The sequence below is a fragment of the Canis lupus genome, unplaced genomic scaffold (genome assembly GCF_011100685.1).
Source record: "Canis lupus familiaris isolate Mischka breed German Shepherd unplaced genomic scaffold, alternate assembly UU_Cfam_GSD_1.0 chrUn_S1541H1729, whole genome shotgun sequence".
Lineage (NCBI taxonomy): Eukaryota > Metazoa > Chordata > Mammalia > Carnivora > Canidae > Canis > Canis lupus.
Genome location: NW_023330380.1, coordinates 21,529 through 155,061, shown reverse-complemented (window position 1 = coordinate 155,061; position 133,533 = coordinate 21,529). Strand labels below are relative to the sequence as shown.

General features: G+C 39.3%; 2 protein-coding genes and 1 long non-coding RNA gene across 3 annotated transcripts; all 3 read left to right on the top strand.

Annotated features, from left to right (window-relative positions):
* Positions 1-14,034: 14,034 nt before the first annotated feature.
* Positions 14,035-81,178, top strand: LOC119878358. The gene is made up of 3 exons (XR_005386806.1): positions 14,035-14,161; positions 24,950-25,015; positions 80,876-81,178. It is a non-coding gene; the product is annotated as an uncharacterized LOC119878358 (long non-coding RNA).
* A 24,216-nt stretch (positions 81,179-105,394) lies between these two features.
* On the top strand, positions 105,395-109,229 carry LOC119878357 (ubiquitin carboxyl-terminal hydrolase 17-like protein 6). The gene has a single exon (XM_038588972.1). It carries the CDS (start codon positions 105,835-105,837, stop codon positions 107,440-107,442), a length of 1,608 nt encoding a protein of 535 aa, XP_038444900.1. The 5' UTR covers positions 105,395-105,834; the 3' UTR covers positions 107,443-109,229.
* Positions 109,230-118,807: 9,578 nt separating this feature from the next.
* LOC119878356 (ubiquitin carboxyl-terminal hydrolase 17-like protein 6) lies at positions 118,808-120,415 on the top strand. The gene has a single exon (XM_038588971.1). It carries the CDS (start codon positions 118,808-118,810, stop codon positions 120,413-120,415), a length of 1,608 nt encoding a protein of 535 aa, XP_038444899.1.
* Positions 120,416-133,533: the final 13,118 nt, after the last annotated feature.

Below are 133,533 nucleotides of genomic sequence, written 5' to 3'. Positions count from 1 at the left end.
TTGTGAATATGACCAGAGCTGTCTCCATTAACAAGACCCCCATCCAAGGAAAAAGACTTTACCAGAGCATATTCAAGTGGGGTAAAGGTATCCCTCTAATTCCAGTTTCCTATAGTTTTCTTGTCTTACTAAAGGGAGAAGAGAGAATACTATATAAGAAGAAAACGTATGTGAAGTTCAGAAGGTAAGAAACAGGCCACAAAATGACTGAGATTTAGTCATAAGATTTTAGAGGGTTTCCCTTCCAAGACCCCAATACAATAATAGTGGATATAGGTGAAAGTTTGCAAGACATGAGACTGAAAAAAATACATGGGAAAGCCCAAAGTTTCTGGCATTTATAGCTACAGTAATCATCAAACAAAGCCAGACTCCTAATCATATACACAAAATCCTCACAGGAGAGGCCTGCTTATCTCACTACTATTACCCAAAACTACATGTTCAGCTTTCAACAAAAAAAAAATACAAAGAATACAAAAAAGACAAGAAAAAACACAGTGTGAAGATACAAAGCAAGTATTAGAATCAAACACCAATGTTGGAATTACATGGTAGAAAATTTAAAGTGACTAGGATTAATATGTTTAAATTCTTAGAATAGAAAATAATAGAAACAGGGATAAAAACCCTATGAAAAGAGTAAAAAATTCAGAAATTAAAAACACATAGACAAAAAGGAAAAATGACTTTCATGATTTTACAAGTAGATATGCACTGCTGAGTACAGAATTTCTGAGTTTGAGATAGGTAAAGAACATATCAAACTAAAGTGCAAAGAAAATATTAACTAAATAAAAAAGAAAACACACAACAAAAAACAGAAAAGATCATCTAAGAACTATAGGATGGTTTCAAAAGATGTAACATATGCTTAATTAAGAGACCAGAAGAATAAGAAAGAAAGAATGGAGAAGAAATATTTGAATGAGTAATGTCTGAGGATACTCTATACACACCAAATCACAAACACTAGAAGCTCAGAGAACATCAAGCAAGTTAAAAAACAAAAATACACTATACTGGGTATATATTATTCAAATTAAAAAAACTAAATGAAAGAGAAAATCTCAAAGCAAGATATAGAAGATAAATACCTCACCTACAGAGAAAAGGAGTAAGAATCACAATGGACTATTATCCAAAACTATATAAGCAATAAAAAGTGAAATATTTAAAGTGCTTTAAAAAAACTAGAATTCTATTTCCAGTGGAATTATCCTTCAAAGAGAAGAAGAAATATAAGGTATTTTAAGGCAAACAAAAACAGAGAACTCATCACTAGCTGATCTTTTATTTCTTTTTTAATTTTTAAATTTGATAGAAGGAAAATTATTTAGTTCAGTAGCCTGGATCTATATAATAAGAAAGAATGTCAAAGAAGAAATATTAAGGTAAAATAAAATTTGTTTATTTTTAATCAATCTAAAATATAACTGTTTAAAGTATTATTGGGTGATTATAGTATAGGGATAAGTGAAATGAATGACAGCGTATCTATAAAGGACAAAAGGGAAGAATTGGAAATGATCCAAACATAAGTTACCTGCACATGAAGTGGAGCAATATTATTAGTAGGTTAACACAGATTAGCTAAACTCTAGGGAACTATGCATAGTTTTAAAGGAAGTAAATCAAAATAATAACGAAGGACATAAATGGAATAATAAAATAACTAGAAGATAAGAAGGCAGTAAAAGAAGTGAAAAGAAGGAATAGAAAACAGATACAAATATGGTTGATACCAATCAAAATATGTTAATAATCAGTTTAAATGTGAAAGATCTAAATACAGTGGTTAAAGACAGAACTAGTCAAAATAATAAAAAAGACACAACTATATTACCTAGAAAACATCCTCTAAATATAAAGAAGTTGATAAGATGTAAAATGATGGATGAAGATATATTTATGGTAGAACTAATCAAAACAAAGTCAGACTAGTTATATGCATTTCAGACAAAAACAGACATCAGAACAAGGAAAATTATCAGTTATCAGTGATAAAGAGAAGTACTATGAAATAGTAAAGAAGTTTATTCTCCAAGAACTAACAATCCTAAATATATATGCATCTAAGGACAAAGCATCAAAATATCTGGGGCAAGCAGTGATAATATATTATAATTCATAAATCAATGATGCAGAAAATCAGAAGAGATATAATTGGCCTAAACAATATATCATCCACCTACCTAATTGAATATCCTAAAAATATTCCATCCACAAGGAGTAGAATATAAATTCTTCTCAAACTTACATGAAATATTCACTAAAATAGATTACATAGGGCCATAAACCACACCTTAGCACATCTTAAAATGTATAAATCAAACAATAAATATCTTAGATCACAATGAAGTCAAACTAGAAATTAGTAATAGAAGCCCACCTGGAAAATCCTCAAATATTTCTAAAACCACAATTCTTAACAGTACACAGGTCACAGAAATGTTAAAACATTTCAAAAAATTCTTAACTAAATGAAAATAGAACTCATTAAAAATGTGCCAAATGCAGGAAAAAAGTAGTGCTTAGAGAGAAATTTATAGCATAAAACACATATGTTAAGATACAGGAATAACTAAAACTGTCAGTTTGGGAAACCAGAGAAAGAAGACTAATGTAAGCAAGCAGAAGAAAAGAAACGATAATTTTGAAATGAACAGAAATAAAACTCAAATTAAGAAAAAAATAAGGAACAATCAACCAAAATAACACCTCCTTCTTTGAAAAGATCAATGAAATTGATAATCTTCTAGGTAGGCTAAAAAAGAAAAAAGAGACGAGAAGAGGAGAGGAGGAGAGGAGAGAGAAGAGAAGAGGAGAGGAGAGGAGATGAGAGGAGAGAGAGGAGAGGAGAGGAGAGGAGAGGAGAAGAGAAGAGAAGAGAAGAGAAGAGTTGAGAAGAGAGAAAGAAAAAGAAAGAGGAGGAGGAGGAGAAGGAGAAGAAGAAGGAGGAGGAAGAGGAGAGGGAGAGGGAGAAAAGATGAAGGAGGAAGGAGAGGAAGGAGGAAGGAAGGAAGGAAGGAAGGAAGGAAGGAAGATAGAAGCAAATTACAAATGTCATAAATAAAAGCCAATACTACATCTACCATGGGATTAAAAAAGATAACAAAGGGCGGCTCCTGGGTGACTTAGTCCCTTAAGCATCCAACTATTGATTTTGACGCAGGGTGGTGAGCCAACTCTGATTTTAGGATCTCAAGGTGGTGAGATCCAGCCTGAAGTCAGGCTCTATGCTGGACGTGGAGCCTGCTTAAGATTCTCTCTTTCCTTCTTTTCTGCCTCCCCCTTATGCTCATGTCTCTCACTCTGTCTCTCTCTCAAATAACTAAAATAAAAAAAATAAAAAAAATAAAATAAAAAAATAAAATAAAATAAAATAGATAACATAGGAATACATTAAATAATAATTTGTGCCCATAAGTCTGGTAATTCAGGTAAATGGAATACTTTGTGAAATATACAAACTACCACAAGTCTCAGAAAGACAGATAAACTTGAGAGTGTTTTATCTATTAAGAAAGGCAGTTCATGGGATCCCTGGGTGGCAGTGGTTTAGCGCCTGCCTTTGGCACAGGGCGCGATCCTGGAGACCCGGGATCGAATCCCACGTCTGGCTCTTGGTGCATAGAGCCTGCTTCTCCCTCTACCTATGTCTCTGCCTCTCTCTCTCTCTCTGTGATGACTATCATAAAAAATTTTAAAAAAATTAAAAAAAGAAAGTCAGTTCAACTCAACTAACCATTTAAGAAAAAAATGAAAGCAATTATCAACAATCACTTAAGTCAATAGGATTAGTAAAAGCACTTCCTAACTTATTCTACAAGGCCAGTGATATCCTAACAACAAAACAAGATAAATACCTATAAGGAATAAAAACTATAGATTAAGACCTTTTAGGAACATTAACATATCTCATGAACATAGAAGAAAAGTGAATTAATTCTTTCAATTAAATATTAACATATCAGATCTAATAATGTATAAAAAATTATACACCATGACCAAGGGAGATTTATTCCAGATACACAGAGCCAGTTCAAGATGTGAAAATCCATCAATGTACTACACTATTAATGTAATCTTTAAACCATCAAAGACTAAAGAAAAAAATAGTATGACCATAGCAATTCATGCAGGAAAAAAACATTTCACAAGGTGTAAAAATCTTAATTATGTAAACCTCTCAGCGAAGCAGGAATAAGGAGGATATCTCCAATTTATTTAAAAAAATCTACAGAAGCAAAACTGACTTCATGTTTAATGGTGAGAAACTGGACCCTTTCCAACTAAGACTGGGAACAAGGGAGGATGTTTCTCTATAGTCCCATTCAATGATATATAAAGAATCCTAGTTAGTGCAAGAAAATAAACAAACAAAGGAAATTGATTATTTGCAGATTGAGAAGGAAGATATAAACTATCTCTAGTCACAAATAATTTGATTGATTTTTTTTATTTTTTATTTTTTTATTTTTTTATTTACTTTTTTTTAATTTTTATTTATTTATGATACTCACAGAGAGAGAGAGAGAGAAGCAGAGACACAGGCAGAGGGAGAAGCAGGCTCCATGCACCGGGAGCCCGACGTGGGATTCGATCCCGGGTCTCCAGGATCGCGCCCTGGGCCAAAGGCAGGCGCCAAACCGCTGCGCCACCCAGGGATCCCTGATTGATTTTTTTTAAATCCCAAAGAATTAAGAACTCATAGAACTCATAAGTGAGTAGAGGAAGATGGGTAAAGGATAAATATACAAACAGTGATTCTATTTTCTTTCCAATAAAAGCAATTAGAATTTGATATTTAGGACATGAACTGACATTTTACCAAAGACATACAGACAGACAACAGACCCATGAAAAGATGCTGAATATCACTCATCATGGGGGAAATGCAAATCAGAATTACAGTGAGATATCACCTCATGCCTGTTAGAATGGTTAAAATCAATAACAAGTGTTGGTGAGGATGTGGAGAAACTGTAGATGAGAATGGAAACTAATACTTTCACTCTGGAAAACAGTATGGAGTTTCCTCAAAAAATTTAAAATAGAACTACCATACAGATCTAATAATGGCATCATTGAATATTACCTAAAAGGTACTAAGACACTAAATCAAAAATATATCTGCACCCTTATGTTCATTACAGCATTATCTACAATAGCCAAATTATGGAAGGGTCCATCAATAAATGAATGTGTAAAGAAAATGTGTTACACACACACACACACACACTCACAATGGAATAATATTCAGTCATAAAAAATGAAATCTTGCCATTTGTAACAACATGGACGGAGCTAGAGAATATAATGCTAAGTGAAATAAGTAGTCAGAGAAAGACAAATACATATGATTTTACTCATATATGAAATTTAAGAAACAAAACAGATGAATGAAGACCAGACAAAGGGATACAAACCAAAAAACAGATCATTGGCTATAGGGAATAAACTGATGGATACCAGAGGGGAGATAAGCAGAAGGATGGGTGAAATAGGTGAAAGGGATTAAAAGACACTTATCTTGATGAGCACTGAGTAATACATAAAAATTTTGAAGCACTATCTTGTACACCTGAAATTAATATTATAACACTATATATTAACTATACCTAAAATAAAATAAATAAAAATTCTAAAAATACCATTTACAACAGTATTCCAACACTGAAATCCTTAACAAGAATTAATTTAACAAAATGTACATAGGAATTGTATGTGGAAACTATAAATATTGATGAAAAAACTCAAAGAAGATTTAAATAAATGGAGATTTATTACATAGTTTTGTTTTGGAAGACTTGTTATTATTAAGGTGTCAATTCTCTTAACTTGGTCTTTAGATCCAACTCAATCTCAATGCAAACAGATCTAGTAGAGCCAACACAATACTGAACAAGGACAAAGTTGAAAGACTCATACAATATTTCAGAATTACTATAAGCTACAGCTATTAAGATAGTTTGACACTGGAAAAGAAAATAATAATTGAACAGATTAGAAAGCACCAAAATAAAGCATAAAATACAGTCAACTAAATAAATACCAACTAAAGTAGTAAGGGTAATTCAATGAAGCAATGATAGGCTTTTCATTAATGGCTGAAATACTTAGATGTCCATATGGAAAAGAATGCACACAGAAACTGAACTTACACAAAAACTAGTTCTGAATGCAGCAAAAACTACACAAGTATAAAATTTCCTGATGAAAATGTGAAACTTAATGAAGAAAGTCTTCATAACCTTGGCTTTGTGAGTTTTCTGATGCAATAGTAGCATAATTAATAAGCAAAAATTTTAAACACTGGATTAATAAAAAGCTGCAAATATGGATTTCAAATGATACTAGCAAAAGTATGAGATAGTAAGTCATAGGCTGGAAGAAAAGATTTGCAAAAGACACATCTAATAAAAAAATTTCTATCTAAAATTTATCGAGAACTCCTCAAACTCAGGAATAAGGAAATAAAGAGCCAAACTTTTTTTTTTAAAAAGTAAATGTTCTAAAATTATAATAAGGAAGATAATGAGTGAAAACAGTAATATGAAAAGATATTCAAAGTTTTTTCAATTAGGAAATTACAAATTAAAACCTCACTGATATGCTAAAACATTTGAATGGCTAAATTAGGAAAAAAAGACAATACCAAATGCTTATGAGGATGTGGAGCAACATAAACTCTCATTTCCTGCTGGTAGGAATGCAAAATGAAACAGCCACTTTGGAAGACAGTTTAGCAGCTTTACAAAGTTAAGTAAGCATAGCCTCACTATATATACAGCAATACTACTCTTAGGAAATTGGTTGAGTAATTTGAAATTGCTTGAGTAATTCTGCACATACATAAACCTGACTGCAAACATTTATGGAAGCTTTATTCATAATGGCCAAACACTAGAAGAAACTAAGATGTCCTTCAAAGGTGAATGGATGAATAAACAGAGGTATACCTATACAACAGACTATTACTTGATAAAAATTTTAAAAAGAACTTTAAGGTACAAAAACACATGGGTAAATTAAAAATGCTTACTGCTAAGTGAAAGGATCCTGCCTGAAAAAAAAAACTCTATAATTCCAATAATCTGACATTCTGCAAATGTTAATACTATAGTTATGGTAAATAAATCAGTGGTTCCCAGTTCAGGAAGATGGACAGATTGAATAAGCAAAGGATGGCATTTTTCTTGGGGCAGTGAAATTACTATCTATAACACTGGAGGGTGACTATAAGACATTAAACAATATTATTTATATTATTTATAAAAAGATCAAGTAATTCAATAAGATTTAATAGGATAGATATGTGTTTATTTTCCAACATTTAAAAATATTTAATGTATTTTTGCAATGCCAAGATTTCCATTAAGACAACTCATGAAAATGATCTGGGAACTGTCATTAGTTAATAAGTGTTTAAAAATGCAATATTCTATCAATTTATCAACTGCACATGTTTTTACATTTTTAAGCTCTGTGACATTAAGTTGAGTCTTACACTGGATGGCATGTCATACCCTAATTGGCAAGATTTTTCTTCTCAGTGGTATATGTAAAATGATACATATAAAAATTAAGGAAATGAAGCATTTTGCTATTAGACTTTGCTTTAATTTTTGTTTTCATTTTTCCAGAGTAAGGAAAAATATAAAAGCAAGTAAAAATTATAGTTAGCATAACTTGAGATGTTCTATTTTTATTATCTTTAAAAAGATTGTGCTCTTTTTTTTTTTTGAGAGAGAGAGAGAAAGAGAGGGAACATGTTAGCATCCGCATGCAAGGTGGTGGGGGCAGAGAGAGAATCTTATGCAGGCTCCAGGCCCAGAATTTATGGAGTTGATGCAGGGCTTGATCTCATGGCCCAAGATCATGACCTGAGCAGAAATCAAGAGTTGGATGATTAACCAACTGGGCCACCCAGACGCCATTAGAGATTGTATATTTTATTTAGGTCTTCCCTTAAAAATCAGTAATATTCTCAGGAAAGAAACTTTGAAATGATGCTTAGAATTAGATCAAAATACATATATTGGTAATCTGAAAAAATATTAAAATGTCATGGAAATATTTGCACATATCATGATATTGAAATGCCATTAACTGGAATGAGGAAACATAAGATACCATGATTGTCACTTCTACTCCTAAATGATCAAGCTCAGTTTAAGACCAAGTATTATTTCCCCCCTGAAAATGGATAAGAAAGGCTAGATCTTTGATCTCCATAGAGTAGCAATGGGTAAAGAGATGCTTTTGAAATTTATCATTTATAGACCCACCATAAGTCTACATAAGGAAAAGTTTTTATTCCAGTTATGTTTTGATTTTCCCTAAAAAAGAAGACCACATAAAATATAGGGAATTTAGGACACAGGTAAAAACAAAATATGATCATCCTTAAATTGATGAGAGAGAACAGTTCTATTAAGATTTTAAAGATAAGCTGTACAGATATTATAAGATATAACTTGGAAACCTTGACTGAGGCAGTAAGATATAATAGGTAAGACATTCTTATAGACCAAGATGCAAATTTTCAAACAACATTTCTGAAAATCAATTTCCTCACTCTTACAATCTTTCATTGCATGGAGAATAAGAAAATCACTTCTCATTGTATCTGCAATCAGATGTTCCCAGCCTAGAGAATACAAAGCTAATGTATTTCTTCTTCCATTTGACTTGCCTCTTGTCACTCTACTCAAGATTGAAGAGATTAGACACTGTGCTTACCAGAATGGAGAGGAGAGGAGGAAAAAATAACAAAGGAAAGAAAGAGAGAAAGAAAGAGAGAGAGAGGGGAGGTAGGGAGGGGAAGGGAGGGAGAAAGGAAGGAAGGAAGGAAGGAGGAAGGAAGGAAGGAAGGAAGGAAGAAGGAAGGGAAGAATGCAGTAGAAATGACTCATCTGCCTTCCATTACTCAAAGTTCTCACCTGCAGTAGACCCCATTAGGGGAAGAAAAGTCATTGTAATGTTTAAGGAAGTTGGATATTGGGAGTTTAATTATTAACTGGTAACTACCATTCAAATTATTAAATTAAGATTGTTTTGCAACTTATAGTGATATTAGAATCTTCCTACTTTCATCATATATTTTCCATAAATTTTAAAGTTAGCATCACTATTAGGGCTTTCCCTATTCTTGATTGTTTGAAATATCACTTATATACTTAGAAAACGAAATTGTAGTATACATATTTGAAATACATGTTAGGTTATTAAGTAAACCATTTTCATGATGTTTTTAACAAATGTGTACTTTGATTTATATATTCTGAGATACACGCAAGATAAAATTGGTGTCACTCTGCTTTCTCCCTAGGATTAAAAAGATTTTCCAATTCTAAATTCTCTTCAACTACCAGGACAGCCCTGTTTTTAAAATATAGTCCTGTATGTAGACCTGGATAAACACATGGGCATGTTTTCCTCAAATTATAAGTATAATTTTGTATTCCTCAATCTTTAGCATCCTACGTGTGTGGAGAGGACCATTTGCGGTTTCTTGTCCTGTATGGTCATTTATTTAAGGACTGCACATATTCTGTAAAGAAGCTACCATGATTCCATGCTTTCTAGGCACTAGAAACTATTTTAAGTACTTAAAAATATTACTTTATTTAATCCTCTCAACATCTGTAAGTGGAAAGTATTGTAATTATACCCATTTTAAAGCTGAGGAGACCAATGGCCAGAGAGTTAGGGAACTGTCCAAGGTCACACGGTTACAAAACAAGCAATCCTGGAATTTGGCCCCAGGCACTCTTGGCTGTGGTGGCCACCCACAGGGCCTTACTGTCCTGCACTGCCGGGGAGAACTTTCCAAAAACAAGCAGGGAGTGTGCTTTGATCATTTATAAAGCTCAGCAGCCAGAGTGGAACATGAGTGGGAGGGTTTGTTGCCAATAAAAAAGAGAGCTGATAGTGGGCAGGTCTCCAGACTGGACAAAATGAAGAGCTGAGCGAAGACAGGGGCCAATGCAATTGAGGACAGTGATGGAGATGGAAGAGAATGAACAACAGAATTTAGAGAGAGGTGAGGAGGAGGAATAGGTCTACCTGTGGTTTTCTGAACTTTGAAAAAACCAAATCCCTTTGTCTCCTGTTTACTTCAAATTGGTTCCTTCCACTCTGTGGAGAGAGTATTTTGGGAAATCTGTAATTTCCCTGATATATGTCGGTGTATCAGTTTGGAATGGTTGGTAAATATAGCCCCAAATCTGAAATTTAGAAAGGAAGAAATAAGACAGATTGTATGTGTTATAAGGCCGGTACCAAAACAGGTACTTTGCTCCCAAGGGCACACATTTCTAAGCTGAGGATCTATGAACTTGATCTCTGGATGGCTCTAAAGGGTCTGAGCCACTTAAAATTGCAGGCAAAATTGTGCGTACCTTTGCGTCTCCGCACTTCTCTGGGGAGGGTGTCCAAGCCTGTGTTAGAGTCTCAGGGGCTTTGTGACACAAAAAGCTCATAAACCACAGTCCGAGACCCTTAAGGTAAGTGCCATACTTTTTTTATAACATAGTGCGGTGCTCAGGATTAGTCTGCAGACAGACCATCTCAGTTTAAAACCTGCCTCTGCCACCTGCTTTTTTTATGACTGTGAGCAAGTTTTTTTTTTATTCTCTCCCTGCCTCAGTTTCTCATCTGAAAAACGAGGAGTCTTTTCTAGTAGTTTTGAGAGTTTAGTCAATACAGGTAACGTTAAAAGGGCAGTGCTGGCACCAAATAAACTCTGATATGCTCTAACTCTTCCTTTGACCAGCAACATTATTTTTCTTCACATAGAACTGATCTTGCAGTCATTCCTGCCACATGGAGAGATTACATTAATATTATATTATGTAAAATCATTCGCTCAGTAACTATTGTATGAAACTAAAATGCACCCCTCAGATAGGGAGGGGCAACACTCTTCATCAAGCCCTGTACACGGGTAAATACACAAGAATCATAAAGAATGAATATTTTATGGATTTCCTACCTAGAATATTCACATTCTATAGATCTGTGTTCAGGCCAAGATTCTGCATTTGTAATAAGGGGCCTCAGATATGAATGATTTAGGTAATGATTTAGGTAATGAAGAGCATTATTTGTACTTGTTCTACTTTCGTCCTTTTATACCTGCAGTCCTCCTAGTTATATTAGTCAGGAGTGATGGGATCTCTAAAATCTACAGATCATACATAAATTGCCCATAACAAACAGGGGTGGAATGGATAAACAAATGTCTTTTTGTTTCCCAGGAAAGCTGGTTACTTCGCCCCCTTAGAAAAAAAAATGCCTATCGCTTTTCTACTCCCAAACTAGCTCTTGTTATTTAAAATACATCTTATTAAAATTACTTCTGTTATAATTTGGAGATCCTTAAATTTCCATCTGGCTATAGCTTCATTCCCTGTCATAGCAGTGCCTTTGCCACAAGCGTCCAAGGCATGATTATGCCAATCAGTCATGTATTAGAACATTTTCTGTTTTCCCAAGAGCATGTCTAAGAAGCGAAAATTAAAAAAAAAAAAAAAAAACACTCACACACCCCTCACAGTTTATATCTGATTTTGCATGAGAAGTCTGCAAAACCAGAATGATACGAAATCTGTGAGCATCTTGCACCAAGACATTGATGGTATTCTGGTTTTTCGATATCATGTGGATTCTTTAAAAATTAATTTCTCATCTTCCGAGTAGCTAAATATTTTGAAACTATGTAATTTTTCCATCACAGAAAAAAGAATTTAGAAACATATTCTTGGCATATCATTCCAATGGGAATTTCATGCAAAAGTAATATTTTAACAGCAGGCTGGAAGGAAGACTCATTGCCTCTGTCAAGTGCCAGTTACAAAAATTAGACACAGCCTTAAAGGGAATAAATGGGGGATTAAAATGTTTTTGAAGCTGCTCATTTGTCTGAACTTTATTAAAATTTCCATGAAAGGGTAATGATATATGATCGACATATTGTCATATATACAGAACAAAAACAAAGTGAACGGAAGAATGATAAATTATTTCGCCTTAAAAATTCACGTTACTGATGGCCAGTGCTATCTGAACTGTATTTAGATGAATTAAGCAGATATGCTACCCTTCTATTTCTAACAAAAGGAATGAAATTCAAATCAAAACATAGGAAGGCAAATCTCAGAAAAGTATGTGAAGGTTAAAGTGGCCACAAGTCTACGAGTTGAGATGTCCTTAGCAAACAATTATTCCATCTAATACATCATTGATATCATTACCATATTTATCACCAGTATGCAATGTTTATAAATTGTGTTGACCTCGGTGACTAATTTAGGTTACAAATCATGAATCACTGTATCATTTTTCGCTTCCGTTTCTTTTAATGTCTGGGTCCTTTCTGGTTTCAGAGTGATACATTCTGGGTTCTGTAGTCCTTTGGGCTAATATCTTTTATACAGGGGGGGGGGCTGAGCCATCTATCCCTTTGATGGAATCTGCTTTGTAAATAGACTGATGTACACTTTTTGTACACAAATATGTTTGTATACAAATCATGTTTCCTACTTTGAATTTTTTTTTCCTGTGTGTGAATATATCATCATACTCCAGAGTAAACGACTGGATACACCAGGTCTACTGGAGTAGACCGTATCTGGGGATCTCACGGACAGAAGAGTGATGGGTGCCCAGGTGCCTGCTTCTTTCGGGACCCCCCAAAGAGTTGTCGTGGGGGTTTTAAGCCACACAGTGTTCTGTTTTGTTTCTTAAACTTAGAGGAAACTTTTTTTAAATGACAACCAAAAGGGGATCCCCGGGTGGCTCAGCGGTTTAGCACCTGCCTTCAGCCCTGGGCCTGACCCCAGAGACCTGGGATCGAGTCCACCACGTCGGGCTCCCTGCATGGAGCCTGCTTCTCCCTCTGCTGTGTCTCTGCCTCTCTTTCTCTCTCTCTGTGTCTCCCATGAATAAATGAAGAACATCTTTAAAAAATAATAAAAGGGAACAAAGAACATAAACCGTTGTGGCCGCGATAAAGGGACAGGCAGGGAGGACGGGGACGGCCAGGGACTTCCACGGCAGGTCTTCTACCTCCTGGAAACGAGCTCGTCCCAGACTCTGGTCACTTCGTGGTCTTCTTGGGTCCGCTCAGCGGTCTTCCGGGAGAGTGGGTGAGATCTGCTGCTTCCCCGCGCCCCGGGCCCCCCAGGACCTGAGGGCTTCCATCACCCCCTTCCGTCCCTCACAGGGCTTGAAGGGGTTGGAGAAAGATCTTTTCCCATGCTGTTTGTCTCATAAAGCCCTATTTTTTTCTCTTCCAGAACCTTCCAGAGTTCGGCTTTGGCGAGTCCCCCGACCCCGTGTCCGAGCACCTGCAGGGGAGGAGGGTGCACGGGGCGGGAGGGCTCTGGGGCTGCGGGCGGCGGGGCGGGCTCGGACACGGGGTGGGCTGGGGTGGGGTGTGGAACTCGCCAAAGCCGAACTGTGAAAGGTTCTGGAAGAAAAAAAAAAAAAAAGGGAAAAAGGACTTTATGCACACAAACAGCATGGGAAAAAAATCTTTCTCCAACCCCTTCAAGCCCTGCGAGGGACGGAAGGGGGTGATGGAAGCCGTTTGGTCCTGGGGGCCCCGGCGAGCCCGAGGAAGGCGCAGATGCTCCTGGAGCCCTCCGGCCACGTGCACCCTCGTCCCCGCAGGTGCTCCCCTGCAGCTCCTCACACCTGCCCTTCCGCAGTCACTGTCCCTGCGTGTGGCTGCGCGGGGCGCCCAGGTCCTCCGCACCGCTCCCCTCCCCCCCCGCAGCAGGTGCACCCGGGAGGGGGGCGCACGGGGGCCCGAGGGCAGCTGCCAACCAGGGTTCAGACGCGGAGGCGGCGCAGGTGCAGGTGCAGGGACCTCGGGGCTCGGCCGCTTCCTGTGGCCCCGCGCACCCCCCCCCCGCCGCAGTGCGCAGGTGCGAAGGTGCCCGCGGGGGTCCACGGGCTGGGGGGGGGGGGCTCCAGGCAGCGCCCTCGCCGCCGACCCGCAGGTGCCGGAGCGCAGCCGGGTCAGGCCCCAGGCGGGCCCTGCACCCCCCAGGAGGGCCCGGCTCAGCGGGCGGGGCTCCCCGAGAGGCCGCGGTTGCCTGCCGGGCTCCCGAGGGTCTTCCCCGCGGCGCATCCCCTCCCGCGGCAGGTAAGGCTCCGCGCCCCCCGCCCCCGTCTGCTCCAGGGGCCCCTCGCGCCCGCAGGACGCCGGCCGTTGGGTCGTTGGGCTGGTCCTGGGCGGGGCGGGGCGGGGCGGGCTGTCGGGCCCCCGGCGCCCCGGGCCGCCGCCTCGGTCTCCCCGCGCAGGGCGGCCCGCTGAGGGCTGCGTCCCCAGAGAAGCCACAGGCCAGCCCCGGGGCAGGCCCGAGAGCGCCGGCGGGTGCTCCCAGGAGGAGCCTGGCGGGGCCTGGCGGGCTGCGGGGGGGTCGGGGGGGCTTCTCCGCCTCCCCCGGGGCAGCACCAGGAAGCCGAGCAGGGACCCGGGGGAGCCTGGGCCGCTCTTCTGTCCTGGAGCCCGCAGCCCGGAGGCTCTGCTAGCCTCCCCCTGTTGGGGCCGGGGCACCCTGACACGCCCGGGGAGGCTGGGCCCTGCCAGCACCTGCCGAGGCGGGGCCCGGGGCTGCAGCAGGGCCACCCCCGCCTGACATGACCAGGCCTGGGGGGCGAGTCCAGCAGCTACATCCGTGCACATCCCTAGGAGGGGAGGGGACGGCCTCCCGCCTGACATGACCAATGCTTGGCCATTGTTATGAACCTTGGCCTTAGTCGTTTTTCAGGGCGCTTAGTGGAAGACTTTTCTTTTTTTATTTTGAGAGACCAACTTACAGCAGGAATCAGTCTTTGATTAATTTGTTCCTTTCTCTGTTTAAAAAAGTACTTTTTTTCCATTAATATGTGAGCAGTAGTTTTAGTATATTACACCTCTTAATTTGTAATGCCTTTAAAATTATGATTTGCCTATCATTTAACGTACATCATTATAAATTAGATCATAATTTAATCTATGTATTTTTCCTATATATGAAAGGTAGAACAGAAAGCTTAGGAGTTATTATGAATATGACTGACAATACGGTCTAATTATAAAAATTATGGTGTCAACAGACTTTTACAACTTTCATCATGGAAAAGTATTCACAGAGTTTCACCCTTGCTTTGTTTCAATAGAGATAATATATTTACACAGTAAAAGAGAAAAATTAAATTGTGCAAAAATAAAGTATATAGGCTCTAACAGGCTCCCTCCATAATCCCCAAATGATAGCCTGTTCTCTAGAAATCACCAGATATTTTAAGGTTTTAAAAGGTTTTTAAAGAAAGACCTTAAAATATCTGGTTTTGTTTGATTTGATTATTAGTACCATCGTTCTAAAGAATGCAATTAAAACATAATATACCAATTTGAGTTTACACATCCTGTTGTCCGTTCTTACAGGCAATAAACATGGGGGTCCAGCTTCTGGAGGCAGTTAGGTCTTGAAAAAAAATACCTGAACACTCTGTACCTACAGTCTCTAATTTTTAAGCAGAATAATATTAACTTATATCTTAAAAATCTGTTGTTAGGGTTCATTAAAATGCATTCAGCATTCAAACTGGAGAGATTTACAAGTCAGTATCATGGCTATGTACATATTATTAACGACATAATTAAGGTTAGCGATGGTCTCAAGTAAGAAAACATGTATCTTTTTCTTTAAACCACGTGAAGGAGCATGTTCAAGCTCTCAGGTTCAATTCATTCTCTTTCTTACACTTTATCAACTGCTTAAAACAATTATCATATGTTAGACTGCTTTGTAATCATACCATAACTACTGGTACAGTATTGTGATTTTCCTGGAGTTAATATCTTGTGGATATAGAAAAGTCATATGAAATATTGCAATTTCTATAACCTATTTTTTTGATTGGGAACTACATTATCTTGATCAAAGAGCCATCTTTATCTTCTTACTTCTCAAGTGTATACATGTAATTAGATTAATTGCCCTAAAAAGACAGTCTTCATGGGGCCTCCTTTGTCTTCCTTTCATTTGAATCTTGTTTTAATTTTCCTAGAATACTTTCTTAGGTTAGTTTGGATACTGGAGTTAGCTGAGTCAGAAATGACTCCAAATAATTGTTACTTTAAAAAAAAAGGTAGTTTGTTTCTCCAATAAATATAAGGTAAAGCAACTCCATAACTGTCAGTCTTCTGTTTCATTGCTCCATTATCTCAACACATGGCTTCATTCTCATAGTCCAATATGTCTACTCCAGTTTCCTCTATGATATTGTGATTTATGCATGAGGAGTGAAGCGATGAGGAAGGCTAGGATGTAGAGGGAGGATTTTTTTCTGTTAGGGAAAGAACCCTGACAACTCTTATGTTTATAGTGCAATGGTCTGAACTTAGGCATAGAGCCATACTTAGCCGCAAGAGAGATTGGAAAAGTTTGCTTTAGCTGGATGACCATTGCTCAACAAAATACTCTTACATTGCGAGAGGAGGTTATTAGAGGGCAGCTCGCTGTCTCTGCCACAGTTCTTGCTCTTGAAAAGATAAGAATACTTGCATATCTTTCTTTTCACACGCAAAATTCACAAAGTTCTTTCCATTATGTCACCCATCCCAGGATTTCTAGCTAATGTGTGGTCTTCTCTTTCAGGGTCAATTATAGTACCAAGTGGTCTGACCATACATAAACTGAACTTAAAAACAAACAAACAAACTAAAAAACAAAGGCAGCTTATCTGTACACACTCCCCTCCCCATGCCAAATATGCAGTGGTTTGGTTAACATAGGCAATCGCAATACAACATACAATTTGAAAAAGGGTAAACAGAAATAAAACACTGAACAACTGCTCAAGAGCTATTATCCTATTTCGCTTGGTCAGAATTATGAAGCCTTTAGGCAAAGGCAGAGAGGTAAATCCCCTGGTAAATCCATATATCAGCCCTGTACTGCTTTCTAGGACAAATCCCTATGTCCTTCACAGTTGAAATTTGTTGTGCTAAGTGGTCCTTCCTTTTCTGTTGTCTTCTGTACCCTTTATGAGATCTACAGAGCATTTGCAGCTAAAGTTTTCCTGATGCAGTTTTGGGATAGAACACTCACAGTCTTCTGCAGACATGTAGTCTCTGCAACAAAACATTTTTAGGAGCACCTGGGTGGCCCAGTTGTTTAAGCATCTGCCTTTGGCTGAGGTCATGATCTCCTGGTTCTGGGATGGAGCCCTGAGAGTCAGGCTCCCTGCCCGGTGGGGAGCCTGCTTCTCCCTCTCCCTCTGCTCCCTGGCTCTTGCTCTTTCTCTCTCTCAATCTCTATCTCAAATAAATAAAATCTTTTTACAACCTGACAATACATTTTTTAGCCAAAAAAAAAAAAAAAAGAAGAAAAAGGAGGTTTCTAGTGTTTTTACTTTTCATCAATTTCCTCTGCAAATGAACCCAGATGGAGAGCCTATCTGGACATAGAGATTAAACCTGAACACTCTCATCTGTGTATTGGTGTTTGTGGTTTGTCCTTCAGGATCTCTCAGATGATAGGAAACTGCAACCTGGCCAGTTGTTTAACATTTAACAGTTATCACTGAGTTCTTATTGTACCAAGTTGTATTGTCAGTACAAGTTTGATGGTTGTCCAATTTTTTTGTGTATTTTTCAAAACGTAGATCTTTTAGAATTATGCATTTTTCATCAGAACTTTGAAAACTCAAAAAAAAAAACTTTGAAAACTCATGTCTATGTGTTTATGTCTGGGAACTCAATGTGCCTTTCAATTAAAAGATTTATCAGACAGTTGTCTAATTAGTTCCCATAGATAATTGCATCAGTCTTCCTGGCCTTTGTCAATGTATCTATAATCCTATAACCAATGTTAGTAAAAATGTTACTTTTTTTTACATATTTTCTAACTTTGTTGGGATTTATAGTTTTGCTGTGATTTTAAGAGGAAAATTAAATTTAAAATGTGTTCCCAATCCACTTCCATTTAAAACAACAAAAAACATACAGAGATGTGAATAAAGACTAGAGCTTTACAAATGAGAATATTTACCAGGACTATTTCCAACTCCCAAACTATTTGGGAAGACAAAAGTATTTTAATAATACAGTTTTCTTTTTATCTATAATAAGTAAAAGTGTAAGTTATAAATTCATTTATTTTTACTTTTAATTTTTTGTTGTCATTGACATATTTAATATGATATTATTCACCATACTGCATATTACAAAGTTAGTGTTACATTCTGAGAATTTTGAACAATAGAACTAAGTTAAAACGATCGACTAAATAGATCACAATCTCTCCCATGACTGTGACAGCATGAAAAGCAAGATGTATTTTATATGTAAATAAATGTGGTTTGGAGCTACGTTTTTCATTCTCAAGTGATAGTAGAACTTTCTGATTGATGGCTTTATGTTAATAAATAGCTGGACTTTGGGAGACTGGGCTGTTGGAAAACACAAAGCAACTGAACAGTGGAGCAGTGGAGAGGAGCATTTGTGTGCATTGTGAATGAAGTTACATATTTATACTTAAAATGCTATTTGTCATACATTTTTAATCTTTTGACCTCATATGAAACTTTTTTGATCAATCTTTAGAACTATTTTTTTGTTTATCTCTGTATAAATTCACACATATTCATCAATCTGTCTACCTGGGCATGATTTAATTAAATGAGGATTTCACCTGACTTCTTAGCTGATTTTGATAATATACCCACATTTTTTTCTTCAAAGCCCCTAAAGAACAATGTACAATAAATAAATGTATAAAAAGTCAAATACTATTCTGTTTTTGTGATGTTTGACATAAGCCAAGTAATGTGCTTCACAATAGGCCTGGACAAGTATGATGAGAGAGGTAGATTATTCCAATGCTAAAACTTCTTCCTTGTCTCTATTACTCCTTTAAACTTTGAATCTACTTGTATCCTTTCCAGTTCATAAATTATTTTTTGAAGGATATGTTGTAAAAATATCCCTAATATTGGCTCCCCCTGCCCTTGAAACCATATTTTGGTGACTCGAAGAGCTAAATCTGAGTGAATTTAAGAGAAATAAGATATTTTGCGGGGAACTTGGGTGGCTCAATCAGTTAGGCATCCAACTCTTGATTTCAGCTCAGGTCTTGATCTCAGGGTTGTGAGTTCAAGCCCTATGTTTGACTCCCAGTGTGGAGCCTACTTAAAGATGATATTTTTAAAGGGGAGAAAATAACTTGTGTGGGACCTGAGAGAAATGGCATCAAGCTACTTTGTATTATCCATTTCATTTTGTTTTGTTTCTTAGTATGTAGAAAGGAACTGTGTGTGTGTGTGTTATATTCCTGAGAATAAAATTGCACAAAATATAGAGTAAGGAAGGAAGAATAAAAAATTGCTAGAGCATAAAACTTAAATGGACAGAGGAGATTCTATCTAGAAAATAAACAGATTCAGTTGGTATAGTACTTTGACAATTGATTCAAGTAACAGTTGGAAAGAGAGTACATAAGGTGCAGATCCTGAGAGTGGGTATTTGTGGTAGTGGGATTCTGTAGAACATTTTTTTAATGTTGAAATTAAACCAGCAAAGGGTAAATCAGGACATCTCCTGAAATTAGGGAAAAGGGAGGAAGGAGAGCTAGAATTTTTGAGGAGAGCAAAGACAGTAAAGGAGCCATCTAGGAGAGTGGGAGATGAAGGACCTGGAGTTGTGTGATTGTTGGACAGCCTAAAAGCTCCTAAGGTTTGTGCCATCACATAAGTAAAGTTGATTAGTTGCAAGAATGCAGAAATAAATGTAGACAATTGGGTTTAACTCAGAAGTGGTGCTTTTTCCAAGTGAGTTTAAATTAAAAAAAAAAAAAAGAGGGGAGAGACAAGGAATTGGTAAAAGAAACATTATATTGATTGACCATGGTATTTAAGATGGCTAAAGACAAGAGGACACCAAATAGGTAAGAGGCAGTGGAAATGCAGTAACATTTGTAGCCCCTATGGTGTAGAGAGATTCTTGGAGCCTAGATCCTTTTTTTTTTTTTAAGATTTTATTTATTTATTCGTGAGATACACACAGAGAAAGGCAGAGACATAGGCAGAGGAAGAAGCGGACTCCTTTCAGGCATCCGGATGTGGGATTTGATCCCGGACCCTGGGATCATGCCCTGAGCCAAAGGCAGATGCTCAACTGCTGAGCCACCCAGATGTCCCTGGAGCCTAGATCTTGAAAGAAGTGACCTCAAATGCTAGTTGGCAAGGATCAGAGAAGGAAATGCCTGAAATTGAGATGAAAGATATGCAGAAATCTGTAAGGACAAGATTGTGGTGAGTTGCTTTTGTAGGGTGAAGAATAGGAACATCAAGGGAGAGGACTCAAGGTGTCAGAAGTGAAGGTGTTGGAAGGATCATCTATACACATACTGAAATCCCAAAAAGACAGGTAACCAGTAAACAGGATGACAGTGAATTGGGAACTGAAGTCATCCAAAAATAAGGATTAATAATGTAGGTATTGGGAAACTGCAACAATAATTTTCATAATTGGAAATATAAAGTAATAACAAGAATTTTATTTTATTTTTTAAGATTTTTAAAATTTATTTATTCATGAGAGACACACACACACAGAGAGAGAGAGAGAGAGAGAGAGAGAGAGAGAGGCAGAGACACAGGCAGAAGGAGAAGCAGGCTTCATGCAGGGAGCCTGACGTGGGACTCAATCCTGGGTCTCTCGGATCATGCCCTGGGCTGAAGGCAGGCGCTGTACCGCTGGGCCACCTGGGCTGCCCTAACAAGAATTTTAAATGCAGATAGTTTTAGGGAAATGCAGAAGATAATAGTTTTAAGGATGGAATGAAGAACAGGAAACACACCTTTTTATATCCAGACCCAACGGTTCAACATCTTTTCAGTGGCATAGAGAACAGTTTCTATGTATAAAGACTATGTAAAAGCACTGACCTCTCAGGCAGAGTGCAGGTTTATTGGAACAAAAGGAGTAAGGGTGTTCAGAGAAAATATGAAGACAAAGTGGATTTTGCAGATGATTGGTCATTTCAAAAGGCATGATAGAAAGAGTTCAGGAATTGGGGAAGGCTTTAAAGTGATGAGAATAAGGAAGATTTAATCAATTTGTAGATTGGAATGCATAAGATGCCTAATAAAATGAAGGTTTAGGCTTCCTGTGATTACCTATTTGCACAGGATGAGAGGGCATAATGAAATCAATTCCATCATATTTGAGACAGATGACAGTGGCGAGGCTATGGATTTTAGAAGGGAAGGACATCCATTGATGTCTGGAACTTACTCATGATCCCTGTCAAGTGAAGCCAAGAGATGAGCAAAGTAAATTTGGGGCAGACCGAAAACCAAATTCAGAAGCCGTGAAAAAAGTAAATGGCACTTGGCATGGTCAAAAACCAACAAAAAGGCCAGGTAGGATGAAGATAATTGAGATGAGGTCAGAAATGTGGCTAAAGGCCAAACCATGTAGAAACCAGCAAGCTCTAAAAGACTTGAGTTTAATTTAGAGTGAAATGAAGAGTCTTTAGAAGGTTTTGGGCTGATTTAGATTTAGAATGGCTAATATGAGATTTGTGTAAAATAAATATCCAGGTAAGCAAAAATGGTAGCTTAGAAAAAAGGCACAAGTGATAGAGGTGTTGAGAATTGGTAGGATATTGCCTATATTTTGGAATGAGGTCCGAGTTAGATTTTTTGTTGGAATGGATATACACTTGAAGGACAGAGAAGAGTCAGAGATCATTTAAGATCCTTGTTCTAGCCGCCGACCATTGAGTTTCCATTTACTGAGATGTAGAGGGCTGATGGAGAGATTTTGTCTATATGGAGATAAAGTCAGGAGTTCTGTTTTCAACAAGCTGTATTTGAGATATCTATCAGACATGCAAATGGAGCTGTTAAATGAGAAGCTGGTTTTATGAGTCTCGAGTTCATGGATAGGGTTGAGGATTTAATTTACACTAATATTTTATGCTTTTATTTACATTTTTTCCTTAAAAATGTCATAGTTATACTATTGGTATTTTTTAGTCAGCATTTTAACTTTTCTCTGTATGTTTTTAAAAATGAGTGACACTTTCCTCTTTTCACCTTTCTTACCCTGCCTTCTGCTCATTCCTTCGAGAAGTTATAATTTGATTTCTATACTTATTAACTCTTCATTCATGATTTTATCTCCCTTTGCATTGCCCTTTCCCTGGGAACATGGTCCCATTTTATTTGCCTGCTCATTAAGTGTCTCTTTTCATTCTCATCTCATTCTCCTATTCAGTTCAATATTGAGCTTTTCTTTTTTCTTTTTCCTAAAATAAAATTTTTCATTTGAAAAATCTCTAGTATGTTACCTTATGGATGCAGGGCCTTCTCATATCAGTCTTGTTTTTTTATATATTTATTTTAATATTTTTATCTGCTGCTTTATACATTAACTTTCGTTATAGAAAAATTATTACCTGTTTATTGAATTTGATCTCTTAGGTTTACGAGATTATCTTTTCTGAACATTTTGCTGATTCTTGGTTTTATATTCCTGTTTTGAATCTGAGATTCCCATTAGGTTGTTTTAAGAGTACTACATATAGCTTACTATACCCTGCCTCCAGGTCTGGTGCTGCATGTGTGGTGATATACACTTCCAGATGGTATGCCTATCTATGACTGGACCTTTGAGCATGGAACCTTTTGATTAATCTGTGTCTCTTGCACAGGGTTCTTTTCTGCTTTCTGGCCAAAGGGTCCTCATTATTCCCTCCTTCCCTTAGGGTAGATGTTTCTGTTGCCTACTGTTTAGTATGATAAGTGAGGGATAAAAAATCTGATTAGCCTGGTTGTCCCTCCAAACATTCCAAACATTCTAAGGCTTTTCCCTATCTCCAAGATGTCCCACATTTGAGTTCAGAACAACTCGTATAACAAACAGAATTGGTATAGAAATGAAAGCACACTCTGAGTTTAGTCACAATCTTCCTACCAAATGTATGCCAGGAATTTAACTAAATACTTTGTATGGAATTAACCATCAGATGCACGAAATAAATCATATTAATATCCCCAGTTTGCAGAAGAGGGTTGTATCAGAGTCCAAATCATTTTACCAAGGTCAGTATAAAATAATCCATCCAATTTCCGTTTGGCAACATGGCCCATACCTAATCCACCATGATTTTCTAGCAGGTCTCAATGAGATGTGTGTGTGTATTTCCTTTTCTGTAATTTGGGTGTTAGTCCTTTGTCCACTCTGGATCTCCTATTTCAGGAATGACTCCTTTTAGCTCCACCTATCTTTTCTCAGTGATGTTCTCACATCGTTGCCCTTTCCTGGGGAATTTTCTTTTTTCTGAATTAATAGTGAAGGGATAATACAAATTACGGGCAAAGTATTTATAGCAATTATCTATATTCATCATTTTAAGTCTAGCTACAACTTTGAAGTATTTAAAGTTTCCAGCACTGCAATTATGGCTGTTTTCCATGTTTTAATTGTTACTCTTTGTGTATGAATGTGAAAAGAATTCGGGATAAATCTGAATTCTCTTAAATTATATATAGCATTGTGTTTATGTCTACATTCATATTTTCTTTTTTTTTCCTATGGAAAGGGTCCAAAGATTTCATTAGTCTTCAAATTGTAGTAAACCACAAAGACACACTATGTAGGAGAAACATGTCCCTACATACGCATATAATACTATGCTTCGTAATTACTTCGTATTACTCAGCTATTAGAAATGACAAATACCCACCATTTGCTTCAATGTGGATGGTACTGGAGGGTATTATGCTGAGTGAAGTAAGTCAGTCGGAGAAGGACAAACATTATATGTTCTCATTCATTTGGGGAATATAAATAATAGTGAATGGGTATATAAGGGAAGGGAAAAGAAATGTGTGGGAAATATCAGAAAGGGAGACAGAACGTAAAGACTGCTAACTCTGGGAAAGGAACTAGGGGTGGTAGACGGGGAGGAGGGCGGGGGGTGGGAGTGAATGGGTGACGGGCACTGGGTGTTATTCTGTATGTTAGTAAATTGAACACCAACAAAAAATAAAAAAAAATACTATGCTTCTATTTTCTAAATAAAATGGGAAACTAAAAAATGCATACAGACCTAGCTACATGAAAATAAATATTTTTCATTGGATTTACCATTGGAAATGAGGGTAAAAAGAGATCCGTGAAAGTACAAAAATGCTAAATCCTAAATCTTGCAAATATAGGAGAACAACAAATGAACATTTCTCATTTCCTCATAAAATGTAACATTATTTACAGACCACATAAAACACGCAAAATCGCTGTAATGGTAGTAAATATGTATTATCATTCTAAATCAAGCCATAACTAATGACACTCTGGGAAAGGTTTAGCTTATACTGAGGCTAGGTGTCTTGCAAATGAAAAGCTATTTAAGTGCTAAAATCAATTGACTATATAATACCATGTTTTCTGATGGGAATAGTGCACAAAAGATGCCTGGAAGTTGTTTGTTACAATGGCTAAATCAGATTCTACCTCTGGTTATTATCAACCCATACATTCGTCATTATAAACTGCTTCATATTTATTTTATTATATTGATTTACTTTAGCACCCAAGACAGTTTGTACTCCTACAAAATTCAGAAAACATTGATTTACTTAAATTATTCAATACTTTACTGTATGGCTATTATGTCATTTAACATTTTAGACAAATCAATACAACTTTTTTTAATTGCCTGTCACATACCTAAGGTATCGCAAATGTGTATCGCTGGAATCATTAATTTGCACTATGTTGATGACATTTTTATAAATCAACTAGCTTAAAACCATAAAGTGGCATATGTGGGGGGAAGTACTAGGATATGAAATGAATAATTTAAGCTAGTTGGAATATATAACTGCAGAATACTTTATTAAGTTTATAATAATTCTATTTCTCAAATAGCTGAAAGGTGGACTGCTGTCTTCTGAGGACATTGTGTATGATTTCTTTCCCCTCTTTTAAGTCTACGTAAGTATGACAGATGAGATGCTAAGTAACCTCAATGCAATGTTTTCTATTCTGAGAACTCTTCTATGGAGAATTTTGACTACAAGGTAGAGGAACCACACTGTATTTGTGCAGAAAAAAATATGCTTCAAGCATATTTTTGTATATCAAGTGATAGTGTGCTATCCTTGTGTTTTAGACGAGACCAAAATAATCAAAATGGTAAAAAGAACTCATCCAACAAAATGATCATCCAAAAGTGTTATAGGTCAACTTGCTGACACTATGTCCTTTTCGAACATTCTAGAAAAAGTTATTGTGCATGTCTCAGTTTTCAACCTAGGATATAAGGCCTGCATGGGCAAGAATTTACATCTGCTTTACTAATCATATATATATATATATATATATATATATATATATATACACACACACACACACTCATATGTATATATACACACATATATTACATATATTTTACATGTAATTACATTCCTAATAATAGGTAATCAGTAAATTCCTAATAATAGGTAATATAAAAGTAAATATTTCTTGATAAGCAATGGATCAGAAAGTATGATAATTGTTCTGTATTTTATTTAACTTGGGTACTAGCACATGATGCTTGAGGAAGCTACATTTGTATTTTCCTACTATATCTAATAATATTGTGTTACATAAAATATGTGCAACATAACAAAAGGTCATGTTTAAGTGGATATGGTGGTCATATTACATTGAAGCTGTATTTGAACCCAGTATCATTATTGCTAAGATATCAGCTATACATTATAGAATGATAAGAAATATAGCAGAGCTCGAAGAAGAAAATAATAGTCACCCAAAGTCACAGCAGCCAAAAGATAGCAAGATAAATACCATTTGTATTTTGGAGAATAATTTTGCACTTGCATATAAATTACTATATCCAAGACTGCCCTGACAATTCTGTTTAATACTGTCACATATCAAAATACATTTAGAATTACCTACTTTAAATTTAGCGATATTGTAGCCTTGAAGAGTGTATATTGTAGGAATGAGTGTGTTGTTACAGTTATACTTGTAATAATTATTTATGTAACTATTTAGTCATTGATTTTATACTGTGTTTGAGGCATCTATTATGATCCAGAAATAGCTGTAGATAATTTCTTGCAATTGAAGAACTTTAGGTCTGAGAAAGGAAAGTACAAATGAGAACCTTAAAAGTGTGCTCGAAGTGAGAGACTACAGGAAGAACACGGTGTAGGAATATAAACTATATCAGTGCTTCTAAAATCATGTCTAAAGCATCATTACCCTCTCATCTGTCATAAACTAATACTTCTGAAGAATCCAACAAGAAACTGAAATTCCGGAAAAATGAAAACAAAACATGGAACATATCAATTTTCATTATTAGGTTTGGTAAGGATAAAAGTATATCCAATAGATCAAAATAAACATAGCATTAAAAAAATAAAATATTCACAAAACATATACTTGTTGATCCTTAAAAATGAACAGACTGGAGATGAGCTAGAAGAATCAGTTTTGCTCTAATAACACTGTGTCCTTACACATCACACCTAGTCAGAAATTTATGAATGAAATAGCAGTTCCCTGTATAGAATATTTTTAGGTCCACTTTAAAGAGGTCTATCAATATTTACAGTTTTTATTGTGGTGAAAGTGCTTGTTATGTACTTACTACCAAATCTAGAGTGGATTATAACCTCACTACTTGCAGGAGGTAATACATATTTAACCTCTTATATAGTTTGAAAAATATATGTCAAAGAAGCGAGACAGAGGTGCATGTTGATAAAAGTAGGAGAGGAGATTATAAAGCAAGTTCAGCATACTAATTTATAATTTTTATCCAAATGTAGAGTTATACTTGGTTTTTGAAGTATACTCCCCTAAAAATTTATAGTATAAATCTTTTCAGTTTAAGCAAGTTTTTTGATGAAAAAATGTTTAAAAATAGATTCAAATCCGTGGATCTATCATTGATTGATCTAATTAATGAAAAATACACAGCAGGGATCCCTGGGTGGCGCAGCGGTTTGGCGCCTGCCTTTGGCCCAGGGCGCGATCCTGGAGATCCGGGATCGAATCCCACATCAGGCTCCCGGTACATGGAGCCTGCTTCTCCCTCTGCCTGTGTCTCTGCCTCTCTCTCTCTCTCTCTCTCTGTGTGTGACTATCATAAATAAATAAAAATGTAAAAAAAAATACAAAGCATTGTATTAAAATAATAAGGGATTGGTGATAACTTCCCTCTTTTATATTTTTATGAGTTCCTATTTAAAAAGTTTTTATTTTAATTCCTGTTAACATACGTAGTTAACATTAGTTTAAGGTATACATTACAGTGATTCAATACTTTCATTCATTACCCTGTGCTCACCATGACAAGTACACTCCTTAACCCCCATCACCTATTTAATCCATAGCATCCAGCCTCCTCCCCTCTGGTAACCACCAATTAATTTGTTTGATTAAGAGTCTGTTTCTTGATTTGTATCTCTCTCACTCTCTCTCTCTCTCTTTTCCCATCTGCTCATGTGTTTTGTTTCTTAAATTCCACATAATAGAGAAATCATATGGTAGTTGTCTTTTTGTAACTTATTTTGCTTAGTGTTATATTCTTTGGCTCCATACATATTGCTGCAAGTGGCAAGATTTCATTCTCTTATGACTGAATAATATTCCGTTGTGTATATACATATACACTACATCTTCTTTATCCATTCATCAATTGATAGACACCTTAGACTGCTTCTGTATCTTGGCTATTGTAAGTAATGCTGCTACTTAAATTCAAAATGTATGAAAGACCAAAATGTGAGACCTGAAAGTATACATATCCTAGAAAATAACCCAGGGGTAACTTATTTAACGTCGACTATAATAGCAACTTTTTTCTAGATATGTCTCCTGAGACAAGGCAAACAAACACAAAAACTATTGGGACTACATCAAAATAAAAAGCTTTTGAACAGTGATGGAAACAAGTAAAATTCAAAGGCAACCTACAAATGAGAAAAGATATTTGCAAATGACATATCAGATAAAGAGTTAGTATCCAAAATATGTAAAGAACTTCTAAAACTCAACATCTCGAAAGCAATCCATTTTAAAAAAAGGGCCGAAGACATTGACATATGAAAAGACATACCATCAGGAAAATACAAATCAAAACTACAATGAGATACCACCTCACAGCTCTCAGAAGGGCTGCAATCATCAACAGACATGGGGGACAATTGCTGATAACTTTCAACTAAGTACATATTAGCATCATGACCTGTTTTACTCATAATTGTTAAATTATGGAACATGTCATAACATTCCCTACAAATGTTTTTCTTCCAAACTTCCAACTTTATTTTGTGCCCTTGGATCTTATCTGCCATGTTGCATTCCTTCCTTGTGTGAAAGGATTAAAATCATTAAAAATACCAAAGAAAGATTGACTATCCAATTCTCATCATTGAAGAGTTGGAACCAAACTGGTTTCTTATCTGACAGGAACATTGAGAGTTGATTCTTCAGTTCCAAATTTGCAACTGTACTCTTGCCATTGAAAAACATTTTACTTCAGCATGAATTAACACTTGTTTACTGTCAGTTCTTATATTATTAATTGAGCAAATATTGATTTTAATACATCGATTTATATATTCACAATTTTAATACATGTGATCAAATATATTTAGTTTGTGCAACTTACTGATTTTTTTGGCCAAGTCAATCTTACTAAGGAAACTAGTATTTGATTTATATTTTGATGCACCAATATTAATTTAGTGCAAGCTTCTGCCTTTAAAACATATTTCTACTCAAAACCTGAAGTGTGAAGTCCATTTCACATCTCTTCGTTGATATAACACAAACACAGAGCTAGCTGTATTTGTTGGTAGTAGATCCTCCAACCCCCCCAAAAAAACAGAAAAAAAAAAAAACGACAACACAATTCTTGCTTCGTATCACCATTAAGATCATGGACACAAATGCCTGTATTGGAAGTATTCTGTATTAACAATTTCTGTGCATTTGTCAAGTACAATGAAAAAGGCTTTTCTGGATTTATTTGCTCAATAATTGGTCTTTTATATCTTTAGTCAGTTGCTGACCACTCCCAGGTATAGTGCCGTTGGAGAGTATCCCACGAGCTTCCTTCTTGCATCAGATTCACCTAACATTTCTAATCAGTATTGTCTTTCACACATGTCATGGCAAATGTACGTGTTAGATATTAGTTTGTTGGTCTTACAAAATCATAGTGCTACTTTATAAGAAAAACTGGAAAATAATAATGTTTATACGTAAAATACCTGCCTCTGTCAGCTTTTTTGTTCAGTAGTTTTTCAGGTAACTTGCTTTGAATTTATCCCTATTAATATTATGAATGTAAATGCTGATTAAATTTTGATGATTTCATGGCCAGTTAATCTCTGCAAATAACATAGTGAACTTCATGCTTCAACAATAGTTTGGGATACAAAAACTGAACTCAGTACTTAATGAAGCTGGAACAGATCATTTGGATCTATACATTTCAGAGTCCTTTCCAACATTATTATTTGGTTTAGTAATATTGCACATTCAGAAGTTATATGTTTTTTTTTTCAGGAAAAATTCAAATGAAGTTTGTTTTACCATCTTTGAATTGGAATTCAAATATACATTTCAGGGATCCCTGGGTGGTGCAGCGGTTTAGCGCCTACCTTTGGCCCAGCGTGCGATCCTGGAGACCCGGGATCAAATCCCACATCGGTGCATGGAGCCTGCTTCTCCCTCTGCCTGTGTCTCTGTCTCTGTCTCTCTCTCTCTCTCTGTGACTATCATAAATAAATAAATAAATAATTTAAAAAAAAAAAACCCAAAATATACATTTAATTTTCTAATTTGTCTAATACTTAATAATAAAATTTTTAAAATAGGCTTTGCTAATTTTTTAAAAGATTTTATTTACTTGAGAGACAGTATGAGTGAGAGAGAGAGAGAGAGGAGAGGAGAGGGAGCACAAGCAGTGGGGAGGGGTAGATGGAGAAGCAGACTCCGTGTTGATCAGGGAGCCTAATATGGGATTCCATCCCAGGACTCTGGGATAGTGGCCTAAGCGGAAGGCAGGCAGACACTTAACCCACACGGCCACCTAGGTGCCCCAGGTTTTGTTATGAATTTTAACCTGATAAAAATATTTTTTTCTTGAAAAACATAAGATGATTAGCAGGATAACATTAAACTTTTCCATGTAATTTAGAAATATATCAGAAAGTAGAGACTTTTCAGAGTAAATCTATTTATCATAATTGACTTGAGTTGTGCTCTAATTCTCCTTCTGTAAGGAAAAAGCAAAGATAAAGTTGCTACTATGATCCATTCAAAATGTTGTCTTCAAGATTTCTGAAGTGTCCTAGCCAGAAGCATATCCCATAAATGTATTCTGCAGGCAATCTTTAATGCAGTAATCTAAATTGTTCAGATATGGGATATACATTGCAAATATTATTGTCATTTTTTGTATTACTATGTCCTTACAGTTTATCCCTAGTAAAAACATGTTTTCCATTACATGTGATTGATTCTGTCAAATACAGCTTCACATCACACTCCTTGCTCATGCCTATACCTGAAATTCTCCACAGTCCCCCCACCCTGCTAGGTGGCATGCTAGGGTAATCAGCGCTTATATTTTACATGTTAGAGTAAATGTTACCTCGGAGAGGCATAATCAGAGTTAAGTGAATTCTATTCATTCTCTCAAAACATCCTATACTTGTAGAACCTAATCCAATTTCATATTATGTATCTGACATGGGTTACAGATTTTGATAAAGTTAAGGACCATGTCTCATTCCTCATTATGCATCCATTTTTTAACGTGCTGATGATACATAGGAGGTCTTTACTGATCACATGCTGAATGAATACTTGAATATGATTATTTGCAATGGCATAGGTTGAATATATATATAACTGAATGCTTTTTGGACTTGCCAATGATTTCCAACCTTGTCAGTCACTCAACTGGATGATTTAAGTTGCTTTATTACTGTGTTTCTGCTTGCATTTGACTCATTAGAATCAATTTAAGACAATCAAAGTTTTGTGTTTTTAAAAAGAAAGCCAAATTAACATGTAGAATCAGAAGCAATTAAATCTGTATTTTAAACATTTTCAGTATGTCCATATGAGACATAGTTAGTTTCATAAAGAACTATGATTCATAGCAATACATTCTCTTAGTGTTATATCTCAACTTACTTCTACACAGTGTAATTAATTACCTGAGGAGCTTCTACTTAAACATTTCTCCCAGTAGGTCACATGATTTCTGTGGGATATGCATTTTCATTACCAGTAGCAGAGCTAATGTGATAAATAAGTGGAATCACATCTTTGACTGTATCCTTTGCTGTGCAAAAGCTTCTTATCTTGATGAAGTCCCAATAGTTCATTTTTGCTTTTGTTTCTTTTGCCTTCGTGGATGTATCTTGCAAGAAGTTACTATGGCCGAGTTCAAAAAGGGTGTTGCCTGTGTTCTCCTCTAGGATTTTGATGGACTCTTGTCTCACATTTAGATCTTTCATCCATTTTGAGTTTATCTTTGTGTATGGTGAAAGAGAGTGGTCTAGTTTCATTCTTCTGCATGTGGATGTCCAATTTTCCCAGCACCATTTATTGAAGAGACTGTCTTTCTTCCAATGGATAGTCTTTCCTCCTTTATCGAATATTAGTTGCCCATAAAGTTCAGGGTCCACTTCTGGATTCTCTATTCTGTTCCACTGATCTATGTGTCTGTTTTTGTGCCAGGACCACACTGTCTTGATGACCACAGCTTTGTAGTACAACCTGAAATCTGGCATTGTGATGCCCCCAGATATGGTTTTCTTTTTTAAAATTCCCCTGGCTATTCGGGGTCTTTTCTGATTCCACACAAATCTTAAAATAATTTGTTCTAACTCTCTGAAGAAAGTCCATGGTATTTTGATAGGGATTGCATTAAACGTGTATATTGCCCTGGGTAACATTGACATTTTCACAATATTAATTCTGCCAATCCATGAGCATGGAATATTTTTCCATCTCTTTGTGTCTTCCTCAATTTCTTTCAGAAGTGTTCTATAGTTTTGAGGGTATAGATCCTTTACATCTTTGGTGAGGTTTATTCCTAGGTATCTTATGCTTTTGGGTGCAATTGTAAATGGGATTGACTCCTTAATTTCTCTTTCTTCAGTCTCATTGTTAGTGTATAGAAATGCCACTGACTTCTGGGCATTGATTTTGTATCCTGCCACGCTACCGAATTGCTGTATGAGTTCTAGCAATCTTGGGGTGGAGACTTTTGGGTTTTCTATGTAGAGTATCATGTCATCGGCGAAGAGGGAGAGTTTGACTTCTTCTTTGCCAATTTGAATGCCTTTAATGTCTTTTTGTTGTCTGATTGCTGAGGCTAGGACTTCCAGTACTATGTTGAATAGCAGTGGTGAGAGTGGACATCCCTGTCTTGTTCCTGATCTTAGGGGAAAGGCTCCCAGTGCTTCCCCATTGAGAATGATATTTGCTGTGGGCTTTTCATAGATGGCTTTTAAGATGTCGAGGAATGTTCCCTCTATCCCTACACTCTGAAGAGTTTTGATCAGGAATGGATGCTGTATTTTGTCAAATGCTTTCTCTGCATCCAATGAGAGGATCATATGGTTCTTGGTTTTTCTCTTGCTGATATGATGAATCACATTGATTGTTTTACGGGTGTTGAACCAGCCTTGTGTCCCAGGGATAAATCCTACTTGGTCATGGTGAATAATTTCTTAATGTACTGTTGGATCCTATTGGCCAGTATCTTGTTGAGAATTTTTGCATCCATGTTCATCAGGGATATTGGTCTGTAATTCTCCTTTTTGGCGGGAATCACATCTTTAAGAGTGCAATTATACAGAGGGATTGATGGCTTCTATAAAAGCATCTAAAACTTAGGCTAATAATGCTACATATTAGGTGTGACTTTTTAGTAGTTTTGAAGGAAAACCAAATTGTACATAGAATAACACTTTAGAAAATAGAATAACCATGTAATTTGCAGAAATAAGAATGACCTACCTACAAAGCTTTGGATGAGCAGGAGAATCAGTTGTTGATGGGCTTGAAAGCATTTGTCTTACATATGACTTTTTTAAATATACAACTACTTTTGTTCTATCAACTTCCTAATTTGCAAATTCTAGGCTTAGATCCTAAAGTATGTTATTTCATCACTAGTATCACTCTATATTACTAGTTAGCTGTTTTATTTTATTTTTTTGTTTGTGAAGGACAAATTGAACACTAATTAATTTAATTTGTGTTAACATTATCTCTAAATAATCTGATTTGGTATGATCGCATTACCAGATTCCCTTACATAAGAACAATCTCATTAACAAGGCCCTGAGATGTCACTTTAGATCCATTTGGTAACAGAGATACAGGCATAAACTCATTACATGATGCACTCCCCATTCTTAAATTGATGAGGTTTGCTCTAGCTATTGTTTGGGAGTAATATGCCTATAATCTAGTATTTCTGGAAGGAATAAAGAAAATCACTGTTTTTAAGAGAAAAGCTTATAAAGAGAAGGAAAGAGGAAGGAAAGGAAGGAGGGAAAGAAAGCAAAGACAGACTGAAAAATTAAAGGTATAAATGATTTCTTAATCACACTACACAATAAGGTAATACTTATTAAGTTATAGAAACATTTTAACCTGCGCTACTCAACCCCATAGAGGTTCTGATTATGACTCAATGCTATTAAATTATTTGAAGACAGACAACTATAAATACTTCGCCATTGTTACTGAGACTGTCTTGTATCTTCAAGGAAACTGATATGAATGTGCATCTCTTATTTGAATATTGGTTAAAAATTAGCAATACACTAAGTCTACTGACAGTATTTGATTGATAAATCTAAGATCCTGTGTTATTTCAGTACCCTCCTCTTACTGAAATATTGAAATATAATGGGTGGTTGAGTACGGGTGTGTGCAGGAAGCCAATGCTCAGGGCACCAGACAGAAAGCAAAGCTTCTTTATTTCCTTTATGTTAGGATTCAAACTGAAGTACTGTGGGCAAATTAAAACTGATATGACAGGAAAGTTTTCTGATACCCTCTTTCATTTCCAAGCTGGTAGATATCTGGATTTTTTATGTGGCTAAAATGAAAGCATGAATTGTAGGGAGATAAGTTTTAATTTTTTTTAAATGTGTAAGTTTTATTTAGGAAAATAATAGCATTATAAGCTATCTAAGGAAGAATAGGAGTTTCTACCTTAATCCTTCTTTCCTGATTCCCACTCCCCAAAGGTAAACCTATGCGACTCATTCATCTATTTCTTCTGGCATGTTGCATTGTATTTCTAAACATTGGAATCGCTAATGTCACAATTTCTAGATTTTTCTGTTTATGAATAGTTGTCTGCCTGCTGTGGATTGTGATGATGTAACCTTGTTCAAAGTCCTGTTACCCATCTTCCTCGCCACATACTTTCCAGTACTCATGTCTCAGTTCCTGGCTCAATGTTCTACTATTTAATTTTATTATTATAATAATAAGTAAACTGGCTCCCATCATTTATTGTTCCTATTACATTTCCTGTTTGGGACAGCATCTTGCTTTTCTTGGAGCTAGTAATGATTTCATGTGAGTGTATGTGTGTATTTTCTTTCTTCCTATCACTGATTGATTAACCTAGGCTTTCCAAGAGAACTGTAGAACTCATCTCAACATGCTCAAATATTTTATCAGGTAAGATATCCATTCCATCTTTTTTTTCTTGGACTCACGTTTCCTGAAACACTTGGTGTTCATCTTGCTTCCTGAACTGGTTGTGTTCTAGATCTGACAAAGAGCTGTTGTAGAGGAACATTTTATTTTGTTCCTGGGAAGTCTTGTGCCTTTTTTCTGTATTGAATACTTATCTTTTGTTTCCCACACTGTTTATTTTTTATGATTCACTTTTATCATTTTTATGAAACATGTACTCTAGTAGCTTTCTGAAAAACAATACATGAAGATAAATATTTTGAAGCTTGCTATTCTTAAATGGTCTTTGTACCATTTGATATATTCTTTATATCCTTTGATATTTAGGTTGACATTGATATCCATTTTTGATTTAAATATAAAGTTTATTGATATTTTGGTCAAAACTGCAGGTTTTTTACTATTACTTTGTGACACTCACTAGCTACTTGCTCCCAATATTTATTTGCATTGTTTTCCCTTTATTTCCTTTGTGGTGTCTGTGTGCTTATCAGAAAGACATCAACTGGGGATCCCTGGGTGGCTCAGTGGTTTGGTGCCTGCCTTTAGCCCAGGGCGTGATTCTGGGTCCCAGGATTGAGTCCCACATCAGGCTCCCTGCATGGAGACACAGCCCTCTGCCTGTGTCTCTGTCTGTCTCTCTGTTTCTCTCATGAATAAAATCTTAAAAAAAAGACATCAACTATCTACCATTATCAATTAGATTTGGTTACTGTAGAGACTGAATAACAGTGGCTTAAATCAAATATTTCTCTCTTCAGGTAGCTGTCTAAATATCCTCAGTTGAAGGCTGACATGATACCTCCCCTATATTAGGAATCTAGTTTATTGATTCTTAAATCTCTACTGTTCCACCATATGGCTTCCATTTTATCATTTGCCATGGCTGGCCCAGCCACTTGCATGCATGTCAGTTAGCAGGAAGAGGAGAAGGGAGAGTAGGGCACCCGTTACCTTTAATGGCATTGCCAAGAAGTCACACATATCAAAAACTTTATACTTTGCAAGCCAAAAAAATATAATTATTTTCTTTTCTGAATACTCCATTTGCATAGCATTGTGATATATTTTTAAAGAATGCATTTCATTTATGTTGCCTGGCTTTATACATTTACTGGAATTTTTTTAAAACTAAGAACGCTGCCTCCTAAAAAAAAAAAAAAAAAAAAAACTAAGAACGCTGCTTATTTCTTCTGAGCTGTTTCGTTTTGTTGGTTTTTTGTTTTTGCTATTGGTATGGACACATGCATGGTGATCTCCGGAAAACTATAATTAAAAATAGGGCAGTAAGGTGGCGATTGGAAACACTTTTTGGATGGGTTTCATTAACAGAGTAAAGAATTTTACCATAGTGTGGTTAATAAGAGTATGTTAATCCACTGGGCAAATCTGAAATGTCATTATGTTTTGACGTTTGGTCTGTTCCACTGCTCAGAAAGAATCCTGGGAAGTATGTTAAGAAGAGAGCAGAGGGGTGTCACCATGCGCTTTGCAGGCTTGCATTCATTCTTAATTTCATTCCTTCTCTGAGTTTAGTTATTTGATTCCAGAGCCTTGCTAACCCAGCCTTCTCAGAGAGGTTACTTTCTCTATTATGCTGTGGTGGGAAATCTACATTCTCTTGGTAGCAAAGCCTTGCAGAAAAAAGTCTAGGGGCCTCAGTCATACTACTTGCAGTCTTAACTCTCACATTCCAGCCTTCAGAGATAGTTGTTGCATCCAAAGTTCTGAGACCCCTGTTTTCTGTTGGATAAATTAGCTGCTATTAATTGGCTCCATGACTGTAAGGATTATCTTCCTTTCACTAAGTCAGTTGTCCTTATTTATCTACTTTCCCTCAAAATTCATCAACATTTTTTATCTGTACTTGTATTGGAATACAATTTGATATTTTATTTGTATTGCTGGGGTTTAAGGAGGGAACAGAGAGAAAACCATTGGATAAATCCTTCGTACATAAGTGGAAGTTTCCTAAATTTACTTATGGAGTAGCTTTGAGGGTAACAAAGGAATATTTTATCTTGTAAAACACAAGAGCAGGGAATAGAGATGTGTTGCTCCCAAATGGCAAACTGCTGAGATTGCATCTGTATGAGATACCTGGAAGCTAGATCTCAGGTCTCTGAACTCTCATCCTCAGCAAGAGGACATGACACAAAGCAGGAAGGCCAAGAAAGACTTCAGCAATGAGGACAGGCCATTTTTCTTTTTTTTTTTTTTAAATGTTTATTTATTTATGATAGTCACAGAGAGAGAGAGAGAGAGAGGCAGAGACACAGGCAGAGGGAGAAGCAGGCTCCATGCACCGGGAGCCCGACGTTGGATTCGATCCCGGGTCTCCAGGATCGCGCCCTGGGCCAAAGGCAGGCGCCAAACCGCTGCGCCACCCACGGATCCCCATTTTTCAATTTGTAGGCTACCCAAGCAGAAAGAGGACCCTCCTGAGACATAGTCATGTTCTATCCCTCTGTTAGAACTGTCAACCAGATGCTACCTAGAAACACAGATCTTTGATAAAGTCCTGTCTTTTGTCAACACACTAAAAGTCTTATCCCTATTACATCATAAGACTCATAACACTTCTTTTGTGCATGTTACTAAATTCCTCCTACTGGAACTTTACTAGAACCAGGATTAATCTAATCACTGAGTAGTTAAAGGTGTGACAGGAATCCTGAGATTTTGCTCAGCCTTTCTGAAATGCTTTAATCAACTTTTAAAATTACCATTCTTTATAAGCTAAACAATTATTTTTACGTGTGATATAGCCATAATTATGGAAAGAAAAGCACTGAATTAAACATACTACCTGGAGTGTGGATAGTTACATTAGACTGCACTTGGTGTAATAGTTTTTTGTTACTTCTGTAATAAGTTGCCACAAACTTAGTAGCTTAAAAGAACCACAGAAATTTATTATGCTACAGTTCTAGATATCAGAAGTCTAAAAGGAGTCAGAAAGGCTGCATTTCTGTTCAAACTCCTTGTGGGAAAGGGAGAAGGCAAAAACTGGAATCTGTACCTTTGCCTCTTCTAGTTTCTAGAGAGCATCTTTATTCTTCTCTCATGATCCCATCATCACATCGTCTGAACCTCTGCTTGTTATTGTATCTCCTTCTCTGACTCTAACCTTCTGGCCTCCATTTTATAAGAACCTTTGTGATTGTGTTGGGCCCACCTAGGTAATCCAGGATAATGGTCTCATCTCCAGGATTCTTTTTTTTAATGCCTTTTAAAAAACTATTTATTTATTTATTTGAGAGAGAGAGAGAGAGAGAAACAGATAGAAGAGCCTAAAGTAGGGAGGAAAGGGAGAAGCAGACTCCCTGCTGAGGATACCATACAAGTGGGGCTCAATCCCAGGAGCCAGGGATCATGACCTGAGCTGAATGTAGAGGCTCAACCAACTGAGCTACTCAGATGCCCCTCACCTCCAGGATTCTTAAGGTAATAACCAGTAGTCCATTTGCCATGCAAGGTAACATAATTACAGGTCTGGATATTAGGAAACAGACATCTTTGAAGAACAATTATTTGGTCTACCATGCTTTGGAATCATGAAATTATCTCTAATTATTAGATCTACTTACAATACTTAGTATGTTGTTACTTACACACACACACACACACACACCACAATATTCCAAAGACTGTGCTCCATCTTAACTTTCTCTTAAACATTTTTCTTCCAACATAGGGATTTTATCCCCAAAATATATAGCTATCATTTTTAAATAATGAACATAGTTCTGTTATATAAAATAGTCATTTACAAAGATGTTTTAAGATGTGTGTGTTAACAGAAATGACAAACATAGGGGAAATCTTGTATTTCCTTTTTGATACAATAGTAAACATGCTATGTTGTTACTCAGACTTAAAAAAATTGTGTATGTTGACAATTCTAATCTTAATTGTGTATTTTGTACTAAGAAGCATGTTTGGGTTTATTGAGTTCTTTTTGAGTCTTTTGCCAATCAGTTACAAATAAATGGAACATGTAGTTATTTGGTTAAAATAACCATTGAAAAATAGATATTTATACAATTTAGTTGCTAAACTCATAGAAAAAAACTATAATATATTGAACATGTGCCTGTTAGTTATTCTAAGCCTAACAGTTTAAATCCTAACCTCAGTGAGATTTCCATGTTAATTGAGTATGCCAACCAGGTATCTAGCTATTCTTGGAGTGTTGTCATTTCAAATATTTGGTCACCTTCTTTTCAGACCATTTTGTTTTGGAAAATATGCTCAGAATGCAATTAAGATATACTTTGAGGGACTGCAAGGCACACACCAGGAGAAACGTTAGCACACTCAGAAAATGCCAGAGCCACTTACTTTTGCATTACTAAACAAGCAAAAACTTACTTTGTATAAGAAAAAAAAATCCACATAGGCTTTTTGTGTACCCTCAGTTCATGTGCTTTGTTAATTTTTTAAAACTCTTATACATGGGATTCTTAACTAATTTGATTCTTTTTTACTGGCATTCATTAAGCTTTTCCTCTCTCCTGGATCTCCTGAAAACATAAACACCCAAATCTCTCTCATCCTTGACTTTCTTAATTTCTGCACCATTTTCATCTCTGCCAAGTTTCTTGAAAGAACAATAGGCCGGTATAATCCCAATTCATACTACAGTGCTCTGCCTTCAAATTTATAACTCCATTTTTCCTCTGAAACTTCTTTCTAAAATAAATTCTATATTCAAAACAAATAGGAATTCTGAGTGCCTGTCTTGATCATCGATTGTTTTAAGTATCTGTGTCATCTTCCTTTTTTCTTTTTCTCCTGTACCCCTCCATATTTCCTTTTTCTTTTAAATCTGAAGATCTGAGGATCCACCCCATGATATGCAGGATTCCAAAATGGCAGCCCAAAACTGTGCCACCCTATACCTGTGAAATATGATGTAATATCACCTCTGTGATCATATCATGTTGTATAGCACCGGAAATTTATTTGATTGGACATAAACTAATCCTGTGAACCATTTCAAAAACAGTTTCTATCTGGCTTAGCAGACGGAAACATTTGAAACAGAAGGATGTGATGCACTGTGGATGGCTTGAAGATAGAGGAGATTATCTGACATGGAAGTAGGTGGCTTCTAGAAGCTGAGAGCAGCTCTCATTTAACAGACATTGAAGAAATGAGGACTTCAGTCTTACAACTTCAAGGAACTAATTTTCTTTTGAGAATCCAAATGAGCTTGAAAGGGAGAGCCCTAATTCTGGATGAGAAAATAGCTGGTCAACATTTTGATTTCAACCTGAACAGAGAATCTAACCAACCCTGCTACACTTCTGACTTACAAAAACTTGAGTTATTAAATGGGGATTGTTTTAAGTTAAATGGTTTATGGTAATTTATTACACAACCATAGAAAATTAATATATATTCTTTAAGATGTTCCTTTTATTATTGATATTTTTGCATACAGGAAAATGCCATCCTGTCTTGATGTTTAAAAACCACTTGAATATTCATAAACACTATATATATATGTTTATATTTATAAATATAAAGAGGAACCAGTTGTTGAAGGCGATCAGTTTATATAGTCAGATTGAGAACAACTGAATAGAAATCATCACTCCATTAGTCAATATGGACATATAACAGGCATTCAGTGTAAAATTCAAGTTCAAGTTCCACAGACCAAATGTTTTATATTTAAACAATATTTTGCTATCAACCATCCTAGAAATAGTCAGAACTTTATTCATGAATTTTAGTCTAGAAATCTCCATCGATTTGAAACAAAATTGCATAGATAACCCAATTATCCTTCCTTTCACACTTGTTGATCTCTATCTCTGGAGGATTATTTTCAACATACCTGTAGAAACTAAAAATATTTAAGTTCAGTAGTCTAGAATAATACTTCCAAAAGTATTTTATTTTTTTTCTTTTTGAATTAAAAAAAATGTGAATTAGAAATGCTAAATACCTAAGAGTTCTCATCTGAATTCACTGATATATCTCTCTTGTAACACAATACCAATCCATAACAACTGAAAATAAAAATTTAAGAAGAATGCAATTAATCAATATGGAAGTCACAATAAAGAATTTGCTATCCAGGGCAGCCCAGGTGGCTCAAGCAGTTTAGCACTGCCTTTGGCCCAGGGCCTGATCCTGGAGACCTGGGATCGAGTCCCACGTCAGGCTTTTTGCATGGTGCCTGCTTCTTCCTCTGCCTGTGTCTCTGCTTCTCTCTCTCCTCTCAGTGTATTCTCAGAAATAAATAAATAAAATCTTAAAAAAAAGAATTTGCTATCCAAAAATTTATATTTGTATATTGAGGCATTTGCCACACATTCAGAGTGCCAAAAAGAAATATCTGTATTACTTTGTTAAAAAAATAGAATCAGGACAGTTCAAAGATATACAAACTCGGTGAGTATGTTGTGTTGAAAGTTTTTTAAAATTGTTTTACAGACGGCTAAATCACAGGTGATCAACTACATTTCTCCCTACATTTTTATTTTTATTAAATTTATTGAGCTAAAGTCAAAAGACAGAGAGAAAGAGAGAGAGAAAGAGAGAGAGAGAGAGAGAGAGAGAGAGAGAGAGAAATGGGGAAAAGAACATAGATCCCGAGCTATACATTATGTAAGTTTGAGATACTGAGTTTATGGTTTATCAAAGATTTGACTTGAACTATACTGTAGACTAAATGGACCTAACATGTATATGCAGAACATTTCATGCAATAGCAGGATACACATTTTTCTCAAACACATATAGCGCATTCTCCAGGATAGACTGTGTATGAGGTAAGAAAACAAATCTTAGAAAATTTAAAATTGAAATAATAACAAGTATCTTTTTTTTGACAATAGTGATATGTAACGAGTAATTAGTAACAGGAGGAAAGGTGGAAAATTCACAAATATGTGTCAATAAAACAATATGCTCCTGGACAACCAGTGGGTCAAAGAAAAAATCAAAAGAGGAATAAAAAATATCTTGAGAAAAATAAAAAGTGAAACACAATATTCCATATACACAGGATGCAGAAAAGACAGTCATAAGAGGGAAATTTGTAGTGATAAACACCTAAATTAAGAAAAAAGAAGGATCTTAAAGAACTTACCTTACATTTCAAGGAACTAGAAAGAAGAAACTCAGAAGTTTAACAGAAGGAATGAAATAACGATCAGAGCAGAAATAAATGCAATAAAAAATTTAAAAAGCAGTTGAAAAAATCAATGAGACTAAGAGCTGGTGTTTGAAAACATTTTACAAAATTTGACAAACAAGCTATATTAAGAAAAAAGAAAATTCAAATGAATAAAATCAGAAATGAAAGAGGACACAATGCAACTAATTATATGCCAATAAATTGGAGGAACTAGAAGAGACACATGGTTGTAAACATACTAACTACCAAGACTCAATCATGGAAAAATAGAAAATCTGAAAAGACCAATATTTAGTAAGGAGATTGAATCAGTAATCACAAATATCCAAACAAAGAAAACCCCAGGACCAAATGGTTTCACTGGTGAATTTTATCAAACAATAAAAGAAGAATCTTCACAAACTCTTCCAAAAACTTAGAGAAGGGAACCCTTCTAGCCTCATTGTATGAAGCTAGCATTACTCTGCTGCCAAGGTCAGATAGAGACACCAAATAAGAAACTATAGACCATATCTCTGAGGAAAATAGAAATTTGAAACTGGATTCAACAGGATATTAAAAGTCATACACCATATCAAGTAAGATTTATCCCTGGAATACAAGGATGATTCATCATACATAAATCAATCAATGTGATACACGTTTATAGAATAAAAGTTGAAAATGATCATTTCAATAGATGCAGAAAGAAAGACATTTGATGGAATTCAACATCCATTCATGACAAAAACTCTCAATAAATTATATGGAAGGAACATACCACAACTCTATGTGATATATTTAAGGCCATTTATGACAAGCCCACAGCTAACATACTCAATGAAGAAGGAATGAAAGCGTTTTTATACAAGATCAGTAGTTAGACAGGATATCTGTTCTTACCACTCCTATTCATCTAGTTCTGGATATTCCAGCCAGAGCAATTAGATAAGAAAAAGAAATATCCAAGTCAGAAAGAAAGAAGAAATATTTGCTGTTTGAAGATTATATGATCTTATAGATACAGAAAATTCTAAGGATTCCACAAAAAAAAGCTATTATAGCAAATTCATTAAAATTGCAGGATTCAAAATCAACATAAAAAATTAGCCGTGTTACCGTAGACTAACAACAAGATATCTGAAAAAAGAAATAAAGAAAAGAAACTCATTTACAGTAGCATCAAAAACAATAAAAACCTGTATACTGAAAACTGGAAGACTTGGATGAAAGAAATGAAGAAGTTGTAAATGAATAAAAAGATCCAACCCCATGTTTGTGGACTGTAAGAACTGATATTAAAATAACCATATTACCTCAGACAAATCAAAATTCCAATGGATTTTTCTCCTAGAAATAAAATGAGAATTCTAAAATTCATACAGAACCACAGATGACCTTGAATAGCCGAAGTAATCCTAAGAATTAAGAGCAAAGCCAGGGGCACCACACTTGCAGATCTGAAATTATATTATAAAGCTATCATAATCAAAACAGTATGTTACTGACATAAAAATAGGTCGTAGACTATGGAACAAAATTGGGATCCTAGAAATGAACCCTCAGATATATAGTTTACTAATATTTGACAAGGCAGCCAAGATACTTAATGAAGAAAGTAGAGTTTCTTCAATCAATGGTGTTTGGAAAACTGGATAATCATAAGTGGAAGAATTAAATTGGACTCCTATCTTACACCACTCACAAAAACTACCCAAAATGGATTAAAGACTATGAAACTCTTAATAAAAAAAAAACATAAGGAAAAGCTTTATCGGTTTCACAATGATTTTTGAATATGCCACCCAAAACACAAGCAAGAAAAGCAAAAATAAATAAATGGAATATGTGAAATTTTATCATAGCAAAAGAAAAAGTAACAATACAATGGGGGAAAAAACTATGTAGTTTTTTTTTGTAAGGATATAATATTTGTAAACTATCTGTTAAGGGGTTACTATTTGAAATAGTAAAATATGTTCAAAATATAATAGCAGAAACAAAGCAACTCAAATACTATGATTTGTAAAATGGACAGATGCGAATACACTTTTCCAAAGAGGGCATACAAGTGGCCAAAAAATATATTAAAAGATATTCAATATCACTCATCAAGGAAATGCAAATGAAACCACAATGATATATCCCCTCAAATCTGTTAAAATGGTTCCCTTTTAGAGAAGAAATAATGAGTGTTGCAAAGAAGTGGAGTAAAGGGACCATTTGTGTGCTATTGTTGGGATTGTACATTGGTACAGCCACTACTGAAAATAGTGGAGGAACTGTTGATATGTCAGTCAAAGGGTACAAACTTCCATTTAGAAGATGACTATTGGAGAGCGAATGGTTCAATATGGTGACTATGGTTAACATTGCTACATTAAATACTTGAAAGTTACTAAGAGTTACTAAGTTACTTGAAAGTTAGTACTTTCAAGTACTTTCAAGTACTAAGTAAGTTACTTGAAAGTTTTAGTAACTTGAAAGTTACTCAAAGTTACTAAGAGAATAGATTCTCTCTCACACACATGTAATTATGTGAGATAATGGAGGTTTTAACCAACTTTAGTGTGGTCATCATTTCACAATACACACAAGTATCAAATCACCATTTGTGTACTTTAAACTTACGCAATGTTATATGTCAATTCTATCTCAAAACTCCAGAAAAACTAAACTTCGTTGGTTAGGACATTTTTGAATTACAAAAATATGGGGAATACGTATATAGTACGGTGTCCACATACCTCAGATCCAGTTCCCTCTATGGTGAGATCTTACATTCTAGCATGGTACATTGCTATAGCTAATGAACCAGTACTGATGCATTATTACCAACTTAGATAACTTGAGTTTTTCTGTTCCAGGATCTCATACCATATTACATTTCCATTTTCATGTCTCTCCAGACTCCACGGTAACGTTCTTCAGACATTCCTTGTTTCTGAGGACCTTATCAGTTTTTTAAATTGCTGGACAAGTGTTTTGTAGAATGTCTATCTGTTGGGATTTGTATAATGTTTTTATGAGAGTAGACTGAGGTTATGTGTTGTGGAGGAAGATCATGGAGGTAAAGCATCATTTCCAACATGTCATATCAAGTGTACATACTATCAACATGACTTGTCACTATTGATATTGACCTTGATCACCTAGTAGAAATGATTTTTGTCAGATTTCTCCACTAGATAAAAAATTGGAAAGAGGGATCCCTGGGTGGCTCAGCGGTTGAGCTTCTGCCTTCAGCCCAGGACCTGATCCTGGAGTCCCGGGATCAAGTCCTGCATCGGGCTCCCTGCATGGAGTCTGCTCCTCCCTCTGCCTGTGTCTCTGCCTCTCTTTCTGTGTCTCTCATGAACAAATGAATACAATCTTTAAAAAAATTGGAAAGAATTTCCAGGAAAGAGAATAAAAATCTTATTAGTGAAGTGATAGATTTGAAGCCTTGTAAACAGCTCCCGGATTTCTAATGTATTTTCACAAGGGTATACTTTTAACTATACACAGCCACCCATACATGCATATATATTCCATACATTTGAGTTTTCTACATGTACAAAACGCAAATGTACACTCACATGTCTCTGTGAGTGAATGTGTACATGTGTGCATGTGTCAGTATATGTGAATGTGTTTGTATATGTCTAAGTGAATAATGTCACTATTAGCATACTCCTTTATGTGTCAAACAGTTTGAGAAATTCCTTGGTTTATTCCATGGGAACTTTCATAAGCTGGAAAACAAAGTGTCTTAACTGGTAAATTACAAAATCTATGATATGTCAGGAGGTTATATAAAATTACCTACATTTAATATTAATGATCATTCATTCTCTTGTGAATATATATTGATAAATTTTTTCCAATGTATGTGATTTAAATACTTTTCATCATGATTTAGAAAAAATGGTGAAATTTGATGGTTTTGGAAAAATAATTTATGATACCTCATGCACAAAATATCTTCAATCAATGTTTGAATTGGTTTTATTTAAATCTAAATATTTTTCTGATTATTTAGAAGGGCATGTTAATTTCTTCCTACATTTTAAGTTATGTAAAATGCCATCAATTATTTATGAAATCTTATTTTGGCAAATTTTAGCCATTTCCATTTTCACTGACAATAAAATTGATATAAAGATGCAAAGGTGCTTGTCACCTACGTTGTTGGCTTTTTTTTGTTTTTTTAAGATTACAAAGCTACAATGTGAAAAACTAAAGATAAATCTTGGCATTGGCAGAAATATGGTTGTCTTGGGGTGCCTGGGTAGCGCTGTTGTTAAAGCAACTAACTTTTGCTTTTGGCTCAGGTCATGATTTCAGGATCCTGAGACCCAGCCAGTGTTGGGCTCTGCACTTTGTAAGGAGTCTGCTTAAGTCTCTCTATCCCTCTGCCTCTGCCCCTCCCATTTCTTTCTCACATAAATAAATCTTTAAAAAAGTAACATCGTTGAATTAAAATAGTATGAGATTACCAAAATATGTAAAAATACTTTGTGTAAATTACCTTTACTTTTCTTCACTCAGCATGGTGGTTAGGGACAGAAAAGAGTAGTGGTCTCTTAGGCACATAATGTTTATAAGTTCAGGATTTTGTGTACTCAGAATTGTTTTCTTTTTTTTTTTTCCAGAATTTTTTTCTAAATGACATAATCTCGCTTAAAACATCACCCAGAAACCCATTTGCTCTGACAAGAGACTTTTTAATTAACAGTCACATCTGTGCTATTACACTATATTTTTGCAAAGCTAGCAACAACTTAAACCACATTATTAAATCATGAAAAAAATGCATAAATCTCAATGGACTTGTTTGGTGTTTAAAGAGCCAGAAATAGTGATCCCTATGCCTCTAGGGTCTTGCCTTGAATTACTTAAATGTTTTGTAATGATATTATTAAATATTTAACAGTCGAATATTTTGAGCTCCTTTCAAATATAAATGACATTAAAAATTAACCTGTTTAAACTATTAAAGGTTACCTGAATGAAATTGATTAGAAATATGTTTCAAATCTATTTAAAGTAGCAGTGGTGCTAGAGGATGCAATTTTCCAAGAGATCAATAAACCAATAGTTTAATATTAAAATTAAATATATATCAAACTTTGAAAATATAGGGGGCCTATAGGTCTGGGTCTGTTTAAAAACATTCAGATGAATTGTTCTTGCCATATTGTCCTCATCTAACTTCTGTATACAAAATCTTTATTTAAAAAAAAGACCGGCCTTATTATATATATAGCTTTATTAATACCATAAGATCAAATGCTAAATTCTCCTCACCTTCAGAGTTTTCATATTATTTCTTTCCCTTTTAACGTATTATTTTCTAATCATTTCCTGAAAAGTTGACTAGAAATTTTGCAACGTCTTTTTTACCTTTAAATTAGAATGCACATCCTAACTCAGGAATTCATATTTAATATTTGATAATAAAATATTACTGAAATAGGGGAAGTGTGAAATCTATATTTATTCAGTAAATTATTTTCTTTTAAAGTCTTTATCAAGTTAATAGCTATATTCTGCCCTTAAAAAGTATAGGATTTCAGAATCATAATGAGGTACATATTGAACATATTAATATTAGGTCTTATTAAGGAAAATATAATTGTACACAGTGGAAAAGCATTTAATATTATGTCAAATCACTTCATGGAAAATTGTTGAAGCTTTACTCAACTTTAAATCAAATGCAAATCCAAGAAGTAATTATAATTGATTTTATGGAAGAGTAAAGCAGAACTTTTAAAAATCTGTTTCTTAGAAAGTTGTGAATAACACAATTTAATTTGTCTTGATATCACTGGAGAGCAGGAAAAGCTGATTTAATTTGGTAATGATAAGACTTGTCCTCCTTTTAAATACAATATTTAAAATATCTCAGCTAACTCTAATGATCTACTGATTTATATAAAAAATTCAGTGCAGCATATAATAATATTGTTTTGTCACAGAAAGTAAAAAATAAAATAAAGAAATAAAAAGAAAGGGACCATGAACTGTGGTTCTGTAATTTAGAAAGAGGAATATGTGAATGTTTGATGTTTTTAATGAAAGGATAGTTGTAATTGGTATTATTTAATGCAGTCTATACAAATAAATTTATACCTATACCAAGGAGCATGAGTACATGAATTTAGAGTGTGACTTTTTCCTTTTTATCTTTGTGAAATACTTCTTTTAAATTACCTTTTCTATTTATGCATTCATTAAATAAACCTACACAATATTTTATTATGTCTAGACACATATTACACATTTTCATGGAGATTTATTATGCAACATCATGCCTCTCTTCTTGCAGAATTACAAATATTATATATACCATATAATTGAGATTTGGGTTGCTAAATGCATCTCATCTTTAAAATGAAACAGACTTTAGTAACCCAAGCCAGAAAAACAAAATAGGATTAGCTTTTGATTTAAGGAGAAAAAAAACAAAGCAAAACAAAAACAAGAAACAGAAAAACTACATCTTTTTCTGAGGCAGCAGAGAAATAAGAAAAGTTATTTCAGATGCTGTTAAGGTTGTAGGTAGTTAAGTACCCCTGGTGACTGGGGAAGTGTGAGAGTCTCAGAAAAAACTGCTGTCAATAAACATTTTACAAAGCTGTCTAGGAAACTGGAAGAATGTAGAAAGATTATCGATATTGGAGTCCTTGAATCTTCATTGATGTCCATTGGTAGAGTTAGATGATTTGCCAAGATAGGGGTTAGAATCCTGGGTAAAAGAAATGGGAATGATTATGGTAGGATTAATTCAGAATTGGAAGATGAGGGATGATTTATCTCAGGGGAAAGAGAATTTTTTAAATCATCAAGAAAGTGATGGGAATGGTGAACTGTATTGTCTGCATTGGCCAAGAAAAAAAAAAGTCAAACAATAAACGGGTTGTTAAATTAGAAAAATTGTTATTTCAAAGACTTGCGTATAACAATAGAACTGATAAACACAAGTGGTGAAAGGAAGGGTTTGAGTGAAATAGTGTGATAAAAAGTAGAGAAGACTATGACATTGAATAGTCAAGGACAATTTTAGGTACAGCTCTAGTAGTAAGTAGAGATGAAGGCTACTTGAGTTTACTTTAAAATATATTTCTCATGGAGATGAAGTCTATAAACCTCAGTTTCTTTAGATGACAAAAAAAAGATAAAGTGGCTTATTGAAGTATTGCTAAAATTAAGTAATAGCAAGTGATTGATATTGCACCGGGCACAGTGTTATATATTCCATCTATGGGTGAATTTTTAAAATTCATTCGTTAATTTTTTTCCTCTTTCTTCTTAAAGGGATGGTATGATTAGTGATCCCTTTAGTTTCATTTGTCAGATTTGTGTTTTTCAAATGAAATATTGTCTCTGTCTATAATCTACTTCCTCATGGATTTCTGTATGTCTTCCTGAATTAGTTTTGTCTGTCCTTTCACAAATGCAATTCAGTATCAAACCTATCTCAGTCATCTTTCATGTGCAGTGCCTTGGCCACTAGCCAAGTCATAAAGTCTATCAGACTTTCTGAAAGCTGTTTTTTGGTCTCTGGGTATCCAGCCCACTGTGATTTGTTTAATGGTTTGACGTTGCTCAATACCTCTTCTCTAGGCATTTAGATTGTCTCATTATATCAATCTCACATAGTTTCTTGAGTTTCTATCAAGCATACAAGAAAATTCTTCTTTCCATTATTCTGCAGATACTCTGCCTGCATTGTGAGCTATCTATCACCCAAAGAAAAGAGTAAATCTAAAGAGTTTCTCTTTATCTGCATCAATAATTTCACATCTAGCACTGACGTTTTTATTTTCATGTAGCTTGCTCAAGTGTTCCTTTTTCTCCTATTACATTTTTCATTAAAACGATTTCTGTTTCTTGGCATGGAGTCAAACTAGAAATAATTATTGACTGATTTCTCCATCATTAACTTTGAGAGTTTCTTGCTTGTTGCTCAGCCATTTGTTTGTAGATATATTAATTACAGAATCTATTTCACATACTTTTTTCTAGTATTTGTTTTAACATCTCCCGTGTCTTCTTGAAAAACCTAGAATCTATCAGCCAGATATATAACCCACCTTCTGTGAAATAAGACAGGATAGAAAATTCATGGTTACACTGTAACAGTCATTTGATCTATTCCTCTGTTTATCACTCCTACAATAGGTGATTCAATCTCAAACTCAATTCTTTGTATTTGTTCCAAAGTGGAGATTTTCAGGGTAGTATGAAGCTTTATTAACTCTTTCAGCTCACTGGGATTCCATTATAGTTTGTGCTTTAATGTATGAGAATTAAAGACTTGGTAATAGTGTGTATTTCTAGTAGCTCATCAATATTAATTGCATTTTCATTCACTCATTAGATTTATCTGGGGGTACTCACTGTTATAATTAAGTTGCTTTTAGGTGTACTAAAGGCAACTTAAGTGCCTTAGGTGTACTCTAAGGGTTTAAAAGCAATGCTTTCTGAAGGTGCCAGGTTGGTGACCAGAGAGTAACCAAGACCCTGTGAAAATTGGACTATTATATTGACCTCCATTTCACTATTTTTTTTCTCATTAATCTTTATTATGTACCTATTATATACTACATTTAGTGCGAAGCAGTAAGGGTATATAAATATATGCTAGCTTTTTTAGCACTCTTAGTTGAATAGTAACAGACATATTAGATCTTCCTGCAGTAATTTCTTTGGCTCAACAGGCAGCCAATTAGCACTGTAAGACGTAGAACTATAACATCACAAACAAGCTATTTGCGTATTTCAGTACTAAATTAGTTTTCCTTTAATTCAATGAAAGTAATGCTAATGATAAAATCTGATGAGTGAACATGCATTCTCAAGCATTTTCTTTTATCTCCAATTCATTTTATTTTCCTTTATCACTTTTCTTCAACATTGAAAGGGACTCATTAAGGAAAATACAAAGATATTAATGTAAAGATTTAACTGATATAAAGCGTACTGTCCAAGGTACAGGTACATATCAAATAATTTTAGTTAAAATAATGGCACTTGGGAAGCATTTTAGAGTATGGTAATCTCGAAGCTTGATAAACTGGAAGAGCCATCTAGATGTAGTTACATACTGTCTTCACTCAGCACACTTACAATAAAGAAAACAAAAGATATTTAATTTACCATTGTATTAAGAAATATTTTATGTTCAACAAAATTTTTACATTAACATTGGGATTGCTTTTTAATTTATGTTTTTTAATAATTCCTTCTAATGACACAAAACCTTCGCTTCAGTTATATTCACTAAGGAATTTCATTCACTAAAAAGCATGTACTAAATCTGATTTGTTAAAAAAAAATCCTGGAATGCCTGGGTGGCTCAGTGGTTGGGTTCCTGTCTGTGGCTCAGGGCTTGATCCTAGGTTCTGGGATCGAGTCCCGCATTGGGCTCCCTGTGAGGAGCCTGCATCTCCTCTGCCTGTGTCTCAACCTCTCTCTCTCGGTCTGTCTCTCATGAATAAATAAATAAATCTTTAAAAAATCCTTTCCATATTCAGATAGATGAATCTAGTAGTTATGAAAGTATTTCCATAATTTAAATTCAGCCAATCAGTCATGGTACTATTTGGTGTAGTTTTGTTGGACTCTCTAGATAACTTAGGTAATTGGAGAATTACTGCAGATTCTCTGGCAAAGGTGTTTTTATGGGAATAGTGAAGAACTCAGAAGAGTTCTTCTCAATAAATAGTGCAGTGGAACTTGTGAGGTGCGATAGCAAATATGTGATGGCAAGATGAAGGAATTATTGACACAATAAAAGGAGGGAAGGAAAAAATGTGAAAACGTGACTCACTATTTCATATCAGGAGTTTTAAAAAATCATTTGACCAACATGCCAGCATTTTATCAACAACCTGTTAGCCTTGAAGTACATTTCTTATAAGTCAGTTTGATTTTCAAGCATTTTGCCTAACCGTGCCAGCCTTATACCTGGCCAAGAAGAGCTTAGAGCTTCTGATATGGGCCTGATTTCTATGAGGGACTCATTCTGGCTCTTCTCTGGCTATAGCCTTTTCTTCAGGCCCCTGGGGAGAGTGCTGAACCTAATGAACACCTATCTACATTATAGCTGCCTTAGAGATTCTCTTCTACCCGAAATGAGCCTCAGTTTGGTTCCATGGCCTATGCTAGCTTCCTTGCTAGTGTTGAGATATTTTTTTAAATTAACATTTGTTAAATGAGGCCCTTGGGTGAATACTGAGCCACAGTTTAACAAAGACCACAAGGGAAAGTGAAATAGAGAAGTTTATTACTCACAGTACTGGAGGAAGAACACAGCATGCCTTAAGTGACCACATGGGGAGGTCAGGGCAGGGTGTGGGCAGAAAGCAAGCAGCAGACTTGAGGTACATGTCTTTGTTAGGATTTGTGGGTAGAATGCTTTTGGAGTTCCCAGGGTAAGGCTGGATTGGTCAATTTAAACTAACCATGAGACATTTTGGTAAGCTCCAGGATGGTCTTATCTCGAGGGTGCATAAATGAAGGAGTTGAGAGGCTGAAGAGACTGTCCCTCAGCAGCAGCATAGGGAAAGTCCTAACAGAGACTTACCCTTGTTACTCTGTAGGCTGTCATCAGTGGCATGCACTTGAGAAAGAGGCTGGTGTCAGTTCAAGGGGCCTGCGAGCCACTTAGTTTACAGACTAGATGCTGAGGCAGCAATAGAATAGTTTAGTTAAATCCTCAACAGCCAATCAGTCTTCTATAGCTCAGACCACCCATTTAGATCTACCTCTAATCCCAGAGGGTTGTTGAAAGGGAAATGTTGATTGTAGAGACTACAATATAGACTGAACTTGGATGAACAGCCTAGAGAGTATATGCATATGTGAATGGGAGGCTCATCCTGATGAAAGAAGGACCTAGAGGGTGGAAAGAGAAAAGGGATGGACTGTGAGCCTTCTTGATAACAATAAAGAGGTATTTATCAAAATGGGAGGATAGTAGATGTTTTGCTTAATAGTTTGATAAATAACAAATATCTGGACATACGGTATGTGATTTTTTTGTTCCTTTCCTGGGATTGCAAATGTTAAGAACTTACCCAATACAATTTTCATACACCCAGAAATGCCATAGAGTATAATTGCACTTCTATTTTACTTGCTACAAAAAATAATTCAGAAACATTGCTAAGTAAATTGTTACACAAAATTTCCACAACGTATATTTTATATTTTTGAAAGAGCTTTTTAAATTTAATTAAATATATCTTTTAATCATATATCCCTCATGCTCAATTTAAAAAAACAAGTGAAAAGAATTCATTAAGATATGCCTAAATCTTTTCTTTATTCATATTCTGGAATTTTAAATCCAGTTATTGATTAATTGGTGTATCCACATCTGTGTTTTTCTGTACAGTATTTTCCTCTGTGATTTGAAGAGCTTCAGTAATGTAGGATTTCTGAAAATGTACTTTTTATTTTCTTTAAAAGTTCTTTTAGGCTACTGACATCTCTTTTATAACATATTTATTGCCATATTCTTTGTATTATTGTCAATAAAAGAATTGCAGTCCAAGCTAGCATATGTAAAGGAAATAGAATTTTCATTATAAAATTCCTTTAACCAACTATGATTACAGAACATGTTCTAATTTAGGAAATATTAAAACACAAGTATGTGTATATGCATACGTGCACACATAAGTGATGAAAAAAGTTCATTCATTTATAATGTTCTTAACAACATTGAACCCAAAAAACCCCAACAAATGCTTTCCTTTAGCCAATCTCTATTATCTCAACTTTGAGTTTTAATATTTTTTCTCCTTTACCTTTACTTTTCTTCTGCCTCCTTCTCCTTCCTTATTTTCTTCACATATTATAAAGGTCATTAGGGACATTTATTTTATTATCATGCATGATACTTTCATACACCTGATTCATTACTGTTAGGTACTTGGAGATATTGTTGAAAATGCCAAGGTTCTCATCATCAATAGGTGTTGAAAATGAAACCTATAGCTTATCCAGCTACATTTTATTGTACAGTAAATTGATATTTCACAAGGATACTATATATAGACAATTATATTAAACAAGTAAAATGATGTATTAAAAGTGTTTATATTTTAATTAGTAAAATTGCCCTAGGTAATTTATTTGATTATATGCCAATTATGGGTTTTATAGTATTGAAAGGAATCTTTCATCATTTTTCCACTGTTTTATGAGGTTAAACCACACTAGTCTTTTTAAATTCCTGTTAATCACCATGGCACTGCTCTGTTTTCCTGTTGCATGTATGAGTCCTTTCCCATGAAGTTTATTCCTTTAGAAATCCTCATTCCTTTGCTAGATCTCTTCTCTAAATATGATTCCTCTTTGGTAAGTTAATTAAAAATTAACATTTGAGTTTTGCATTTTTGTATCCAGTTATTATGAACAAAGATGATACATATATTCATGTGAAGGTTTCTGTGTGAATATGAGTTTTAATTTCTCTAGGATAAAAGCCCAGTAGTGCAATTGCTCTGTTTTAATTTTATGAGAAACTGACAAATTGTTTCCCAGAGATGTGGCAAGCAAAAATTGAGACCCCAAATTCCCACCCTATAAACTCTTCCACTTGAGTACCAGTAACAGCTGTGAATATGATGAGAAATATTCCTGTGATATGGTCAAAGGAATTTTGAAGACCTAATTAATGTCCCTAATCAGTTGACTTTAATATAATCAGTAGAGAGGTTATCCCTACGTGGATCAGACATAATTAAATGAGCCCATGTTAAAAGATACTCAAAGCAGAGACTGATCTCTTGGCCTGAGGAGCAAATGGGCATATTGCTGAGTGGGCCATGTCACAAAGACCCAGAAGTGGCCACTAGACATTGAGAATGCTCTCCAGCCAAGAGCTAACAACAACAACAACAAAAAAAGAGGATATCAGTCACAAAACTACATATGAATGAATTTCTCAAACAACCTAAGGGAGATTGAAAGTGCTTCATTCCTTGATTCAGGGTCCACATTTAGGGAACACCTTAATTTCAACCTTTTCATACCCTGAGTAGAAGATCTATAAAATAAAATATGTGGCTGGATTTTATCCTCAGTTCTTGGGACAGAACCTTTAAGCTCTTGGAATTTGCTAAGTGATAGGAGTGTCTATTATTCATCATGAGCCAATCAGATTGCACCAGATAATATATGCTAGGAAGGTGACTTATGGTGGGACCCTAGGTAGCCAATGCTAAGGAAATGGCTCAAGATGGGGTTTGGTCAAGACAGAAAGACCATGTGGTCAAAGAGTTGAGACTTTAGGGATTAAAGGGGGCTGGCTTTAACTTGAAACTTCTCCCTGAATAAAAGAAGAGTGAAACATAGAAGACACTGGCCTTTTAGTTGTGCTACCTGAGGGGCCAGTTTCTGTCTTGCTTCACATGGAGTGTTGATGGAATAGCCAAAAATAAGATACCTAGAGGCAGGTGAGAAAAAAATAACATGGTAAGCTGCTTGCTTGCGGAAGGTGAGATGGCTCTGTGAGATTGAGAGAAAACAGAATCTGAGGCTTCTCCCCCAAGAAAGAGATAAAGTGTTGAGTATGCCTGCTATGGCCCTGATCTATCAATGAGCTGTTGGAGGAAGTAGTTTGTTTCTTTTTACGTGGAATGCTGAAGGAACTGGCATAATTTAATGAGAGCAACTCAGAACAAAGAAAAGGCGCAGGTGGCTTACTGTACCCAGACTGGCTCAGCAACAGAGAGAGAAGGTACAGAGTTAGACACCTGGACAAGGAAGGAGGGATAGAAATAAAGCATGCATCCAACATACTGGCCTATTGTACAGCAGTCAGACACCAGATGGAACAAGAGATTATGGGCTCCTAAAAGGAAAAGAGGGATCCCTGGGTGGCGCAGCGGTTTGGCGCCTGCCTTTGGCCCGGGGCACGATCCTGGAGACCCGGGATCGAATCCCACGTCGGGCTCCCGGTGCATGGAGCCTGCTTCTCCCTCTGCCTGTGTCTCTGCCTCTCTCTCTCTCTCTCTGTGACTATCATAAATAAATAAAAATTAAAAAAAATTTAAAAGGAAAAGAAACCAGTCAATCCTTTGTTCAGTAATTTATATAGAGAAGTCCAGAGAAGACACATATATACAGAAAAGGCTTGAGAGACTCCTAAAATCTCTCCCTGGATTGACAGGTGAAGATTTTCCTTGTCAAAGATGGTAGATAAGGACTTGGAGAGGTGGCTATTTTTTCATATGCACAGACAGCAACACAAAGATGTAAGGAACACAAAGGATCAGGAAGCCATGACACATCAAAGAAAAAAAATAGAAATCTCCAACAAGAGACCTTAAAAAATGAGATCTATAAATTGCCTGACCAAAAAACAAAACAAAACAAAACAATCACTTTAAATGAGCCTAGTGCATTAAAAGGAAACATAGCAACAGTAAATGAAATCCAGAAAATGATGCATGAACAAAATAGAAATATAAAAAAGGGGGAAAAAAGAGCCAAACAAAAATTCTGTACCTAAAGAATACTGAACTGACAAATTTAATAAACAGCTTCAACAGCAGACTCAATCAATCTTAGAAGGAAATAACAATCAGCAAAGTTGAAGAAAGATCATTTAAAATGATCAAGTTAGAGAAGCAAATACAAAAAAGAATGAAAGAGTGAAGAGAGTCTAAAGGACTTATGAGAAACCATCAAACAAATCAGTATATACACAGTAGGAGTCCCAGAAAGAGACAAGACAGAAAAAAAAAAAAGGACGGAAAACTTATTTTAAAAAATAAAGGCACAACAAAGGATCTGTACTTGGAAAACTATAGAACACCCATGAAAGAAATTGAGGAACACAAAAAGAAACGGAAAGACATTCCATGCTCATGGATTGGAAGAACAAATATTGTTAAATGTTTATGCTCCCCAGAGCAATCTATACATTCAATGCAAGTCCCTATCAAAATACCATCAATAATCCTAAAATTTGTATAGAACCAGAGAAGACTCTGAATAGCCAAATGAATATTGAAAAAGAAAACCAAAGCTTGTGGCATCACAATGTTTCACTTCAAGTTCTATTACAAAGCTATAATCACCAAGACAGTATGGTACTGGCACAAAAACAGACACAGATCAATGGAACAGGATAGGGCGCCCAGAAATGGACCCTCAACTTTGTGGTCAACTAATCTTTGACAAAGCAGGAATGAATATCCAAAGGAAAAAGACAGTCTCTTCAACAAATGGAGTTGGGAAAATTGAACACCCACATGCAAACTCATTTTATGATGTTGGCATTACCCTGATACCCAAACAAGACGAGAACACTGCAGGAAAAGAAACCTATAGGCTAATATGCCTGATGGACATGGGTACAGAATAGTCAACAAAATACTAGCAAATTGGATTCAACAGTGCATTAGAAGTATCAAACACTGTGACCAAGTGTGTTTTCTCTTTGGGATGACAGGATGGTTCAAAATATACAACTCTAGTCCTTGGGAGTTTTTTGAGTAGACAATTATATCACCATGTTAATTTTTTTTTATTTTCCCAAACTGTAGATCTTTTTATTTCATTTTCTTGCCTTATTGCTCTGTCTAGGATTTTCTGTACTATACTCGATAGGATGCTGAGAGCAGACATTCCTGTCTTGTTTAAAGGAAAGTCCTGAGTGTTTAACCACTAAGTATAATGTTCAAGCTTTCTTATTCCTTACTGATTTTCTGTCTACTTTTTATGTGAGTTATTTGTAAAAAAAAAAAAAAAAAAAAAAAAAAAAAAAAAAAACTTACTATGATTTGCCTTGTTCTCTTTTCAGTTCTTTTTTATGTATTCTGAAGTTTTGTTATTAAGTTCATAAACATTTAGGATTGCTTATTTCTGGTGAATTGCTGATATCAATAAATAGTGATCATTTTATCCCTAATAATATTTTTTCTCTTAAATTTATAACATTTTATTTTCAATAGCTGCATCACTGACAATCTCTACTTTTTAAACGGGATGATTAACCTATTTGAGTTTGATTTGGCTACGATATGGTTAGATTTGTATCTATCATTTTGGGCTGTGTATGTGTGTATGTGGTTTCTTTGTACCTTTGTCCTAGTCTTTCTTTTTTAACTTTCTTTTGAATTAACTGAGTTTTTCATGACTGCCTGTTATTTGCTTTGTCCATTTATTAACTGTAATTCTTTGTGCGTGAGATAGATTACTTTAAATTTCCTAGTATACATTTCTACTTGTCATAGTATGCTTTCAAATAATATTGTATCACTTAAAACTTATGTGAACTATAAAATGAATATTTCCATATATACTTTCCCATGCTACATGTAATATTTAAACATTTCTTTCTACATATGTCATAAGTGCCATAAAACATTCTTATTATTTGCTTATAAACAATTATTCTTGAAGGGAATTTAAATAGGAAATTATATTTATTCACAGATTTTTAGTATTCTTCATACTGGGTTGTTATGTGTTAATATTTTATTCTAGTAACTTCTATTAACATATTTCAGTGCATATCTGTGGTTAATGAATCCTTATAGTTTCTGTATATTTGAGTCTTTGCCTTTGTTTTGCCTTTTTACTGGATATGAAATCTAGGTTGACAATTTTCTTCTTCAGTCCATTCAATTGTTGTTCTATTATATTTTGTATTACCTTGTTTTAATCCTGTAATTGTTCTTCTATCCATAATGTGTCCTCTTTCTCTGATTACTTTTATGTCCTTCTCTGTGTCTCTGGCTTTGAAAAACTTCATGATCACGTGCCTTCGTGTAACTTTCTTTGTATTTCTTCTTTTTGGAGTTTGTTGAGCTTCTTGGATCTGTGGGTAAATGATTTTCATAAAACCTGGGGAAATTTTTGCTCCTATTTTTCCTATTCTTCTACCTTCAATCTGGCAACTCCCTTTGGATATGCCCTGGGCACTGTCTCCAGGCAGTCAGCTGAGATGTTGATAGAGGTCTTATTTCTATCTCTTAGAAATCACTGTCCTACACTGACAGAAATTATCTACTTTTTTGAAAGCCATTAACTTATATATTGTGTTCAGTTTTTGAGGCATTTTAGGAGGATGGCTAAGATGCTGTGGCCAGAAGGTTCTCTCATCTTTTTAAAATGATTTATTCTAGGAATGCCTGGGTGTCACCGTGGTTGAGCGTCTGCCTTCAACTCAGGGTGTGATACTGGAATCCCAGGATCAAGTCCCCACATTGGGCTTCCTGAATGGAGCCTGCTTCTCCTTCTGCCCGTATCTCTGCCTCTCTCTCTTTCTGTCTCTCATGAGTAAATAAATAGAATCTTAAAAAAAATACTTTATTCTCAATCGTTCTCCTCAGGATTTCCATCTTACTTGTTTATTGATTCACTCATTCTTGTGAAGCATGATGCATTATTAGATGAATTTGAAGTACAAAAATAACCTCTGATACTTAAAGTCCTGACATGAAAATACACACTTACTTTAAAAAGTTTTTGTTTTGTCTTCCAAACTTACAAATTGCAAAACATTCCAAGAATCCATTTTTGTGCAGGCAATCTCATTTCATTTTACAGATTTAAAAAGTCAGATATGTAATGATATGAAATGTATAACTCCTGAACATTTCCTCTCATGAACTTTTCAGATTTATTTTATTTTATTTTATTTATTTTATTTTATTTTATTTTATTTTATTTTATTTATTTTATTTTATTTTATTATTTTATTATTTTATTTTATTTTATTTTATTTTACTAAATATTTTATTTATTCAATTGAGGCAGAGAGATAGAGAGAGAGAGAGACCATGAGCAAGGGGAGAGGCAGAGGGACAGGCAGAGGGAGAAGCAGGCTCCCCAACGAGCTGGGAGCCCGAGGTGGGGCTTCATGCCAGGATCCAGAGATCATGACCCCAAGCTGAAGGCAGACACACTTAACCATCTGAGCCACCTAGGAGCCCCTGAACTTTTCAGATTTATATATGCAACTGTCTTCTTAACATTTTGGGTTGGATACAAAATACAGATTTTAAATTTCATTAAAAAGAAAGGGAAGAAAAGGAAAGCTAAGGAAAGAATTTAAGGGAGGGGAGGAGGAAAGAAAGAGAGAGGAAGGAAGGCACGAAGGAAGGAAGGAATGAAGGAAGGAAGGAAAGAAGAAAAGAACACAATTGTAGATTACATACTCTGTCTCTGCTTATCTGCTCTCCTATTAGCTTTTCTGTCTTGGTAAATCCCGAAACTGTATATGCAGCTGCTTGGGTGGGAGGAGGTGTGGGAAAATCTTACAGTTCTTTCTTCTCTTTCCTCCAACCTCAAACCATATCTACTCTAATTCCTAATATATCATGTATTTGACCAGTTTTTATTTCCTATCTCAGTAGGGTCTTTTCCTAGACTATTTCAAGGATTTTGACATTGGTTACTTCAGTTTGCCTACTTCTTTACTTTTTGAAACTTGCATTTTCTCTCCCGAACACTCCCTAAACTTTACTTTCTGAACTTAAATTCCTCACCAACAACCAGAACATGCCTCCCCATTTCTCATCAGTCTTCCTCACATTTGCTTATTCCTAACCATGAATCATAATATGACTTTTGCTAACAAAACTTACTTGAATCCATTCTTCCTTCCATTTATCTCATTTCTGGACAACTGAATTTGTTGATTTCTTCAGTTTAATCCTTTTCTGAACTCAGAGCTTTTTTTTCTTTTCTTTTCTTTTCTTTTCTTTTCTTTTCTTTTCTTTTCTTTTCTTTTTTTCTTTTCTTTTCTTTTCTTTTCTTTCTTTCTTTCTTTCTTTCTTTCTTTCTTTCTTTCTTTCTTTCTTCTTTCTTTCTTTCTCTTTTCTTTCTTTTTCTTTCATCTGCCTGGAACTCCCTTTCCTTAAATCTCATACAGATATTTAATTTAGGTATTATCTTCTCATTATTAACATCATCAGAACTGGTGAATTCATACTGATCTCACTTTGATTATATAACATTCCATTTTTGTGGGAAGAGAAAGAGCATAAATTTGGAAATAGTTATTTGAGATAAGAAGGCCAAAGATATAAATTATTCTTGGATATCCATTTATCTTCTGTCTTCATCATAGTAACATCTACAAATGCTTTAATCAGAAAAATTACTCTACTAGTAAAAGTAATTATAATAAAATGCAATCATTGGAAGCAATTTCAGTAAATATAATGAGTGAAATCCTTAATTATACATTTGAAAGAGAATAAAAAGTTTTTGGGTTTTACAAACGTGAAAAGTAACAGCATAAATTAATCTATTTTGAAAAAAATAAAAAAAATAAGTTAATCTATTTTGAATAATAAAAGTCAATCAAACTGCTTAATAAGAAGATAAAAATCATTAATAAATTTCTCTATTATGGCTTCTCTATAATACTTTGTCTTTTAAATAGGCACTATCTGGATCCCTGGGTGGCGCAGCGGTTTAGCGCCTGCCTTTGGCCCAGGGTGCGATCCTCGAGACCGCGGATCAAATCCCACGTCAGGCTCCCGGTGCATGGAGCCTGCTTCTCCCTCTGCCTATGTCTCTGTCTCTCTCTCTCTCTGTGTGACTATCATAAAAAAATAAAAATTTTTAAAAAAATAAAAAAATAGGCACTATAAAATAATTTTTAATTTTTTTAAAGATTTTAATTATTTATTTGACAGAGCACACATAATCAGGAGAAGTGGCAGACAGAGGCAGAGAGAGAGGGAGAAGCAGGCTTCCCGTTGAGCAGGGAGCCCAATATGGGGCTTGATCTCAGGACTCCTGGATCATGACCTGAGCTAAAGGCAGATGTTTAACCCACTGAGCCACTCAGGTGCCCCTAAATTTTATTATGAAAAAACTTAGATGAAAGAAGACTAATATGATTCCTCATGTAAGCATCACATAGTTTCAATGATTATCAACTGAAGTCTAACATTATATTATTTATATCTTAACTGCTTATAAACCATACTTTTATGTATGTAAAAGCTTAAATATGTATCTTTAAAAAAGTATTTCTTTAAAAAACCATAATGTCATAATCATATGCAAATTTTAAAACCGTATCCTTTAAAAATCATTGTTCTTATGTTCCCATTGTCTTAAAGATTCCATTACTTTTATTTTGTTTGAACCAAAATTATTGTAATTTATATATACATGCACATGTTCACACTAAACTCATTTATCTTCAAGTTTTGTCTCTGTTTTTGTTTTGTAATTTATTTGTTGACAAAATCTTTTTCCCATAGGATCATATGCAGTCTGTATGTTTTTTTTTTTATTTATTTATTTATTTTTTTTATTGGTGTTCAATTTACTAACATACAGAATAACACCCAGTGCCCGTCACCCATTCACTCCCACCCCCCGCCCTCCTCCCCTTCTACCACCCCTAGTTCGTTTCCCAGAGTTAGCCGTCTTTACGTTCTGTCTCCCTTTCTGATATTTCCCACACATTTCTTCTCCCTTCCGTTATTTTCCCTTTCACTATTATTTATATTCCCCAAATGAATGAGAACATATAATGTTTGTCCTTCTCCGACTGACTTACTTCACTCAGCATAATACCCTCCAGTTCCATCCACGTTGAAGCAAATGGTGGGTATTTGTCATTTCTAATAGCTGAGTAATATTCCATTGTATACATAAACCACATCTTCTTTATCCATTCATCTCTGTATGTTATTGATTACACCTTCATACTATTTTGGGGACATTTCTCTGACATCTGTGTTTCTGTGTTTTTAAAATGAGTAGCTAGATCTATAGGTTTCAACAGAATCAGGTCTAACATTTGGGCAGGACTATTTAAGTAGTATTATAAGTAGCATTTAAGCAGTATTATGTTCTTTCCTCAGATACTAGATGGTGTATGACTGTCTCCTTTTGTGATGTTATCAGTTGTGCTAATTGATATCTATATTTCCTTTTCCATGATAGGTTTATTAAAGGGAATTTAATTTTTCTTAAAAATGTGAATCATGGTTCCATGATAATCATAGTACTTTTGGCAAAGTTTATTCATTAGAGTCAGTACATTTAAAGGTACCTTTAAACTTAGCTCTGATAGAATTATCATGAATTTTGAATGGAAATAATATTTATATCCTGTTTCAACAACTGATTACAATAAATGCATTTCTTTAAACATGTTTTATATAAATATGTATCATAAAATAAGGATGATTTACTGTACTCAGATGAGGCAGTATTTTAAAATTATCAGTGGGATATCTTTCACATGTTAGAATTTAATATTTGATTAAAATAAATTTTTAAAATACTTGGCCATAGCATATATAGAAAATACACTCAAATAATTTTGGAATTTGTTTATAAAGCTCAAATCTAATAAGATGCAGTTAGTGTTACGGAAAATGTTGTTTCTCTTAAAGCTGAAGAAATCCTTTGCAATGAACTAGACCTAACATTTTAATGCTCTAAACAGTGACTTTCCAAGTTATCATTTCAATGAGTGGCTGCACTAATAGGAGAGTGCATATTTCTAAGCATGATACTAAGCAAAATTGTGAAGTAAAACATAACTGCCACACTTTTTTGAAGTATTGTTGATAATCCTATTTTTTATGCAAAAGTAGCTCTTTTTCATTTACTTCTATCATAAGGCCTTTCTTTTATTTCTCTAAACACACTATTCTACACCAATACGTATTATGTCACCACTGAGGTTTTCTTTCTTTTTTTTGTACTTTTTTTCTAGAGTGTCCTGACACACTAATAATACACACACAACTCAGCATGTTCAGATTTATATTCTGTAATAGCTAATGTGTATGTTCTGATCTAAACAAAGTAATCTTTGGTATTTTTGACTTTATACTTTATCTTTCCATTTATTATTTTAAATTTTTTAAAAAGATTTTATTTATTCATGTGAGACAGAGAGAGACAGAGAGAGAGAGAGGAGAGCAGAGACACAGGCAGAGGGAGAAGCAGGTTCCACGCAGGGAGTCTGATGCTGGACTCGATCCTGGACTCCAGGATGGCGCCCTGGGCTGAAGGCAAGCACTAAACCGCCGAGCCACCCAGGGATACCTATCTTTCCATTTAAATTTAAAAACTATTAGGCAATTTTCTATGAAAGTGACATATTTACTAGACATCATGAAATAATGCATACAATTATTTGTCTTTAAATGGAAATCTTTAGGATGAATTTCTTAATTATATAATCTCATTTTAGCTTTACTTTTATGTTTAGCAGATATTAAGGTTTCATATAAACAGTAATTCCATGGAACAATCAGCAGAAGTGTTTCAAACTGTGTAATCTACTAGTTGGTGACACTAATTTAATAGCAATCATTGAGGCTGGCTTATATAAGGGACTATTATAGTTAGCTTTATGGGAAATAAATTATACCATGTACTACCAGGTTAATAATGGATGATATGCTAAACAATTTGACTTGTCTCTCTTAATAAGCATACTTGGTTTTGCAAATAGAAAAAGCTTCTAAGTCATCTATCCTATCAAATCTCCCTACATCTTGAGTAGCTAGCTACCTGCTATGTGTTATAACTTCTTGTACATTTGCATGTTCCATTTTAAATTCCAGTGTAGTTAACATTTTTCATTATTGTTGATATCAGGAATATTATTTGTTGTGGAAATGAAATCGTTTTCATATTTGTAGCAAATGTTTATATTCATTATACAACTTCTTGTTTTCTGGTATGTTTTAAAATCTGTACATTTTTATTTAGTAAAAGGTACTTATCTTCTATTTTTGTATGTTTTCTGTTTTGCTAAAAATTTTCCAACATTAAAAAATAATTTCCACAGTTTTTGTAATTTTATTTGAACTATCAAGCTTATTCCAAGTCTGTATTCAAATGAAGGCTTTTTCTGGCAAGCCAAGAAATAAAGACCCCAGAAAAAATTTTGTAAAATTACCTTTTTCATTTTCTCCTTCTATTTGGCGTTACTTTCCTATGGCTATTTCTTTTTCAATTACATTCCACATGTGGGCAAAGAAAGTTTGGAAGATCCAAGATTGCATAACTCTTCTAACTAGTGATCCTAGAGGAATAAAGACCCTCTCTTTCCCATAAAATATGTATCAAATCTCAGTAAAAACCCTAATTTGCTTGATTTGGTTCACAAAAGGAAGAGAGGACCTCTCAGTCACCCTAGAAAATCATCACTCTGAGCCAAGTAGTGGGTGTGGGAAATCTGATAGGCAGTCCCAGGTGGACCATATGCACTGAGAGAGAGAGAGATGGGCACAGAATATGCACACACTTAGAAATGTTTCTGAGAGCTGACATTTTGTTTGACTAACCCTGAAATTCATACTATTGTTTCATCATATAAAGGAATAAAGACCCCCGATCAAATACAAACAAATTATATCAAGATATTTTCAGATGAGATCCTTAAGTGTTTCGAGTGGTTCTACAGGGAAGAGTGCATCAGTTAGCATGTAGTGTTCTATGACTGAAAAATCACATTTTCCTCCCACTATCTCATTTATTTCTTATCGTTTCCATTCTGTACTGAAATGCCCATCTCTTTATATACATGTTCACCTTTTTCACTGGAGTGTTTATTTTTAAAGTTTTTGTCTTTGATAATTCCAACAACTGGGACCTATCTAAGACTACTTTTCTTGATTACTTTTCTACTGATGGTACATCCGTTTCTTGTTTCTTTGTGCATTTTGTAATTTTTGGTTGAAGTTGGATATTATCTGTAAGCTTAAAACACTTAGGAAAATCGTATCAATGCATGCAGACACATTTCTTTTTTCTGCCAGGTTTTTACTGTGGGTTGCTGAGTCAGTCTATTTCAGAATTGATCTGGGTTTGGTCCTGTTGTTGCTATGGTTATTTGCACCTTACCACAGGCTTCAAATTCCTCTAATGTTACCTTGTTTTTAGTGTGGGAGTTGGATTGCTTAAGAATTTCAGGGATGTTGCTCTACCCTCAGTTTTAGGTCTTCCCTTTGTGACTACTCTTCGAGAAGATTATTACTCATGCTTCTAAATTTCCTCAATGGTAAATTGTGTTGTCATTTAGTACTTGCTAGCCTAAGGTTTGGGGTGGAGACGGGCCTACAATAAATTTCCTATTGTCTTGATTTAGCCTCAGACTCAGGCAGACCTTGTATCCCTGAGTCATGAAGGTGAGGTTTTCTCAATGGTCCTCTCTGTGCTCCACTTTAGGGTGACTTGAATGGACTGAAGCTAGATTTCCTCATTCACGTCCTAGGAGTAGCGGGAGTACGTTTCTGATCCCTTCTCTCGGCTACAGTGAACCTTAGCCTGAGTTCCAAAGGCAACAGTGTTTGCGATTCTTCTCCCAGTATCTTGAGGCTTTGCCTCATGGGAAGAAAGTAAAGAGGATCCTTCTGAGGTGTGTCTTTCCCACAGCATGTGCTGCTCCCTTCCTCTAGGTTTATACAACAAGAGATTCTTGTTCTGGCCCTTCATCCTGATTCCATCTTCCTCGTGCATAGCTGTCTTAGTCATTCCATGCCGCTATAATTAATCATCATAGCCTGGGGGCTTAAATAACAAACATTTTTCATAGTTGGAGAGGTGGAAAAGTCCAAGATCAGGATGCTGGCATATCTTGTGTCCTATAATGGCCTACTTCCTGATTTGCATCTGGTCTTCTCTTTGTACCTTTACAAAGAGAGAGAGTGAGAGAGTGTGTGAAAGAGAGTGAGAAAATGAGTGAGAGAGCTCTCTCATGTCTCTGCTTTTAAGGGCACTAATCTCACTCATGAAGGCTCTACCCTTAGGACCTAATGTACCCCCAAAGGCCCTGCCCCCTAACAGTATCACATTAGGGTTAGAACTTCAGCATATAAGTCTAGGGGTGACATAAACATGCAGTCCGTAACTACCCAATTAGGTTCATGGACAATAGCTTGGGAGTGAATGTGGATCTTGGATCTGAGGTTCTCAGGGTTTTATGTATCCTCATAATGGCCCACATTTGTCTTTAATAATTTTTTGAAAATATAACCTGCATTATTTGTAGCAGTTTGTATATCACATGGCATCTTCTGGATGTATGCAAATGCTTGTGATTGGTAACTCCTTGGAGTTGACTGTCTTCCCTTAGATTTCAGATTTTGCCTTGTCCTTATTTTTTTTTTCTGAGAAGTTCAAGAAGAGTTTTGCTTTTTTAAAAGTTATCTCGTATTTTTTGTTGAATGGGTGGGTTTAGCATACTTTCTAGTTTTGTTTTGTTTTGTTTTATTTCCATCTATGGCGAACCCAGAATTTACCTGCTATTTTAATTTATTATTATGAATCATTTTAATTTACAACGTTTGGGTTGCTTATTCATATTTTCCTCAAAATATTTATTGAACAGATAATTTTATAAAGTCTATGCTAGTTTTAGACAGCATACAAAAATAAATATAATCATTGTTGGGATAATGGGAAACTATTGCTCACTCTTAATGTTTTCTTTTTTTTTTTTCACATGGAGGACATACCATTAGAATATCTTTGATATCTCCATTTTTTCTTCCTTTATTTATGGGAAGATGAGTGGTATTTTGTCAGTGACTTTGAGAGTAGACCTGGGAATGTGTAGCTCAGTCCACTATTTTTCTCTAATTTTACAAGTCAGATTACTGGGAGCCCACATTTTGTTCTTCAGGACAGATTTTTTTTTCAAGCTGACTATACATGGTAATATCTGAAATAATTCCAAAGCTACCTATCATTGGGTGAGTAAGTTTTCTATGGGATTCGGCATTAGAATCTGTCACTGCCTTTCAACTGTATCACCTTCATTCATAAAATAAAGCAATAATATTAACAATAATAAAAATTCTATTTTATATTCTGTATGCCTTATTATTCTTTGCCTATCTCAAGTAGATTTCTAATAAAGATAGATAGAAAAAGATATTACTTTCAAGTCCCTTCAAATAATAAGCAGCAGCATTATGACAGTCATTAATATTTTTTGATTGATGTGTTAATTTGCTAAGACCTCAATGCAATATCTAAAATAGTCCTCACAATTGTTATGAGGTTGATAAGAATATTTTTTCTTACGGTATATTATGGCCACTTATCTTAGTATCATCATGACTCATAATGATAACATTTTAAAAATTCCTACCTCATAGAATTTTTAGCCGATCATTTCTATTTATTCCGTTCTGCTCCATTGCAGCTGTTTTCAACATGTGTACTTATTCCTTGCTGTATAACCAGTTATCAACACCTTAGTGGCTTAAAATAAACAATAATTAACTCATAGTTTCTGTGGATTGAAAATCTGGGTGAACCGTGACAAGAGGCCTCTTGCTCAGGCTCTGTCACAGGCTATCACTTAGTTGTCACCTGGGACTCCAGCCTCCTCAAAATGTGCCTGGGGAAGGATCTGCATCAAGCTCACTGACATGGTTATTGGCAGGTCTCAAGTTGTTCTTGACTTTTGGCCTGAGATAACAGTTGATTGCCTCATAGACAAGGTAGCTCACAACATTTTGAGAGAGAAAGGGAAAGGGAGAAAGAGAAGTGGGGTGTGGGAAGAGGAGGAGGGTGCTAATATAAGTGGCATATCATCTCTGTTGCCATATTCTATGCATTAAAAGCAAGTGACTAGGTTAAGCCCACACTCAAGGGGAAAAGCTTATAGAAGTGCACGGGAGCTAGAAGTGGGACACATGAAGTGGCGGCACTTAGTGTTAACAACCATGATTATACATAAGACCTTGTTTTGTATTTTCACCACCCCACCTCTGACATTTTAAACCTAATGCATCAGTCTTTGATTTCAAGTGCTTATCCTTTCCACTGTCTCACACATTGTCAGCCAATTCAACAGTGCTATTCAGACTTCTAGGGCTTTCACTCTTCTTTCTTCAACTCTCTGTATCTCTGTTTTCTCTTCTTTCCTAAGCTCTAAAACTTTTATGGAATGTACTCATTATATTACTGACACTGTAGTCAAGAGCTGAAAATCTTGTTTTCTTTTACATTGCTCTTTGTAATAGAGTTTCTGAAGTTATTATAGGCAAGGAAAAGTGTACAAATAGAATACCATTTCATTATTGTATATGTGACCAATTTATGGATGCATAGATTTGGGTGAACACTGTTGAACTGTTCATCTTGAACCATTATAGGGTCCAGAAAGCACAACTCTCTATTAAGCTTCAGGGACAGCTGGGTGGCTCAGCAGTTGAGCATCTGCCTTTTGGCTCATTTTGTGATCCCCGGGGTCTGGGATCCCTGCAGGTAGCCTGCTTCTCCCTCTGCCTATGTCTCTGCCTCTCTCTCTCAGTGTCTCTCATGAATAAATAAATAAAATCTTTAAAAAAAAACTAAAGCTCCAAAGAAATCATAGATTTTTAACCATTAGCCTTTACTATACTAGTGGTTATTGTGGAATAAAGGATCTGATGGGTTTTACCACTCTGATTATCATATTCTCAATTGCAAAGATTCTTTTAAAAAAAGTCAAGGGAGTAATACTAACAAAATCCATAGTAAGTTTTTTTTTAATACCAACATAAAATTTTAAAAATATATTTTCTAATGCTTTTAACCTCACCTTCTTTCCTTCTCAAAACCAGATGACAACCTTGCTTCCTATGAGGGAAGTCTTTAGGCTCATCCACCAGTTTATCTTACTGTGTATCCATCCCTGTTTCTTCATTTTGCCTTCTCCAAAGAGATCAATTTCTGCCTATGCAAAGTAAAATCCTATCTCTATATGGTAGAGACTGACCCTTTATGTCTTTCTAGCAAAGTAAGTACATCACATTTCTAGTTCACTGTGTATCTTTTCCTTTACAATCATTTTCTCTCCCTGAGCATATAAATTTGTTTAAGTTTTTAAGACCTTAAAAAAAAAATTCTGCCATGATTCCACAACTCTTTATAGCAAGCTTTAAAAAGGAAACCTTTGCTCCCAAACTACCTTTTTATTACCCATTCACTAAATGGGTAAGTGAATCACTAAGTGATTTACCCACTTAAATCAGACCCCTGTACTCAACTTCCCAGTGAAACTTTTCTCGCTAAGGTTATCAATGACATTTACTACTAAGTACGTTGAGCACTCTTTAGGCCTTATCTTAATTAAACTCTTCTGTGGGTATTTGACATTCTTGATCATTCTTTTTTTTCCTTTGAAATTCCTCATGGACTTTACTAAGATCTTTATGTGGCTCAAGCAGGCATCAGTTTATACCTGCCTTCAAAATTGCTCAAGGTAAAATGAATTCAGCCAAGCTCTATAAAACGGAACTTTGTGAGAGCTCATTCTTAAGTCAACTGTGCAGCAAAGTAAATTCAAAACCATTATCTGAGGTTAATTTTGACTGGCTTGCCTGGAGACACTCTTAAGGCTTCTCTCCTCATATACATTGGATGTTCTTCAGTTCCAGATGCTTTTATTTTTAGACTGTTCAGCTTTCGTGGAAGATTATTAATCTCCGAATACATTGCTCAATGAATACCTTATAATAGTTTTCAAGCAATCATTTACTGGGGAATATAATCTTGTGTTTAACTTCTGTGACCTTTTAAAAAATAATCTCAATCTGGAGAAATGATATTGAGGGAGGAATAGTGGTTAAATATATGCAAAATACCCCCTCTTTTAGAAAAGCCTGTGTACTACCACACTAATCTTTCCCTAACAAGAGAGATGACATATATATATATATATTGTATTTTGTTGATTCCATATAAATTGCTGTATATGGAAGACACAACATGACATGCCATTAAGAACTTGTGTTTTGGAATAAGACAACTCAGGGTTTGAATCAGTTCAGTGAAGTCTGAATTAGGTAATCATGTAAAGTATTATTTCCACTCACTAAACCTAAAGAAAATCATAATAATATTCACCTTAAGTGTAAGTTTGCAGTCAATTTCAGAAAAAAGTCATGCCAGCAGTATTCAGTATACTATTTCATCTTGCTTGCACTAATAGTACTTTTAATATTACCACTAATATTGAAGTTCTCAGAAATCGGAAGCTTCTTTCATACATGTGCACATAGGAGTTTATCATGAGACTATAGGACCTAGTCTCTGTTTATCAGCCAGCAAACTATGTGTAATGCCTTTTCTATGTCTTGGGAATCCTCTTTTTTTCCTATATGATCACCATGGTTTATAAGTTGTATATGGTTTATTTTAATAGTATTCACGTGTATTTCCTAAAACGTGTGTGAGGAGTATATGTGTAAGCACCTCTTTTCCTCATTCACTCAAGATATAAATTTTGGGGGTTAGAAACTTTTTTGTTCTTGTGTTTTGGTTAGATTTTTAGATTTTTAGGGTCATTAGTTTATACAATAAGTGATCATTAGGAAACATTTCAAAAACAATTACCAATTGTATGCATACATAAACAAATGATGAAATGCAGTATATTATGACTATTTGGAGTTTTATCTTATATCTGTTCAAGATTGTATCAATAATTTTAATAAATCTATGTAAAATATAAAATTTGTAGATGACACTTGCAGGAAAGCGCAACAAAGATATCTGGTAAAAATTGTATGTAAAATTTTTACCTTTTGGGCACCTAAGGTAGCTCAGTCAGTTAAGCATCCAACTCTTGATTTTGGCTCAGTTATGGTTCAAAATTTCTCTGTGCAAATACACAATGAAGAAAATAGAGCTTAATAGCAACACAAGTAAAAATAACTTTGGGATTTTTAAGCTTAAATGGGTTTTATAGGATTTATACTTCCAGGAACATGCAATAGACATATTTTTCTTCTTCTTTCATTTTAATGCAACTAAAAATCCATCAAATTATATTTAAAACAATTAGAAGATGACTCTGAAAGTTGAGGGAAAGAAGACAAATCAGGTAGGGATCTGGGGATACAAGGAACTTCATTGTAGTGAAACTCCTGTCTTTATTTATTTGTTTAACCTCATATATCACATGCATATTTAGAACTGAAGAAACTAGAACTAGAAATACCAAGGAGCAGACAAAAGAAATGTCCCAACAAAAGTCTTTTCTCTCTAGCCAAAGGATCAGGAAAGAGTAGCCTAACATTACAGAAAACTTGTAGACAAAAACTGTGTTTTCCAAACCAACACCCCCAAAAATTGTTGCCACCCACCCACATCCCTGCCAGGACAGGCCCAGTGGAAAGCCTAAAATTTTGTATTCCCTAGGCTGAAATGATATTATCAGGTTCCTAATTGACATTTATAGAAAAGTCTACCAAACACCCACAGAATTCATAGTCTCTTCAAGTGCTCGTGAAACACATACCAAGATAGACCAGAATCTAGTCCTTAAGAAAAAATCTCAACAAATTTAAAAGAATTTAATTTTTTTAAAAGCATGTTCTCTGACCTCAATGACATAAAACAGAAAGACAATGAGAAAATTCCCCAGACACTAGGAAACAAAACAGCACACTTCTAAATAATCTATGGGTCAAAGAGGAGCTCTCAAGCAAACACACACACACACACACACACACACACATACACACACACGTGTTGAAGTGAATGAAAAGGAATCCAAGAAACCATAACGTATTAAAATATACGGGAACATTTGTAGCAAAAAATTGCATATATAAGAACAGTAGAAATGTCACAGATAAACATTCTAAGCGTCCATCTTGTATCAGTCACCTCGGGCTACCAAACAGAAGACTATATAGGCTGGGTGGCTTAAGCAACTGAAATTTCTTTTCTCACAGTTCTTGAGACTGGATGCCCAAGATCAAGGTGCCAACAGGATAATGTCTGGAAAGAACTCTCTCCTTTGACGTAGATGGTTGCCTTTTCACTGTGTCCTCACATGGTGGAGACAGAGAACAAATTCTCTGATGTCTCTTCATCTAAGGACATGGATTCTATTGGATCAAGGCCTCACCTTTTTGACCTCATGTAACCTTCTTCAATTTCTCATCTCCAAATACAGTCACATGAATTTGGGGATCAGGAGGATAAACACTCTATAACATGCATCATGAAATGAAGCAAAGTGAAGTCAAAGCAAACAGAAGGAAGGTTATAAAGATATAAGTAGAAATAAATGAAATTTTAAAGAGAAAAAGCAATAAAGTCCATGATATAAAGACCTGACCCATTGTAAAGATCAACGTATCAGATAAATTTCTTGACAAATAAGAGATAAAACACAAATTATATTTGAACAGGAACATCACTATAGACCCTGAAGATTTATTAAAAGGGTTAAGAGAATACTGTAAAAAAAAACCCTGCACATATATATCCCTTGAAAATCACAAGCTACTACAATTAAGTATAAGTCCGATAATTTGAATCATCCTATAACTATTCAGGAAATTGAATTTCTTTAAAAACAACTGAAAAAGAAAACTCTATGTTCAAATGATTTTCTTGGATAATTCTCCACAATATCTAAAGAGTGGATTCTACACAGTTTCTTATAGGAAACAGAAGAGGAAGAAATTCTCCCAATTTTTGTTTCTTTTTTGGTTAAATTAGAATTTTGCTGATACCAAAGCAATAAGAGGACTGCCCAAAAAGAAAAGAAAAGAAAAGAAAAAAGGAAATAGATACAGAGAAAAAAGACTAGCGTCTGTCATGTATATAGAAGCAAAATTTGTAACAAAATATTACCAAAAAATATTTAGCAATATATAATAACTTTTGCAGAATGCCCAAATTGAATTTGAATTCATTCAAAATGATCCATGACAGTAAGAGATTAAAGAAGATAAAGTCCACGTTCATATTAACTGAAACAGAGAAATTGACAAAATTCAACACACATTCATTATAAAAACTGTCAGAAAAAGAGGAATAAGGGACCATTTTGAAAATTTCATAAATAAGTTCTACAAAAGGTCTTCCACTAACATTGTTCTTAAAGTTGAACTAACAATGCTTTCTCTCTAAGATCTGTAATGAGGCAAAGACATTTACTGTCATCATCATTAAGCAATAGAGAACTAGAAGTTCTAGTTAATACAATAGGACAAGGAAAGGAAATAAAAGCATACAGACCAGAAGGGAAATCATTAAAAGTGTCTCCTTTTACAGGTGACATGATCATCTCTGCTTAAATCCCTAAAAGTCTATAATTTTTAATAATCATTTTTAAATTATTGAGATAATCTACATAACATTGTATGAGCTTCCAGTGTACAACATAATGATATGTTTATATTGTGAAATGCTCACCACAGTGAGTAAATAACATTCATCACCATATGATGTAGTTACATGTTTTTTTTTTGTAGTGACAATAACTACAGTTATTAGTATATGTAGTTACAGTTTTTTTTTCTTGTGACAATAACTTTTAAGATTTACTTCCTTACCAAATTTCAGATAAATTTTTAAATAATCATAAAAGAAATCAAGGCATGTCTAAGTAATTGAAGAATCAGAGACATGTCTTGCTCATGGTATGAAAGTTTCAACATAGTAAAGTTGTCTGCTTTGCCCAAATTGAAGAGGTTTAGGGTACTTCCTATCCAAATCCCAGCAAGATTCATTCTTTATAAGAAATTCATATCAAAGTCAAATTAAATGACATAGGTACATGGAAAGTAAAAAAAAAAAAAGGCAAACCAAGAAACAGGCTCTTAACTATAGAAAGCAAACTGATGTTATCAGAAGGGAGGTGGGGGTGGGAGATAAGTTAAGAAAATAAATAAAAACAAAACAAAAGGAAAACATACAGATGATAGTAAAGAAAATTACTAGAGACAAAGTGAGGATAAAAGGACCAATCAGGAAGATATAATGATTGAGATGTGTACATACCAAACAGTAGAGTTTCAATACAAATGAAGCTAAAAACTTTTAAGATCTACTCTCTTAGCAACTTTCCGATATGCATTACAGTATTAGTAACCTAGTCACGATGTTGTACATTATATCGCCAGAATTCATTTATCTTATTAGTAGCAGTTTATATCTTCTGATCGCCTTTACCCATTCCCTCCAAGCACCCTTGACTTTGGGAACCAACAATTTGCTTTACATTTCTATGAAAGATTTTTTTTTGAGATTCCACATATAAGTTAAATCACATATAAGTGTCCTTTCTCAACAACCTGACTTATTTCATGTATTATAATGGCTTTCAAGTTCATCCATGTTATCATGATATATTACATTTTCTTTATCCATTTATTCACTGATGGGCACTTAGATTGTTTCCATGTCTTGGTTATTTAAATAATGCTACAGGATACATAGTGCTGTAGATATCTCCTTGACATAGTGACTTTGTGTCCTTTGGATATATACCAAGAAATGGAATTGCTGTGTCATATGGTAGTCCAATTTTAACTTTTTGAGGAACCTCCATACTGTTTTCCATACTGGCTGCACCAGTTCACATTCCCACCAACAGTGCATACGGGTTCCATTTCATTTATCCTTGTCAATACATTATGTCTTATATTTTTGATGTAGGTCATTCTAATAGTACGAGATCACATCTCATTGTGGTTTTGTTTTGCAGCTCTCTGATAATTAAGTGGTATTGAGCACTTTTCCTGTACTTCTTAATTGTCTATGACCCTTCTTTGGAAAAAATGTTTATTCAATTCCTCTGACCATTTTTGAATCATTGTTGTTGTTGTTGTCATTGAGTTATATGAGCTCTTTCTCTCCTTAAGATAGTAACCACATATCACATATGTCATTAGTAAATATTTTCTTCCACTCCATAGGTTACTATTTCTTGTTTTTGATGGTTTCTTTTGTTGTGCGGATTTTTAGTTTGGTGTAGTTTCACTTGTTTATTTTCGGTTTTGTTGTCTTTGCTTTTGGTATCACTCTAAAAATGAATTTATTTTTGTTAATTAAGTTGTTTTCTACTACTTGTACTCTCTTGATAGTAATAGATTTCATAATACTTCCTAAATTTCAAATCAATGATTGCTATATCAAGATGTAATACAAAATCAATTATGGATGATATAACAATTAGATAAAATAGCTAGATAAAATGTTGTTGTGCTTCCCTGTGTCACGTAATTACTGTGATATGTATTAGAAAGAATAAAATAGTATAATGTCAACAATAAATGTGCATGTATTTTTGAAAACCTATTGATAAATACAAAAAACTACAAACCTGCAAGAGCAGATAAAGATTGTTATGCATATGAAGGGTTTATTCTTTGAAAAACTGCTTAGTAAAGATACCACAATATAATCTGTGCATTCTCCTCCTTTATGAGACTCTTTCACACATCACATTGGAATGGATTATACTGACAACAAGGCTAAGCAATACAGTGTCTGTTTCTGTTACCACAACAACAGTAGTCTTTACATGGCATGGTTTTCATTCTGTGTTCCTGTTAATCTTTCTTTCTTTCTTTATTCATTTTTAAAGACATTGATAGAAGGCACATAATCTTTGTATACAGTAAACATTACAATTTGAATAACTATGCTGAGGTGGAATTTTACATGACAGTAGGGAATTCACATGAGAGCAATTGAAACACATCACTTTATTATACTTAGGAGTGTAACACTTAATTTTTATTTTATCACTGGATGTCAGGACCTAGCCTGATTCTGTTTCCAAGTCTGTAATTTTGGAACTCTTTAAAATATTTTTGTTGGCTTATTTTAACAAAAACTTTATTCAAAACTGCAATGAAGTTTTATTAATATTAGAATTACCTCAAATTTTGAATATCTTAGATAATTATTGTGTTTAGTGACTTCATAAAAAGAAAATGACTGAAGTTCTTTTTGTCTGGCCATTGTAATATTTCATGAAAGTATTTTTCATGTTATAATATCTGGTATGCATATTATAGCTCTATGTACACATATATAACTATATCTCTATGTGCATATATTTTTCTGTCATTGTTTTTATTACTAAATGTGTTAAACTTAAAATGAAAATTAAAATAGGGATCCCTGGGTGGCGCAGCGGTTTAGCGCCTGTCTTTGGCCCAGGGTGCGATCCTGGAGACCCGGGATCAAATCCCACATCGAGCTCCCGGTGCATGGAGCCTGCTTCTCCCTCTGCCTGTGTCTCTGCCTCTCTCTCTCTCTCTCTCTCTGTGACTACCATAAATAAATAAAAATTAAAAAAAATAAAGTATTAAAAAAAGAAAATTAAAATATAAATCTTTTAGCTTTGTATTTATTGCATTTTAATTATATCTCATGTGTCAGGGAGATGGTACTATTGCTGCTTCTTTTAATGTATGAAAAATATGACCAGAAAAATATTTGAGAAACACATGAGAAAGAGTCGGTAGTACTTTTCATATTTCATAATGAATAAAGAAATATTTGTTTTTTTAATTCCGTATCATCAGGCAGGATTACTGTCTTGATTTTTATCAAGTTTTATGAAAGTTCACAGGGGTGAAAGTCATACTCTTCTATAATTTAATCTATCATAGTTCCCAGACAAGCTGAAAATGAGAAGAGTAGTTGTAAGTTAAATTTAGATGACTAATTTTTTTTGTAAATTTAAGTTAGAAATTTAATTGATAAGAATGATAGTGAGGTATTTTAGAAGCCCTACATTGTGGAAGTGTAAGATACAGATAAAACGAAACATATATGTGAAGACTAATGTCAGGAATGATAAAACAAGAAAGCATAGGAAGTAAGAGAGAAAGTTTGGAGAAGATCAAAACAAAGTTAAAATTGTAATACTTAGACCCTGATATATAGTCTTAACAGGAGTCTAATTTAATGCTGAGTGATTCTGAACTATTGAATTAAACTGAGATAAAATTCTTTAAACCACATCATTCACCTTCTGAATATAATACAGTGAATTAGTGTCACCTTATACATTATTCTTTGCTCATCTCAGCCAACAGTAAAATTCTTCACCAGCACTGCTTCAATATACCTTTTACAAATATCTCTGCAACTCAAAAAAAAAATATCTCTGCAACTCTTTCATATTCCTTTGCCTAGCCTTGGCACTAATACTTCTGATAAACTTCATTTCTGCCCTATTGTAATAACAGTAGGTGTAGAGCTTATTTTAATGTCAGTTTTGGGAAAGATATGCATAAAGCATAAATTTTTCTTATACTCACATTGAATTTCAAGCCTTAAAAAAAATCTTGCTTGTCCTATGAATGAAAATGTTGAATAGAAAAAGTACTTTTTTTCTTTCCATTTATTTCAATTCAAAACAATTAATTGGTTATTTTAGTAAAACTATAATTTTTTCCATTACCCAATTAACTTTTCCCTCTATTCATGCAATAAAAAAAAAGTCAACACATTCACAATTCATTTTTGATATTCCCAAACAGAGCCAACATCCTTAGAGTAAGATCATAGTTTCCAGGATGTCTACCTACTTACAAGAGTATAAGAAAGACATTCACACAAACGACTGAAGCCAAATTTTCTTATGGTTTCTTTTCCTTTTATTAGGGGATAAAAAGTTCAACATCAGAAAAACATCCTATTTCCTGAAGGTGCTCAATTCCATCAATAGGAGTTAAGAGAAGACCTATGACATATGTGCAACTTGCCCCTTCCTAACAGAGTAGAATAACCCCCTTCATCCTTGCTAGACATACATATCCCAACTAGGACACTGAGCATCAGCATCACAGATCAAAAAAGTAACAATGTGATTGAAATAAGAACCTACCTTCCCCAGCCCACATGTTTCTTTAAACAGAGATTAAGAGAAATCTTAGATACCCATTCTTCTCTCCATCCTTTCACCCTGTTTCTCCATAATTCTATGCAACAAGCCCACCAGGATGATTGGGAATTAAATTTCTTCCATATCAGTGACAATAGGAATCACAGGTCAATCTTAACTCCAAGACTCTAAGTTTTATACGTTTTTCGGGTTTCTATCAGTTTCTCTTCCCTATTACTCCCCCACACTCTTGAAGACTCTTCAGTGTTCCCTTATAATTGGAAGTTGCCCAGATCCTCAATGTCTTCTTTGAACATTCTTCTCAACATTTTGCTCTGTTGTGAATTTGGCCTTCCCCGAAAGTTAGTGTTTTCCTTGAAGTTCACTCAAGTGGTGGCTCATTGTTGTTTGTTTCTTTTCTGAATCAGAGAACACTAGTAGGATAAATGCTAAAAATGACACCTGGGCACATAATTTTCAAACTACCCGGAAAATAAAGCAAAAGATAAACTCCTGAAAGAAACCAGAAGTTGAGGAAAAACACTTTACCGATAGAAAAACAGCACTTAGAATTGCATCCTAATCACTTCTAAGAAACTATACAAGCAAGAAAAAAGTGAACTACATATTTAAAACATTGAGAGAAAAATAACATCAACATAGAATTTTTTACCCTACAAAATTATGCTTCAAAAGTGAAGGAGAAATAAAGGCTATTTTAGACAAATAAAATTGAGGGAATTAATTGCCAGTAGATGTGCACAAAACTTTGAGAGTTTCTTTAGAGTGAATAGAAATGATACACATTGGAAACTAATTCCCACATAAAGAGAGAGCATTAACGAAGTAAGGGAAGGCAAAATTTAAACAGTTCCTATTGTTAATTGATCTAACCGAGAACAATTTGTTCAAAATGATACCAACAATGAATTTGATTATACATGCTTATATATATATATGTATATATATATATATACATATATATATATATATAATGAATATATACATGCTTGTGGATGCCCATATACAAGTAAATTGAAAGACACAAGAGAAGAGAAAACAGGAGGGGACTAGGATTGTGGTGTTATTATAAAGTACTCACAGTATCTGTTAAATGACATACCGTTGTTTGAAAGTGGTCATGGATTAGTTGTAAATGTATATTGCAAACTACAGGGCAACTAGGAGAAAAAATGTTAAAAACAAACAAATCAAGTATTGATATGCTATAAAAAAAGGAGAAAAATGTAACTGTAACTGTCCAGTTAAAACCACAAAACACAGAAAAAGAGTGGAAGACAAAAATAAGAACAGGGCAAAAATAATAACACTAAAAAACAATAACAGAAACAAATGTGTATATATAGAGAGATAGATATATGCTTGATCCTCCTTTAATTTTGAATGCAGCCACTTTTTTTCCCTTCCTCTCTTATGATCTCACAGGATGAAAATTCCCTTAACTGACTTGATGGCTTTTCAGTTTCCAATGGAGTAGAAAAATATTTGCCACTCTGCAGAATAATTGCTATTTAGAGAGATGCACAGTGAAACTTTATGGACAGAGAAAGGTGTAAAGGTTCAGAGGTGTTTTTTAAAAAGAAGCAACATTTAGACTGACATTTAAGGTTGTGAAAGAATCTAATAAACTGGTTGGTGAGTTCAGGCCATCTAAGAATAACAAGATTGAGGATATTATATTTATCAGCATTCTTTAGAGTGGGGAGCCACTCATTTAAAAAAAAGCAGCAATTTGTTCAGTACTTGGCCTACACTCAGTATATACTGCTGGAACCCAGACTTTAGAGAAATTTGTTGAAATTCTCTGTACAACAAAAAGGATAAATTTGATCCATTGAGTAAGAAAGGATGAAAAGCTGAGGACTGTTTGAAGGAGGGCAGAGGAGATCCAAAAAATGCAAGAAAAGAAAAGATAGAAAACCAATAGCATCATGGATGAAAAAGTTTCTTGAGGAAAGAATATTTTTGCTATGTGATGCCTGAGATACATACACTCTTCTTCAACTTTATCAAATTTTAGTAAAGTACATATTGCTTACCAGTGCTTCTTATTGTAGGAAAATTTTAAGATGGATTGAACTCAGAGAGAGGAAGAGCTTATATTCACATCTTTGCGAATGCATGGCATGTCAGGTGAAAAGCTGGAGGAAAAATATTTCAGTTGGTATCAGGGTTAACTGAGATCTGTCATTTTAGAAATTACTCTTTTTTTAAAAATTGAGCTTTATTTATGAAAATAAAAATTGTAACTTAACAGATGCCTTATAAATTAAATTAGCTAATTCTGTAGGATATTTCTCGCCTTATAAATTTCTTTTTTCATATACTATAGACCTAATGCTTTGTGGAACCTGCTTTGGGAAAAGATGGCTTCACTACCAAAAATGAACGTCAACAAAAAGAAAAATATCTGAATACAAATGAAATCTGTAACTATTTATGGAAAATATTTTCTATTAACCAACCAAGTAGAAATAGCTAGAACAAAAGGAAAGATTTTATTTACAGTGTTTTCATTCCTTAAAATAAGGGCCCGTGAATGGCTTTTTGTCCTTTCCTTTTTTAAGTCAGTATTATTAGTCAGAATAGGCTGGGTTAATGCAATAATAAATAAACCCTTAAGCTTAGTGCTTAAGCCAAGAACAACTTTGTGTGTATGTATTTCATACTTTGATGATTTGAGAAAAAATATGTAATGTTATAGATAAGTAGGGAGATAGATGAGAGTTGAGTGACTCTCCTTTTTTTTTTTAATTTTTATTTATGATAGTCACAGAGAGAGAGAGAGAGAGAGAGAGGCAGAGACACAGGCAGAGGGAAAAGCAGGCTCCATGCACCGGGAGCCCAATGTGGGATTTGATCCCGGGTCTCCAGGATTGCGCCCTGGGCCAAAGGCAGGCGCCAAACCGCTGCGCCACCCAGGGATCCCCGAGTGACTCTCCTTTATAGCATGATACTCTTTAAAATTTGGGCTGTTTGGATGTTCTAATTCTATCATCTATTAACTACTCAGATGAGAGAATTTGGAAAAAATATTTATAAACAATCAAACTATCTATGATACGGGAGAGCTTGGCTCTTATCTCACAGAGTCAAAGAATGAATCTTGCAGACAAAGGAGAGTGAGTAAAGGAATAAAAGTTTAGTAAACACAGAGAAAGTTCTCAGAAGTGAGAGATGTCCCTACTGGGTTGCCACTGCGGGCTTGTAGGGTTGGTCTTTTACTGGAAGCCAACCAGGGAACTTAAATCTTTTAACATTGTCTACTGATATCACCACTGAGTAAGGACTAGTGATAATGTCTTTGATGCCTTACTTCTTCTTTGGGGTCTGGTTATTCTTTGTTGGTCACAGATGACTGTCATAAAAAGATACCTTCCTCACCCACATCTAGGGCAGGGTGGTCTGGCTTGTTCCTTTATCTCTGGTTTCCTTATACCTCAGCATTTTGGGGATTTTTGTGAGCCTACTTCCATGGCCCCCTACCTAGCCCTGCCTAGCCCCATTTGTCCTTAACTCATATAGTTGCCTTGGCTCAAAAGTAGCAAATAGGTTGGCTAAATGTCCACTGTCAAGAGTAATTAAGGGACCTCATTTAAACACAGGAACAAGGAAATGTAAACAGGTTTTTTTGGTAAGACTAACACTCTTCTGCCAATGTATTTTTTTTCCTATAAGTTTGGGGAAAGAAATCTACTTTTGGTTACATTTTAGGTGGTTATGAAATAATCATTTTATTACTAGTTTGAACATTGAAAAATACTGCCTCTTACCATACTTTAGCACTAAATTTTATTGATCAGATTTTCATATTTATGAATAATTCACTATATGAGATAAAGGAATTGTAAAGGAAGAGTCATGAGTGAAGGAAACTGTCACCTACCTGACATGTAAAAATGGAAAATGTGGCATATTGAAATTATGACTAATAATAGGAAAAATCACATTTCTTAGAATATTGGTAAGGTTGCAAATACACACACATAGGAGCATTTCATCATTATAATAAGATATAAAGAAAGTTTGAAACTAATTTGAGATTGATAATTGCTACATCTTATTTGTATAATTGAAATTTAAATCAGTAAGTATTTTTTGAGCATTTATGTTGTTCAAAGCACTGTACTAAACACTGGGAATTAAAAATATCAAACTGCTGACATATTCTCCAAATACAGAAATTTACATTCTACTGAGGGACACAAATAAATATGGTCTCTACAAAAAAAAAAAAAAAAAAACAAAAAAACAAAAGCAGATAAATGATTGTCCTATTAAATGTGTGGCTTTCAATGGGAAATTTGGAGGTAGAGATTATTTCTGACCCAAGGTGTTGAGAATTTTCCTGGGAAGAGGTTCTCATTGAGTAAAGGTCAGATCATGGTTAAGCAAACAAGGACATGAAGATATTATCTGTAAGAATATCCATGGACAAATACACAAGAAAAGGACTTTTCAGGAGATGTTCTGGGGGAAGAAATGCTTTATTTGGCTGCAGCACATAATAGGATAGAATAATAATATTAGCAATATGTATTATTAGTGGTAGATAATCCATTTAATACTTGCTTTGTGATAGATACGATTAACACTTTACATATATTAATTCTTATACAATTGTGTAAAGTAGGTTATATTATTATTCTCATTTTCAGAGGACAAGTGAGATTAAGTAACTTTATAAGTGTATACATCTAGTGAGTTATAGACCTGAAATTCAAAGCCAGATCTGGCTGGTGAGTCAAAAAAAATGTAAAAGTGAATTTAGTATTGGATAAAGTGCTTTGATTATTGGGCAAGATACTTTTAACTTCATTGAGCACATGTTGGTCTGTATTTGAGTCAGATGGTGAGATCTGCTTTCTATTAGAACAAAATTAAGAGCAGCCTATAAGGTACATTGAAATAGGAAAAAACAAAATGGTTAGTAACAGCTTCTGGGCCTGAATTTTTGTTGGTGTGATTTAGGAAAGTGCTAATGAAGTGAAAAACATGATTTTGTGAAACAGACTCAAAAATGACTTGTGGGGGAGAAGATACTGCTAATTAGAAGAAAATAAATGAAATAAAGCATGTATCAAACACAGATCAGAGTGGAAATTGTAGTAATTTTACAACCCTAATTAAGAAGTGAGAATTTGAGGCACACGGATGGCTCAGTCAGGCATCTGACTCTTGGTTTCAGCTCAGGTTATGATATTAGAGTCATGAGATTAGGCCTCACGTTGGGCTGTACACTGAGTGAGGTGTGAGATTCTCTCTCTCTCTTCTTCTGGACTTCTTGCTTGTGCTCTCTCTCTCAAATAAATAAATAGATTTATTTTAGAAAGAGAGAGAGAGAGCATGAGTAGGAGGAGGGGCAGAAGAAGAAGCAGACTCTGTACTGAGCAAGGAGCCTGGCATGGGCTGGATCCCAGAACCCTGGGATCATGACCTGAGCTGAAGGCAGACACTTAACTGAGCTATCCTGGTGCCCCATAAATAAATAATTCCTTTAAAATTTATAATTAATTTATATAAGTATGTAGTACATATCCAAGAAAGGAAGGAAGCCTAAAAGGATAGGTCTGTTACTGTGAGCCACTGAAATTCAAAGGCAGTTCATGACCATAGCAAAACTTAGTAGAAAATTATGATGATGAAATGAATTATGAATTTCCATAACTATGAGATAAGAGAGATTGCTTTCTAGAATAATCAGTCTACAGAACTAAACAGTAGTGCAGAAGGTTTCCATTTCACTAGAGCAGGGCCAACACTTGACACCAACGAGCTTCCCAATTTGTCCCAAACTAACAGGAGGAGAATAATACTTAATTATTGTTTTATTGTTAATGTTCCTGATGACCAATGATGTAGAGTATCTCATCACACATTTACTACATTTCATTTTTTTTTTCTCTGTAAATTATATCATTTTAGGTAGGGAAGCAGTATTATTATTTTTTTTCAAATGGTTTGACAGTTTTTCCCTCTTTTACTAGACTATCTTTTCTCTCTTTCTTTATGGTACCTAATTCCATAGTTGATTCTATCTCTGAATTTTCCCATTTTGCAGATGGGTCAGATTGTCTGTTCTTGTGAAAATTCCACACTATTTTTATTACTATGACTATAATAATGTCTTCATAACACCCAGGGAAAGACTTTCCCCCATTCTTTGTTTTTACAGCCTGATTCACCTTCAAGATCTTTAGTATAAGATATCCTATAACATACACATGTTTATAAATGTTATAAATACATAAATTTATAAATACATAAATATTATAAGGTTCAGCAATTTGCCTAAGAAGGTTTCTGGATTTTTATTAATATTGAATTTGTTTTGTAGCTTGGAATCTTGACCTTGTATAATATTATCTGAATGCCACGAAGCATAAATGACAAGCATCTTTGCTGCAGCCACTTTCTTTTTTTTTTTTTTTTTTTTTTTTTTTTTTTTTAATTTATTTTTTTATTGGTGTTCAATTTACTAACATACAGAATAACACCCAGTGCCCGTCACCTTCTCCAGACTTTCCAGCTATTTAGTTCCTCTTTTGGTTTGCTGTTAATCATTAATAATATCTTAGCTCTTGTTCCTTTTACTAGTTGACCATTAGAAAAAAATGCTTTTATAGGTTGATCGTTTTATTTACAATATTGGGAATTTTTCTTATAGCTATTGTTTTGGCTTATTGTTTCTGTTGTCTCCCACCCGTCCATCCCCCAAACTCCAGGCTAAGGACAATGTCCTTTAACTATCAATGCTTTCATTTTGGGATAATGACAATAATCCCTCCCTTCAAATCCACTTACCTCTATTGCACAAGTGGCTAGGTGTCATGCTAGATATCAGGAATTGTATCTCTAAGTAAGAAAAGGAGAATAGGCATTTGATGACAAGAATATTGGTATTGTCCACTTGAAATAATTTTGCTTTTTTATTTTTCTAATTTACTTTTTAATCACCTAGCAAAGACATTTCTTAATAAATTCTTTTTGAGAGATTTATATCTTGAATAAAGAGTTGGTTCCAAAAGTCCCTGCAATATTATTAATTTTTTGCTATATTGAAGGAAGAATCTAGAGCTAAGTGTTTATTTGAAAATTTAAGTTTTAGTGTTTAATCGAACAATAATAGAATTGCTAAAAATTAATGCTGCTTTTCATGCACATTGTCTATTAAACTGTAATTTCTAACAGGTAAAATATAGTGATCTTTTAGCCCATAATGCTATTAAGCATTGAAAACAATAATTATTTGCCAAAACATAGTATAGTGGAGGGTCTCCATGAATTCACATTTGTAGATTTGGTATTAAAGATTAAAGTAATGCAGAATGTTAAAAAAAATGTGTGATTAGAAAACATCAAATGAAGCCAATGTGTGACTGCAAAGCTATTTTGCCAATCCTGTGTACTCTCAGTCATTTAGCAAATGATGATGGTACATTTTATATAACATTTATGAATGCCTGCAGGCAACATTAAGACAATTCTTCAATTAGCTTAACGGACATATTCTAGAGGAAACAAAAAACTGTTAGTTATTTTTTATATGATTTAGCAGGAGTAAAAGCCACAGCAGAATTGGGAAAAGAAAACATTGATGGCAAGCTACAGATGTTATTTCAAGGACAATATTGGAATGGTTATTTCAAAGGGTATCATCCTGTTAAGAGCTGAACTCTGAGTTCTTCTACTTCCCTAAGATCACTTTGAAATGGAAATGATAAGAACCTTTAATGTCTTGCCCAAATAGGAAGGTGCGCAGAAATCAGAGCTATGCTTGGCAAGAGATAAGAGGCATTGCAAATAAAGCTGGGATGAGCAAGTATAACATGCATAGTCCCAACAGAATAATCAGAAGATAGAATGGCCCAAGACTGCAAGTGGAGATATAGGAGTAGTTAGAGATACCTTCTTTATGTGTTATCTTCTAATAGTGACTATATAAATATTTATTCTGTGAGTAGGGATATTGTGGCAAACCTGGATCAAAATTGATATGCATGTTCTTATTTCCCTCTAGAAATATCCCCAAAGATTTTCTACATGATGTTGTTTCCTCTATTAAAGCTGAAGTAGAAATTATTTTAATCTCATACAGCCTTGGTTATATCATGTATTAACCTATCTGTGTAGGAAAAAAAAAATGTAAGATGAAACTGTGGAAGGCTACATTCAGATTTTATGTTAACCGTAAGTGCCAGAAATAAAGAACACAATATACTTAAAGTTGCACTCAGGAAAATTTCATAGATATGGCTAATAGAGTTACGGCACTGAGTGTATCATCCTGAACTCATTCTGTACAAACACTGAACTCCAGAAGAACTTGACCTATTTTTTTTCTGTTTACCAGAGAGCTTGTACAGGGAACTTCCTACAATATCGATACTTATTATCTTTCTTTTATTGTTATCTAGAGGGAGCACTTTTTAAAAAAGTAAATGGAGTCGCCCCTGTGTATCAATAAGGAAACTTATAGCTCAGCATTGGACAGCTGAGACCAGCAGGGTGCTCCTGCTGAATACAGATTCATCGATTTTTCTCTTTCTCAGAAAGTTACTACTCCATTTACTCTGTCAAAACCCTTGCTTCCAGGCGATGTAGGAACATGCTGGATGTGAAGTAAAATCACACTGCTATATAGGTGTCTGTGATTGTTGCTTACTTAGACAAGTTTCAGAAGGCAAATAATCTAGTGTTCACTTACATTATAGAAATAAATAAACCAAAAACCCCTTATAGATAAATTAGTTCATCTAAGTTTATAAGAATACTATGTAACCCATAATAACTGTCTTCTATGTGTAAGTTTTTCCTTTCCAACATATAAATACATATTTAGTAATGACTATTTCTTCTGAAATACAACCTTTTAAAAAAATTCCTACTGAGAGAATAAGTGATTTTTAACACCTGCCATCTAACAACATTTTTAGAATAATTTTTAACACTATTTTACCTTACTAAACCAGCTTATTTAAATTAAGATCTTAGTTTGAAAACTGGAGCTTAGTTTATCACTCAAAATTCTGTTTGATTATTTTTTAAATCTACATTTTCCATTTTATAAGAATATAAGCTTGAATGTGAATAAGTAAATGCTTATAATAAACTTATATAACTTAAATTTTAGAAAAGAGGTATGTCTATTGCATAACTGTAAATCAACATTTCTTTGCTTTTAAGTCATTGCAATAATTCTAACTGAATTTTAGGGCACATCATCAAAGATATATTTTTAAAACTCCAGCTATAATTTTTTCCCTTATATGAAAAATATCTTCAAATAATCATGGTTTAAAATTTTGAACAAAAATTTTGAAATCTGGGATCCCTGGGTGGTGCAGCAGTTTGGCGCCTGCCTTTGGCCCAGGGCACGATCCTGGAGACCCGGGATCGAATCCCACATCGGGCTCCCGGTGCATGGAGCCTGCTTCTCCCTCTGCTATGTCTCTGCCTCTCTTTCTCTCTCTCTCTCTTTCTCTCTCTCTCTGTGACTATCATAAATAAATAAAAATTAAAAAAATTTTTTGAAATCTTACTGATTATCAGATATAAGCCTGAGAGTATTATTTTTTCTGAGAGTATAAAATTAAGAACACTAGAGTAACTGATAATCTATGCACTTTAGGGAATGTGAAGCAAAGCTTTCAGAGAGATCCCAGATAAATATATCAATAAATTCATTACAAATACTGCCAGATATTTTTCTTTGTTTTTATTTTTGTTTTTAATAGCACAGACAACTTTTTCTCCTAACTTTACTGATTATTGTGACAAATAGCCTTCTTTGCCATGATCTTGCCAACCTCAACCAAGGTTTATACTGCCACCTAAATTTAGAAATGACATCTTTTATTTTTCTCTCTGTGGCAAAGCTCTGTTAGTCTGAAATTTCATCAAAGGTATAAAGTAGCATGTCATCTTTGACAACGACTGGGTACAGCAGGGATATTGAATTAAGGCATCATAAAATGTTTAGGGAGGCATGATAAAGTTGTTAGGTAGTTGTTCTATTGGCATAACAGAAACTCTCATAAATTACAGAGTTGTGATATAGATAAGGAAAATATAATGCAAATGGTTAATTAGATAAGGACCATTAAAATTGTAAAAAGAGCCTGTTACAGCTATATTTATATTTATACTCCATATCCATTATCTTTTTAACATAATTGGTAATGAAATATTGAAACTACATTCCTCAAATCACTGGATTTCAGTACTCTTACCTAATAGGTCATAATATAAATGAAATAAATAAGTGAAATGAATATTACTCTTAAAGTGTGTGTATGTATACACTCTACATTTGACTGTAACAATCAATATTTTCAAGCCTTCAAATATATAGCAACTCTACTCATTTTATCTGGACTTTGATTTCTCTCTAAAAATTTGTACACGAAGTTTTTAAGGATTAAATTAAATCTTTCTAGCCATTTAAATATAGTGTGCTTAAAGAAAAAAAATGAAGACAGTGTGGTGAGTTATTACTACAAGAAAGACTTTGAGGACCTAGAAAGTATAGTCTTCTTCCAAGTCAGACTTTTAAGAAACTTTTATTAGTGTTCATTCTGAGGAAGTGACAATTTATCTTGATTGTCATTTTCTATTCATAAGGGGGGAGGCAGTTTGGTTAACATGCATATGGCTGAATGGTTATAAGAACAAATTGAGTCACATTTTCCTTAGACACTTTTGTAAGTTATTTTGTACTATGAGGTCAGTAGTATCATAGTTTCTCAGGGATATGATCTTGACAGAAAAAAAGCAACTGTTCAGTTTCATTAAAAACACAAGAAAGTAACGATATACTTAGAAAGCATCATTGAAATACTCCATTTATTTCTCTAATGCAATTCAGGTGTTCTTCTGCATGTTCTAGGACAGTGCTTCTCAAACGGTAATGTGAAAACAAATCACCTGGGTATCTTATTAAAATGCAGATCTTATTCAGTACAGCTGGGTTAGATCCCAAGGCTGGATGTCTAGCAAATTCTGAGGTAATATTAATTCTGTTGTTTCCTCGAAATACGTTTTTTTTTATGACAGTCACACACAAACACACACAGAGAGAGAGAGAGGCAGAGACACAGGCAGAGGGAGAAGCAGGCAGAGGGAGAAACAGGCTCCATGCACCGGGAGCCCGATATGGGATTCGATCCCGGGTCTCCAGGATTGCGCCCTGGGCCAAAGGCAGGCGCCAAACCGCTGCGCCACCCAGGGATCCCCGAAATACGTTTTGGTAGCTTCTAGGTAATGCTGTTCCTTCTGGGTTTTTAAACCACATAAAATATATGACATTCGTATATTTTTATATGAAAGGTAAAATTTAACACCCCTCACATTTACACTTTATCATAATCTAGATTATAAGAGACTGGTTTTATGGTCTTAATTTTATGTTCAAAAAGGCTTATAGTTAATACCCCCATTTGATTAAAAATATTAACCAAATTAGATCCTAAGACTTCAGATATTTTGATCAATTTTTCTCTATTAGCAATCTTCCACATTTACCATTGGTTCGACATAAAATGGACTCTAATAAAGCATTCATAACTCACTGACAGAGTGCCACTTAAAAGAAAACTGATGGATTTTATACAGATTTTAAAAAGAGGAGAAATAAAATAAATTTCTTTCTGGGATGTTTTGGAAAACCCAAATACTTGTGTTGTTATCTTTCCAGGCTTAATTCATTAAGTATCCTTAATGAATAGATAGATTCATATCTATCTATGATATGAATAGATATCTATTCTATCAGATATAGATAGAATATATAGATTTCTGTGACTTTACCTAGTTTAGCACCCAAATCTATAAAGCATCTGTGTTGTGAACGGTAACAAAAACTGTGATGAGTTCCATGTGTCTTTATACGTCTTTGTGTGTGTGTAAATTGTGAACGAGATTAAGACAGGGAGATGAGACAAACAGAAAAGAGAGAAGGAAGAAAGAAAACATCAGAAAAGTGCAATTCTAAATTAACTGAAGCAGCTAAAGTCTGGGATTTATATTTGCTCCATCTTGTTCTTCGAGACCACAAACCACTGTGCTTCTGCTGCCTGCATTTTCTAACTGGGTAGAGAATCACCTGATTCACCGCCTTTTTGCCTTTGCTTTAATGACATGGAAGATCCATATAATAGTGGAATTTTATTTCTTACCTGAAAGTCAAGATGGGCTGAAAAGATATCCCTGGTGGTGTCCTCATCAGATTTGTAAGATTCCACCCAAATCATGTTGTTAGTCTATTACAGTTTGTGTGCGTGTGTGTATGCTGGTTGAAAGATCTCCATCAGTTTTCTTTTTAGATACAAGAAAACCTTTAAAATTGATTACTGATAGTATTTGTAAGATTTTTTCCTGATATTGCACCCCAAATAAACAGTGACACAAAGCAGGACATACTACTACATGCTTTATTAACCCTGAGAAAATATTCATTACCTGATTCATTCCTGCAGTGCATTATTTCATTTGGCAAAAAGTCAACAGAAGAGAACAATCCTCCAGACTGGCTTGATTTACAATGATGTGGGGTGATTGGTTGAAAGATATTTGGACTGGTTGCACCTCCAAAATGAACCAAACCTGAGATGCTATACCCTGGGTTGGTTCCCAGATCATAACTATCTAGTAAAACTTATATCTAGGGTGTTCTCAATATCTTCTCCACTGTAATCATTTATAGAAAATCTCTTTGTAATACTTTTTTATCAACAATTCTTGTATATAAATGTGTTCCACTTAGGATCTAGTTTTGTAGCTTCCTTTTTCACAATAGGAATGAAGAAGGGGGGCTAAGCTCTTGTGTTGTCTTCACAAAACCGTCCATTGGGTCTTGTATTGCTATTATCTAGAAAGGAGGGATTCACAGCATTCTCCTTACTCCTGAAAATTTTCCTCCTCCCTATTGATATGAGAGAGCCTGGTTCTTGTCTCATGGAATCGAAGAATGAATCTCAGAGATGACAGAGAGTGGGCAAAGCGGTAGTTTATTAAGCAGAGAACAGAGAGCTCTCAGGAGTGAGAGGGGTCCTGACAGGGTTGCCCCTGAGGGCTTTTATGGTCTGTCTTTTATAGGAAACTGATCAGGGAACTTGGTGAATTTCTTGTCAATATCAAGGTGGATATTTAGAACAAACATCGTCGACTGGTAACCATCATAATAACTGACAAGATGTTCTTATAAATATCATGAGCCCAAACAAGGTGTTCTCTGCTTTCTCATGACTATCTCCTACATAATATTCCTCTACACCAGGGATTTCTGTGAGCCTAGTCAGGTGGCCCATGGCCTTGAGATTCTTGTGCATCTTGGTTTGAGCAGGGACTATTGATAACCCCTTAATGACATATTTCTTCGTGGCCTGGTTTCTGTTATTACTTAATAGCCACTCAAGGGAGGTACTCCCTCACATTTTGGAGCTAGGGAGCCAGTTTTATTTTTTCTGTTTTTACTGTCTTATCTCTGTTTCCTTGGGATGGGTAAGAGTCTAACTCTGGGACCTTTCTTATCTTTCCCTGCCTAGTCCTGTCTGCCCCTAACTCCTTCCTACATCAGTATCAAATTATCCCACTACTCAAACTTTCAGAAAAATTATCTCAAGAGACCAGAACTCATCTTCCCATGCCTTTTTTGCCTATTTGTATCAATAACAACAACAACAAAAAATCCCCAAATCCTAGGCTTTCTTTAAAATCACAGCTTCTCATGCTCTTACGGATGCCATCCTGACATAGCACTAGCACAAACCTATATTCTCTCTCTCTCCAAATATGGAAAATTTTTCTCTACACTTTCTGGAACCCACATCTCATCAATTTATTATGATGACTCCTTCCATATCTCTTCCCACATGAAACCTGAATCTTTTCTATGACTGTTAGGCTGTGACGCTTCCTTTAAAATTCTCTGCAAATCACTGGCAATGGTGATGAATAGGTGTATTCTTTACTCTTCATTACAACTTATGTACCATAGTCTCTCTCTCCAACTAAAACCCCCAGATTTCAAGCCCATGTCACCAGATGATATTGCCTACTTTGACATTCAGATCAGAAATTCATAGGTCCTGGTGCCATGTCCATTATAATATGCCTTGAATATATTAGCTTGAGGTTATCACTTTCCTTTAACACTATACCTGTCTTGAAAATTCTGGTTTTCCAATTGTTAAAAAAAATATTATTAAAGAGAGGAAAATGCCTTGTATGTATCTAGAAAACAAAACTCTCCATCATGTCAATAAAATTTAAAAAATAATTTAAACAGAAGGAATCAAAGTGGTAAAAAATATGTAAATATTAGTTCTCACCTTACTAATCATGGGAATGCAAGAAGCTGTGAAGACTACATATCCCCAAAATAGGCAAACTTTTTTGACAAAACAATAGACAAAAACTAGTATGTCAGGTACTATCAATGATGGTGAGAATACCAAGAAAAGAGAACTCTAATATCCTGCTGGTGGCAATGTGTTTCAAAAGCATTTATAAAATATAAATTTGAATAACAAAAATATAAATTTTCAATAAAGTGAATATACATATGACGTATGGCTCATAGATTATATTTCTTGGTATTTAACCTGTAGAAGTGTGTATCAACATTGTAATTGTGATAACCAGGAAATAAGTAAATGTTCATCAGCATGTAATTGAGACATATTTAGAGAGTGGGCTCTCATATATTAATCAGTATTATGATTTTCTACAGTCAAGAATCTAAGTATATTTTTAAAATTGTTAAGTGCGAGAAGAGGGGCAAGATGTCGGAAGAGTAGGATCCCCAAATCACCTGTCCCCACCAAATTACCTAGATAACCTTCAAATCATCCTGAAAATCTACAAATTCGGCCTGAGATTTAAAGAGAGACCAGCTGGAATGATACAGTGAGAAGAGTTCGTGCTTCTATCAAGGTAGGAAGACGGGGAAAAAGAAATAAGAAACAAAGGCCTCCAAGAGGGAGGGGCCCGCGTGGAGCCGGGCTGAGGCCGGGGCGAGTGTCCCCGGGGCAGGAGAGCCCCGTCCCGGCGGAGCAGGAGCTGCACCAACCTTCCCGGGCGGAAAGGGGCTCGCAGGGAGGTGGAGCAGGACCCGGGAGGGCGGGGATGCCCTCGGGTTCCCTGGGACAGTAACAGACACCTGCGCCCCGGGAGAGTGCGCCGAGCTCCCTAAGGACTGCAGCGCGCACCGCGGGGCCCAAAGCAGCTCGGAGGGGCTCGGGCAAAGGAGGAGGCTCGGCGGAGGGGGCTGCGGGGCCAGGAGCAGCTTGGGGGGGGGGGGGGCTCGGGCGGGACTCCGTGGAGGGGGCTGTGGGGCGGGAGCAGCTTGGGGCGGCTCAGGCGGAGGAAGAGGCTCCCCGGAGGGGGCTGCGAGGTGGGAGCCCGAATCCAACACTGCAGGCCCCGCAGCACAGGGTGCCGGGACACACCCCAGGATCCGGCCTCCCCCCGGGACAGGCAGAGACCGGGAAGGCCCAGGACAGCGAGGACGCTCCTGCCCCGAGCCTGTCCCGCCCCGGAGCGTCCAGGCCCTGCAGACCGAGAGCTTTGTAGTTATTGCAGGAGCTGACTCCAGGGCTCCAGACCTGCCGCTGCCACTGGGGCTGTTGCTCCTGGAGCCTCACGGGGTAAACAACCCCCACTGAGCACCAGGCAGGGGCAGAGCAGCTCCCCCAAGTGCTAACACCTGAGAATCAGCACAACAGTCCCCTCCCCAGAACACCAGCTAGACAGACAAGTTCCAGGGAAAGTCAAGGGACTTAAAGTACACAGAATCAGAAGATACTCCCCCGTGGTTTTGTTTTGTTTATTTGTTTTTTGTTTTTGTTTTTTTTTTTTGCTTTTCTTTGTTTTGTTTTGTTTTGCTTTTTGATTTCTGTTTGCTTCCCCCACCTTTTTTTCCCTTTATTCCTTTTTCTTTCTCTTTTTTTCTTTTTTCTTCCTTTTTTCTCTTTTCTTTTCCTCTTTTCTTTCCTTCTTTCTCTCCTCTCTTTTTCTCCTTTTCCAATACAACTTGTTTTTGGCCACTCTGCACTGAGCAAAATGACTACAAGTAAAACCTCACCTCAAAAGAAAGAATCAGAAACAGTCCTCTCTCCCACAGAGTTACAAAATCTGGATTACAATTCAATGTCAGAAAGCCAATTGTCAGAGAGCTGGAGAAAAGACAGCAAATAGATCCTACACCCAGCAGAAGAAGAGGGTTAAAAACGATGTGAGCAGAACTCAATGAAATAGAGACCAGAACTATGCGACTGATCAACAAAACCGGGAGTTGGTTCTTTGAAAGAATTAATAAGATGAAACATTAGCCAGCCTTATTAAAAAGAAGAGAGAAAAGACTCAAATTAATAAAATCATGAATGACAAAGGGGAGATCACTACCAACACCAAGGAAATACAAACGATTTTAAAAACTTATTATGGGCAGCCATACGCCATTAAATTAGGCAATCTAGAAGAAATGGACAGATTTCTGGAAAACCACGAACTACCAAAACTGGAACAGGAAGAAATAGAAAACCTGAACAGGCCGATAACCAGGGAGGAAATTGAAGCAGTCATCAAAACCCTCCAAAGACACAAAAGTCCAGGGCCAGATGGCTTCCCTGGAGAATTCTATGAAACGCTTAATGAAGAAACCGTACCTATTCTACTACAGCGGTTTAAAAGATGGAAAGAGATGGAGTACTTCCAAACTTCTTCTATGAGGCCAGCATCACCTTAATTCCAAAACCCAACAAAGACCCCACCCAGAAGGAGAATTAGAGACCAATATCCCTGATGAACATGGATGCAAAAATTCTCAACAGGATACTAGCCAATAGAAGCCAACAATATATTAAGAAGATGATTCAAAATGACCAAGTGGGATTTATACCCGGGATGCAATGCTGGTTCAACACACGTAAACAATCAATGTGACTAACCATATCAGCAAGAGAAAAAAAGAAGAACCATCTGACCCTCTCAATAGAGGCAGAGAAAGCATTTGACAAAATACAGCATCCGTTCCTGATCAAAACTCTTCAGAGTGTAGGGAGAGAGGGAATATTCTTCAGCATCTTAAAAGCCATCTACGAGAAGCCCACAGCAGCTTTCCCAATGGGGAAGCACTGGGAGCCTTTCCCCTAAGATCAGGAAGAGGACAGGGATGTCCACTCTCACCACTGCTATTCAACATAGCACTAGAAGTCCTAGCCTCAGCCATCAGGCAACAAAAAGGAATAAAAGGCGTTCCAATTGGCAAAGAAAAATTCAAACTCTCCCTCTTCACAGATGACATGATACTTTACATAGAAAACCCAAAAGAGTCCACCCCAAGATTGCTAGAACTCATACAGCAATTTGGCAGTGTGGCAGGATACAAAATCAATGCCCAGAAGTCAGTGGCATTTCTGTACACTAACAACGAGACTGAAGAAAGAGAAATTGAGGAGTCAATCCCATTTACAATTGCACCCAAAAGCATAAGATACCTAGGAATCAACCTAACCAAAGAGGTAAAGGATCTATACCCTAAAAACTACAGAACGCTTCTGAAAGAAATGGAGGAAGATACAAAGAGATGGAAAAATATTCCATGCTCATGGATTGGCAGAATTAATATTGTGAAAATGCCAATGCTACCCAGGGCATTTACACGTTCAATGCAATCCCTATCGAAATACCATGGACTTTCTTCAGAGAGTTGCTACAAATCATCTTAAGATTTGTGTGGAATCAGAAAAGACTTCGAATACCCAGGGATTTATTGAAAAAGAAAACCATAGCTGGGGGCATCACAATGCCAGATTTCAGGTTGTACTACAAAGCTGTGGTCATCAAGACACTGTGGTCCTGGCACAAAAACAGACACATAGATCAATGGAACAAAAGAGAAAATCCAGAAGTGGACCCTCAACTTTATGGTCAACTAACATTCAACAAAGCAGGAAAGACTACCCACTGGAAAAAAGACAGTCTCTTCAATAAATGGTGCTGGGAACACTGGACATCCACATGCAGAAGAATGAAACTGGATCATTCTCTTACATCATACACAAAGATAAACTCAAAATGGATGAAAGATCTAAATGAGAGACAAGATTCCATCAAAATCCTAGAGGAGAACACAGGCAACACCCTTTTTGAACTTGGCCACAGTAACTTCTTGCAAGATACATCCATGAAGGCAAGGGAAAGAGAAGCAAAAATGAACTGTTGGGACTTCATCAAGATAAGAAGCTTCTGCACAGCAAAACTGAAAGACAACCTGCAGAACGGGAGAAGATATTTGCAAATGATACACCAGATAAAGGGCTAGTATCCAAGATCTATAAAGAACTTATTAAACTCAAAAGAAAAGAAACAACACATCCCATCAAGAAATGAGCAAAAGACATGAACACAAATCTCACAGAGGAAGACATAGACCTGCCCACCAAGCACATGAGAAAATGCTCCACATCACTGGCCATCAGGGAAATACAAATCAAAACCACCATGAGATCCCACCTCACACCAGTGAGAATGGAGAACATTAACAAGGCAGGAAACAACAATTTTTTGTCTGCTTTTTATTGAAAAAAAGACCATGATTCTTTGGGAGGTGATACAAGATTGCTTTCCAGTCAGATCATAATTTCCACGATTTCTGTAATAACTATAAATTTGAAAGTTTCTCACTCTCCCCACCCCAATTCACTTTTGGCACCTGTGTGTGAAATGTCACTTCCAAAAAATGGGGGAAAAATATGCTGAATACTGGGTTTTCATCACATAGTACTCCTTTCCTGAGGAAAAATTTTCTGGTTGCTAAATTGAGAATATTGATACAAGAATGCTTAACAATATCTCATCAGTAAAAGCCTTTTTCTAACCAACTCAATGGCTGTCTCAGAAGAAAATTACATAGAAATGGCATCCAATTCTCAGAGGTAAAAAGGCAATGGCTTATCTTATCCTTTTCCACTTCTCCTAATTTTACATTTAGAATTAGAGCAAATCTATGAGAGGTAGTAGAAGGTCTGGCACAGGCTCTGGCTTCATGATTTGAAAATACAATTTCAACTCATCACATTCTTCAGAAGAACTCATTATACTTAAAGGAAGCACACAAAGAGGGTCTCTTCACCTCTGCATGCAGAGGTTGACCAGAAGGACATACATTGGTTACCAACAGAGAAGGATGGGCCTGGAGGTGTCTGAATTGCCTCAGGTAACACAGGGCCCGGAGATGCACATCTGTGCCTGGCATGTGCTGTCTTACCAATTGCAGAAGTTTCATAAGGGACGGAAATTCTGGGAACTGACAAAAGTCTTCCCCATAATAATCCAGCCATATTTCCAGCATGCAGGAGATGGCCCTGGGGAGGGACAGGCGGGCACAGGCGTCAGAAGACAGGGCTCTGTCACATGCAGGTGTCCCGGGGAAGCCCTGCAGGACACGGGGCCCCGGCCTCCCGCGCGGGGTGTCAAAGGCCAGTCCTGCTCCTCGTGCCCCTGCCACCTGGCGGTCCTGCCTGCCACAGGCCTGCTCCCCGAGGAGGGGCTGGCACACAGCCTCTGTGTGGGGAGCCCAGGCCCAGCGGGGTGACCATCAGCGTCTCTCCTGGGGAAGCGGGGCTCCCTCCTCAGCCTGGTCCCTGTCCACCTGCCCCTTGAGTCCACTGGCAGGTGTCCGGGGACTGGCGGGGGCTGGGCGTCTGGCCTGTCATTGCCCTCACTGCACACACTGTCACTCTGGGAAGCTCCAAGGCAGGAGGGCTCGGGCTCTGTGTCCTGCCAGGCCTTGCCAGGAGCCGCCCAGGACCGCCACCTTCCCTCCTGTGGCTCTGGGCTGCCTCCCTCCAGAGGGGCCCCTGGGGGTGTCCTTCCACTGACTCTAATATCCCATCTCCCACAGGGCGAGGGCCGCCTGGTCCGGGAGCCCTCACCGGCCGTCCTGAGCACCTGCTGTGCCCCCGGGTGCAGGTGCCACCAGATTGGGGAGTGCGATGCTCCCCACCCCCTCTGCTCTGGGTCCCAGGTGTGGGGCAGAGAGAGGGTTGGGGGGGATGGAGAAGGTCTCCCTAAGGGGTCCCAGTGCCTCCCACCAAGCCCGCACCCCATCCACCGCTCTCCTTCGCTCTTTTCCCGAAGGGGCCTTAGACCTTTACCCTGTCACGGGAATTGCCGATGTGTGGGGTGAGGGTGCAGCCCACCCCGCCCCACAGCCCGTTCGCTGCCCTCCTGGAGAGGGAAGGCCCTCCTGCAGGAGCCGGAGTCACTCACAGTTTCCAGCGCTGCAGGACCACGTCATTATTACCCCATGCATCTACGATGCACCCATTCCTAGAGGAGAGCGGGGGCATCCCATGAATTGTCCTGTGGACACGACCTCTCATCATGGGGGCTGTAACCCTCTGACCCCGACTAGGCCAGAGCCCCGGGGGCCGTCAGCTCTGTGCGTGGGGCCACGCGCAGCTCCCAGAGAAGTGCCCGCACCTGCTGGGGCCTCCTGAAGGCTTGAGCATGAAAGGGCTCTGGCCAGGCCCTTGGCCCATATCCTAGTGGGCTTGGGGGGCCCCGGGGTCCCCCAGTCTGGCTGCCCCAGGACACAGACCCCCAATGGACTCCAGCTTCCCATAAATGCGTCCGTATCTACTGTTGGATTTGAACTAAGGTATTGTCATCCTCTAACCCTGTTTCTATGCACATCATAAACTCAAAATTGATTCATCACAATACTTGTATTTTCATAATTACTTACTGAATATATTAGGCATTGTGTATGTACCAACTCCCCGAGGAACCTGAGATAATTGATTATTCTTATCGCAAGAATAAATATATTTAAAAATTCAGTGAGGTCAACTGTGTAAAACACTGGCAAATTACAATTGCAATGAAATAAGATAGTGAAGGGGCAAGATTGTCGAAAACTGGGGACCTCCGCTCAGCTGGATCCTTGATGGTAGGTAGATGCTATCCGATCATTGTGAAGAGCTAGGAATCCCACCTGACGTTTAATAAAAGAATTGCTGGAGCAATTCAGTAGAAAAGCGACCACCCTCTGCAAGGTGGGAGATGCGAGACGTGAATCCAAAGTGATATATCAGAAGGTGAATGGCAGGGCGGGCAGTTTACACACCCCAGAATCGGGAAAGGGAAGGGCCACAGAGCCCACATTGCAATCTGCCTTGGCAATCTGATCCGGTGAGACACAACCTTGCCTGAAATGAGCTCAGGTGGTGAAATGGGCAGACACTACTTTGGACACAGTGTCTCAGAATTCTCAGAGTCCCAAAAAGAATGGGGGTGCCCACGGGGGTGGAGTTCCCAAGCCTTGGGGTGTGGACACTGGTCATGGCCAACAAGAGTGCGAGGGGAATCTCAGCTCAGTTGGTCCTAAAACTGGAACCACTTTGCCTAATCGGCTGACCACTCTCCACATGGGAATCCTGCAAAGGACAGGGAAGTGGGGACCCTGCCCCTTCCCCTGGGAGAGGCAGAGAGTGTAGGTGCACCCCCGGGGGACAGTTCTCAGTGCAGAGACCCTGGAAGGAACAGTAACAGGGCAACCCTCTCTCTTCTCCTGGCAGACTGGTCTGGGCGCCCACCACAGGCGTCTGCAGCATCTGGCACACCCCAGTGACTCCTGCTTGGCCCTGAGTGCTTACTGAAGAGCGGGACCCTGACCTTTCTGCTCTCAGGCTGGAGATCAGATTCCAGCCATTTCGTGTTGGTCTCCTAAAGAGGCACAGGGGGCTTTCAGGGAACAAAGCCACGCAGGAAAACCAGAAAGAGCTCACAGTGAGCCCAGCCCCGAGGCAAGGGGACATGTAAGCCGGACCAGGAACAGACCCTGAGCATCAGTGCAGCAGGCCCCTCCCCCGGGAGATCAGCTCCCAAGATGCCATGAACACCATGTGTATGGACATCAAAGGGCTGCGTATTCCAGGTGTGGGACAACACAGTATAGAGAATGTGACTGTTCATCTAATGATTCCTATATCTGCAGTTTAAACTTCTATGATGCTTTTTTGTCTTTTTCCCCTTTTCCACTGGTTTCATGTTTTCTCAACTCTTCGATTTTAAGACATTTGGTAACTTCAATTTTTTACACTCATATTTTATAGATACATTCTTTATGTTTGGCTTCTTGTCACTGGAATGAATTTTATTGTTCTCCATATACAAGTTTTGCTTCTTGACAATTTGAGATTTAGTGTCTCAGGCTCATGGTATATCCATAACCTATGCCAGCTTGTCCAGATAACTCTGTCTTCCTCCATATCTGGATGAGACTGGATTTTCCATTGGGAAGATAGATTTGGTCTGCTTTGCTTTGGTTTGGTGTTTTGATGGCAGGGAAGCAAAAGACACGTGAGGTGACTAGAGGGGAGAGCACAGGCCTGCCCAGGACTTCTTCTGCTAGTCTTTCTCCCTGGTCTCCCTGGGCACATGGACCAAATTCCCTCCAAGCACATGAAGTACCAGTTCTGCTGGAGAGCCCAGCCTGAAGGCCCTTTGCTCAAGCCTGCCTGCCTCCTCAGCCCTGTGCCCTATATACCTGCAGGTCCAAGAATCCTTAGGCTACTTCACTATCTCCAATCCCGACATTCCCTGTGAGGATCGGCCTTCCTACCCTTGGACCTCTGGGATCCTCATATTTCTGTTGTGGCATGCATCCCTTGAGTGCCCAGGAAGCTGCATTTTCCTCAGAAGCCATGAGGTAGCAATAGGGCAGCTTTCATGGAATGAGACAGGGGACTGAGGCTCCAGGGATCAGACTCTGACCCGGGTCACATAATGATTGCATGAATGGGAGTTACTTAGGGCTTGAGGGTGGGAGAAGGATCCCACACCATGGCTTCTCTACTGCCCTCTGAATTTAAAAACCTAGTGTGCACATTGAGGAGCTCCTCTACCCTCCATATGCACAGAGAGAGGGAACACCCTTGAACAGGAGCTCTGGAGTGAGGAAAGAGCAGTCAGTTGTTTTTCCTAAAAAAGAAATCCTCATGACACAACCATGGATGTGCTTTGGTTTGGTTTCGTTTGGGTTGGTTTGGTTTTGCTGAGTTTCATTTGGTTTGGTATCACATGGTGTTGTATTGTTTCCATTGGCCCACTTCAGAGATATGCCTGAGAACGAGGGACAGAGAGAGAAAGAGAGACAGTCAGAGGGAAGTACCCAGTCCTGGGTCTTGTGCTATTTGGACCATTACATGCCCACTAGTCAAACATTGCCTTGTTAGGAAATCATCTGGAGGGAGATAAATCTCCATGCTCAGGCCTCTGAAAGGAGGCATCATGATCCAACATTGAAGTGGGTTTCAGGATATATAAAGAATGAAACCGTCAACTCATCCCATTACAGACCACGTGTGACCGAGGCCCCATGCGGAGCACATGGCACCCACACAGGATGCTCAGGGATCCACGTTGCCTGGGTAGTACTTCATGCAGAACACTGGGTGTGCAGGAGACCCTCAATGTCTACGTATCCCCTGAACCTATCAAGCTGCTATTTCCTCTCAAGTAATTATGGCTGGAGGAATTAATATAACTATGGAGAGGTTCAGAAATGCTGAGCAATAAAAACCACAAAACAAGATCAAAAGAATGACATGCACACTATTCATTTGTGCTAATACTTTATTAACAGAAAAACAACACACACAATTCTAAATTAACACTAAAGAATAAACGTACAGCCTGGGTTAAATATCGACAATCACAGTTTCGGCAAAGCTACCACCACTGAGTCAAGAAAAGCTCATCTCAGGAGAAAACACAGTGTCCATTTGCAGGGCCCACAGCGGCTGTTCAAAGCTGAAAACCCAAATGCAGACATGTGTACGCCAATGAGAGCTTAAAGTCTGAGTTTCTATTTCCATTGGAGTGACAAGTGCTCATTCGAAATTCCCTCCACTTCTTGGAGAATCTATTTGCTGAAGAGAAAATTGACATTCCAGAGGGAAGAGTAGCCTTTTCCACAGCACACGGATTTCCCTAAAAAAAGTGCATTGTGTGTCTTTGGGGTTCATTGTCTGTGCACGGCCCCAGGAGCATGAGAGGAAGCAGGCTGTGGACCCGAGAATTCCCATGCAAAGGAGCTGAGCAAGTGCTGATTCCCCACATGAGTCCAGGAGGGGCCAAGTCCTCAGGTCCGCAGTCACCCCCTCAGGGTGCAGTGGGGTGGAGGACAATGTCCGAGGCCAGGAGCTGGCTCATTCGCTCTCAGTGTCTTCTGAGGATGAGGACACCTGTAGGTCACTGTGGAGGACACTCCAGGGGCCACAGACACAGGCTCCAACCGACATGTAGGGGGCAGGAGGGCCCTGAGCAGGGCCTGGCTTCTCGGGAAGAAGGATGAGGGAGCTGCGAGGAACCGGGAGCTCCAGCACCTTCTGTTCAATCTGGTGAAGACCATTCTCAGGGGCTGAGTGGGGGCCCGCGCGGAGGGCGGCCGTGGGGGCTCAGTACACGGCTGCAGCATCTCCAGGTGAGGTGTGGCAGGTGTGGGCTGGGGGCCGTTTCTTGGCCGGAAGGCAGGTGTCTTCCTGGGCTGCAGGGGCCTGGCTGTGCATCCACAGGCACGTCTACTTCCTGGAGGACACAGACTCCCCAAATCCCCACAGGGGCTTCCACAATGATCCCGGAGGTGTGCTGGCTGGGGCTCCATCACGGTTTCTTTCAGGAGTTCTGGGACCTGTCTAGGGGCATCTGGACACATTTCTTGCCTGGAGTCTGGAGGGGCATTTGGGAATTATTTGCCAATGGGTTGCTGACAGTGGGACGGGTGTTCTCCTCATGATACTTCGGTGGTGCCTGGGTGTGTCCCAGCCCATGGTCCTGGGAGCCAGCCTGGGGACCCTCGAGGGAGACTCTGCAGGGCCTCTTGGCTCTCTGCTGCACAACCAAGCTATCAGCCCTGACAAAGGGTTGGCGACCCGGCTGAGGGGTGTCAGCCATCGGCACATCCTGGGCACTAGGAGGTCCACCAAGTGGGCTGTGGCTAACTTGAGGGCTTCTAAGACGAGAGGTGGAATGGGACCGGAGTCTTATGTCAGGGGGCTGAGTACGTGGTTCCATCGGCAGGGCAGGGTCAGGGATAGAAGGCCTCCTGGTGGTGTAGACGAGCATCAGCATGTGTGGACGCTGTGGGAAAAGAGAACACACGGGACTCCATGAGTTTGGCCCCGGCACCAAGGCAAAATGAACACTCAGGAAAGAAAGAAAGAAACCAACAAATGCCCACGACCTTAGTAACCACCCCCTCCCCCGGAACAGGGAAAGAAAGAGTTGGGATCTGTTGACCTAGGAGTAGGGAATCTGGCTCCAGGACTCGTCCAAACAAGGCCTGACAGGATGCTGTTGATGCCCTTGAGACATGGGGGGGACACGCAAAGTCCTGCCTCACAGCGATGCTTCCTCCATTGGACCAGCGCTTCCATCCTCTCTGCTCATGAGGCGATAGGAGTCCTGCAGCTGGAGAGTCATGGTGGGAGCTCCTGAGTGGGGATGGGCAGTGTGGGATGATGTGTCACAAAGGACAGCGGCCTGTTCTTCTCTGAGGTTGGTATGTGCTCCAGGAGTGCCCGCCAATGACCTTCACACGTCAAACAGCCAGTGTTCGCACAAATACCAGGCATAAGGCAACATCATGGGCACCAAGGGAAAAAAGTGTGCAAATCCATGCTGCTCAACTGCCACTGGTCAGAGAAGAAGTGGAGCCCCGCCTCCCCCAGGAGGCCCATGGAGCCCAGCGAGTCCAGAAGGGCACAGCCCGGGACGCAGCGCACACTCACCCTCACATAGTCACAAGATTCCGTGTCTTCCTTCCAGGTGCGCTTCTGCCCCTCCTGGGGTCACCTGGGGAACCTGTGGAGCAGGCCTTTCCTCTGCTCGGCTTCTTGCCTGCACCAGAAATCAAGGCATGGAAAGGAGAAGGAACTCCCTTCCCTGGCTTCCAGCCGGACACCTGCTCGGGGCTTGGGCCAACCTGGTCCTTTCCCTCCGCAGCAACTCTACGCCCACCTCCGCCCCTCACCCTAACTATCGGGAGCTGAACAGGTAGTCCAGGCAGTTTCTTACATTCAGAATCTGAAAGGGTCTGCCTTGGCATGTGCCAAGCTCCATACATTCACTGGTGCAGGGACACTGCTCCAGCCGCAAACCCCACACCAAATCAGCAGGGACAGCTCCATCACCCAAATGTGGACCCTGTTAGTCTGGGAGCTCCTCTGCCTGCCTCGCCCAGCCTGGCTCTACCCGCAGCCGCCCTGCACACTGTGCATGCACACGTACTCGGGGTCTGTCATATAGCCTTGGTGTTCGGGTCACCAGCCCCATTCCTCACCTTCGTCTCCCTGCCTTCTCCCTCTCAGCCTGGTTCAACAGCCCAGCCTGGTGCCGCTGGTCCTGCTGACTCCCCGGCTCCACATTCTCCTTCAGCCTCCTGGAGCCCAAGGCCAGGGGAAGGAGGGTTGCGTCCCAGTGTGTTACGGGGCATCTGGTGCTTGATGCCTTGTGTCCAAGGTCCCGCGGTCTTGGACAGGTAAAATGAGGCATATAAACACTGGATTTAAGATATACACTCTTGTAGGAAAGGGAGTTTCAAAGGAATGTTTCCCAAAAGAATGTTTCCCAGTGAGAGAATTCCTGTTGTGGTGGACCTGGGTCACACCAAGGCAGAAACTGGTATTCATCAAAACATTCACAATCTTTGTAGACTGGAATATAGTCCAGAGAGATGGAAGTGTAGAAGTCAAGCAATGGATGCCATATTCCCAAATAATTGGTTTCAGCTACAAACATTCTGCTGGTGAGGAGAACGAGTTCCTATGTGATACCTGAGCTCCTTTGGGAAAGTGATCTTCCCTGTCCTAGAGCACTAACGTCTAACACTCCTTGGCTCGCTTGGGGTTACTCAAAGGAAAGGACATTCAAAAAGGTTTCCTCTGAACATAGAAACTCTGAACAAATTCTGTTGAGAAAGGTGCAGGGACAGTTAAGGAGGTTGAGAATAATCTGAAAGTTGCCTGTTGTGGGAGGCAAGAATGGGAGCTGGGCTGACCTGAATGGTCTCCGTCAGGGAGGGACCACACCCAAATCCTGTAATCCAATCTAGCAATTAGAGTGGATTAGAGGACTTTGTGCCTTATCCCAGGGACCAAAAGCCATAAAAGGTGGAGGTGAGGTTCACTATCTGACATTTGGAAACTGGCACAGTGAGAGGAGCATCCCTTTGCGAACCGAAGCTCCTGGTTGAATGTATTTGTGGACACTGTTTCTGCAGACATGGAGGCTGCCCACCTCCACCCCTCAGAGGAGCCTCAGTTCAGCGCCTCTCCCAAACCCCAGTCATGCTGGTCAAGGAGAGGCGGTGCTGAAGTCCACGGAGGACCCTCTGTGCCCGAGACGACATCCCCTGCATCAAAGACACTCTCCTCCCCGACTGACCCGTTGGCTCCTGCATCAGCAGGGCTGCCTCCCACCAAGACGCCTCTGAGTTGGAAGAGCCTTTCCCAGGTGGGAGCCGGGCTTCAGAACATGGGCAACACTTGCTATGTGAATGCGACCCTACAGTGTCTGACCTACACAGAGCCCCTCGCCAGCTACATGCTGTCCCAGCAGCACGGGACCACCTGTAGGAGGCAGACATCCTGCATGCTGTGTACCCTGCAGGCTCACCTGACGCGGGTTCTCTGCCATCCTGGACGTGTGCTCCGGCCCCTGCCACTCCTGCTCGCCGCCTTCCACAGACACAAGCAGGAAGATGCCCATGAGTATCTCATGTTCATTCTGGATGCAATGCAGCAAGCATGCTTGCCTGAGGACAAGCTCTCAGACCCTGAGTGTCCTCAGGACAGCACCCTCATCCAGCAACTCTTTGGGGGGTACTGGAGGTCTCAAATCCAGTGTCTCCACTGCCAAGGCACTTCAAGCACTCTGGAACCTTACCTGGACATCAGCCTGGACATCGGGGCTGCTCACAGCATCAGCCAAGCTTTGGAGCAGTTGATGAAGCCCGAACTGCTGGAAGGTGAAAATGCCTACCATTGTAGTAAGTGTCTGGAGAAGGTGCCTGCGTCCAAGGTGTTGACTTTGCACACTTCCCCGAAGGTCCTCATCCTGGTCTTGAGACGATTCTCAGACTTGACAGGCAACAAAATGACTAAGGAGGTGCAATATCCTGAGCGCCTTGACATGCAACACTGCCTGTCTGAGCAGAGGGCAGGACCCTTGGTTTATGTGCTCTATGCCGTGCTGGTGCACACTGGGAGGAGTTGCCACAGCGGACATTACTTCTGTTTCGTAAAGGCAGGAAATGGCCAGTGGTATAAAATGGATGATGCTAAGGTCAGCGCCTGTGATGTGACTTGCGCGCTGCGCCAACCTGCCTATGTCCTCTTTTATATGCAGAAGACTGATCTGGAGAGAGACCTTGGGAGGGAGTTAGTCGAGGAGGGAGGACTCGCATCTCCCGAGGCAGACCCCACGGTGGTGGGTGAGGCCTCAGGAGAGCCGGCAACGGATCCCTCCGTGAACCTTCCTGAGTTGGAGGAGTGTTGGGAAGAGACCTCAAGGCAACAAATGACATTAGACCAGTGGAGATGCCTCCAGGAACGCAATCGACCTAAGCTTGAACTCAATGTCAGGAGAAGAGAAATTGCTCTTCCTGCAAACGCAGTCATCCTTCACCACTCCAAATACAGACCTGAGATGCCGAAGAATCATCCTCAGCAGACCGTCGACGTGCTCACCACTGCACCTGGGATGCTCCCACCTCAGGTGGCCGGGGACGTGGCCAAGGTCCCACGTGTGCCAGGGAGAGCCCGACCTACCAAGAGGATGAGCAAGAAGGGACAGAGGTCTGGGGAAGCAGTCCAGGGATGTGTCTCCTAACTTTGGTGCACATGGGCGCACACACCCACACACACAGCATCACTCACTCCAAACCCGAACACAGACCCATACTGGAAATACTTTGTGTTGTGAGAAGTGTGTGTTCTGTATGTATGGAAGAACCATCTATCTGGTGTGTTCATGGGATATGGCCTTCAACTGAACCTAGAGGACACTGATATTTAAACCTGGGTCTTTGTCATGATCTTATATTGGGATAGTGTGGATTTCATATGGGGTGTATCGAGGAACCTGCCTCGCCTTCAGCCTTGGGGAGAGTGGGGGCCACTTGCAGGTGAGAGGCAGTGAGCAGTCAGGGTTGAGAGTCGATATGATGCTGAGGACCTGGGGTTGAAGTATGTTTGACCCTCTCGTCATGGTCCCCCTTCCCAATGCTTTTCTTCTATTTATATTGAAAGAATATTTGTCTGAACACATGAGTATGTATTGGGTCTTGCTAGCGATGTGTCTTGGTCAATGCTTGGAAATTGTAAGAAGGAAATTAAGTGCTTACTTTTGGGACAATAACTGCATCCAGCCTGATATAACCATAGTGATTATATTATGTTCCCTTCACTCTCTCCCACATTAAGACTGAAGAGAAGCAAACTAACAAGGGCTCTTATTCCAAAAGGAAATGCCCAGCCTCCCACTGAATATAACTTTTTACAACTCTTGCTACCATCTGCTCTGTGGCACCTCCTGACCCAGAAGCAGTGGACTCTGGATTTCAGACCAGTTCAAATTCAAATTTGGACCTGGTTTGATACCTTGGAAAACAGTGCCAAGTTCATGAGTCTAGCAAAAGCGTTTTGAGGTCAGGTTATAGGTGTTCTGTGTTATCATTGCATTTCTTACAGAAGAGTTTGACAAGTTCATTGTAGAATGGAAATTATTACATGACCAGCAAACGCCTCTGAGTGTGACCGTAGATGTGCAGTTGTAACATCACATCATAATGTTATTTTCACTCTGTATTCAAACTTGGAAATACCACCCTTACTGGAGAGTAAGGGACGATAGGATCTGTGCAGAAGAAATCAAGCTTTTTTGTAGATTTTCATGTAACAAAGACAGATTAGAGATATAAAGTGTCAGGGTTTCTTTCATGTCTGGGAATTGTGTTTCTTTTGACCAATACAGTTTATTGTGTCGTAAAGAGTGAGGAAACCTGTGTGCATGTCTTGCCAAGAGTTCCCTAAGAGGACCTGCAGGTATCCCCGTCCTCTGAAGACTGTCATAGGGAATGAGACAGCTCATGGACTCGGGGACTTGTCCTCCACAGCAGAGGACCCTGAGGAGGTGTCTGTTGGAATGAGGATATGTCCCCACCTGGACTGTTGTGGTGAACCAGCAATTCCTCCGCTGAACTGGATGGAAACGGTCAAGTCCACAACGTGCTGGGTGTCCTGCTTTTGTGCGCCTACACATACACTCCCCCCACTACACAGATGCTGCAGTTTTTCTTTAGGTAAATCTATAGGACTGTCAAAGCGTGCATCCAATCCGGAATGTCAAGTTTGTCTTAGTGAAATCCATTTTCTAACAAATGTAGGGAAATCATCCTGGCAATTTGTAACTTGGTTGTAAACAGAAATTAACAAGTTAATCTGAAATTGTTTTATAAATGTCTGAATTTCTGATTTAGAAAAAGATCCCATTCAGAGTTCTGCAAATTACACCATGTTTTCTCCTAGAAGACATTTTCTGTACTTGTTGATATTATTTCTCTGAAATTGTTATGCAGAATATTGCATCTGCTTTGTTTGTTTTTGCTCTAAAATGTTATTAGGAAGTGGTGTGGTTTTTTATTCTTAATAAAAAATTCCCACATATGATTTGGTGTGCAGGCTTTTTCTCCCCAGTAGTTCAGAACCTTGAAACAGTTGTTTTATTTCCAGGCTGGCTCCTCACAGAGGCTTCTTTGCCTGCTTCCCCTGAGTGGAATTCCACAGCCACCTTTAGGTCACCTGCAGCTCAAATTCATATCCTCCCACCATGGGAATTTCTCACTCCTACTCACTGGCTCAATATAGGGGAAGCGCCAGCAGCCATTTAAGAGGAAATGCAATGGGACATAGGGACATTATTCTTCAGGGTCTCTTCAATTATGAGAGCTCTGACCAGGAAGATGCTTGTATGAGAAATTAAGGGGGAGGGAGTAGATTGAACCAGAAGCACACCATCTCTGTCCAAGGCTAGCAGAGACCCCGAGGAGGGATGATGGGAGATGGTTGGATAGCACACTGTGGGGACGGTGGAGGCTGGACAGTCAGCATATGGATTCTCTGGTTAGGTGTCTGGACTTCAATGCTCATCCTGTCCAGGTATCCATTAGTCACTCAAGGGGTGTCTCTCTATATCAAGATCTATTAGTCATGAGGACAGACCAAAGAATCTGCAGAGCCTCCCACAGAACAGATTCACGAGTTCTTTTTTTTAAAAGATTTATTTATTTATTAATTAATTAATTCATTCATTCATTTATGATAGACAGAGTGGGGGCAGAGACACTGGAGGAGGGAGAAGCAGGCTCCATGCCCGGAGCCTGACGTGGGACTCAATCCCGGGATTCCAGGATCATGCCCTGGGCCAAAGGCAGGCGCCAAACCGCTGAGCCACCCAGGGATCCCCAGATTCATGAGTTATTTCCTGGGACACCAGAATTGCCAATCCTGGATGGAGTTCTAGGTGGACCTCATACCTGTTTCCAGGAAACAATGTGTTGAGTCCTGGCTCCATCAACCTGTGGCAAGATGTCAGGCTGGAATTGTGTTCACAATAGAAATCTGGGCTGAAACTAGGTTTTGGGGACAGCCCCAAGGCTAGATTCCATGGCAGGATATGGAGGTTTAATCTGGGAGGCCACATCCAATCAATGATCTGTGAGCTTGACAAGGAGGGTAGGTTCCTGGCCATGGTGGGTGAATGTAAGCATAAGGATTACCTGACTTCCCATCCTGAGCTTTTGTGTTGTCCTGGAGGAGAAAACAAAGTCAGGACTTTTCACAGGAGATATCCTAGGGCATGTGTCTCGTGGCAGGTTTGAGCGCAGGCAGGAGACAGGAAACAGCTTCTAGGGAGCTTGCCTCCTCCCGTGAGGTGTGCATCATCCCATTACCAGCTGCTCCAATAGAAGACACCACAGATGGACCACATCTTAGCTCTGCCTCTCCACTTCATAGAAATCAAGCACAGTAAAGGCATGGAGATGAGAACAATCCATTCCACAGTGATATTATTAAAAGTGCTCATTTTAATGGGAAAAGAACCCCACCCCTGTGGTGATAAGGGGACATAAAATACATTAGCCTCCTGTTACCAGAGGGCGAGATGAGAAGGTTTCAATACAGTGTTTTAGTTTCTTTAGAAGAAGCCATTGCATTCACTCTTCTGGCAGTGGACCGAGCTAATCCTGTCTTCAGAGTGTAGGGATAGAGGAACATTCCTCAGCATCTTAAAAGCCATCTAGGGAAACCCCTCAGCAAACATCATTCTCAATGGGGAAACAGTGGGAGCCTTTCCCCTAAGATCAGGAACAAGGCAGGGATGGCCACTCTCACCCCTGCTATTCAACATAAGATACCTAGGAATCAACCTGCCCAAAGAGGTAAAGGATCCTAACCCTAAAAACTACAGAACACTTTTAAGGAGATGGAGGGAGACACAAAGAGATGGAAAAATATTCCAAGCTCAAGGATTGGAAGAAGTAATATTATGAAAATGTCAAGGGTACCCAGGGCGATTCACACATTTAATGCAATCCCTATCAAAACACTGAGGACTTTCTTTAGAGATTTGGAACAAATCATCTTAAGATTTGTGTGGAAATAGAAAAGACCCTGAATAGCCAGGAGAATATTAAAAAGAAAACCATAGCTGTCTTTAAAATTTTTAGTGATACTGTGTGTGATACACGATTTGGAATATATATGGAATCAATACATTTTGTTGCATTAGGGATTTTTCCATTTGGAGACATCTCAGTAAATCAGTTCCACGTGGTGGCTCTAGCATGTTGGGGCTCACATGCCAGCGATCACACAGAAGCAAAGAATTGAAGGACACATGGAACCTGAAGACTCCATAAGCAAGGAAGGGACCTCGGGGAGAGAATGGAATTTTAAGAAATCCCTCATGGAGGAAGAGCATGGAGTGAAGACACTCTGGGTGTAGAGACGGGAGACGGTGGTGGATAAGGAAGAGCCCCGCCGTCAGGAGGGAATCCGATGCTGCCAATTCCTTCCAATGTGGCTGCTTTTGCCCTTGGAGTGTCCTAGATAATGTCTGCTTGAGGGCCTTGCTGTCTCATGCTTCTTACCCGGAAATGAAAAATAACGCCAGACATGTGGGTCTCAGGAATGTGGGAGGGAGCCCCGAATCCAGCAGCACCGCCACTGGGGAGTCTCCCTGAGAATCTCTCTCCCTCTCTTTGTCGGCCCCCCTCTCTCCCGCTACTCTGTGGTCTCTCTCTGGTCTCTCCCTGTCTCAAACAAATAAACAAATAAATCTTAAACAGAAACAAACAGTGAAACGTGTTCATGTCTTGGCATCTATGTCCCCACATCCAAGTCGATTAGATCCGGGGAGCCCGGTGTTTCTCAGTATTTCAGGGTGTGGGAAGCACTGAGTCCTTTGCACTTTGCTACACTGACCTCCTCTCTCGTGTCCGATCCACCTCCCAACTCAGAGACATTTTCAAGATTTTTCCAACAATGTGGTTTGGTTTTGGGGTCTGCCGTGCACAGTCTGGATCCCTGCTCAGTGAGAGGCTCTGTCTCACCCTCCAAATGGCACAGATCTATCCGCTTAGCTCTCTATCTCAATCTGTCTGATGAATAAATAAAAATTTTAAAAACCCTGATATTTTCTCTACAAAATTCAAACTGTCACATTATTTTTCTAATAACTGTGATTCGTGAATTTTATAATTCATTCTTAAAGGAAATAATGGAAAAATTGAATGCATGTATATGTTACCAAAGTTTAAAACAGCATGAGAATGGCCTCCCAAATCATAAGAATCTGCATAATTACGCATTAATTACCTTTCAACAATGCATTAGTCCATCTTGCCCCTAAGAAATATAATTGTTACATAGCACCCATTAGTTAACCTCAAAACCCACATTCATTCAGTGGAGAATGTCTTTCTGAGGTGTCACCCAAGGACCAAAATTGGAGTGGAAGTGATCTGAAATCCTGTGCCCACCTCTCCCTTGTCAGGAGATTGTCACACAGACGGATGACTGTCAAGTGTTCTGGACATGTTAGAGTTGCTGGGATATGGAGCAATTCCCTGTGGGAGATGGGTCCTTGCCAGGCACCTGCTCTTCAGTCAAAGGTGGGGGTAGATTGTGAAGGGGCTGTGATTCAACCAGCATGATATAATCAGGCAGGATGCATGTAACTCCTGAAATATAAGCATTTCATTGCCTCTTTGCATTTCCAAATATTATCAAGCATCCGTGTTTATGGGTTGACTTCTCAATATATATTTTGTGCCCATAGTTTCCTGAAAAGAAGTCTGTCACCATACAAGGCTGCAGGTCATCGACTTACACGGTAGTTTGTCATTTCTTTGTGTAGGTGCCCTGGGTTTTCAAATCGGTGCTGGTTGTATATGACCGAACACATTGCTGCCAACACTCCACCCACGCTGCTTTGGACAAATGGTCTTTCAATATAAAGAGAAGATAAGCAATGGGATGAGGGATGCATGAGGACACGGTCAGACATGCTCACACTGACCCCAGGTCCTCAGCATCATTTCCACACTCAAAGCTGGCTGCTCACTGCTTCTAATCCTGCCACCTTCAAGTGGCCCCATTTTTCCCCAAGGCTGAAGGAGGGGAGGATTCACCCAATGTGCATCCAACTGTGCTAAATCCATCTATTACTAATATCCATAACCTATACCAGCTTGTTCAGATAACTCTGTCGTCTTCCATATCTGGATGAGAGTGGATTTTGCTTTGGGAAGATAGGTTTGGCTCTGTTTGGTTGGGTTTGCTTTGGTTTGGTTTGGTTTGGTTTTTTGATGGCAGAGAAGCAAAAGATATGTAAGGTGATGAGAGGGCGAGAACAGGCCTGCTCAGACCTTCTTCCGCTAGCCTTTCTCTCTGGACTCCCTGTGCACATGGAAGGAATCCTCTCAATTGCACATGAAGTCCCAATTCTGCTGGAGAGCCCAGCATTAACGCCCTATGCTCAAGCCTGCCTGCATCCTCACCCTTGCGCCCTATATTCCTGCAAGTCCAAGAATTCTTAGGCTACTTTGCTAGTTCCAATCCCAGCATCCCCTCGTGATGATAGGCCTTCGCACCCTTGGACCTCTGGGATCTTCATAGGCTTCCAGAAAGTAGGGAACATTTCTATTACTGCACACATACCATGAGGGCCCAGGAAGCTGCATTTTCCTCAGAAGCCATGAGATAGCAATAGGGCGGCATTCATGGGATGAGACATGGGCTTGAGGCTCGAGGGGCCATACTCTGACCTGGGTCACATAATGATTGCCTGAATGGGAGTTACTTAGGGCTTGGGGGCGGGAGAAGGATCGCACACTGTGGCTTTTCTACTGCATTCTGACTTTTTAAACCCTAGTGTGCTCATAGAGGAGCTCCTCTACCTCCACCTACAGGCATCTGCACAGACAGAGGGAACACCCTTAAGCAGATGCTCTGGAGTGAGAAAAGAGCAGTCAGTTGTTTTTCTAAAAAAAAAAAAAAGAAATTCTCTGAATACAAATATGGAAGTGCTTGGTGTGGTTTGGTTTCATTTGGCATGGTGTTGTATTGTTTTGTTTCCATGGGCCCATATCAGAGATAACCCTGAGAAAGAGAGACAGAGAGAGAACGAGAGAGAGAGATAGAGAGAGAGAGAGAGAGAGAGAGACCGTGGCCTTGGTCTCGTGCTATTTGGACGACTTGTCAACCATTGCCTCCTTAGGAAATCATCAGGAGGGTAAAAAACCTCATTGCCCTGGTCTCAGAAAGGAGGCATCATGATCCAACATTAAAGATGGATCCAGAATATGTATAGAGGGAAACCACCCACTCATCCCATTAAAGACCAACCTGTGACCCAGGGCCCATACAGTACACAGGGCTCCCTCACAGGGTGCACAGGGTCAATGTTCCCTATGCAGTACTTCACCAAGGAGACTGGGTGTGCAGAAGACCCTCAAAGTCTACATATCCCCCAAAACTATCACGCTGTTGTCTCCTCTCAGTTAATTAAGGCTGGAAGAATTAAATGAACTATAGAGAGTTTCAGAATTGCTGAGATTAAAAAAAACCAGAAACCAAATCAAATGAAACACATGCACGCTATTCATCAGTGGTAACATTTTATTAAGGGAAATAAAACACTACACACAATTCTAAATTATGGCTGAGAATAATCGAAATGTACAGATGAAATATTGCCCATCAATATTACTCAGGTATTAGAAATGACAAATACCCACCATTTGCTTCAACGTGGATGGAACTGGAGGGTATTATGCTGAGTGAAGTAAGTCAGTCGGAGAAGGACAAACATTATATGTTCTCATTCATTTGGGGAATATAAATAATAGTGAAAGGGAATATAAGGGAAGGGAGAAGAAATGTGTGGGAAATATCAGAAAGGGAGACAGAACGTAAAGACTGCTAACTCTGGGAAACGAACTAGGGGTGGTAGAAGGGGAGGAGGGCAGGGGGTGGGAGTGAATGGGTGACGGGCACTGGGTGTTATTCTGTATGTTAGTAAATTGAACACCAATAAAAAATAAATTAAAAAAAAAAAAGAAATATTGCCCATCAAAGTGCCCACAAAGCTACCACCACAGTCTAGAAAACTCATCTCAGGAGAAAACACAATGTCCATTTGCAGAGCCCACAGGGGCTGTTCCCAGCTGAAAACCCAAATGCAGACATGTGTATGCCAATGAGAGCTTAAAGTCTGAGTTTCTATTTCCATTGGAGTGACAAGTGCTCATTCGAAATTCCCTCCACTTCTTGGAGAATCTATTTGCTGAAGAGAAAATTGACATTCCAGAGGGAAGAGTAGCCTTTTCCACAGCACACGGATTTCCCTAAAAAAAGTGCATTGTGTGTCTTTGGGGTTCAGTGTCTGTGCACAGCCCCAGAGCATGAGAGGAAGCAGGCTGTGGACCCAGAAATTTCCATGCAAAGCAGCTGAGAAAGTGCTGATTCCCCACATGAGTCCAGTAGGGGCCACGTCCTCAGGTCCGCAGTCACCCCCTCAGGGTGCAGTGGGGTGGAGGACAATGTCCGAGGCCAGGAGCTGGCTCATTCGCTCTCAGTGTCTTCTGAGGATGAGGACACCTGTAGGTCACTGTGGAGGACACTCCAGGGGCCACAGAAACAGGCTCCAACCGACATGTGGGGGGCAGGAGGGCCCTGAGCAGGGCCTGGCTTCTCGGAGGAAGGAATGAGGGAGCTGCGAGGAACCGGGAGCTCCAGCACCTTCTGTCCAATCTGGTGAAGACCATTCTCAGGGGCTGAGTGGGGGCCCGCGCAGAGTGTGGCCGTGGGGGCTCGGTGCACGGCTGCAGCATCTCCAGGTGAGGTGTGGCAGGTGTGGGTTGGGGGCCCTTGCTTGGCCGGAAGGCAGGTGTCTTCCTGGGCTGCCGGGGCCCAGCTTTGCATCCACGGGCACGTCTGCTTCCTGAAGGACACAGACTCCCCGAAATCCCCACAGGGATTTCCTTGATGATCCCGGAGGTGTGCTGGCTGGGGCTCCATCACGGTTTCTTTCAGGGGTTCTGGGACCTGTCTAGGGGCATCTGGGCACATTTCTTGCCTGGAGTCTGGAGGTGCATTTGGGAATTGTCTGCCAATGCGTTGCTGACAGCGGGACGGGTGTTTTCCTCAGGATACTTGGGTGGTGCCTGGGTGTGTCCCAGCCCATGGCCCTGGGAGCCAGCCTGGGGACCCTCGAGGGAGACTCTGCAGGGCCTCTTGGCTCTCTGCTGCACAACCAGGCTGTCAGCCCTGACAAAGGGTTGGCGAGCCGGCTGAGGGGTGTCAGTGATCGGCACTTCCTGGGCACTAGGACGTCCACCAGGTGGGCTGAGGCTAACTTGAGGGCTTCTGAGATGAGAGGTGGAATGGGACCGGAGTCTTATGTCAGGGGGCTGAGTACGTGGTTCCATCGGCAGGGCAGGGTCAGGGATAGAAGGCCTCCTGGTGGTGTAGACGAACATCTGCATGTGTGGACGCTGTGGGAAAAGAGAACACACGGGACTCCATGAGTTTGGCCCCGGCACCAAGGCAAAATGAACATTCAGGAAAGAAACCAACAAACGCCCACGACCTTAGTAACCACCCCCTCCCCCGGAACAGGGAAAGAAAGAGTTGGGATCTGTTGACCTAGGAGTAGGGAATCTGGCTCCAGGACTCGTCCAAACAAGGCCTGACAGGATGCTGTTGATGCCCTTGAGACATGGGGGGGACACGCAAAGTCCTGCCTCACAGCGATGCTTCCTCCATTGGACCAGCGCTTCCATCCTCTCTGCTCATGAGGCGATAGGAGTCCTGCAGCTGGAGAGTCATGGTGGGAGCTCCTGAGTGGGGATGGGCAGTGTGGGATGATGTGTCACAAAGGACAGCGGCCTGTTCTTCTCTGAGGTTGGTATGTGCTCCAGGAGTGCCCGCCAATGACCTTCACACGTCAAACAGCCAGTGTTCGCACAAATACCAGGCATAAGGCAACATCATGGGCACCAAGGGAAAAAAGTGTGCAAATCCATGCTGCTCAACTGCCACTGGTCAGAGAGGAAGTGGAGCCCCGCCACCCCCAGGAGGCCCATGGAGCCCAGCGAGTCCAGAAGGGCACAGCCCGGGACGCAGCGCACACTCACCCTCACATAGTCACAAGATTCCGTGTCTTCCTTCCAGGTGCGCTTCTGCCCCTCCTGGGGTCACCTGGGGAACCTGTGGAGCAGGGCCTTCCTCTGCTCGGCTTCTTGCCTGCACCAGAAATCAAGGCATGGAAAGGAGAAGGAACTCCCTTCCCTGGCTTCCAGCCGGACACCTGCTCGGGGCTTGGGCCAACCTGGTCCTTTCCCTCCGCAGCCACTCTACGCCCACCTCTGCCCCTCATCCTAACTATCGGGAGCTGAACAGGTCGTCCAGGCAGTTTCTTACATTCAGAATCTGAAAGGGTCTGCCTTGGCATGTGCCAAGCTCCATACATTCACTGGTGCAGGGACACTGCTCCAGCCGCAAACCCCACACCAAATCAGCAGGGACAGCTCCATCACCCAAATGTGGACCCTGTTAGTCTGGGAGCTCCTCTGCCTGCCTCGCCCAGCCTGGCTCTGCCCGCAGCCACCCTGCACACTGTGCATGCACACGTACTCGGGGTCTGTCATATAGCCTTGGTGTTCGGGTCACCAGCCCCATTCCTCACCTTCGTCTCCCTGCCTTCTCCCTCTCAGCCTGGTTCAACAGCCCAGCCTGGTGCCGCTGGTCCTACTGACTCCCCGGCTCCACATTCTCCTTCAGCCTCCTGGAGCCCAAGGCCAGGGGAAGGAGGGTTGCGTCCCAGTGTGTTACGGGGCATCTGGTGCTTGATGCCTTGTGTCCAAGGTCCCGCGGTCTTGGACAGGTAAAATGAGGCATATAAACACTGGATTTAAGATATACACTCTTGTAGGAAAGGGAGTTTCAAAGGAATGTTTCCCAAAAGAATGTTTCCCAGTGAGAGAATTCCTGTTGTGGTGGACCTGGGTCACACCAAGGCAGAAACTGGTATTCATCAAAACATTCACAATCTTTGTAGATTGGAATCATAGTCCAGAGAGATGGAAGTGTAGAAGCCAAGCAATGGATGCCATATTCCCAAATGATTGGTTACAGCTACAAACATTCTGCTGGTGAGGAGAACGAGTTCCTATGTGATACCTGAGCTCCTTTGGGAAAGTGATCTTCCCTGTCCTAGAGCACTAACGTCTAACACTCCTTGGCTTGCTTGGGGTTACTCAAAGGAAAGGACATTCAAAAAGGTTTCCTCTGAACATAGAAACTCTGAACAAATTCTGTTGAGAAAGGTGCAGGGACAGTTAAGGAGGTTGAGAATAATCTGAAAGTTGCCTGTTGTGGGAGGCAAGAATAGGAGCTGGGCTGACCTGAATGGTCTCCGTCAGGGAGGGACCACACCCAAATCCTGTAATCCAATCTAGCAATTAGAGTGGATGAGAGGATTTTGTGCCTTATCCCAGGGCCCAAAAGCCATAAAAGGTGGAGGTGAGGTTCACTATCTGACATTTGGAAACTGGCACAGTGAGAGGAGCATCTCTTTGCGAACCGAAGTTCCTGGTTGAATGTATCTTGTGGACACTGTTTCTGCAGACATGGAGGCTGCCCACCTCCACCCCTCAGAGGAGCCTCAGTTCAGCGCCTCTCCCAAACCCCAGTCATGCTGGTCAAGGAGAGGCGGTGCTGAAGTCCACGGAGGACCCTCTGTGCCCGAGACGACATCCCCTGCATCAAAGACTCTCTCCTCCCCGACTGACCTGTTGGCTCCCGCATCAGCAGGGCTGCCTCCCACCAAGACGCCTCTGAGTTGGAAGAGCCTTTCCCAGGTGGGAGCCGGGCTTCAGAACATGGGCAACACTTGCTATGTGAATGCGACCCTACAGTGTCTGACCTACACAGAGCCCCTCGCCAGCTACATGCTGTCCCAGCAGCACGGGACCACCTGTAGGAGGCAGACATCCTGCATGCTGTGTACCCTGCAGGCTCACCTGACGCGGGTTCTCAGCCATCCTGGACGTGTGCTCCGGCCCCTGCCACTCCTGCTCGCCGCCTTCCACAGACACAAGCAGGAAGATGCCCATGAGTATCTCATGTTCATTCTGGATGCAATGCAGCAAGCGTGCTTGCCTGAGGACAAGCTCTCAGACCCTGAGCGTCCTCAGGACAGCACCCTCATCCAGCAACTATTTGGGGGGTACTGGAGGTCTCAAATCCAGTGTCTCCACTGCCAAGGCATTTCGAGCACTCTGGAACCTTACCTGGACATCAGCCTGGACATCGGGGATGCTCACAGCGTCAGCCAAGCTTTGGAGCAGTTGGTGAAGCCCGAACTGCTGGAAGGTGAAAATGCCTACCATTGTAGTAAGTGTCTGGAGAAGGTGCCTGCATCCAAGGTGTTGACTTTGCACACTTCCCCGAAGGTCCTCATCCTGGTCTTGAGACGATTCTCAGACTTGACAGGCAACAATATGACTAAGGAGGTGCAATATCCTGAGCGCCTTGACATGCAACACTACCTGTCTGAGCAGAGGGCAGGACCCTTGGTTTATGTGCTCTATGCCGTGCTGGTGCACGCTGGGAGGAGTTGCCACAGCGGACATTACTTCTGTTTCATAAAGGCAGGAAATGGCCAGTGGTATAAAATGGATGATGCTAAGGTCAGCGCCTGTGATGTGATTTGTGCGCTGCACCAACCTGCCTATGTCCTCTTTTATATGCAGAAGACTGATCTGGAGAGAGACCTTGGGAGGGAGTCAGTCGAGGAGGGAGGACTCGCATCTCCCGAGGCAGACCCCACGGTGGTGGGTGAGGCCTCAGGAGAGCCGGCAACGGATCCCTCCGTGAACCATCCTGAGTTGGAGGAGCGTGGGGAAGAGACCTCCAGACAACAAATGACATTAGACCAGTGGAGATGCCTCCAAGAATGCAACCGCCCTAAGCCTGAACTCAATGTCAGGAGAAGAGAAATAGCTCTTCCTGTGAACGCAGTCATCCTTCACCACTCCAAATACAGACCTGAGATGCCGAAGAATCATCCTCAGCAGACCGTCGACCTGCTCACCTCTGCAGCTGGGATACTCCCACCTCAGGTGGCCGGGGACGTGGCCAAAGTCCCGCGTGTGCCAGGGAGAGCCCGAACTACCAAGAGGATGAGCAAGAAGGGACAGAGGTCTGGGGAAGCAGTCCAGGGATGTGTCTCCTAACTTTGGTGCACATGGGCGCACACACCCACACACACAGCGTCACTCACTCACTCCAAACCCGAACACAGTCCCATACTGGAAATATTTTGTGTTGTGCGAAGTGTGTGTTCTGTATGTATGGAAGAACCATCTATCTGGTGTGTTCATGGGATATGGCCTTCAACTGAAATTAGGGGACACTGATATTTAAACCTGGGTCTTTGTCATGATCTTATATTGGGATAGTGTGGATTTCATATGGGGTGTATCGAGGAACCTACCTCTCCTTCAGCCTTGGGGAGAGTGGGGGCCACATGCAGGTGAGAGGCAGTGAGCAGTCAGGGTTGACAGTGGATATGATGCTGAGGACCTGGGGTTGAAGTCAGTATGTTTGACCCTCTCGTCATGCTCCCCGCTCCCTATGCTTTCCTTCTATTTATATTGAAAGAATATTTGTCTGAACACATAAGTATGTATTGGGTCTTGTTAGCGATGTGTCTTTGTCAATGCTTGGAAATTATAAGAAGGAAATTAAGTGCTTACTTTTGGGGCAATAACTGCATCCAGACCTGATTGAACCACAGTGATTTTATTATGTTCCCATAACTCTCTTCCACATTAAGACTGAAGAGAAGCAAACTAACAAGGACTCTTATTCCAAAGGGAAATGCCCAGCCTCCCACTGAACATAACTTTTTACGACTATTTTGCTACCATCTGCTCTGTGGCACCTCCTGACCAAGAAGCAGTGGACTCTGGATTTCAGACCAGTTCAAATTCAAATTTGGACCTGGGTTGATACCTCTGGAAAACAGTGCCAAGTTCATGAATCTAGCAAAAGCTTTTTGAGGTCAGGTTATAGGTGTTCTGTGTTATAATTTCATTTCTTACAGAGGAGTTTGACAAGTTCTTTGTAGAATGGAAATTATTGCATGACCAGCAAACGCCTCTGAGTGTGACCGTAGATGTGCAGTTGTAACATCACATCATAATGTTATTTTCACTCTGTATTCAAACTTGGACATGCCACCCTTACTGGAGAGTAAGGGACAATAGGATCTGTGCAGAAGAAATCAGGTTTTTTTGGAGATTTTCATGTACCTAAGACAGATTAGAGATCTAAGGTGTCAGGGTTTCTTTCATGTCTGGGAATTGTGTTTCTTATGGCCAATACAGTTTATTGTGTCGTAAAGAGTGAGGGAACCTGTGTGCATGTCTTGCCAAGAGTTCCGTAAGAGGATCTGCAGGTATCCCCGTCCTCTGAAGACTGTCATAGGGAATGAGACAGCTTATGGACTTGGGGACTTGTCCTCCACAGCAGAGGACCCTGAGGAGGTGTCTCTGGAATGAGGATATGTCCCCACCTGGACTGATGTGGTGAACCAGCAATTCCTCCGCTGAACTGGATGGAAACGGTCAAGTCCACAACGTACTGAGTGTCCTGCTTTTGTGCGCCTACACATACATTCCCCCCACTACTCAGATGCTGCAGTTTTTCTTTAGGTAAATCTATAGGAATGTCAAAGTGTGCTTCCCAATCCGGAATGTCAAGTTTGTCTTAGTGAAATCTATTTTATAACAAATGTAGGGAAATCATCCTGGCAATTTGTAACTTGGTTGTAAACAGAAATTAACAAGTTAATCTGAAATTGTTTTATAAATGTCTGAATTTCTGATTTAGAAAAAGATCCCATCCAGAGTTCTGCAAATTACACCATGTTTTCTCCTAGAAGACATTTTCTGTACTTGATATTATTTCTCTGAAATTTTTATGCAGAATATTGCATCTGCTTTGTTTGTTTTTGCTCTAAAATGTTATTAGGAAGTGGTGTGGTTTTTTATTCTTAATAAAAAATTCCCACATATGATTTGGTGTGCAGGCTTTTGCTCCCCAGTAGTTCAGAACCTTGAAATAGTTATTTTATTTCCAGGCTGGCTCCTCACAGAGGCTTCTTTGCCTGCTTCCCCTGAGTGGATTTCCACAGCCACCTCTAGGTCACCTGCAGCTCAAATTCATATCCTCCCCCCAGGGGAATTTCTCACTCCTACTCACTGGCTCAATATAGGGGAAGCACCAGTAGCCATTTAAGAGGAAATGCAATGGGACATAGGGACATTATTCTTCAGGGTCTCTTCAGTTATGAGAGCTCTGACCAGGAAGATACTTGTATGAGAAATTAGGGGGGAGGGAGTAGATTGATCAAGAATCACACCATCTAAGTCAAAGGCTAGAGGAGACCCCTAGGAGGGATGACGGGAGATGGTTGGATAACACACTGTGAGGTCGGACTGTGGAGGCTGGACAGTCAGCAGATGAATTCTTTGGTTAGGTGTCTGGACGTCAATGCTCATCCTGTCCAGGTATCCATTCAAGGGGTGTCTCTATTTATCAAGATCTATTAGTCATGAGGACAGACCAAAGAATCTGCAGAGTCTCCCACAGAACAGATTCACGAGTTCTTTTTTTTTTAAGATTTATTTTTTTTATTTATGATAGACAGAGAGAGAGGTGGGCAGAGACACAGGAGGAGGGAGAAGCAGGCTCCATGCCCGGACCCTGAGGTGGAACTCGATCCAGGGTTTCCAGGATCGCACCCTGGGCCAAAGGCAAGCGCCAAACCACTGAGCCATCCAGGCAACCCCAGATTCACAAGTTCTTTCCTGGGTAACAGGAATTGCCAATCCTGGATGGAGTTCTAGGTGGACCTCCTAACTGTTTTCAGGTTACAATGTGTTGAGTCCTGGCTCCATTAACCTGTGGCAGGATGTCAGGCTGGAATTGTTTTCACAGTAGGGATCTGTGCTGAAACTGGGTTTTGGGGACAACCCCAAGGGTAGATTCCATGGCAGTATATGTAGGTTTAATCTGGGAGGCCACATCCAATCAATGATCTGTGAGCTTGACAAGGAGTGTAGGTTCCTGGCCATGGTGGGTGAATGTAAGCAGAAGGATTACCTGACTCCCCTTCCTGAGCTTTTGTGTTTTCCAGCAGGAGAAAACAAAGTCAGGACTTTTCACAGGAGATATCCTAGGGCATGTGTCTCCTGGCAGGTTTGAGCTCAGGCAGGAGACAGGAAACAGCTTCTAGGGAGATTGCCTCCTCCCGTGAGGTGTGCATCATCCCATTACCAGCTGCTCCAATAGAAGACACCACAGATGGACCACATCTTAGCTCTTCCTCTCCACTTCATAGAAATCAAGCACAGTAAAGGCATGGAGATGAGTACAATCCATAACACGGTGATATTATTAAAAGTGCTCATTTTAATGGGAAAAGAGCCCCATCCCTGCGGTGATAAGGGGACATAAAATACATTAGCCTCCTGTTACCAGAGGGCGAGATGAGAAGGTTTCCAAACAGTGTTTTAGTTTTTTAGAAGAAGCCATTACATTCACTCTTCTGGCAGTGGACCGAGCTAATCCTGTCTTCAGAGTGTAGGGATAGAGGAACATTCCTCAGCATCTTAAAAGCCATCTACGGAAAACCCCTCAGCAAACATCATTCTCAATGGGAAAACAGTGGGAGCCTTTCCCCTAAGATCAGGAACATGGCAGGGATGGCCACTCTCAACCCTGCTATTCAACATAAGATACCTAGGAATTAACCTACCCAAAGAGGTAAAGGATCTATACCCTAAAATCTACAGAACACTTTTAAGGAAATGGAGAGAGACACAAAGAGATGGAAAAATATTCCAAGCTCAAGGATTGGAAGAAGTAATATTATGAAAATGTCAAGGGTACCCAGGGTGATTCACACATTTAATGCAGTCCCTATCAAAACACTGAGGACTTTCTTTAGTGATTTGGAACAAATAATCTTAAGATTTGTGTGGAAATAGAAAAGACCCTGAATAGCCAGGGGAATATTAAAAAGAAAACCGTAGCTGTCTTTAAAATTTTTAGTGATACTCTGCGTGATACATGATTTGGAATATATATGGAATCAATACATTTTGTTGCATTAGGGATTTTTCCATGTGGAGACATCTCAGTAAATCAGTTCCACATGGTGGCTCTAGTATGTTGGGGCTCACATGCCAGCGATCACACAGAAGCAAAGAATTGAAGGACACATGGAACCTGAAGACTCCATAAGCAAGGAAGGGAACTCGGGGAGAGAATGGAATTTTAAGAAATCCCTCACGGAGGAAGAGCATGGAGTGAAGACACTCTGGGTGCACAGACGGGAGACGGTGGTGGATAAGGAAGAGCCCCGCCGTCAGGAGGGAATCCGATGCTGCCAATTCCTTCCAATGTGGCTGCTTTTGCCCTTGGAGTGTCCTAGATAATGTCTGCTTGAGGGCCTTGCTGTCTCATGCTTCTTACCTGGAAATGAAAAATAATGCCAGATATGTGGGTCTCAGGAATGTGGGAGGGAGCCCCGAATCCAGCAGCATGGCCACTGGGGAGTCTCCCTGAGAATCTCTCTCCCTCTCTTTGTCGGCCCCCTCTCTCCCGCTACTCTGTGGTCTCTCTCTCTGGTCTCTCCCTGTCTCAAACAAATAACAAATAAATCTTAAACAGAAACAAACAATGAAACGTGTTCATGTCTTGGCATCTATGTCCCCACATCCAAGTCGATTAGATCCAGGGATCCCGGTGTTACTCAGTATTTCAGGGTGTGGGAAGCACTGAGTCCTTTGCACTTTGCTACACTGACCTGCTCTCTCGTGTCCGATCCACCTCCCAACTCATAGACAATTTAAAGAATTTTCCAACAATGTGGTTTGGTTTTGGGGTCTGCCATGCACAGTCTGGATCCCTGCTCAGTGTGAGGCTCCGTCTCACTCTCCAACTGGCACAGATCTATCCGCTTAGCTCTCTATCTCAATCTGTCTGATGAATAAATAAAGATTTTAAAAACCCTGATATTTTCTCTGCCAAATTCAAACTGTCACATTATTTTTCTAATAACTGTGATTCGTGAATGTTATAATTCATTCTGAAAGGAAATAATGGAAACATTACATGCATGTATATGTGACCAAAGTTTTAAAACAACATGAGAACGACCACCCAAATCATAGGAATCAGTATAACCACGCATTAATTACCTTTCAACAATGCATTAGTCCATCTTGCCCCTAAGAAATATAATTGTTACATAGCACCCATTAGTTAACCTCAAAACCCACATTCATTCAGTGGAGAATGTCTTTCTGAGGTGTCACCCAAGGACCAAAATTGGAGTGGAAGTGATCTGAAATCCTGTGCCCACCTCTTTGTCAGGAGATTGTCACACAGACAGATGACAGTAAAGTGTTCTGGACAGGTTAGAGTTGCTGGGATATGGAGCAATTTCCTGCGGGAGATGGGTCCTTGCCAGTCACCTTCTCTTCAGTCACAGGTGGGGGTGGATTGCGAAGGGGCTGTATTCAACCAGCATGATCTAATCAGGCAGGATGCATTTAACTCCTGAAATATAAGCATTTTATTGCCTCTTTGCATTTCCAAATATTATCAAGCATCCGGGTTTATGGGTTGACTTCTCAATATATATTTTGTGCCCATAGTTTCCTGAAAAGAAGTCTGTCACCATACAAGGCTGCAGGTCATCGACTTACACGGTAGTTTGTCATTTCTTTGTGTAGGTGCCCTGGGTTTTCAAATCGGTGCTGGTTGTATATGACCAAACACATTGATCCCAGCCCTCCACCCATGCTGGTTTGGACAAATGGTCTTTCAATATAAAGAGAAGATAAGCAATGGGATGAGGGATGCATGAGGACATGGTCAGACATGCTCACACTGACCCCAGGTCCTCAGCATCATTTCCACACTCAAAGCTACCTCTCACTGCTTCTAATCCTTTCACCTTCAAGTGGCCCCATTTTTCCCCAAGGCTGAAGCAGGGGCTTATTCACCCAATGTTCATCCAACTGTGCTAAATACATCTATTACTAATATCCATAACCTATACCAGTTTGTTCAGATAAATCTGACGTCTTCCATATCTGGATGAGAGTGGATTTTGCTTTGGGAAGATAGGTTTGGCCCTGTTTGGTTGGGTTTGCTTTGGTTTGTTTGGTTTCTTTGGTTTTTGGATGGCAGGGAAGCAAAAGACATGTCAGGTGACCAGTGGGGAGAGCACAGGACTGCTCAGACCTTCTTCCGCTAGCCTTTCTCCCTGGTCTCCCTGTGCACATGGACGGAATCCTCTCAATTGCACATGAAGTCCCAATTCTGCTAGAGAGCCCAGCATTAAGGCCCTTTGCTCAAGCCTGCCTGCCTCCTCACCCTTGTGCCCTATATTCCTGCAAGTCCAAGAATACTTAGACTACTTTGCTAGTTCCAATCCCAACATCCCCCGTGATGATAGGCCTTCCCACCCTTCGACCTCTGGGATCTTCATAGGCCTCCAGAAAGTAGGGAACATTTCTATTACTGCACACTTCCCATGAGTGCCCAAGAAGCTGCATTTTCCTAAGAAGCCATGAGATAGCAATAGGGCGGCATTCATGGGATGAGACAGGGGCTTGAGGCTCAAGGGGCCAGACTCTGACCTGGGTCACATAATGATTGCATGAATGGGAGTTACTTAGGGCTTGGGGGCAGGAGAAGGATTGCACACTGTGGCTTTTCTACTGCCATCTGACTTTTTAAACCCTAGTGTGCTCATAGAGGAGCTCCTCTACCCTCCACTTACAGGCATCTGCACAGAGAGAGGGAACACCCTTAAACAGATGCTCTGGATTGAGAAAAGAACAGTCAGTTGTTTTTCCAAAAAAAAAGAAAAGAAAAGAAATTCTCTAAATACAAGTATGGAAGTGCTTGGTGTGGTTTGGTTTCATTTGGCATGGTGTTGTATTGTTTTGTTTCCATGGGCCCGTATCAGAGATATCCCTGAGGAGAGAGAAAGAGACAGAGAGAGAACAATGAGAGAGAGAGAGAGAGAGTGAGAGAGAGAGACACCATGGCCTTGGTCTCGTGCTATTGGACGACTTGTCAACCATTGCCTCCTTAGGAAATCATCAGGAGGGTAAAAAATCTCCTTGCCCAGGTCTCAGAAAGGAGGCATCATGATCCAACATTAAAGATGGATCCAGAATATGTATAGAGGGAAACCACCCACTCATCCCCATTAAAGACCAACCTGTGACCCAGGGCCCATACAGTACACAGGGCTCCCTCACAGGGTGCACACGGTCAATGTTCACTGTGCAGTACTTCACCAAGGAGAGTGGGTGTGCAGGAGACCCTCAAAGTCTACATATCCCCCAAAACTATCAAGCTGTTGTCTCCTCTCAGTTAATTAAGGCTGGAGGAATTAAATTAACTATAGAGAGTTTCAGAATTGCTGAGACACAATGGAATATTCCTCTGCCATTAGAAACGACAAATACCCACCATTTGCTTCAACGTGGATGGAACTGGAAGGTATTATGCTGAGTGAAGTAAGTCAATCGGAGAATGACAAACAGTGTATGTTTTCATTCATTTGGGGAATTAAATAACAGTGAAAGGGAATATAAGGGAAGGGTGAAAAAGACTCCTAACTCTGGGAAAGGAACTACGGGTGGTGCAAGGGGAGAAGGGCAGGGGTTAGGGGTGAATGGGTGACAGGCACTGAGGGGGGCACTTGACGGGATGAGCACTGGGTGTTATTCTGTATGTTGGTTAATTGAACACCAATAAAAATTTTTAAAAAAAGGACGTAAAAAAAGAATTGCTGAGATTAAAAAAACCCAGAAACCAAATCAAAAGAAACACATAAACACTATTCATCAGTGCTAACATTTTAAGGGTAATCAAACACTACACACAATTCTAAATTATGGCTGAGAATAATTGAAATGCGCAGATGAACTATTGCCCATGACAGAGTCCACAAAGCTACCACCACAGTCTAGAAAACTCATCTCAGGAGAAAACACAATGTCCATTTGCAGAGCCCACAGGGTCTGTTCGAAGCTGAAAACCCAAAGCAGACATGTGTACGCCAATGACAGCTTAAAGTCTGAGTTTCTATTTCCATTGTAGTGACAAGTGCTCATTCAAAATTCCCTTCATTTCTTGGAGAATCTATTTGCAGAAGAGAAAATTGACATTCCAGAGGGAAGAGTAGCCCTTTGCCACAGCACACGGATTCCCTAAAGAAAAGTGCAAGGTGTGTCTTTGGGGTTCGGTGTCTGTGCACGGCCCCAGGAGCATGAGAGGCATCACGCTGTGGACCGGGAATTTCCATGCAAAGCAGCTGAGCAAGTGCTGATTCCACCACATGAGTCCAGGAGTGGCCACGTCCTGAGGTCCGCAGTCTCCCCGTGAGGGTGCAGTGGGGTGGAGGACAGTGTCCGAGGCCAGGAGCTGGCTCATTCGCTCTCAGTGTCTTCTGAGGATGAGGACACCTGTAGGTCACCGTGGAGGACACTCCAGGGCCACAGACACCAGGCTCCATCGACATGTGGGGTGGCAGGAGGCCCTGAGCAGGGCCTGGCTTCTCGGGAGGAAGGAATGAGGGAGCTGTGAGGAACCGGGAGCTCCAGCAGCTTCTGTCCAATCTGGTGAAGACCATTCTCAGGGGCTGAGTGGGGGCCCGTGCATAGGGCAGCCATGTGGGCTCAGTGCACATCTGCAGGTCTCCAGGTGAGGTGTGGCAGGTGTGGGCTGGGGGCCCTTGCTTGGCCGGAGGAAGGTGTCTTCCTGGGGTGCAGGGGCCCCGCTGTGCATCCACGGGCATGTCTGCTTCCTGGAGGACACAGACTCCCGGAAATCCCCACAGGGGCTTCCTCAATGATCCTGGAGGTGTGCTGGGAGGGCCTCATCCCAGTTTTTTTTCGGGAGTTCTGGGACCTGTCTAGGGGCATCTGGGCACCTTTCTTGCCTGGAGTCTGGAGGGGCTTTTGGCAATTGTCTGCCAATATGTTGCTGACAGTGGGACGGGTGTTTCTCCTCAGGATACTTGGGTGGTGCCTGGGTGTGTCCCAGCCCATGGCCCTGGGAGCCAGCCTGGGGACCCTCGAGGGAGTCTCTGCAGGGCCTCTTGGCTCTCTGCTGCACAACCAGGCTATCAGCCCTGACACAGGGTTGGCGAGTCGGCTGAGGGTTGTCAGCATTGGCACTTCCTGGGCACCAGGAAGTCCACCAAGGGGCCTGAGTCTAACTTTAGGGCTAGTCAGAGAGATGTGGAATGGGACCAGAGTCTTATGTCTGGATTCTCAGTACGTGGCTTCTTCAGCAGTGCAGGCTCAGGGATAGAAGGCCTCCTGGTGGTGTAGACAGGCATCGGCATGTGTGGACGCTGTGGGAAAAGAAAAGACACAACACCATGAGTTTGGCCTCAGCACCAAGGCAAAATGAACATTCAGGAAAGAAAAAACCAATAATGCCCACGACCTTAGTAACCACCTCCTGCCCCGGAACAGGGAAAGAAAGCGATGGAATCTGTTGACCTAGAAGTAGGAATGCAGCTGCAGGGCTGCTCTGGAACAAAGGATGTTTGGATCCTCCCGGATGACAGATGTTGTTGATGCCCTTTAACATGGTGGGGGACACGGAAAGTCCTGCCTCACAGCGATGCTTCCTCCATTGGACCAGCTCTTCCATCCTCTCTGCTCATGAGGAGATAGGAGTCCTGCTGCTGGAGAGTCATGGTGGGAGCTCCTGAGTGGGGATGGGCAGGGGGGTAACGTGTCATGAAGGACACGGACTGTTCCTTGAGGATGGTATGTGGTCCAGGAGTGCCCACCAATGACCTTCACACGCAACAGCCACGGTTCCCACACATATAGGCATAAGGCAACATCATGGGCACCAAGGGAAAAAAGGGTGCAAATCCACCTACTCAACTGCCACTGGTCAGAGAGGAAGTGGAGCCCCGCCTCCCCAGGAGGCCCATGGAGCCCAGCGAGTCCAGCACAGCCCGGAAGAAGTTCCCCTAGCACAGCCCGGGAAGCAGCGCACACTCACCCTCACATAGTCACAAGATTCCGTGTCTTCCTTCCAGGTGCGCTTCTGCCCCTCCCGGGGTCTCCTGGGGAACCTGTGGAGCAGGGCCTTCCTCTGCTCGGCTTCCTGCCTGCACCAGAAATGAAGCATAGAAAGAGAAGGAACTCCCTTCCCTGGATTCCAGCCGGACACCTGCTCGGGGCTTGGGCCAACCTGGTCCTTTCCCTCCGCAGCCACTCTACGCCCACCTCTGCCCCTCATCCTAACTACGGGAGCTGAACAGGTCATCCAGGCAGTTTCTTACATTCAGAGTCTGAAAGGGTCTGCCTTGGCATGTGCCAAGCTCCATACATTCACTGGTGCAGGGACATGTCCAGCCACAAACCCCACACCAAATCAGCAGGGACAGCTCCATCACCCAAATGTGGACCCTGTTAGCTGGGAGCTCCTCTGCCTGCCTCGCCCAGCCTGGCTCTGCCCGCAGCCGCCCTGCACACTGTGCATGCACACGGACTCGGGGCTGTCGTATCAGCCCTGGCATCGGGTCACAAGCCCCATTCCTCACCTTCGTCTCTCTGCTTCTCCCTCTCAGCCTGGTTCAACAGCCCAGCCTGGTGTCTTGGGTCCCGATGACTCCCCGGCTCCACATTCTCCTTCAGCCTCCTGGAGCCCAAGGCCACGGGAAAGGGTCGTGCTCAGTGTTTTATGGGGCATCTGGTGCTTGATGCCTTGTGTCCAATGGCCCACAGTCCCTGCACTTCACCTGGGGAGGAAGGGGCAGGTCAGTGCATCCACTCAAATGCCAGTGAATCTGCAAGCACACGAATGGGAGGCCATCCTCATGAGTGGCACATGGGATGAGGACAGGGGACATCGTATCTGCTAGTGAGGTGTCAGTATAGTGAAGACCTCTGGATGCTTACTCCCCATCCTGTGGAAGGAAGGAAGGGAAGAGGGATTGGAGGTGTCAGGTTGAGACAGGTGGAAACATCATTAAGATCGGGACAAACACAAGGCCGATCTGATCTTATGGTGCCCTGGGCTGATGCTCAGAGCCTCTGAGTGTCCCAGTGTGTAGCTGCTGGGATTCCAGCCCATGTCAGATGACAACAGTCTGGGCACGATCTTCTGGAGCCTAGCCTGTCTCAAGACTCCTGGCAGAGCTCCTGCTTCAAAACCCATGCCAGCCTCCCCACTCACCCTGGGATCCTCCTCCTCTGGACTGGGAACTCTGAGGGCCAGTCCTGCTATCTGTGGCCTCTTGCCTTTCTGGGGTCTCAAGGGACTGTCGGGCCCAAGGTGGGATGACGGCCACAGTCCCATTCTGGAGGGACAAGTCAGTCTGCTTCAGGGATGGGTTTCGGTAGCCTGAGGGAAAAGAAACAAGAGAGTCCTATTCACCTGACCTAGGCGTCCTCACTGTACCATCTTCCCAAGAGGCCTTAGTGAGCTTCAGGACAGTCTGCCAAACACATTTCCCCCTGTCACTTCTCTTTCCTCCTTCCGCTACGCCTCCTGGCCAAGCCACATCCCCGCTCTGAGGATGCCACCAAGGGAAGGATCTGCTTGAAGGACCTTGACACACTATCATTAAGTTCTCCAAATCCCTTGGAACAAAACAGGGACGACCTCTCCCATTGAGGTCCAGGGATCACCATGGAACTCAAAGGGCAAAGCTCAGGAAAGTGGGCTTCCCTCTCTATATCTGAATGCCCCACCGAGGAAGCCATAGTTAAGTCCAAATTCATTGGAAACACATTCTTCTCTACTCGATGGGGCTGCCCATGACTATGAACACTTCCATTCATGTGTTCGTGGCAGTGCCCCAATTAACCCACCATTGAAGGTTATATTTATTTCACTTGGGAACCAGTAATTCTTTTGAAAAAAAGTCAATTATTTACGTGAGAGAGTGTGTGTGTGTGTGTATGGAGAGTGATCACCTGAGCTGTAGGAAGGACAGAGGGAGAAGCAGACACTCAGTTATCAGAAACCCAGTGAGGGCCTGGATCCATCTCCAGACCTGAGATCACCCGACCCAAGTCAGTCCCTGAAAAAACGGAGCTGCCCAGGCGCCCTGATCCTGTGTCTTCTCTAGGTCTGCAGGGCCCAGTGAGACATTTACAGGCCTTCTGTCCCTGCTCGTCCACCACCCCACACCAATGTGACACCTGAGGCCCCATTCCACTGGCATTGGAACCTCCGGTGCCAGGGCATTCACAGCCATGCCTTGGCTCAGTCTCTGTCCTCAGAACATGTTAGACCAGAAAGAGTCCTTAACCCTTGGAGGAAGGGCCAATCCCTCCATCATTTCCTCACTGTCCCATTGCTCTGTCAGGGAAGGTCGGACCAGTGGCCCGAAAACTCACCTGAAGTGCACTTGTGGTCCTCACGCCCATCAGGAGAGGCTGAGAAAGGTCCTGGACAGACTCCGCTGCAGGAGACTGGGTGTCCCGTGGGAGAGAGGGATGGTCAGGAATGGCCACTTCCGTTGCTCCCGGACTTTTATACTGCCCCAAGGTCACGTGATTTCAGCCACTTGAAAGACATCCACCTAATCCTCTTAGCTGCTGCAGGGATTGAGCCAATCAGCAGCTTCAACAGGCTAATGATGCCTCATGAGAGCGATTTCTATGACTCCGTGTGTGTGCCTGTGTGTGTGTGTCTATGTGAATGGAGGTGTGAGTCCATGTGGATTTGGTGGAGATTGGAATTTCTGCAAGTGAAATTATATTGGTACATTTTAGCGTGGGAATTAGCCTCAGGACTCATGTTTCCTGAACTATTGGTATTTTACCAACACTTCTGCTGAATTTAGACCTAATGGTATTAAAAATGGGTCAGGGTTTGAGGTTATTCAAGATGTTATATCCATTTTGTCAACTAACTTTCAGTTAAAAACTGAATAAAGAGCAAGATCTTCCAATCGGCTATAATTGCTTGATTGGATTAAGGGATTTGGGTGTGGTCCCTTTCTCATAGAGACCTTTCAGGCCAGCCCAGGTCCTAATCTTGACTCTCTCATCAGACAGCACCTTCAGGTCTTTCTCAACCTCCCTAACTGCCCCTGCTCATTTCTGAACCGAATTTGATCAGTTTCTATGTTCAATGGATATCTCTATGAATGTCCTTTTTCTTCCTCAGTAACCTCAAGCGAGCCAAGGAGTGTTAGTCGTCAGTGCTCTAGGACAGGGAAGATCACTCTCCCAAAGGAGCGCAGGTATCACATAGGAACTCGTTCTCCTCACCA

Bases quoted from the DNA above. Each gene is read 5' to 3' on its own strand.
- LOC119878357 (XM_038588972.1), top strand. From the start codon at position 105,835: ATGGAGGCTGCCCACCTCCACCCCTCAGAGGAGCCTCAGTTCAGCGCC.
- LOC119878356 (XM_038588971.1), top strand. From the start codon at position 118,808: ATGGAGGCTGCCCACCTCCACCCCTCAGAGGAGCCTCAGTTCAGCGCC.